Below are 144,179 nucleotides of genomic sequence, written 5' to 3' on the forward strand. Positions count from 1 at the left end.
GGGCGTGATAAGCATTGCACTAAGTAAGTTAGCACCGTTTTGAGGAATAAACTCGTGCGCAAAGTCTGGTGCGCATGCAACGTCGCATAGGGTTTAATGGGCACTGCACGCTGCACGGTTGCGCACAGGACTTTGCGCATGAGTTTATTTTATCACGCCTAAACTGAGTTTAGGCATGATAATGGGCTTTTCACCAGCGTGCTAACAGTTAGCACTCTTTAGTGAATCAAGCCCCTAATGTTTCACTCTTTCATGCAGAGAAAGAAAAAAAGGAACACAGCATAGGTATTTGTGTGCTTGGCACTGTACATACATGTCTATCTCATAATGTCATATGTCACCTCAGGTATCCTTTAACTGGGTCCCACTAGCAGTTATGAAGAATACAAGCACTCAAGCACACCTTTATGGTAAACGTATTATACAAACACAGCAAGGAAATGAGCAGCGCTACTTAAAAACAGACTAGTGCCAACCTGCAAAAGAAAAACAAAAATTTGCTTTCCTAAAACAGAAAGAATTTGCGATAATTCAGGTTGGAGTGAGCTCGAGATGTCTCCCAGAGCACCACTGCTGAATATATGCAAATTAACCTGCAAAAGAGTGCAAGCCCCACTTGTGGGGTCGAATACACACCTAGCATACACATGACCTGTCTACCACTGGAGGAGGATGTTGGTTTCCATTAACAGCTTGCATGCAACCTATTAAGTACTCGTCCCTCCCACTGCGAAGAAGTCAATCCTCCATGGGAGGGGCCTAACACTAACTGATCCACCTTTTTGCACAGTATTATACAAACACTTTATTCCCTTTCAACCAGTGCAACAGTAAAGACTCTGGCAATTATAAGATGCGTCATCCCTCTGCCCACAACTTACAGTCACAACATTAATAAACGGTTATCGGCCCTCTGAACCAAAGCCGCCAACTTCCCTTATTAAAGAGATGAATTCTGTTAGGGGGGCAGGGTTGGCTCTAGCTACAATGGGGCCCTAGGGTAAAAGTAGCTGGGGGGGCCCTGAAACCCTCCTTCCAACCAAATCACCCCCAGGGTTCCTGAGCCGGCTGCCAGGCCCGATCCGACCCTCCCTCCTCGTTATACAATATCATTAGGTGTCCATCTTATGTCCTCTAAAAAGCATTTTGGGGTGCACATTATTCAACTCCTTTTCCTATACAGAGTAAATACACAGCATCTCTGCTCTCACGGGTCACCATAGCTAGAGGAGAGGAGGGGCACCTTTGGGGGCCCACAAAGGCTGTGGGGCCCTGGGGCAATTGCCCCCTATGCCTCTATAGAAGCACCAGCCCTCAGAGGCGTAGCTAGGGTTTTCAGTGCACGGAGACAAAGATGGATTTAGTGCCCTCTTCCCCATGGTTAGGCCTGCAGAGCTTGTAATGCCCTTCTCTGACTGCCTGTGCTCTCCAAACGGTGTAGTTAAGACCTTTGACCCGGAACTAATGGCTGCCACATGCCCAGTAGCTTTCCTTTAAATGAGTAGACAGTGCTGTCCACACTCCCTGCGGCTCTCACTGCCAGCCACACATTCTCCTCAGCTCAGTTTCTCCGGTGGGGGCGGGCATCTTTCGGGCAGGGATGGGGTTCCTCCCAGTCCCAGCCAGACATGCTCTCCTCCACTGCTGTATCTAGTTTCTCTGGTAGGGCGGGGTGGAAAAGGCTGCAGGATAATTATTCATTCTGTACATCATGGTAGATATGCTGCCAGCGGCGGTAGGCAGCCACTGTGTGCCCCTAAATCGCTGCGCCCGGGGACATATGTTCCCTTTTGCCCACCCTTAGCTACGCCTCTGCCAGTCCTGTAAAGGGATGAATGTGTTGGCCATTGTGGAAAACACAGGTGCAGGAAAAGGGGCTTCCTGTGAAGGAGAACCAAAGGAAGTCTTCCTTGGATGGTGAGTATATCTTCTACTAATAAGTTGATTTTTGGAGGAGAACTTGGATTTATGCACGTTCAGCTTTGTGATCTTACATACCGCAACCATCGGGGAGGAAAGCAGTCTCGTGTTTTCATGTACTAAGCCCATTAGTCTCAGCAACACTGGATCTTCATAGTTAAAACGGTGGCCGAGTAGGATGGACACAATGATGTTGGCCACGGCAGCATTCAGTATCATGGTGTTTTCAAAGGGTTTCCCTGAAATCATAGCAATATAAGATTCCTTTTGTTTCAATACAAAATTAAAAAAAAATACAAAATAGTAAAAATAAACGTAAGTATATGCCACCTGTGAGTTGGGTGCAGTGCAGTTTGTAGGCTAAATTGCACCCAGGGCGAGGATGGAAAAAAAACGCAGCATGCAGTACCGATTCAAAATCGCAAATCAGAATTGCATGCATGAGCCCTGAGATGAATGACGGCTCACCCTGCTGCCGCTCAAATTCACGGCAGCATAAAATACAATTCCCCCTTCAAGCTTAAGCAACTCAGAGAGGGAAGTAATTTGGGGTCTGGAGCGTGTGGGGTACGCACTATAGCACTAGTGCTATGGCAAAGCCCAAATCAGGTGCTGCACAGCCACCACCGTGCGCTGAAAGCACCTGCTTCAAAAATATATAACCTGTTAGGAACAAATGTCCATCTTTAACCACTACAGGATCACAGTTTTTTTCCCCCTTCAAAACCAGAGCAATTTTCACATCATGCCCATTCATTCACCAATAACTTTATCACTACTTATCACACTGAAAAGATCTATATATATTTTTTGTGGGGCAAACTAGGTTTTTTTTTGAGCAGTACTTTTTGCTAACAATTATTTTATTTTATGTACCTTTTACAGGGAAGAAGGAGGAAAAACATTCATCATTTCTCAACTGTCATTATGGTTTAAAAATAAAATGTGTTAGGCTACTTTCACATTAGGACGTTGTCGTTTGATGCAACGTTAAAGTTGCACCGCAAACTGACAAGGCAACGCGGGCAAAAAGTCGCAACGCAGCGTTACCAATGCATACAGCATATACAGTAGAAAATACAGGCAATGAAGAGTATGTCACCAAGTCTTACTGAGCATGTGCAAACAGTCTAACACAGCTAAAAACGTGTATAGTGCACAGCATGCAGCACTTGCATTTAACGTGCAGCGTTAGACACCGACACAACGTCTGCACTGTGAACAGGCCATTGATTTTTCATTGCTGTGAGTTATTCTGCGTTAGGTGTTGTTTTAACGTGCGACTTTAACGTCGCACTGTGAAAGAGGCCCTAATGATAAAACTCACACATTTTATTTGCCCATTTTTCCTGGCTATTACAACATTTAAATTATGTCCCTGGTACAATGTATTGTGATGATATTTTGTTTGGGGGAAAAAGGTGTATTTTTTACATTTAGTGTTTTATTTAAACCATGGCAATAATTACAAGTGTTTATTTACAAAAATAAGATTGACATACCTTCATGACATACATATTAAAGTCCCCAGGTAACTATTTATGTATTTTTTGATTTATAAAATGATGTAAATTTTTGTATTTTTTTCTACAAGCAAATAATTGGTAACTGGAAGTGGTTAAAAAATGATAAAAGTGTATTTAATTTTCCTATTTATTCGTGTATAATAGTGTATTTGGGTGTATGTTTACTTTTTGGTCACAGGTTGGCTCTACACTTAGTTCCTGACAGTAGACAGGAACTAGTGAATGTAACTGATTACTTTCATTCTATGAATAAAAGTCAACGTCTTGCTGGCACTGGCTTTGCGTGCATGGAAAAAGGGCGCCAGAAAAAAAGAGCCCAGCTGGATAGCGAAATGGCGCCGGTGGATATAGAAATATCAATAACGATAAACATCGTTAAATAATTTGGTAAACGATAAATAAGGTTTTAAAACATATACTAAGCAATATATTAATGTTAAAAATCGTAATGTAATTCAACAATAAAGATTAACCCAACCCTACTCTCACACAGAACCCTCCCCTGGTGGTGCCTATCCCTAACCATCCCCTGGTGGTGCCTATCCCTAACCACCCCCTGGTGATGCCTAACCGTAACCACCCACCTGGTGGTGCTTAATCCTAACCACCCCCGGTGTTGCCTAACCCTATCCGCCCCCTGGGTGGTGCCTAACCGTAACCGCCTCCGATGGTGCCTAACCCTAACCACTCCCTCTGCACAAAAACCTTTTTACACATAGAAACAATAATATCTTTAATAACATAAAATCTGTACATACAAACAAAATCATATGACAAAAACTATAACGTTGCAAGCCTCTAAAATGATAACATATTTAAAAACTTTAAGGTTCTAATATTGTTAACGATATTTTCTGGGCACCCGGTTTTCTGCTTTTTTGCCTTTTTAACGATAATTGCATTAGAGTCTATGGCGGTGCCCTTTTTGTCCACTAGCCACCGGCGCCCTTTTTTCCTGCCTCCCTGGCTTTTATTCATCACAGGTACGGTGATCGGGTTTGGGAATAGCTTTGTGAAGCAATTTATGGAGAGAGCTGTGCTGCAGATAGTGAAAACAATAGTTAGGCCTGTGTTCTGTGTCACCAGTGCAGTTTCTTGCTGCCACAATACCAATTCACCATCTACAGCAGCAAAGAAGAAAATACTCAAAATAATTTTGATAGGACTTTTTCACCTAATTTTTGGTACTTTTCTCAGTTGTAAAATGCTTTAAAGTTATTATTAAAAGGAATATGAATATTATCTCCAAGGTGATAACTCAGGAGAAAAGGTTATTTGCATACGGGCCTTGATATTTAACAAAAAACACAAGTCACGCAACTCGCTAACGATGCAATGATTGAAATATAGAGATTCATCTAGAATTTGAGGGACAATATTTTCAAGCTTTCATGAAGAAAATTGCAGTTCCATTTTAGCTGCATACTGCTAGTACAACTGACAACAACTAACCTTGGTAGGACTTAAACTTCTTCAGCAAAAATTCACCCTCCTCAATGATTTTATTTTCAATGGTTTTCTTTCCCATCCCATAATCCTTTAGTGTTGAAACAGCAAAGCGCCTCATTGTTTTCCAGTTGTCACCATTCGCAAAAACAATTCCTAAAGAGAAACTGAAGAAAATAGTAAAGAAAAAAAAAAAAGAAAGAAAAAGAAAGAAAGAATAAGTGTTTTAGGATCAGGAAGCTGGTAAAATCTTAAAGGACCCGTTTCATGAACAATGCTGTGTCAAGCAGTGCTGTTTACTGCAGATACATACAGTATAGAGTGCAAATTTACTTCATGAAATCAATCCCGTGCTTGTACTGGCGTCTGTGACGGGACACACTATCACTGTGCAGGGAAGTCGAATCAGCCTCTCAACTGATTTACTTATGCTCCCCCTGCCTATGTAGATCGTTCCTAAGGAGTAGAGATGGCCCAACTGTTCACCTGGTGAATAGTTCACAGCGAACAATGGTGTGTTCGAAACGCCCCCTATACATTATAATGGAGCCAAAAATGTACCCCTCACCTCAGAGTCAGCAGACACATATCAGCCAGTTAGCTACCCCCCCCCCCCCCACCTGGACCCCCCCCACCTATCAGAAAGCCAGCACAGCAGCCATTTTACACTGCCTGTGGCTGCTGTGAAGGAGCCTAGGGGCGGAGCTGTACTGCTATGGGGGAAAGCGTTAGTTAGGCCTGTGTTCTGTGTCCCCAGTGGAGTTTCTTGCTGCTACAGTACCATTTCACCACCTACATAACCCTAAGGGCCCTTCAAAAGGCTGTGTTTTGATATTGGCATTTTGATGTTCAGTGTGTCCACACAGTGCACTTTAGCTGCTGAAGACAGGTGCAGTCAGTGCTTAGTGCTACAGTAGTTCACCATTCTAAAGGTGGCCATACATGGTACAATTTTTCAATTAGATAATTTAGTTTGATTATTCCGTTAGATCGAATATAAAGATTTTTCCAGCATGTCCGATCATTTTCCCCGAAAAAACGGGATAATCGTTCGAATTTCTTGATCGGAAAAAAATAAAAATTTAACTTTCATTCAATTCGATCATTTAGATCGAATAAATGGGAAAATCGAACGTTTTTATTGTACCGTGTATGGGCACCATAAGGGCTGTTTTTCTTTTTCTTGTTAAAATGCAGTTTTGTGTGTCCAGTGCACATGCTTGCTGTTGGAGAAAGGTCTCCTGGTCCTAATAATGCACCGACTATAACCCAATAATCCTTCACCACCACTCCTTGCATAGTATCCACTACTTTCCCCTGTATAAGGGCTCAGTGCAGAATACGTGTTTTTTTTTTTTTGTCACTTAACTGTCATTGAACTACCTCAGCCCAACCATAGGGACTGGAAAACCGTGATCGCCTGCACTCCCATGATTGTGCGCATAAGCACGGCAGCCTCTACACACCACTACACAAAGATTGCCACAGACAGGACTAACATTTATGTCCGGGAGGTGTCAACTAGCAAAAACAATTATTTGCTCACCTGACATTATCACTAAAGCTCTTTGCGTTAAATGTGGCGTTTCATATGTCAGTGTGAAGCGGGCGTAACTCTTACACTACCTGATGGACATGTACACATGCCGGACGTTTTAAAACACTTTATTCCACCAATTTAGGAATGTAATGTGATTTCTGCCCTTTAGCGATTAAAACAGGACTCTGCCTCAACTCCGTAATTTTTGGTGGAACTTTTGCCATGGATCCCCCTCTGGCATGCCACAGTCCAGGTGTTAGGCCCCTTTAAACAACTTTTCAATCACTTTTGTGGCCAGAAACAGTTTCTGTCAATTTTAAATTCACCTGCCCATTCAAGTCTATTTGCAGATTCGCCAGATTTGCAATATTTTGCAGAAATTCGTGTTAACAAATCTTACATTCGATATTCAGCCCATCACTACTTTTAGGCTGCTTACACACAGGGACGTTACAGGCGCACGTTAGTGCAGCTTGTAACGCTCCCCCATGCACAGCAATGTAACACAAGTGGGCTGTTCACACTGCCCACGTTGCGTTACATGTAACGCTGCACGTTGTAGTGAAAGTGCAGCATGCTACGGCGTTACAGCGGCTTAAGCTGCGTTAGACTGTTTGCACATGCTCAGTCATATTGTGGAGGAGCGGAGAGCGGCCAGGCACATGGCTAATTAATATTCACTGCACGTTGTGACGTACAGTGTTTACTTCCTGGTGCGGCCTCTCTGTGCGGCGATTGGCCAGCGGGACCACGTGATGCCGCATGCGTCCAAGAGTGCGCATCACGGCATCACGGACGCCAGAGTGAGCTGCACAACGCGGCTCACTCTGACGTCCACATCGAACAGCACCAGGCCTTGCGTTAGGTGCACGTTATGCGATCTTAACGTAGCACCTAACGCAACGTCTTGGTGTGCAAGTAGCCTTAATTATAATATAAAATAGTAATAAAATCCAAGTAAAGTTTGTTTGAAAATCATAGTGAAATACCTTGGCACAGTGATGAGATGTACACATGCAGGAGATTCTCCTTCCAAGCAGTCCCGAAAGCTCGCAGAGACAAATGCAGCAGGTAGGGAGGAAAATAAATGAATCCATGTTACATTTTAATAAAATCGTATAGGACCATATGCAATTAACTCTTTTCTCCTAAGTTTCCTCCTAGGAGATCATTTTCATATTCTCTTTAAAGAAATGAGCTTTACTCACCTGGGGCTTTCTCCAGCCCCTAGGAGCCGACTGTCCCAAGCCGATCGCTCCGCTCTGCGCCGCTGTCCCGTCTCCATGCACGGTGCGGAGGCTGACCCCAAAGTCGTCCGCATTGCACCTGCGCGAACCGCCACTGTCAATCAAGCCCACGTTGTACGTGGCTTACTGTGCAGGCGCAGTAGTTCTCTGGCTTGTGGATCAGAGCGTGCAAGCAACGTGTCAGCGGTGCAATGATTTTGTATTCTTCCTGTGTGGCAATCGCTGTCTCTCATATCTAGGACGCCTTCTAGTGGCGTCTTAAGACACAGCTGTATCATCCTTGGGGCACATCTGGCTATGGGGAGGGGGACTGACTTGTACTGGGGGCACATCTGGCTACTGTGTGGAGGGGGCTTATACACGAGTCAATCACTTTTTCCTGGTTTCTGAGGGAAAAGTACCTCGGCTTATACACTGGTCGCCTTATATGCGAATAGTTTTTGAGAAAATCGATTTTAAAAATACAAAGAAAAATGGTTTTTAAACTGTCATTTTTCTGAGTTTAAAAACCATTTTTCTTTGCATTTTTAAAAATTATTTCCTAAAAAAGTACAAGGTCTTTTTGAAAAATTATTCTTTTGACTTGTACCCACTGTTCTCCTTAGCAAGTTAGTAGCAATTTTGGTAGCAATAGCAAGTTTGGTTGGCACAAAATTACGTGTAAATTACGCATAAATGTATGCGTAATTACGAATGATACTACCAAGTAAGTTGAATTAATAATTTGTAATTACGTATAGGCGTAATTGCAAAAATGTACATGTAATTTCACGTAAGCGTAATTAGCTGATTACGGTCATCACTACTGCTGATCCCCTACCTCTAATCCTTTGGATTCCCTTTCACACTGGGACATTTTCATTGTGTTGCATTACCCTTTTTTACCGCAGGGTAACGCTAAAGCAATGAAAACCTTTGGGGCATTTCACACCTACTGTGGTGCAGTGCGATACACGGGAAGTATTGGATTTAACACAATGACTACAGCGCGTTATCAGCGACCACTCGCGGCGACGTGCGGCGACCGGAAGTCATGTAAGTCTATGATACTGCATATATTTTAAACAATTTGATGTCTGTGTTCGGGTCCACATGCGTTCGCATGTTCAGTCCATGGGTGGAAGCGTATTTTTCAGTACTCTTCCATGCACTTCCTATTTTATGCCACAGGAAGTGAGCGCTAGAGAAGGTCACTTATGGCTTGGCTTGCAGCCAGATTAGAGATTACCATGCATTGCCGCAGAAATCTCTAAAGGCTATTGTTTAAGATTACAGTGTGATACGATCATCCGATCGCACCTCACCTATGACGCTGATTTCTAGTGTGAAACCGGCCTGAGCCATAACCCCTGAACAAGCATGCAGATCAACAAATCTGACAAGATTAGCTGCATGCTGGTTTTAGGTGTGTGATTTAGACCCTGTTGACCAGAAAGATCAGCAGGACTGCCAGGCAACTAGTATTGTTTAACCTCCTGAGTGTTATGCAGCTCAGGAGGGTTTGCAACCGAGAGTCCCCCAGTATAATTTTACCAGATTGCATGGCTGTAATAGCTTCAGCCAGCACTAGGCTAGCTAATAGTGGTGGCCGGCATCCCCCCGATTACTGTTGATCCCCCCGATCGCCGCTAAATACATTACCCCCCCCTGGATCTAGTGATCGCAGCAGCCTCCACGGACAGCTCTGCTCTTCTCTATGGGGAGGATCGAACATGACATCGACAACGTCATGACGTCATGCGCAGACCCGATCCTCCCCATAGAGAGGACCGGAGATGTGCAGGGAGGCTGCACGATTGCTGGATCCAGGGGGGGGGGATGTATTTAGCCGGCGATCGGGGGTATCAACAGTAATCATCAGACGATGAGACACTCCAGGCCATAAGACACACCCAGGTTAATGGACAAAAATCAGGAAAATAATATACTAATCCTGGGGTGTCCAAGGTGCAATGGCATCAGGGATGGTCGGAAATGCCAATTTCCGCCTCCAGAGAAAATCCGCTTTCTGCCATTGACGATTACCGCTACCGATTCTGCTTCCCGCTACCGCTTTCCGCATTTTTCAGAAATTTCTGCCGACGTTGATATCAATTTTCTCAAAAACTACAAGGTCTTTTTGAATTTTTTTCCTCTTGTTCCCACTCTTCTGTTGAACACGCCCTGACAATTCGGTGTGTCTAGCACCTATGGGGGCTTTGCTATTAACCGCTAAAATCCGCGGCTTTTGACTGTAATATTAAATGCAGAAAATCTGCATTATCTTATATGCGGTGATATTAAGCCAATCAGAAGACTCAGAATGAATAAGCCAATCAGAGAATGTAATTGATGCCTAAATCCCCATTCTTTGATAGGTTTATTCATTCTGAGTCTTCTGATTGTCATAAAATTACCACGTATGGAATAATGCGGATTTTCTGCATTTTAAAATTACAGTCAAAAGCCACCAACTTTAGCGGTTAATAGCAAAGCCCCATAGGTGCTAGACCTTTCCCCCCAATCCTCCAAAATTATTATGTCTCCCTTGTACCTCTTGGGTCCCCCTTGTACATTTTGTATCCCCCTCTGTCCTTCCTGTGTCCCCCTCTCTATCCAGTGTCCTTCTCTCTCCTGTGTCCCCCTTTCTCCTGTGTCCCCCTCTCTCTGTCCAGTGCCCCCCTCTGTTTGTCCTGTGTCCCCCTTTCTCCTGTGTCCCCTCTCTTTGTCCTGTGCCCCCCTCTGTATATCCTGCATCCCCCTCTCACTGTCTTGTGTCTCCCATTCCCTGTCCTTAAGGCTAAGTTCACAGTGGTCAGGCTACGTTCATGGAGGGTGAGCGAGCCACTCTAGGACAGTGAATGGGAATCACCGGACATCAAGAATCGGATGCAGGATATACAAAGGGGGAACGGATCTACAGTGGGGGATGTGTGATGATGCACAACTTGGCCAGGCCACCGGGCCATATTGCGGGACAGGAGCCACCTGGGGAGATGGTGAGGACCTCAAGAGGGCTTAAGGAAGCCCCAGGTAGGTATGGTACCTGACATGTGTTTCATCTCAGGTGCCCTTTAAGAAAACAGAAGTCGTCCTCCCTGATACAGGAGACCACATGAAGAGACTACAGAGATAATAAAAAAGAAAAATTACCATATCCGTTGCTGCTGATATCTTTAAAGATGGGAACAGAAGCTCTGTCAGAAAATTCTTCAGCATGGTTAACAAGAGCATCTTTAACTGTTTCATAGCCACACAGGACAACGACCTTCTGAGCCCCAAGCTGAACACTGAAAACGGATCCATATTTTTTTGCAAGCTGTAAATGAGACAAACAGAACATTTATGATTCAACATGCATTAACATAAAAAAAAGGAATTCAGGGCTGTTTCTAGGTATAGGTCACCTAGGCAAATGTCTAATATGCCACATAGTGGGTAGGGCATGAATTGCATCCTTTCATTTTGAATTTACTGCCTCCGGATTAGCACACTCTTGCAGTATATACGTATATAATGTATTTATACTAGGCATGAATACTCAGCAGAGGAGATGGGGGTGGGGGTAGTGAGGATCGTAATCAGCTAATTACAATTACACAAAATTACAAGTACATTTTCACATTTACACCTATACGTAATTACGAATTGTTAATTCAACTGACTTAGTAGAATCATTCATAATTACGCATGAATTTAAACGTAAATTACACGTAATTTCGTACCGACTTTGGTGGTGAATAGCTAAGCTATTGCTATTAAAATTGGTGGGTACAAGACAAAAAAAATTTTTTTCAAAAAGACTGTAGTTTTTGCGAAAATCGATTTTAAAAATGCAAAGGAAAAATGGTTTTAAAAAACATTTTTCTTTGTATTTTTTAAAAAATCGATTTTCTCAAAAACTACTAAGTCTTTTTGAACAATTCTTTTTTTCTTAACTTGTACCAACTATTCTCCTTAAAGTGACACTGTAGGGGGGTCAGGGGAAAATGAGTTGAAGTTACCCGGGGCTTCTAATGGTCCCCCACAGACATCCTGTGCCCGCGCAACCACTCCCCAATGCTCCGGCCCCGCCTCTGGTTCACTTCTGGAATTTCAGACTTTAAAGTCTGAAAACCACTGCGCCTGCATTGCCGTGTCCTCGCTCCTGCTGATGGCACCAAGAGCGTATTGCGTAGGCCCAGTATGGTCTGTGTCTGCGCAGTACACTCCTGGTGACATCAGGGGAAGCGAGGACACGGCAACGCAGGCGCAGTGGTTTTCAGACTTTAAAGTCTGAAATTCCAGAAGTGAACCAGAGGCGGGGCTGGAGCATTGGGGAGTGGTTGCGCGGGCACAGGATGTCTGCGGGGGACCGTTAGAAGCCCCGGGTAACTTCAACTCATTTTCCCCCGACCCCCCTACAGTATCCCTTTAAAGCGGACCCAAGCCAAACACTTTTTTAATTCAAAATATTTAGTTGCACCACTCTGAGACATACAAAGATAAATAAACACTCCTTCAAGCCTATGAGCATTTAAGTGCATGCTTTTCACCCTTCTCTTTTCATAATTAGGGTTATACAGGTGGCAGCCATTAGCAATTCCTCATTTGCTGGACACCTTCTACTCCACCAGTCTGCCGGATTCTGTACCGGCAATATGAAAGGAAGGGAGGGGTTCCTCCAATAAATGTAAAATATTTTATATTTGTCATCATGCAGCTGAAAAAAGGCTGCTATTTATTATTATAATTTAGAAAATAGATTTTATTTCTGAAATCTTGTATTTTTAATTTGGGTCCACTTTTACACATGAATCAATTTTGGCAGCAATAGCCTGTATGGGTGCTTTGCTATCTACCGGCAAAGTCGGCAAAATATGACAGGTAAATTACACATACATTCATGTGTAATTACGAATGCCTAAAATTAACTAAGGAAATAATTACGCTTTTACCCGAAATGTCACATTACGATTACGATGCGTAATTATGCTCATCACTAGATGGGGGTGTTTTGCCTTAGACACTAAAATTGTACTTTGGAATGGAACTGCATGGAACTAGAGACTGAAAAACTCAGAGGCCAGTACATGTTTGCCAGCTGTTGTCAACTGTCTCCTAAGTTTTATGCATGGATTTAATCCTCAGTTTGGGGTACACAGTATTTGATAACATGTTGAATAATTATACCAATTTGTGAAAAAAATCCCTTCTTATGTGCATGTCAGGGGGAGTTTATATATATATATATATATTTTTTTTTTTTTACCTGGGCATTGTGGCATCCCAATTTTGTGTTGCTGCCGCCACTAAATGTTGGCATGTGAATTTACAGTGACAGAAGTGTTCATTGTCATCATGCATGGCAGTGATAATTATTCTATATATCAAAAACAAATTTATCACACCAGCAGAGCCATTACTGGCTCGAAGGTCCTGGGGAGGGCTCCCATGATAGGGTGGGCCTTGGCACCCAGAGGGGGGGGTAAAAAAAAGGAAGGCAGGATGGGAGAGGGACAGGAGCCCAATCAGAATCTGAAATGTGGGCTGGCATAGGTAGAGGGGGTATTTAAGGGGGGTGGAGTTTCCCTTCCCAGCAGGATCTTTCCAGAACAAAGCTCCCTCCCTCCCTTTAGTTTGTTTTTATTTGTTGTTTGTTGTTCTGTGTTTTCTTTTCTTGTCATTGCAGCCGGAGGGGAAGGGTATCCGGAGGAGGTCAGAAAAGGTGAGGGGAGGTGTTTCACCCCGGTGTGGATATCCCCTCGGAAGGTCAGCGTCTACAATGAGTACCTACTGTTTGGCAAGCAGATGTCCCTGGGCCGGTGCTTGCGGCTGGGGGACATTACGTAGTTGCTTGCTGGTTGTATTAAAGTTGACCTCTGGATCCTTCTCTTTAAAAAGTTATTTTGCACTATGGTTAATGTTTAATCAATAAAGGAAAAGGCTGCTCTGGCCTTTTTTACACCACCGTAATTTGTGTCCATTGTTTCCTTTAAGGTTGGGTGAGGACTGTTGGTCAAGAAAGCTGAAGGGATTGTATTGGGGTTTTGGGTTAAGGTAATGGGAGCAAATAGGCCTTGCCTCATCATGAGAAAAACCTATTTGTTCACATCGACCAATACAATAGTTGCTCAAATTTTAATTGCATAATATCTTTGGATGATATAGTGGCCCATATTTATGCTGAGGTTTTGTTAAAGAACCACCCCAGTGAAAAAAGTAAGCAGTTAAAATCAAATGGAACTGACAGCTTTTGGACTGGTCCATCTTCTCATAGGGATTTTCAGGGTTTCCATTTTTTCAAAAGCAATTCGTCAATGGCAGTTGCCAATTCTAACTGACAACCCAGTGTGCAAGTGAGTAGGGAGGCTGGCTGGTATCTTACTATTTTGGCAGTTTGGCATTGAGGAAATGGGGGTAGAGCCCGCAAAAGCTCTGGGCACTATTGTGATTGCTGTGGCATGTGACTGTACCTTTTTAACTTGATTACATTTTATCATACGGTTTCACCCTGTGATGGCTTAAAGGGGCACTACAGCGAAAAACTGTAAAATGTAAAATATGTGCAAACATATACAAATAAGAAGTACATTTTTTCCAGAGTAAAATGAGCCATAAATTACTTTTCTCCTATGTTGCTGTCACTTACAGTAGGCAGTAGAAATCTGACAGAAGTGACAGGTTTTGGACTAGTCCATCTCTTCATAGGGGATTCTAGTTGGGATGACTAGCATCTCTTGCAGCCAATGCATGATACTGCCAGCTGTGTGCTGGAAGGAGGCGGGGCTGAGACACTTAACAGAAGTATAGGTCCTCTACAAATATGCTCCATGATTTCAACTAAATAAAACAAAAAGCAGTTTCACTAAGATAATCCACTTATCACTAATGACAAAGGGCACTCTACCTCTATGAAGGTCTTCTGAGGTCTCTTCAAGTTCAGCATATGCAGGTTTCCGATGAAGGGTAAAGGTTTGGGTCCAGGTGGAAAGTTAGGGTGTTTCTGTTCTGAGCCATGGAACAGTTTCACCAGCATCAAACACAGCAGAATGAGTAACAGAGCGGTAACTGGGTCAGGAAGAACCATAGCGGCTGAATTCCTGCAATGAAAAACGCAAAGCTGTAGATTATTGACCACTTCAGGACCACAGGTTTTTGCCCTTCTAAAACCAGAACAATTTTCACATAACGCTCGATTCATTCGCCATTCGCCAATAACTTTATTGCTACTTTTAACACTAATATGATCTATACATGTATATTAGTTTTTGTGGGACAAACTAGGCTTTTCTTGGGCAGTACTTTTTGCTAAGAATTATTTTATTTAAATGCATTTTGCAGGGAAGAATAAGAAAAAAATGAAAATTTGTCCCGGTTATCACAACATTTAAATTGTGTCCCTAGTACAATGTATGGCGAGAATATTTTATTTGGAAATAAAGGTGTCTTTTTTTCTGTTTAGTTTTTTTATATTATAATAGTTACAACTAGCCTTTATTTACAAAAGCTACAGTAATATACCCTTATAACATTCATATTAAAAAAGTCCCATATATATATATATATATATATATATATATATATATATATATATATATAATTATATATATATATATATATATATATATATATATATATATATATATATATATATATATATGCACATATATTATATATATATATGTATATATATACTGTATGTATGTGTATTTTTTCACAAGTGTTTTATTATGGTAACTATGGAGTAGGGGGGGAAGGGAATAAAAAAAATAATACAGAATTTAATTTTCCTATGTATTAGTGTATTAGAGTGTATTTTGATGCATTTTTACTCTTTAGCCACAAGATGGTGCTACACTGAGTTCTGTGTAGCCACAAAACCGCTTAATCTGCAGTATAGTCTCCTGTATTGGAGGAAAAGAAGGTTAATAGCTGGAGCCCCCCACAGCTCGGGGGCCCCTCTGCAATCGCAGGTGCTACTCCCCTCTAGTTACTCCCCTGAGCAGAACTAGGAGCCAGTGGCTCAGCTAAGGAGCTTGGGACCCCAGTGCAAGACTTACATTGGGTCCTCAAGCTCTCTATACATAACAATTCATGAAATAACAAAACTTGCCAAGGACTTCCATAGCATGAGAGGTGTCAGCAGTGGAGGGGAACAATTTGTTAATGATTACCAATATTCAAAGCATATATAGACGTGGTCATTACCAGCATAGCACCTTTGAAGAGCTAATGCTGCGATCCAAGGGCCCCAGTGCGATCCTAACCTCTGCACCCCCTATTGCTACGGCCACTGCTAGTAGCCAGTGAATTTAATTACATTTATAGTTACATTTATAGACAGGTGTCTTTGTAGACTTTGATGAAGGCAAGCAGGATTTTATTGTCTTGTTTTGACATGTCCCAGAATGTGTCAGAAGCCCTGCAGTTGTGTGTTTCACCTGTTTGTGGCCTCATGTTTTGGCACTGGGCTAAATGTGGTTCCTCCAGTGAGTGTCTCCCTCAGGGCTGGATATACCATAAGGCACTGTAGGCTAGTGCCTATAGGCGCCTGATGATGGAAAGGGGACTCCCTCCTTCCCTATGCAGAGTCTGAAGTGGAGCATAAATGAGAGGTTACTCAGCCAGCTCTTTGCATTCCACTGACGAGATCTCCCTTCAGTCCGGGACACCTCTAGCTACCCAATACCTGGGGACACCTCTAGCTACTTAGTGTAAGGTAGCCAAAGGTACACTTGGTATTAAGGGACACCTGTGGCTACCTACACTGGGCAGGAGAAGTAAAAGAAAAGTGACAGTGGGGCCGGCGCACTTGTGGTATGGTTTGTTGGGGGTTTGCAGTTTGTAGATTCATGGAGGGTGAAGTGGAGGGTGCCAGTACATCTGTGCCTATAAGCTCCTGTTATGTAAATCTGAGCCTGGTCTCCCTGCTGCAGATATCAAGAGACTAAGTAAATTTACCTTAAATGCTTTAACCACTTCACCTCGAAGGGTTTTTCCTCTTAAAAAGAGAGCAATTTTCACCTGTCAGCGCTCCTTCCATTCATTCGCCTATAACATTATTACTACTTATCACAACAAAACAATCTATATCTTGGTTTTTTTTTTACACCAATTAGGCTTTCTTTGGGAAAGGGGCGGGTACTTTTTGCTAAGAATTATTTTTTTCTAAAAGTGTTTTAACAGGTAAAGTAAGAAAAAAATGGAAAAAAAATCATTATTTCTCAGTTTTTGGACATTATAGTTTTAAAATAATACATGCTAACTTAATTAAAACCCACACATTTTGTTTGCCCATTTGTCCCGGTTATTGCAACGTTTAAAATTTTTCCCTAGTACAATGTATGTCACCAATATTTTTTGAGGAAATAAAGGTGCATTTTTTCAGTTTTGTTTTTCATTTTTTTCAGTGTCCATCCCTAATTTCAAGCCCATAATTTATAAAGTAATGGTAATTTGCCCTCTTCACATACATATTTAAAAAATTCAGTCCCTAAGGTAACTATTTATGTATTTTTTTATTTGTATTTGTTTTTTCAATAAAGGAACAAGGGATCCTTTATTGAAAAAAAATGTAGATGTAATTTTACAATTTGGCCACAAGATGTCCTTGGTGGTGACTTCAGTATGCATACTATTAGTACGCAAACCGGAAGGACTGCATGGATGGAGTTTAGACGGTGATGTTCATTCACACGGGGACTTAGATCAATGAATGGGAACTGTGCGCCCCAGGGCCCAAAACACCTTAATCTCTAGTCATCTGGCTTGTTGTCACCACCATGTATCCCCTTTCCTTATTACCCGATCTACTTCAAACACAATAGGGGAATGATAGCTGAATGAGTTGTGCGCCCCATCCTACACTGTGCCCTGAGGCTGGAGCCTCTCTTGCCTCTGCCTCCGCCCTGCCCAATTGTACCTGTAATTGCTAGCTTTGTGATTCGTTTAGAGAGTTAGCATCCTAATTGTTTGCGTTGTGTTTCAGTTAGAGAGCTAAATAGGAATAGCTAGTTAAATAGGAACCCTTTGCAGGTGTTTTGAATTAATTACTAAAAGTTATAAAGGAGCGCTGGACATAAAAAGGATCAGAAGATGCTGCTTATATCCATTTTTATTTTTAGTTATGTTCAAGCAAAGAATACAAGTTTTTAAAATGTGGTATATATGCACACCATCTACTCATTCACACCATGCACACCCTTGTGGGGGCTAACTGATGTCTTTAAACGTGTAAAAAATATATATATAAAAACAAAAATTATGTAAAAAAAAACTCTCCAATAGGATTCTAAGAAAGACTCCAAAAAGTCCAGGTGCTCTATAATGTCAATAGGAGTATATATATATATTGCCACCCTAAACTTTCACTTAAATGACACAACCTGAAGATGCAAAAAGTTACAGTTTCCGTATTGCACAACGCGTGGTACCTTCTTTTATGACTTTCCGGGTTCACTGCCGCCGTCCGTGGTACTGGTACAAACACCTCCTGCGCACGAAGTTGCCTCTGTGTGCTAGGGACCCCAGGCACTGGGCAAGGCCTGCTCCCGGTTACCAAGCCGGTCAAGTTTTCCACGTACGTTAGCCGAGCTGTGCGCTCCAAGCTCCCCGCTGACGTCACTTCCTCGCTCTGTCCTCCTGCGTTCCACTGAACAGAGCGGTGGCATTTCCTTGCGTTCCACCACCAGACGATCAGCACTGGATTAAATGATTGGCCTGGTGATAAGCTACAGCCACCTGGACCACCACTGCAAAGTACTAGGATCTTATGGGGCGGCCCTTCTAGCTTAGATCGACGTGTTTCAACGATCCAACGGTCTTCAACAGGATCAGTTTTGAATTAATTAGCTGATTAGAGTCTGACACTTTGAGCCAAGAATGTTGAACCTTTTCACAACATTCTAATGGTCTGAGATTTGGGGGTTTTCATACACTGTAAGCCATAATCATCAAAATTATATCAAATAAAGGCTTGACATATCTGGCTTTGCATGTACTGAGTTTGTTTCATGTATTAGTTTCACCTTGTAAGTTGAAGGTGACTTATCTGGAGAAAGTGGCGTAACTAAGGAGTTTGGATCCCCAGTGTGAGTTTTACATGTGGCCTCAAGAACTATGTATACTATACCATACAATACTGTATTGATATGGAGCCTCACAACTTCCAAGTGCAGCTGCAGTGTCAGAGAATTGTAATCAGAGTAAGGAAACAGTTTGTTAAAGGACAACTGAAGTGAGAGGGTATGGAGGCTGCCATATTTATTTCCTTTTAAGCAATACCAGTTACCTGGCAGACCTGCTGATCCACTACCTCTTAAACAAGCATGCAGCAGATCAGGTGTTTCTGACATTATTGTCAGATCTGACAAGATTAGCTGCATGTTTGTTTCTGGCGTTATTCAGCCACTACTGCAGCCAAATAGATCATCAGGGCTGCCAGGCAACTGGTATTGTTTAAAAGGAAATAAATATGGCAGCCTCAATATTCTGCTCACTTCAGTTGTCCTTTAAGGATTACTACTACTGTATTCAGAGTAACAGGTTGCCCAGCAAGCTCATAGTGAACCAGAACTTTTAGGAGTGTGTAAGGGGCTAAAAAGTACCAAAAAGCCATCTTACTAATATGCTACGCAAAACAGAAATGTACTACTGTATTGAATGCACATATAGAGGTGTTAATTACCAGCATAGCGCCAATGCAAAGCTAATAAGATGGATAAAGAAGGGCCCCTCTGTCCCAGGCCCCCTGTGCAGTCACAACCTCTGCATCCCCCATTGCTACACCACTGTCTGGAGAAAATAATTGCATAAACTTTAAATGTTTGTCATACAGTCTGAGAAGGATTGTGAAGAGTGCGAATGATGTTCTTGTGCTGAATCATTTTATGGGTTGAGTATTTAGTGAACCCACAGGCAGCAGTTAGAGTGGACCGGAACTCTTGCACAGGAGAGAAGAAAAACACAGAGAAATGCACCCTGTATGTATTTAGAGAGTTTAGCCTGTCTAACTCCCCCTCATCTGTGACTAATCACCACCGTAGATTGATCTCTCAGCTGTGTCAGCTCAGGACTCTTGTCTGCCATGGCAGAGCAGCTAATTTGTAAACACAGGATGTTAAGAATATGTTTGCTTCCATGAAAGCAGGAAGTAGACACACTGCAGATTTATTGCAGGATTTGTATCAGCTGTAACAGAGAAAAGTTTTTCTTTAAAAAGTTATTATGCTGTTGTGTATCTTTTAGAACAGAGAGGAAGTTCTGAGTTCAGGTCCACTTTGATACACAGGACAGCAGGAAGTGGTGCACGGATACATTTGTATATTCAAAAAATGGCACAAATTTTCTCAAAAGGAAAATATATATTTCATACACTTACCTTTTCTATTCCTTATCCTTATAGCTGCTATCCCTTCGATCCCCCAGTGTCTACCTTTGTGTAGGATTTATGTTCCTATCCTAGGTGTGCCGCTACTGTGATGCCGTGTAACTGATTTGACATAATTCCAATTATTACAAAATTGTCCTTCCTATTTAAATGTTGACTGACTATTTATCCAGTACACAGGCTGGTCCAAAGGTCTTCTGACTGATTCTGATAAGTGCTGGGTGACTTTTGTCCAAATGAAAAAAGAATTGGAGATCTGTTTTTAAAAACCATTTGAAGTCAGTTTTTACCTGTTAAAAATGAAAGCACTATTGCAGGCTCAAATGTGCAGACAATCAGTTGCAAAGTTTGTTTTTAATCCTGTTTAGCTGATGTCACATAAATCAGTTTTGAAGTACTAAGGGAAGACCCAGCCAATGCTGACTTCCTGTTCCACAGACTGTCAATGCTATAGGCTGCCATAATTTCATACAGCTTAATCTATGCCCCGACCTTTGTCATCTGTGCAGTAAGATGATGCTATCCAAGCAGCAGCAGAAGCTCCTCCCACAGATTCTGCTGTCAACAGGGACGGATCGGGGGGGGGCAGGCGGGTCTCTTGCCCCAGGCGCAGTTTGTTGAATTCTTAAAAAGGCAGCAAAATTTGGATGGGGAATGACAGTTTAGGCGCCAAAACCTGACCTTTGGGCGCCAAAACCTGACCTTGCCCCAGGCGCAACTTGGTCTAGATCCGTCCCTGGCTGTCAACTCAGCTGCATCTGCTCAAGCGACCACATTTTCAGAACAGGGCTTTTAGCTGCTGAAGCCTTGTTTTTCACACAAAAGGTAGCATTTGAGTGCCTTGATAAATCCATTGTCAAAAAGCATTAAAGTGACTCCGAGCTCATAAAAAAAAATGAAAGTTGTACTCACCTGGGGCTTTCTCCAGCCCAGTGCTGGTCGGGAGGTCCCACGACGGCGTCCTGGCTCTTCTCCTTCTCCCCGCTCCGGAATGGCTGACAGGCCGCAGCCCGGGCGACACTCGCCCGAGTGTCGGGCTGCTCCTTCCGCATATGACGCGGATTACGTCACACGCCGGCCGCCTCGCGTCATCACGGCGGCCAACGTGAAAGTACTGCGCATGCGCGCTTTAATTGCCCATGCGCAGTACTTTCACGCCGGCCGCCGTGATGACGCTAGGCGGCCGGCGTGTGACGTCAGCCGCGTCATGCGCGGAAGCTGCAGCCTGACACTCTGCCGAGTGTCGCCCGGGCTGCGGCCTGTCAGCCATTCCGGAGCGAGGAGAAGGAGAGGAGCCAGGACGCCGGCGTGGGACCTCCCGACCAGCACTGGGCTGGAGAAAGCCCCTGGTGAGTACAACTTTCTTTTTTTGGGTGAGCTCGGAGTCCCTTTAAGATCTCTGCCGATGATCTTTAAGGCTGCTTTCACAGTGGGACGTTACAGGCACAGGTTAGAGATGCCTGTAACGCAGCCCAACTCACAGTAATGAAAAATCAATGTGCTGTTCACAGTGCCCACGTTGCGTTACAGTGTAACGCTGCACGTTCAAAGACAGTGCAACATGCCGTGCGTTATATGTGGTTTTAGCTGCGTTAGACTGTTTGCACATGCTCAGTAAGGGGAGAGTCGCTATTGTTCCTAGCTACATGGCTAATTAATATTCACTGCACTGTAGTGTTGTCCAGATCATGAACAATTCGGATCTTTGATCCGGATCTTTTTTGTGAGTCGAATCATCCGGATCATCACAATGAAGGATTCGGTTCACAGTGGATGTCTGGAAGAAACAGGAACTGCAGCTTCTGTGCACAAGCACAATCTTCCTGCTGCATCTCTCCCTTCCCCATTAGCACCCTCAATGTGCCCTCATTCTCCTGCACCTCTCACTCTGCTGCACCCCTGCTTCCTGCTTCCCTAGTAAAATGACTCAAAGATTCGGTTCAAAGATCCGGATCTTTTCAATGATCCGATTCAAATCATCTGAATCATTGAAAAGATCCAGACTTCCCAGAATAGCACCAAGAGCCTCATAACGCAGCTCAATCTGACGTCCAACTTCAACATCACCATGCGTTGTGTTAGGGGCACGTTATGCGACCTTAATCCCCTAAAACACAACGTCTTGGTGTGAAAGAGGCCTTAAGGACACTGAAATAAAGAAAAAAAAATTAAAAAAAACCCAAAACTTATGATATAATGAATTGAATGTATAGTATGGATGAATAATAGAACATTAATACCAAAGAAGAAAGGAGTCTTATATTTTTATTTTCAGCTATATAGCTTTTTTTTTACTACCTGCCAACCGCTCCACGCCAATTGGCATGAACGCGGTGGCAACCCCAGGACTGCTCCATGCCTATTGGCGTGAATGGCTTCCTATGGGGCTTGCAGGAACGCATGCATCTCCACTCTGGTGACTGTACTGGGGACAGCCGTGTGACATGGCTGTCCCCTCTAGAGGCCGGGAAGTGATCCGCTGTCATAGGTTGAAGCCTATGACAGCCAATCGCACTGATTGGCTGGCAGGGGGAGGGGGATTTAAAAAGATGAAGAAAAAAATTGTCAAATTAAATAAAAAAATAATCAAATAAATATTTACTTACAAATAACTAAACAGTGGGGGAGCAATGAGAGCTCTGTTGGTGGGGCGAAAAGGGGGGGGGGGGGGAATCACTTGTGTGCTGAGTTGTGCGGCCCTGCAGCCAGGCCTTAAATCTGAAGTGGCCTATTTTACTAAAAATGGGCTGGTCAATAGGGGGTTTAACACTGCGGTCCTCAAGTGGTTAAATAGCATTACATTGTTCTGTCATATATGCAATTTACAAACCACACTATATTTTAAACTATGAAACAGAGCAGACCTAATGACCTTTTGAACTTCCCTTCAGTAAGCCCTTATCTGAAGCTCTATCTCACTTGGGGCCAAATGCAATTCTCTTTTTCACCTGAGTTTTCTCCTAGGTGATAATTTTTCATCTTCGATTTTAAATAATTTCCCAGCACTTTTCAACTTAAAAAGTACCAAAACTGAGGTGAAAAGGTTCAAACTAAATTATTTTGAGCATTTTCTTGCTTTCTGGGGGCTTAAAAGGCATTTTATTGACAAGTTTAAAAATATCACCTAGGAGAAAACTCAGGAGAAAAAGTGAATTGCATACGGGCCTTGGTCTTTGATGTTTAAGGGATTCAGAAAACAGCACTGTAGCCAACCCAAGTTGGCTCGAAGAGCGCAGGGAAGCTCTTTTGCATAGATAACAATTGAAGTTCCTTAACTCTTCCTGTACTCGAAACAATATGAGACTGTTTTTTTGCTACTAATGTATGCCTTAGCTGTACTATACACATGATTCATTATCTCAGAAGTTTATTTTCACTTCAGATTTAAAGTGAACCTTAAGTCAAAAAAAAAAAATTAGTTTTACTCACCTGGGGCTTCCCTCAGCCCCCTGCAGCTGTCCGGTGCCCTCGCCGCGTCCCTCCGATCCTGCTGTCCCCGCCGGCAGCCACTTCCGGTTTCGCTGAGGAGCTAGCAGGCTGGGAACGTGAGTGATTCTTCGCCTTCCCAGCCACAATATCGGACTCTATGCTTCTATAGCATATAGCACATAGCATATGGCAGCATAGTGGGCGCTATTGTGGCTGGGAACGCGAAGAATCACTCACGTTCCCAGCCTGCCAGCTCCTCGGCGAAACCGGAAGTGGCTGCCGGCGGGGACAGTAGGATCAGAAGGACACGGCGAGGGCACCAGACAGCTGCAGGGGGCTGAGGGAAGCCCCAGGTGAGTAAAACTAATTTTTTTTTTTTTTACTTTAGGATCACTTTAAATGTATTGTAAAGTGACAGATTTCACCACTTTCACATAGAAACCTTTAGTGGTTGGAGAGGCCTAGTGAATTTTTCTAAAAGGCTGGGTGCACACATAACATAACATGAAAGGCTGCATTTTATGGCATGTTTTATATTAATGTTGCGTGCGTTACTTGTGCGTTTTTGTGCGCTTTTGCTGTGTTTTTTGCGTTAGCATTTTTTTTTTTTTTTTTTTACTGCAGATGCATTTTTCAAGCGTTTTGCATGCGATTTAATGCGTTTGTAGTTCGCATATAAAATAAGCAAAATTTGTTTTGTATGCGTTTTTCTTTTGCATCTTATGCAAATCACTAGGAAGACAACAGGAAGCGACATTACATAACAAAACAATTTTTTAAGCAAAAACGCATGGAAAATGCAAGAAAAAAACGCATACCATTGCGATTCCATTGACTTGCATTATGTGCGTTTTTCATGCATTTTTGAAGATTATGCAACAAAACCAGCATTTTCTTGAAACCGCATGCATCAAAAATGCATATGCATTTTTTCCTGCCGCCCATAGACTTTGATTTGCGGCAAAAAACTGTGTTTTCCACAATGCTAGCGTTTCTGCTTTGTGTGCACCAGCCTAAGGCCTTGAAAACCCTAGAAAATCCATGGCCTATTACTGATAAAGCTGGTAACTGAGTAAAACTTGTTACTAAATGTGCAGATAGCACATTGTGCCATTATTCTGTCAACCATTAACCTGCCTCTCTGCCAGCTTGGCTCTGCAGAGGGTAAGGAAAATAATCCCCTTAAAGAGGAACTGTACTGAAAATAACAATAAAATTGCTTATTGTCTACAATATTCATTTATACTTTTTCTAGTCAGTGTTTGCCTGTTGTAAAATCTTTCCTCTCCCGGTTTAACATTCTCAAATGTATCAATGCTGGTGACATCTTTAGTTCTGCCAGGTGATCTGTACGGAATGTTTGTTACTGAGAGTTTTATGCACAGAGGGAGATACTCAGTGGCTTAGCTATGGAGCTATGGGCCCTGGTGCGATTGATACGGTTCAACAAAACCTGCCAAGGTCATCCACAATATTAGAGGTGTGAGAAGGGAATGGGGAACATTTTGTTAAATTACTACAATTCAAAGTATATATAGAAGTGATTATTACCAGCACAGGACCAATAGACAGCTTATACTTTGGTTGAGGAAGGGCCCCATGGGGCCCCTCTGGCCCTAGGGCCCCGATTCGGTCACTACCTCTACAACCCCTATTGCTATATCACTGGAGATACTGCTTGCTTGGCAGTTGGAAAAAAAATATGTTTTTTTCCCACAATGCAACAAGGTTCACAGACAGCAAACTGTCAGAACCATGGTGACATTTTCACACAAAAATGATGGTGAAATGAAAATGACCATATTTGTTCATCACTACAGTTCACAAAGAGTTCATCATCTTATAAGTAGCAGAGGAAGGAGGTGGACTGCTGCCTAGTCTAGTGTGTTGAAATATCTCTTTTGCAGGATGTGCAATACAACGCCGTCATTGTAAAAGTAGACTAAGGCTCATTTACAATTCACCTTTTCTCCTGAGTGTTTTCCTAGGCAAGGACGGTCAGATATGACGATTTCCGATTCCGGAGCAAAACTGATTTCCGATAAATGCCAATTACCGATACCGCGGCATACCAACGGTACTCCAATTTCCGATTTCTGACTTTCTGAAACCTCTGAATAATTACTCAGATTGGCTAAATACTTCCAACTCAGAAGCACTGGACTAATCAAAGATTGCATAATTTTTCAGTGAACCAGGTCCAGCACACTCTGTATTACCATTGCATATCTTTCCACTGTATTTGTGATTTAACTTACTAAAGCATAGCTGTCTTTGCTGCAGATTGGATTGAATCAGATTGCTGTGGTAATCATTGACCAAACAAAAGACTCAAATACTACAAAAAAAAAAAAATACACATCACAAGAACACTAGCTCTTAAAAGAGCTGTTTTGGGGTGCCTTTTAGCAATATATATCAGCAAGGAGCAAGCTAACAAGCCTAACAAGAGCCTAACTAAGCTTTCCCTATCTCTGCAGCAACCTCTCTCCCTTCTCTCCCTAATTCAGCAGCAGACAGAGTAAGGAAATGGCCGATTCTGCTGCCTTTTATAAAGCGGGGGGGGGGGGGGGGGGGCGTCCAGGAGGGAGTGCAGCCGGATTGGCTGCCATGTGTCTGCTGACTGTGATGTAGAGGGTCAAAGTTTAACCCAATGATGTAGTATAGGGGGCGGGTCGAACTCGCATAAAGTTCACGTTCGATTGCGAACGTGAACCCGCCATGTTCGCGCAAATAAGTTTGCATGCAAACCATTTGGGCCATCTCTACTGTGTGGAGTTTCTCACACAGAGAAATGCAATAGTACTATCAGAATACAGTGAAATAATAATGCACCAGAGTGGTACTGAGCATGCAACTTAACCTTACTGGCGGTCTATAAGAAACCGCCAGGGGGCAGCGTGGCACTATTTTTTTTAACCACCCTGGCGTTCTATTTAAATTGCCAGGGTGGCGGCGGCAGATGGTACACATGGTGCGCCCTTCTGATCGCTGTCGGCGATCACAAGTAACAAGAAATCCCGCGGAGAGCAGGATTTCTTGTTAGGCTTACCCCGTCACCATGGCGACGATCGGACTGTCGTCATGGACGTCAGCCGACGTCCTGACGTCAGGTGCCTCAGATCCAGCCCTTTGCGCTGCCCGAAAGTGTTTGGTCCGGGCAGCGCAGGGCTCTGGCGGGGGGGGGGCCTCTTCCGCCGCTGCGTGCGGGCGATCGCCGCTGAGCGGCGGCGATGGAAGGCCACACGCAGCTGGCAAAGTGCTAGCTGCGTGTGGCGCAGTTTATTTGAAGTAAATCGGCCCAGCAGGGCCAGAGATATCAGACTCGGCGGCTATGGATGAGCTGAGCTCGTCCATACCGCCAGGAAGGTTAAATCATGTAGCGAGCCTAGGGCTCGCTACATGATAGCCGCTGTACAGCGGCATCCCCCCGCCCGCTTCGATCGCCTCCGGCGATCTTTGATCAGGAAATCCCGTTCAAAGAACGAGATTTCCTGAAGGGCTCCCCCCATGGCGTTGGGGCAGGATGACGTTACCGTCTAAGGGAGTCCCGATCCACCCCTCAGCGCTGCCTGGCACTGATTGGGGTGCGAAGCGGCGGCGATCAGAATGCACACGCAGCTAGCAAAGTGCTAGCTGCGTGTTGCAAAAAAAAAAAAGTGAGTAAATCGGCCCAGCAGGGCCTGAGAAATCCTCCTGTGCGGCATGGCTCGGGCTTACCGAAGGAAGGTTAATGTAGCAAAACAGTAGTGTGCACACAGCACTGGGTGTCAGTGGGCTGTGGAGTGTCACACAAAAAAAAAAAAAAAACACAGGAGACTGATGTGCTAGCCCTCAAAATGGCTGTTTGGGGAGCTTTCACAGCAAGTGAGGACACAGGCCAAGCTAATGTTTTTTAGGCTTTCTTTAGGGGTACTTTTTGCTAAGAATTATTTTATTCTAACTGTGTTTTAATGTCAATAATAAGAAAAAAATGGGAAAAAAATTACTTCTCAGTTTTCGGCCATTATACTTTTAAAATAATAAATGCTACCATTATTAAAACCCACGCATTTTATTTGCCCATTTGTTCAAGTTATTGCAACATTTAAAAAAATTTTCCTAGTACAATGTATGGCACCAATATTTTATTTGGAAATAAAGGTGCATTTTTTCAGTTTTGCTTCCATCCCTAATTACAGGCCCATCATTTATAAAGTACCAGTAATATATCCTCTTTACATACATATTAAAAAAAAGTTCAGTCACTAAGGTAACTATTTATTTATTTATTTATTTTTTTTATTCGTAATTTTTTTTTATTTAAAGTTAACCCGAGGTGAAAATAAACTGATGAGATAAACAATTGCATTTATCCTCCTCCTCCTTAAAAGGACGCTTTTAGACATCCCAGGATTTTAATTTATATTTGAACATTTAGAAAGTACATTGAATGTTTTGTTGTCTCTGCTCAGTTACAGTCTATTAAGTGTCCCTAAATGAAAAAACATGAACTATATTGACCCTTTGCTCTCTCCCTCTGCTTTTAGAAATATGTAGAAAAATGTAATATGCAGAAAAATGAAATATGTAGAAAAAAAAATCTGTGATGTTTACTATATTCCTGATGAGCTCATGACAAGACAGAAGCTGTCACTTCCATCCTTCAAAATTAACTCTTTCAGGTAGCAAAATAAAACAAGTAAAACAGCCTGGTTATTAATGTGTTCAGTACTGTACATAAACATCTTTATCTCATGTCACATCGCCTCGGGTACACTTTAAAAAAAGAAAAGATAGAAAAAAAATTGGTAGCTAATGGGGAGTGTGGGAGGTCAGGGGTTAATTTTAAGTGTAAAAATAAGGGGAAAATATGTTCTTTATTGAAAAAAAAAATGTTGTAATTTTAAAATTTTGGCCACAAGATGTCCTCGCAAATTTGTTGAAAGGCACCGCACCCCCCCCCCCCCCCTTCCCTTTTCCTTGGGGCAGATTTCAATGTTAGCCATAGGTGCTGGTTTCCCTAGATACACCTCTGTCTGTGGCTACTTTATGTTTCATGAATTCTATGAAATAACCCTGTATTCCTATTATTAGCATCTACTTCTTTATCTTTAGCATTACAGTGTTTTGTTACTGATAAACTGTAGAGAAAAAAAAACGACACAAACCAGGAAAATATATGTTTATTTCAAAGTTAAATATTACCACTGGCAATTTAAGTGTTGTATTAGGAAGGGTAAATGGGCAATTACAAAAATGAAGGCAACAGGAGGGGACGATGCGAGGAAAAACAGCAATGATTGGGGGTGGGCTACATGGCTACATTGGGGGAGGTGTGTCAGCGAGATTTCATCCGCCTAAGCATTCAGTCTCCATGGTGCCATCCCCAGATGGATTAAGATGTAATGTGGTCCAAGGCAATTACTAGAATTGTGGCCCCCTTGTGGTCCTTTTGGTAAGCTGAAGCGGAGAGAGATCAGAGAAGGTGGCAGGGGAGTCCTTTGACGCCCACTGGGCCCCAAGCACCTGCCTAGGTTGGCTGGTGGATGATCCTTCTTTGGTGCCCTCATCATCATTCATCACATGACAGGCAGCACCGGCACCATAGAGACTGAACGCCGAGTCTTCGCCCTATCCTGGATAGGCGAGTTACCTCATCCCTCTGCAGCACACTCTGGATGCAGGTGGTGGGGTCTCCCTCTCTGCCAATCTATACTGGAGGGCCTCTCTCTGGCTATATATAATGGGGGTACTCTCTCTGGCTACCTATTCGGGATATATCCTCTCTGGCTACATGTATTGGAGGGGGGGGGGCTCTCTGCAGTGCATACATGCAAAAACCGAGCCAGGAAATTTGGGTGCAGGGCAAAGCCGAAAAATGGTTTACCATGCTCCTGCAATAGTCCCTACAGTGTTAATTACAATTCCTCCTCCAGGCGGCCATGGACTCAGTGAAAAGATGTAATTCGGCTTCCGACAACAGCAATAGCAGCAAATAGAAGCAAATTATGCTGTTTTTATAGTAATTTGGGCTCTTTCTTTTCACGGTGCCTAAATTACTGTCCGAATGCCACTATAGCTGTTACTTACATTATGGCCCATGGCAGCACGTTGTGCACCCAAATTTCCCTGTTACCTATACTGAGGGGCCTTCTCTGGCTACCTATACTGAGGGGCCTTCTCTGGCTACCAATACTGGGAGGCGAAGCAGTTAATTATTGTGCTTACTGACTGCCACGTAGAGCCTGAGTTGGGCTCCACCATAGCTGTAACTCTGAAACTTGAGCATATAGCTCTGAAACTTGAGCATGTGTAATTTAGTTGCTGGCAATAGCTGGACCATGATTTATGTGTCCCTCCAAATTGCTACTACTTGGAAGGGAAATAATTTGTAATGCCGCCTGAATTTCAGCAGCAGCAGGGTGAGCCAACATTCCACTCACCCTCCACCCAACTGTCCGGGCAATGTATCAATATGCACGCCCTGGGGTCTCTCTCTGGCTACCTTTACTGGGGATCACATCTAGCTACCCAACACTAGGGACCTCTTTGTCTACCCACTACTGAGGAGCTAATTCTTGCTGCCTTTGCTAGGGGCTATCTCTAGCTTCCTGTCCTGGGGGCTACCTAATACTGGGGGGCACCTCTGGCTACCTATTTAGATGGTCACATGGCTATCTAATACTGCTTACCCCTCTAGCTATGAACTTTTAAGCGGTATCCCTGGCTACCTATACTAGGGGCAACCTAATACTGGGTAGCACCTCTGGCTACCTATTCAGATGGTCACATGGCTACTTAATACTGTTCACCCTTCTAGCTATGAACTTCTAGAGGGTAACTCTGGCTACTTATACTCAGGGCAACCTAATACTGGGGGGCACTTCGCTCTGTTTTTTTTACATCACAACAGTGTGCTCAGGTCAAAGGAGGAGGAGAATTTTTACAAACTTGTCCTGAGAGATAATTAATTCAAAAAATGGCCATTAGCTGAGCCAAGCATTTATGCTGGGCCTTGCTCTGCTGAAATAACTTTCACCAAATAGCTAAACGTAAAATAGAATGTTTTCCTGGGAGCCAGGATGGGTCACTTTTCAAGGATTGTCATGTTTCTCCGTTACTTTCAGTTTCACCTGTGGATATGTTTGGTTTCATACTCATATACGAGGCACAGCACACATGTAATAAGGCACAGGAGGAGTGGTGAATCCAGGGACAGGGGTGAGGTCAAGTTTTGCCCCGGGCGGAGCCTGAAAGGTGAATTTCTGCAGCAGTGTTGTAAAGAAAAGGAACAGCTCCGTTTTAGCCAAGTTTTCCCCGGCACAACTCCTCTTACCTGAAAGACAGTTTGATTTTTCACCATTAGTGATGAGCACAAATATTTTGCATCGTAATTCGCAATTCGGATGCAAATTTGTAATGCAAAATTTTAGGGAGAATCGTAATTAATTTTGTTTGTAAATGTAACCTGTAATTTCACAATTTCACGTAATTTCGTTCCGACTTTAGCAGTTAATAGCAAAGCTTACTATGCATGCCATTATCACCAAAATTGCTATGTATGTTAAAGCGGACCCAAACCAAAAAAATTTTTTATTCAAAATATTTAGTCGCACCACTCTGAGACATACAAAGATAAATAAACACTCCTTCAAGCCTATGAGCATTTCAGTGCATGCTTTTCACCCTTCTCTTTGCATAACTAGGGTTATACAGGTGGCAGTCATTAGCAATTCCTCCTTTGCCGGACACCTCCTACTCAACCACTCTGCCGGATTCTGTCCCAACAATATGAAAAGAAGGGAGGGGTTCCTCCAATAAATGTAAAATATTTTATATTTGTCATCCTGCAGCTGAAAAAAGGCTGCTATTTATTATTATAATTTAGAAAATAGATTTTATTCCTGAATTTTTTTTAATTTGGGTCCACTTTAAGGAGAAAAAAAAAATCAAAAATACCTTTTTTGGGGGAAAAAAAGAGTTTTTGAGAAAATCGATTTTAAAAATACAAAGGAAAAATGTTTTTTAAACTCAGAAAAATGACAATTTAAAAAACATTTTTCATTTCTAAAAAAATTTTTTCTCAATTGATCTTTTTGAAAAAAAAAATTTTTTGACTTATTTCCACTATTCTCCTTAACATATGTAGCAATTCTGGTGATGTTAGCATTTATGGGGGCTTTGCTATTAACCTTAAACATTAGGCAAGAAATTATGCAAAGATTAAACAAAAATTATGCAAAATTATGAATGGATGATACAAAATCAATTTAATGTCCAAATCATAATTACATATGGCTGTAATTTCAAAAATGTATGAGAAATTTTGCTTAATCACAATTAGCAGATTGTGATCATTACCATGGAGCCATGCATGCACAGTAGCTCCGGCTAAGAAGCCCCAGGTAGGTAAAAGGCTATAGATTTAACCACAATTCAGGTTCCCTTTAAAGCTAATGGGAACCGTTTTTTTTTTTTTTAAAGTCAGATACTCACCTAAGGAGAGGGAGGCTCTGGGTCCCATAGAGCACTCCCTCTCCTCTCCCAGTGCCCACTGCTGTCCTGGCTCCCCAATAGCGGTACACTGCTGTCTCCCGGCCGAAGGGAAGCTTCAGAAATGCTTCGGGAGCCCAAGTGCTCCTGAAGACGGGCCACTCTACACTGCGCGCGTGCATGCCCTCTATGCAGGAGCAGGGCAATGCAGCAGCAGCAGGTGTAACGTGTGCCAGGAGCATGTCGGTTGTGGCATGTGGCACGTGTATGTGGCATGTGTACGTGGCACGTAGCGTTGGTACCATGGCTGTAAAAGAATTGTGAGCCAGGCTTAGTTAGTAATAGTTAACAATCAGGAGGAGCCAGGACGGAGGTTGTGGTGGTAAAGGGTGGTAAGGCTGGTATAGTGATTCCCAGCCACTTCATGTACCCCTCTTGCCAACAACAGGGAAAGTCTCGCCCAACAGGGTCTGGCAGTGTTTCTTGCTTGCACGGGAAGCGAAGGAGGTAGCAGAGGAGGCCACTGAGGACTAGCTGACTGAACAGGCCTCAGTGTCGGCAGGAGTGGCAGAGGGGGTTCTGGTGCTCTGATTCTGACCACTGCCAGTGCCAGCTTGCTTCAGCCTCTTGAACTCCTCATGCTTAACAAAATGTTTTTTAGACAGATGGGTGATGAAGCTGGAGGTGCCATAGTTGGAGAGGTTACAAGCATGGCAAACTTGCTGTCCACTGAGGGCAGAGTGAAAAACCATCCAGATTGGGGATGTGAAGATTCCCTTGCGGCCTGAATGGGATGCTGCTGCTTTTCTCCCTGTGGCGGTTGGGGGTTGAGTGGTGTGGCTGGTGGTACTAGTGGCAGAAGATGAAGCAGCAGGCTGTGGGTACCGCATTCCACAGCTATTGTCGCTCCTGCCACTGTCTGCAATGCTGATTCTCTGTGCCAAACCCACCAACGCATCCTCCTCCTCAGAGTCAGAGCTGACATCACCCTCCTGTGGATGGTAGTCACGGTCCTTCATCATCAACATCATACTCCCCCTCCTTAAAAAAACTGCTCCCGGGATGATGACCCCCCAAACTCCTCTTCTGCTGCTACATGCAAGGACCCCCCCAACAACAACCGTCTGCATCTGTGACTTCTCCACATAGCCCAATGTGCCCAGAATATCCTCCTCAAATTTGCTGCGGGTAATAGCCCTGATTTCGATCACGGTGCCTGGAGTGAAAAGCTCGCTCAGTGAGGGTAGGCTGCCCGCTGGGGTCGGCGCGATGACCGAGTCCCTGCTGTGCGGCTGCTGCTGCTCCTGCGAACAGGAGTTCTGGTGGGGGTGGAGGTCTCAGTTGTAGAGCTGGTGGTGCTGGAAAATGGCCGCTACACGCTGCTGCGCCTCTGCAGCGTGACTACCCCTAACAGCTGGATGGCCAGAGGCTAGCGGCAGAATGACTGATGCGGCAGAACTGCTGAATGTAGCCACAATGTTGCTCCCTCTCCTCTTAGCCTTGCTGCCCCCCCCCCCCCGGCTGCCAGTGCCAGCAGACATAGTACAACTTATATAAGTGATGATGTCACCAGATGGATGTGGGGTACTTGTATGTTATTAAAATCGGGGTTGGACTTTAATGACAATCAGCACGGAGTGACAGACAGCAGAGTAGAAGACAGTGCACACTAACTGGTCTATCTGTCACACTGATGCAGCACTGCAGCAGTAATCTGCAGTAAGCTAACACAGTACTACTCTAACAAAAAACTACTAGCACTGCAGTACTAACTACACAATAAGGCCTAGTGCACACCAGAGCGGTTCGGCTCAGTGCTGGGCCGAAATTACGCATTAGCGTAATTACGCATCGTAATTCACTACAAATGCACTGTAAGCGTTACGTGTAAGGTTACGGTATTACGCGTAATTAATTACGCGTAGACCGTAGGTTACGTTATTACGCGTAACAAGTTACGCGTAAGACAGTAAACTCCCATTGAAATTACACAGTCTGCCGTAATCGCGTAATATTACGCTCCCGTATAATATAAAAAAGCCGCCGACTTTAAGGGTTAATAGCAAAGCCCCCTTAAGTGCTAAGAGCCTCAAATTTGGAGAATATATTAAGGAGATCAGAAGGAATAAGAGGAAATTTTTTTTTCAAAAAGACCTTATAGTTTTTGAGAAAATCAATGTTAAAGTTTCAAAGGAAAAATATATACATTTAAAAACCCGCCGACTTTAACGGTTAATAGCAAAGCCTGCTTAAAATTTAGGAACACCAAATTCACAGGGTATATTAAGGGGATCAGTGGGAATAAGAGGGAATTTGTTTTTTTCAAAAAGACCTTATAGTGTTTGAGAAAATCGATTTTTAAGTTTCAAGGGCAAAAATGTCTTTTAAATGCGGAAAATGTCAGTTTTTTTTGCACAGGTAACAATAGTGTTTTATTTTCATAGATTCCCCCAAGTGGGAAGAGTTTTACTTACTTCGTTCTGAGTGTGGGAAATATTTAAAAAAAACGACGTGGGGTCCCCCCTCCCAGACCTCTTTAACCCCTTGTCCCCCATGCAGACTGGGATAGCCAGAATGCGGAGCACCGGCCGCGTGGGGCTCCGCACCCTGACTATACCAGCCCGCATGGTCCATGGATTGGGGGGTCTCGGAAGGGGAGGGGCAGCCAAGCTTTCCCCTCCCCCTCCGAGCCCTTGTCCAATCCAAGGACAAGGGGCTCTTCTCCACCTCCGATGGGCGGTGGAGGTGGAGGCCGCGATTTCCTGGGGGGGGGGGGGGGTTCATGGTGGCATCTGGGAGTCCCCTTTAAAAAGGGGTCCCCCAGATGCCCACCCCCCCTCCCAGGAGAAATGAGTATAGAGGTACTTGTACCCCTTACCCATTTCCTTTAAGAGTTAAAAGTAAATAAACACACAAACACATAGAAAAAGTATTTTAATTGAACAAAAAACATAACCACGAAAAAGTCCTTTAATATTCTTAATTAACCATTAATACTTACCTGTCCCTTTAAAAGCCAGTTCCCATGCAATATCCTCGGAAATATACTAATCAGTTACAATGTAACAAAGTTGTTACAATGTAACAACTTTGTTACTTTGTAACTCCACCGCACCCGACGTCACTCGCCGCTCACCCGCCGGCCGCCGCATACACGCTAAGTCCCCGCCGGCTCCCGCCGTCCACTCCGCCCACACCTGTCACCCATATACATGCTGGCACCCATGGGTGCCAGCATGTATATAGGTGACATGTGGGAGAGGCGGGGAGGGCAGCGAAAGCCGGCGGGACTTATGCTACATACACACATGCGACAACGATCGTTCGTTGTCAACGACGAACGATCTTTTAATTGACGAAAGAACGACCGAAGTAAAGTTAGTTGTAAAAAGTGTGTAACGATCACATCGTTAGAACGAACGTTACACCACGTAAAAGCACTTAATGCGCCTGCGCATAAAATTGTAAAGTTCCTTGGAGAAAAAGTGAAATGCGCATGTCCAGCCTGGTACGAACGATCGTTTCCAACGATGTACCACTTTTGCTAACGATCGTCGGTGGTAAAAATCCGCCAAGACAGAACTTTGTTTTGTAGCGATTTGCCTCGTTCGTCGTTTGCCTTAATAGTCGTTGGTTCGTTTTTTGTAACGATCGTCGTTGGTAAAGATCGGGGAACGATCGTTACAAACGACTATAGTCGCATGTGTGTACGCACCTTTAGCGTCCTTCACCCGACAGAGCTCTGAGCTATATAGCTCAGAGCTCTCTAAAGCATCTTTGTATTTGGGCTCCAAGGAGCCCCATTGATCCTTAGCAGACCAATGGGGTTCCTTTAAATCAGAAGGAACCCCATTGGTCTGCTAAGGACCAATGGGGCTCCTTGGAGCTCAAATACAAAGATTTGTTACATTGTAACTGATTAGTATATTTCCGAGGATATTGCGTGGGAACTGGCTTTTAAAGGGACAGGTAAGTATTAATGGTTAATTAAGAATATTAAAGGACTTTTTTCGTGGTTATGTTTTTTGTTCAATTAAAATACTTTTTCTATGTGTTTGTGTGTTTATTTACTTTTAACTCTTAAAGGAAATGGGTAAGGGGTACAAGTACCTCTATACTCATTTCTCCTGGGAGGGGGGGTGGGCATCTGGGGGACCCCTTTTTAAAGGGGACTCCCAGATGCCACCATGAACCCCCCCCAGGAAATCGCGGCCTCCACCTCCACCGCCCATTGGAGGTGGAGAAGAGCCCCTTGTCCTTGGATTGAACAAGGGCTCGGAGGGGGAGGGGAAAGCTTGGCTGCCCCTCCCCTTCCGAGACCCCCCAATCCATGGACCATGCGGGCTGGTATAGTCAGGGTGCGGAGCCCCACGCGGCCGGTGCCCCGCATTCTGGCTATCCCAGTCTGCATGGGGGACAAGGGGTTAAAGAGGTCTGGGAGGGGGGACCCCACGTCGTTTTTTTTAATATTTACCACACTCAGAACGAAGTAAGTAAAACTCTTCCCACTTAGGGGAATCTATGAAAATAAAACACTATTGTTACCTGTGCAAAAAAAACTGACATTTTCCGCATTTAAAAGACATTTTTGCCCTTGAAACTTAAAAATCGATTTTCTCAAAAACTATAAGGTCTTTTTGAAAAAAAAAAATTCCGCAATAATCTGCTAACTATGCGCATACACAAACTAATATAAGCATACATTCCAACATCCAATGCGGAATTGTATGCGTATAAAGGGCAATAAAATTTCTGCATATGCGCAATGACCCATATAAATGCAGTTACCGCACGCGTAGTTGACTTCGCAATACATACGTCAACTATGCGTAGCGGGCAAAGCTACGCATAGCGGGACTACGACTATGCGGAAATGCGTACGTGTAGTTCTTAAACTTCGCCTACGAACTACGATGCGTAGTTGCGTACTACGATGCGTAGATTTGCGCTGGCGTAGTTTACGAGCAACCCTGAAAACCGCAAAATGCTAGCTGAAACGCTACAAAAAAAGAAGAAAAAGCGTTTCAAAATCTGCTAGCATTTTGCAGATCTGCTAGCGGTGTGCACCAGGCCTATCACAGTAATCCTATTTCCTAACCTATACTGTAGCTAAGACTAATAGCAGGCCAGCAGCAGGCGATGGCCTGCACACACAGGACCTAGCAGCTGCTGCAGCAGAGTCTGACTGTCACACTAACTAAAATCAAAATACAAGCTAGCTAACTAAAAAACAATATAATAGAGGTATAGTACAGGTGTTTATGTGCAAAAACGCTACAGTAATACAACACTTGCTTAGCCAACAGTACTGGAGATGTCTCTCAGTGAGCAGTCACAGCAAGGACGATTTTCTTATCATGGCTCCTGCCTTATATACAGGAGGGGCTGGCCAGGGTTCCCCTCTGTGATTAGTTGCTAGGGCCTGGGCTGGGAGCCCTCTGATTGGCTCAGTGAGGCCCTGGAGCCCTCTGATTGGCTCAGTGACGTCATCTTTGGTAAATGCTACCCAGATTGGGATATTTTTGCGGATATCCAAATTCCTATCCGGATACCACTGCGAATCCGGATACCGCATTCCGGAATTGGCCAACTATCCGGATTCCGAATCCGAGGTCGGATATCGGAAAGTTCGGATTATCTGGGGAGTTCGGATATCTGGAATCCGGATGAGCCTTATTAACACCGCCATGATCTTAGTAAATTGAGGCCATTGTCCCATTAATGGGTACCTTTGTTAGTACATTTTGCTAGCATGTTCTATTTACCTGCATGTAAATAGAATAGAACATTATATATGAGTAAAACCACACTATGGATACCTGCAGAAAACGGCATAAATGCCTCATTTTTCAAGAAACATCCATTTGAGTCCAGGAAATGTTGGGGGTAGAACTCCTCTGGCTTCTTAAAGTAACCTTCATCCCGCAGCACAGACTCCAGAAAAGGAATTACATAAGTCCCCTGTAAAATAAACATGTTAGGGACAGTCATAAAAATTACTTTTTTAGAATCCTGCAGTTTTATTTTCTGTGTATCAGCAAAGAAAACAAAACAACGTTTAATGTTGTATTGTCTCCAATGCTGACACAGTCTTTCAGGCGTACGTTAAAAAGGGGCGCTGGGAAAAAAGGGCGCCGGGTTTTTAACGATAAGCATGGATAACGTTTAAAAATGTATTGTACTGTATTTCGTTTAAAATTAATGTTTTATAAAGTTATAAATCATTAAATAATGTGCATTAAATCGGCAATTGTAAAAACGTTAATCTTTCGTTTAAATAGTGAAACGTATAATAACGTTTAAAAAAAAAAATTACTAAGTAACCCTCCCTGTACCTACCCCTAACCCCTAGACCCCCCTGTTGATGCCTAAACCTAAGACCCCCCCTGTTGGTGCCTAAGTAACCCTCCCTGTACCTACCCCTAACCCCTAGACCCCCCTGTTAGTGCCTAAACCTTAGACCCCCCTGTTGGTGCCTAAACCTAAGAACCCCCTGTTGGTGCCTAAACCTAAGACCCCCTGTTGGTGCCTAAACCTAAGACCCCCCTGTTGGTGCCTAAACCTAAGACCCCCCTTTTGGTGCCTAAACCTAAGACCCCCTGTTGGTGCCTAAACCTAAGACCCCCCTGTTGGTGCCTAAACCTAAGACCCCCCTGTTGGTGCCTAAACCTAAGACCCCCCTGTTGGTTTTTTCATTTAAAAATAATGTAAAAAAAAAAAAAATGTACTGTTTTTCGTTTAAAAATAATGTTTGAAAAAAAAAATGTACTGTTTTTCGTTTAAAAATAATGTTTGAAAAAAAAATATTGTACTGTTTTTCGTTTAAAAATAATATTTAAAAATGTATAAATCATTAAATAATGTGTAATCATGAGAAGCAGTAATAAAACATTAAGTCTCCGGGCGCCGCTTTTAAAACGTTATTTTTCTCCGGCGCCCTTTTTTCCTATCGGGCGCCCATTAAACGATATTTATTATAGGAGTGAATGGCGGCGCCCGATTTGTCCACTAGCCTCAGGCGCCCGAATTTACTGTTACCATCTTTCAGTGTCCCAGACACAAAAATATATAAACTATAGACTTTTTTTTAATCTATTCTCTGCTCTCAGAAGCAGTTCTCTGCCAGGAAAGTGTTTCATGGCTGTAAGGGATGGAACCCACTAGAGCATTTTTGGCAGTGTTTTGGGATCGCTTTCAATTGCTAGTGATTTCCCAAAATGCTTTGCCAATGTAAATGGATGGAGCAGGTCCCACTGGAGAGATTGTGATTAGGGAAATCCCAATGGCAGGACGTGCAGAATTTCGGGATAATTTCCATTCTAATGTATTTTACAGGAAGCAAGGAAATCGCTTCCAAAATCGCTAGCAAAGCTCTACCACAAATTGCTAGAGATTCCGATAGCGCTTCGAAGTGGGTACCAGGCCTAGTTCCTTATCAGTAAGGGTTTTGCTATAGTTCCACTTAGTCTTCAGTTTAATTTTAACCACTTAACGACCAGCTAAAGCTGATAGGCGGCGGCTGGTTGTTTGTGGTTTTATGTTCCATGTTAGTTCACGGAGGGTGTCTCCGTGATTAGCCTGCGAGCTTCCGATCGCAGCTCGCAGGCGAAATGTAAACACGCGGGGAAGAAATCCCCGCTGTTTACATCAATACGGCGCTGCTGTGCAGCAGCGTCGTAAAGGAGATCGGCGATCCCCGGCCTCTGATTGGCTGGGATCACCGCCGTGTGATAGGCTGAAGCCTATCAGAGGCGGCGCAGGATGCATCGCCGTCCTGTGCCGCCCATAGAGGGAGAGGTAGGGAGGGAAGGAGAGGGAGGGAGGAGGAGTCGCGCTGCGGAGGGGGGCTTTGAGGAGCTTCCCCCCCCCCCGCTCGGCCACATGGAGCGGCGGCAATCCGACCCCCCAGCAGGTCATCCCCCTAGTGGGGAAAAAGGGGGGGGGAAGTCTGATCGCCCTGCCATGCACACGATCTGTGCTGCGGGCTGGAGAGCCCACGCAGCACAGATCAGAGAAAACAGCCCCGGTCCTTAAGTGGTTAAAGAGACTGTCACTTTCATACCTAAATGTAAAAGGACCACTCCTAAAAGGACCACTCCAACGGCAAAAGTAAGCAGTTTAACTGGCATGTTTTGGGCTATTTCATCTCCTCATGGGGGATTCTTAGGGTTTTCATTGTTTTTAAAAGCATTTTCTGAATGGCAGTTTAACTGTACAAATTGTAAGATACCAGCCAGCCTCCCTACACACCTGCCATTTGGGAAATGCTTATGAAAACAAAGAAAACCTTGAGAATCTCTAAAACCTGTGGGTTCTGTCAGATTTTAACTGCTTACTTATTTCGCTGGAGTGGTCCTTTAACTCTTAACCTGCTGGGCAGTCTGGACGAGCTCAGCTCGTCCAGTACCGCCGGAGCCTGCCGCTCAGGCCCTGCTGGGCCGATTTGGCTTAAGTAAAAAGCAGCACACGCAGCCGGCACTTTGCCAGCCGCGCGTGCTGCCTGATCGCCGCCGCTCTGCGGCGATCCGCCGCGAGCAGCGGCGAAAGAGGGTCCCCCCAGCCGCCTGAGCCCAGCGTAGCCGGAACAAAAAGTTCCGGCCAGCGCTAAGGGCTGGATCGGAGGCGGCTGACGTCAGGACGTCGGCTGACGTCCATGACGTCACTCCGCTCGTCGCTATGGCGACGAGGGAAGCAAAACAAGGAAGGCCGCTCATTGCGGCCTTCCTTGTTTATTCTGGGCGCCGGAGGCGATCGGAAGAACGCCTCCGGAGCGCCCTTTAGTGGGCTTTCATGCAGCCAACTTTCAGTTGGCTGCATGAAATAGTTTTTTTTTTATTAAAAAAAAACCCTCCCGCAGCCTCCCTGGCGATCTTATCAGAACGCCAGGCAGGTTAACCACTTCGCCGCCCGGGTACAGTATATCTACACTCCTTTGGACTTCAGTTCCCTGCCCGGAGCATAGATATACACACCCCTCGCCGCTGCCGCCGCTGTCCACGCTCCCGCTCGCACTCCCGCGATCATGCACGCCGCCACCAGCTCGCCCGGAGATCAATGAACGGGAAAATCCATTCCCATTCATTGATCTCTGCCCCCGCAATGATCGGCATGCTTCCACGAGAAGCAGCGCGATCATTGTGAAAAAACTAAATTTCCCAGCCTCCCTTTCTGCAAGCGTCCTTCCGACGCTTGCAGGACGCCTGAAAAAAAATGTGGCCATCATGTGGCCAAAAAATACTACACCCAAAAAATTTTTTCACATACAAATACATTATTTTCACTATTCATTTTAACTCATTAACTCCCACACTCCCCAATTGTTACCAATATTTTTTCTTTATAATATTAAAATAAATAAAAAAAAATTACAATAAAAAAAAACTTAAATAGTTAGCTTAGGGACTGAAATCTTTAAATACTTATATCAAGAGGGTATAACACTGTTACTTTATAAATTATGGGCTTGTAATTAGGGATAGACACAAAACTGAAAAACATGCACCTTTATTTGCAAATAAAATATTGGCACCAAACATTGTGATAGGGACATAATTTAAACGGTGTAATAACTGGGACAAATGGGCAAATACATTTCATGGATTTTAATTACAGTAGCATGCATTATTTAAAAACTATAATGGCGGAAAACTGAAAAATAATGTTTTTTTTTTTCCAAATGTTTTCCTATTTTCCCATTAAAACACATTTAGAATAAAATAATTCTTGGCATAGTGTCCCACCTAAAGAAAGGTAATTGGTGGTGAAAAAAACAAGATATAGTTCATTTTATTGTGATACGTAATGATAAAGTTATAGGCGAATGAATGTAAGGAGCGCTGAAAGGAGAAAATTGCTCGGATGCTGAAGGGGTAAAACCCCTCAGTTGTGAAGTGGTTAAAGAAAAGGGCAAAAAGGGATAATTTGCATATTCAGTAGCAGTGCATTGTGGGTAACCACAAATGTTCACTTATAACTGAATTATTGCAAATTTCCTTCTGTTTTAAGAAGGCAATTACACCAAGCTTTGCTTTTTTAGTAGGAGGGCTTTTTGCTCCCTTTTATCCCCCTATACATTCCTAGTAGTTTGGGTCACCCTGAGAAAAAAAGGAAGGCAGCATATTTGTTTTGTATCCTTAGCGCTGTACACACACAAATCTCATGATGCCACATGTCACATTAGGTATCCTTTAACAGAAAAGTGTCAGCTATCAATGAACCTCCCTCCCCAACCCACACACACACATACACACACACACACACACACACACACACACACACACACACACACACACACACACACACACACACACACACACACACACCCAACACAGGTTTTTAGCAAAGCGCAAATGTGGCTCCTGCAGCATTTTGGCGGTTTGCAGATGCGTTTCTAAAGTATAGGAAAAGCTCAAACCGCTTTGAAAAATGCTAGATCAGAGCGGTTTTCCAGGCGTTTTTGTTACAGAAGCTGTTCAGTAACCGCTTTACTGTAACAATATATGAAATCTGCTACACAAAAACGCTCCAAAAAAACGCTAGGCATGTTTAGAAAAACATGCCTAGAATCTCTCTGAAATCTGCTTTAAAAACCTTTAGCGTTTTGCAGATCTGCTAGAGGTTTTTGGTGTGCACTGGGCCTAACTGGCCAGGGCTTAGTGAATTGAGGCATGTTTGTTTGGTAAAGTACAGAACTTCTGCCTCATGCAGGACATCTTTAATGAATTTGGAAAAAAAAGTGTAAAGAAAAAAATGCGGTATTTTACCGACCAAAATGATTTTACTGAACTGCCCTTAGTGAACAGAGCCCAATGTGCTTTTAAATTTGTATGCAAGGCAAAATTATTAGATGCCATTGACAATTGCTGGTAACAGACAGCCACTCACTTTTGGTATAAAATATCCTCTGAAGGTGACATCCTGGGTGGTGGCGTGAGGAAGGTTCATGGGCAAAATATTGCCAAACCTCTGAATCTCGTGAATGACGGCGTCGGTGTACGGCATTTGTCTCCGGTGTTCAGTCTGGGGAACCGCAGATCCAATCACTTTCTCTATCTCATTCTGGACATTCTCTGTAAATAGCAATAGAAAGACAACATAAATGAATGGCTCAAGGAGAGTTAAAGGGAAAATGCAAAAAATGTCAGTGAACTTTTCATAATTTCAGGTATTTTTTCTTCATTCATTTTTTTAATATGAGTACAAGTTGCAGCAATATCTGTACATGAGATGTGATTTTTGCTTCAGTTGATCAGTCTAAACAACAGCGTTAGGGGTGGAGCCCAGTAGGATTTGCAGCAGCGCTTTTAAATTGCGGCAGAGCTGTGTGAAGCGATTCCTAGGGCAATTGCGCTTGTGTTTCCCGGTGGCTTTAAGAGCTGCTTGTTTTTTGTTCTTTTTCAATAAACTTCATTACACTCACCAGGTGTCCAGATGACCGGCTGCCGTCCGTAGCCGCGCCCCTTAAGGAAGAGCTCATAGATGCTTCTCTAGGAGGACCAATCAGAGTAGCACCTGTGACCTCTTCTGCTAGGAGGCAGGGCTACAGACAGAAGTGAGACATCAGGACATCGGTAAGTATAATGTACTTCATTTAAATGTACTGTACAAACACCCCCCCCCCCAATTGCTCCAAAATTTGCAGTGCTTCTATACTTAGTATTGATCTTAAATGTGCTCACGGTGCGGCGTGTCCTGCAAGTGAGATTATCCCTAATTGCAATCGCACTACAGGGTTCAGACCCATTAAAATACAAAAGGTTTGATTCATTATGCTGCACACCTTAATGTGAAGGAGCGGCCGCTAATGCATGCCTTACAAAGCAATGTATGCATGTATGTGTATAGCTATGTAAGGAGCATGCCTTCCTTAGATAGGAGCATGCCTTCCTTAGATAGGAGCGTGCCTTCCTTAGATAGGAGCATGCTTTCCTTAGATAGGAGCGTGCCTTCCTTAGATAGGAGCGTGCCTTCCTTAGATAGGAGCGTGCCTTCCTTAGATAGGAGCGTGCCTTCCTTAGATAGGAGCATGCCTTCCTTAGATAGGAGCGTGCCTTCCTTAGATAGGAGCATGCCTTCCTTAGATAGGAGCGTGCCTTCCTTAGAGAGGAGCATGCCTTCCTTAGATAGGAGCATGCCTTCCTTAGATAGGAGCGTGCCTTCCTTAGAAAGGAGCATGCCTTCCTTAGATAGGAGCGTGCCTTCCTTAGATAGGAGCATGCCTTCCTTAGATAGGAGCGTGCCTTCCTTAGATAGGAGCATGCCTTCCTTAGATAGCCTTCCTTAGGAGCGTGCCTTCCTTAGATAGGAGCGTGCCTTCCTTAGGAGCGTGCCTTCCTTAGATAGGGGCATGCCTTCCTTAGATAGGAGCATGCCTTCCTTAGATAGGAGCGTGCCTTCCTTAGGAGTGTGCCTTCCTTAGGAGCGTAACTTCCTTAGGTGCGTGCCTTTCTTAGATAGGAGCATGCCTTCCTTAGGTTTTGCCTTCCTTAGATAGGAGCGTGCCTTCCTTAGGCGTGTGCCTTCCTTAGATAGGAGCATGCCTTCCTTAGGAGCGTGCCTTCCTTAGATAGGAGCGTGCCTTCCTTAGGAGCGTGCCTTCCTTAGATAGGAGCGTGCCTTCCTTAGATAGGAGCATGCCTTCCTTAGGAGCATGCCTTCCTTAGGTGCGTGCCTTCCTTAGGAGCGTGCCTTCCTTAAGTGCGTGCCTTCCTTAGATAGGAGCGTGCCTTCCTTAGGAGTGTGCCTTCCTTAGATAGGAGCGTGCCTTCCTTAGGAGTGTGCCTTCCTTAGGAGCGTGCCTTCCTTAGGTGCGTGCCTTCCTTAGATAGGAGCATGCCTTCCTTAGGTGCGTGCCTTCCTTAGATAGGAGCATGCCTTCCTTAGGAGTGTGCCTTCCTTAGGAGCATGCCTTCCTTAGGTGCGTGCCTTCCTTAGATAGGAGCGTGCCTTCCTTAGGAGTGTGCCTTCCTTAGATAGGAGTGTGCCTTCCTTAGGAGCGTGCCTTCCTTAGGAGCATGCCTTCCTTAGATAGGAGCGTGCCTTCCTTAGATAGGAGCGTGCCTTCCTTAGATAGGAGCGTGCCTTCCTTAGGAGTGTGCCTTCCTTAGATAGGAGCATGCCTTCCTTAGGAGCGTGCCTTCCTTAGGAGTGTGCCTTCCTTAGATAGGAGCATGCCTTCCTTAGGAGCGTGCCTTCCTTAGGTGCGTGCCTTCCTTAGATAGGAGCGTGCCTTCCTTAGGAGTGTGCCTTCCTTAGGAGCATGCCTTCCTTAGGTGCGTGCCTTCCTTAGATAGGAGCGTGCCTTCCTTAGGAGTGTGCCTTCCTTAGATAGGAGTGTGCCTTCCTTAGGAGCGTGCCTTCCTTAGGAGCATGCCTTCCTTAGATAGGAGCGTGCCTTCCTTAGATAGGAGCGTGCCTTCCTTAGGAGTGTGCCTTCCTTAGGAGCGTGCCTTCCTTAGGCGTGTGCCTTCCTTAGATAGGAGCATGCCTTCCTTAGGTGCGTGCCTTCCTTAGATAGGAGCATGCCTTCCTTAGGAGTGTGCCTTCCTTAGGAGCATGCCTTCCTTAGGTGCGTGCCTTCCTTAGATAGGAGCGTGCCTTCCTTAGGAGTGTGCCTTCCTTAGATAGGAGTGTGCCTTCCTTAGGAGCGTGCCTTCCTTAGGAGCATGCCTTCCTTAGATAGGAGCGTGCCTTCCTTAGATAGGAGCGTGCCTTCCTTAGATAGGAGCGTGCCTTCCTTAGGCGTGTGCCTTCCTTAGATAGGAGCATGCCTTCCTTAGGAGCGTGCCTTCCTTAGATAGGAGCGTGCCTTCCTTAGATAGGAGCGTGCCTTCCTTAGATAGGAGCGTGCCTTCCTTAGATAGGAGCGTGCCTTCCTTAGATAGGAGCATGCCTTCCTTAGATAGAAGCATGCCTTCCTTAGATAGGGGCATGCCTTCCTTAGATAGGAGCATGCCTTCAACAGTAATTGTAATGCACATTCTCAAATTGCAGGCATTAAAAGACATATGAAGTGAAAATAAATTAATGAGCTAAACCATTCTATCTATCCCCAATCTCCTAAAAATGACTTTTGTAGCTATGCCACAATTTTATTTTATATTTAAATTTACTATTTAAGTTTTTACTGTTTCGTGGCCTCTTCTCAATGACACATTCATTGAAGTATGCCGGAGCAAAAATCTATGAACTATTGACCCTTTTTATCTCTTTTCTGCTCTCAGAAGCCATTTTCTGTCAGGAAAGTGTTTAATGGCTGTAATTCCTTATTAGTCAGGGACGGTTACACTATAGTCCGACTCGGTCCTGACCCGGACAGAAACTGTTACTTCCATACCTGATTTGTAACTCTTTCAGGCAGAGAATGAAAAAAGGAACACAGCCTAGTTATTTGTGTGCTTGGAACTGTATACACACATGTCTATCTCATAATGTCACTTGTCACCTCGGATGTCCTTTAAAGTGTACCCGAGGTGGCATGTGACATGATGAACTACACAGGTGTATGTAGGGGGCAAAACATAAATAACCAGACTGCTTTACTTGTTATATTTTGCAGCCTGAAAGAGTTAATTTTCAGACATGGAAGTGACAGCTTCTGTCTTGCCGGTACCTTGTAGGTAATGTAGTAAACCTCAATGATAAGCAAATTACAGCCATAAAAGTTTTGCTGGCAGAATTCAACTTCTTAGTGCTGGGAGAGATAGAAAAAGGTCAATAGTTCATGTGTTTTCACTCAGGAACCCCTCATTAGATGCCACTGAGCAGAGACAACAAAACATTCACTCTACTTTGTAAATGTTTAAATATAAAAAACAAAAACAAAACAAAAAACATGGGAAATCTAAAAAAAAAAAGTAATTTTTAGGAGTAGGAGGATAAATACAATGGTTTATCTCATCAGTTTTATTTTCACCTCGGGTTCACTTTAAATAGACTATTGATGCACTTTGAACACGCTTCTGACCCCATTCTTGAACCTTGAATTGATGTGTTGACGGTCACCGGTATGTTTGTTGAGCACCAGGTGACTGCAGGTCTTTGCTGATCTGGGCACAGAAAACAAGAATGCATTTTATCATTGCAACCGCTAACCTTGTTTGTGATATGGTTGTCCTATTGTGTAGTAGAAGCCTCAGGCAGCTGCATCTACTCAAGGGAACATTATCTAGCTTTAGGGAGCCTGTTACTTCCTCTCTTATTAAAGGAAACCTGTGACATTAAAAAAGTCACATACTTACAAGCAAAGCTGGTTCTCTCATGAAGCAAGGTGAAACATTTGCATCAGGCACAGAGATTACAGGGGCGGCATGTTTGTACTGTGTTTACACTTACAGCATGCAGTCAGAGGAGGAGGGGAAGCGAGAGGAGAGCGAGGTGAAGAGGACATAATTGGGGAAAAGCAGCTTGTTCTGCAGTGTGAGGAGTCTGACAGTGAGTGAGGAGGGGGGAAGCAGGAGAGCATCATTGGGGAAAAGCAGCTTGTTGTGCTGTGTGAGGAGTCTGACAGTGAGTGAGGAGGGGGCAGGAGAGCAGCAGTGTTTCATTTGACTTGCACAGTAGATGGGAGGAGGTGGCACTTCTGTCCTGACTGAGGAGGAATAGAGGATGGCCGACTGGTTGAAGGTGAGCAGTTTGTCACAGACTTGAAGCCAGCCCGTGTGTCATTGTGTTGAGCTGCATCAGGTCATGTCTTAGGTTATTGCATAAGCTCCCTTGCTGACTGAGAACATTTAATGAAGCAGAGTAAATTGTCGGGTGCTGTGCGATCATTCCAAATCGGGGGGGGGGGGTGGAACATCTTCACAAGTTTGCCACAGGCAGCAAAAAATCTAGCACCCGCCCTGCTTACAGGCACGTGTGAAGGGGGGGGGGGAGCTCTGGGTGCTCAAGCACCACTCCTTTTTTTGCTCCGGACATATGGACCCCTTTCCTCTGAGACTGCCTCCTCCTCTCCTCACTGGGGCACTATCACAGCCTATAGAGAGTGGTAGTTCAGAGAAGTAATACAAGCTTCAAAGTGTGAAACAGAGCCAGGAAGCATGCCGTTTCCATGGCAGCACGTCACGTGACTGTCCGACAATCAGAAGAGACGTGGCTGTCACAGAGTATGGAGAAGAGGTGCTCTGTTCACATGGAGCGAGGAGTCTAGGCTGTATTCTCCATGTCATGAGGGGTGGAGCAATGCTGGTGGCTAGGAGGCAAGGCCCATGCATTACTGCTCTGTCAGGGGTGAGAGTGAAGCAGGCAGAATCCAACAATTGTTGCCGGGGTGGGGGAGGAGGTGTAGGGAGAGGCCCCCTATTGCAGATGTCTGGGGGGGGGCTATTGCTGGGGGGGGGCAGGGACAGACCATCCATTGCCGCTGTAGGGAGGCCCTTTTTTTAAAATTTCAGCACCACTACCCTAAGGACCCTTTGCATGGCCTTGCATACTTACCTCAGTACAGGGAAGTCTCTGAATGCTCCATAGGCTTCCCACTGGCCCCATCCACCTCCCTGTTCCAGTGCTGGGACCCCTCAAAGCTTGTGGCCTGCTCCCATACATGAACAAGCGTGGCCTCCCTGCGCAGGAGCTTGGAGCTGCAACGAAAAAAGCAGAACCCGTTCTGCTCCAGGCGACAGTGCAGGATTAACTACTTATCGACCGATACACGCCGACTGGCATCGACGCGGCGGCAGCCCCAGGACCACTCAATGCCAATTGGCGTGAATCCTGGGGGCGGAGATTGCAGGGGATCACGCACGCATCCCCGCTTGAATGACGGAACTCCACTCCGTCATCAGTCTACCAGCGGCTATCACCACTAGGAGACTGTTAGACGGCCGTCTATTTACATTGTACAGCGATGCAATCTACAGCAGCGCTGTACTGGGGGCAGCCGTTTGACACAGCTGTCCGCCTGGGAGGCACGAGACTGATCGGCTCTCATAGGCTGATGCCTATGAAAGCCGATCGCTGTGATTGGCTGGCGGGGGAGGGAGGGAGGGGGAAGGAAATAAAAATAATTAAAAAAGAGCTATATTTATTAAAAATAAAACAAATATTTGTTGGAAAAATCAAACATCTATCTCAGCAGCAATCACAGCCAGCAAACAGAAAGCTCTGTTGGTGGGCAGAAAAGGGGGAGGGGGTGGGGATTCACTTGTGTGCTGAGTTGTACGGCCCTGCAGCGAAGTCCTAAAGCTGCAGTGGCCTAAATTGTGAAAAATAGCCTGGTCATTAGGGGGTGTGAGCCTACAGTCCTTAAGTGGCTAAACTGCACAGTGTGGCCGTGCTCCATTGGGAATGACTTGTCAGTGAGATTTGAAGGGTCCCAGGGCTGAAATGGCAAGGTGCGGAAGAACGAGGGAACCCTCTAGATTTTCCAAAGGCTTCCTTCGACTGAGGTAAGTACTCAAAGTGAGCACTTTTTTCCCTTCATGGAAAACGTTAACATCAGAGCTCTTACTTTGAATCTCAGGATATTTCATCATTAGGAGAATCCCCCATCGCAAAGTAGATGATGTTGTCTCCATCCCAGCGGCAAACAGGTTGGTGATGAGTGACCGTAAATTTTTATTGTGGAAATACCTGGCAGAGTCTGGTTTCTCCTTCACAAATAGAAAACAATATATAATTTTCTTGTGTTTCACAATACTGCAATAATTACCCCAAAGTTAATAAGACCAATATTAATTAACCACTTTACCCTCTGCGGTACGGATTTCTCCATCCCGTTTTCCACCCTGTCACCAACAAGGGACGGAGAAATCTGTACCTGACACGGCTCCCGCCGCTGTCCGCGCTCCCGCTCGCTCGTCCACGAGCCCCCGCGCTCGTGCACGCCGCCACACGCTCTCCGGGAGATCAATGAACGGGAAAAACCTTTCCCGTTTGTTGATCTCTGCCCCCCGCAATGATCAGCTGCTTCTACGAGAAGCAGCACGATCATTGTGAATAAAAAGTTGCTCAGCCTCCCTGAACTTCCTGCAAGCTTACTTCCTGTACGCTTGCAGGGTCACATAAACAAAAACTCACTGTGGCTATCTTGTGGCCAAATAGTAAAACTACACTCTAAAGCATTTTTCATATACAAATACCTTAGTTAAATATTAAAAATTAACCCATTACCTCCCACACTCCCCAATTTTTTTTTTTTTTTTTTGGTAATTAAAAAAAAACATACAATTAAAAAAAAATACATAAATAGTTACCTTAGGGACTGAACTTTTTAAATATTTATGTCAAGAGGGTATAACACTGTTACTTTATAAACTATGGGCTTGTAATTAGGGATGGACGCAAAACTGAAAAAAATGCACCTTTATTTCCAAATAAAATATTGGCGCCAAACATTGTGATAGGGACATTATTTAAACGGTTTTATAACCAGGAAACATGGGCAAATACCTTTGATGGGTTTTAATTACAGTAGCATGCATTATTTAAAATCTATAAAGGCCGAAAACTGAAAAATAATACATTTTTTTCCCACATTTTTTTCCTATTTTCCCGTTAAAACACATTTAGAATAAAATAATTCTTGGCATAATGTCCCACCTAAAGAAAGTCTAATTGGTGGTGAAAAAAAGCAAGATATAGTTCATTTCATTGCGATAAGTAATGATAAAGTTATAGACGAATGAATAGAAGGAGCAATGAAAGGTGAAAATTGCTCTGGTGCTCAAGGGGTAAAACCCCTCAGTGGTGAAGTGGTTAAAGGACAAGCGAGGTGAGGAAATACATCTATCTTTACTTACCTTGGGTTTCTTCCATCCTCTACAAGTCATGTGTGTCCCTCACCGCAGCGCTGATCTTTTCCCGTCTCCCGCTGGCAGCCTCTGAAGATCGCTGGCCCCGATGGGTTGGAGTCTTCTGCACAGTATTACTTTGCAGGCAAATTTGTGCGTGGCACGGGTACACGCCCGCGCATGCGAAGAAGACGTCAACTCTGAGGGGGTCAGTGATCTTAAAGTGATCCTTAAACCTAACAAAAAAAATGAGATTTACTCACCTGGGGCTTCCCTCAGCCCCCTGCAGCCGATCGGTGCCCTCGCAGCCCCGCTCCGATGCTCCTGCACCCGCCGGCGAACACTTCCGGTCTGGCCGTCACCGGCCGACAGGCATGGGAAACAGCATAGGGGGCGATATTATGGCTGGGAACACAAAGAATCACTCGTGTTCCAATGCCTGTCGGACGGTGACGGCCAAACCGGAAGTGTTCGCCAGCGGGTGCAGGAGCATCGGAGCGGGGCTGCGAAGGCACCGATTGGCTGCAGGGGGCTGAGGGAAGCCCCAGGTGAGTAAATCTCATTTTTTTGTTAGACTTAAGGATCACTTTAAGAGGCTCCCAACAGGAGACGGAAGAAGATCAGAGCTGCAGCAAGGGACAAACATGACTTGTAGGGGATGGAAGAAACCCCAGGTAAGTAAGGATAGTTTATTTTCTCATCTTGCTAGTCCTTTAAACATATGAGGTTAAAGGACAACTGACCTAGGATGCCATATTTATTTCCTTTTAAAATCAGTCTGAACAGACACTTAACTAAGGAGAGGGAAGGCTCTGGTTCCTATACAGCCTTACCGTTCCTCTCATAGTTTCGTGACGCCCTTGTATGCGACCGAACATGCGTATAACGTGCAGTGTGACTTTTCTGCTCCATTTCACTCCTGTTTTACTCTGAATGCAATGCAGCCCCCACTGTGAGCATAACCTGTTATATTCAGCAATGTTCCTCTTTGAAATGCATCATTTCATACAAGCGTGAAATCAGTTCGGCTAGGTCTCCATTGCACCACATGACAAGGTGGATGGTCACAGTGGGTATGATTTGATTTACTGTCTGACCACTCTTGACATTTTGGCATTCATTGAAGTCTTTTGTGATGAACAGCAATGGATTTTGGGACTTTATGCAGTAAACTGCGGTAAAGTTGCTATGCGCAAGGAGCACATTTCAATCATACCCTTACTAGCGGTGGGGGAGAACCATCCATTAACTCATTAGCGCTACATGCGTTACTGTGGTAAATGCAGTTAGCCATGAAAACACACATCAAATAAGGGCACCAGGAAAAAAGCATGAAGTATAGCCGAGATTTTAAAGCGGACCCAAACCAAACATTTTTTTAATTCAAAATATTTAGTTGCACCACTCTGACACATACAAAGATAAATAAACACTCCTTCAAACCTATGAGCATTTCAGTGCATGCTTTTCACCCTTCTCTTTTCATAACTAGGGTTATACAGGTGGCAGCCATTAGCAATTCTTCCTTTGCCAGACACCTGCTACTCCACCAGTTGGCCGGATTCTGTCCCAGCAATATGAAAGGAAGAGAGGGGTTCCTCCAATGAATGTAAAATATTTTATATTTGTCATCATGCAGATGAAAAAAGGCTGCTATTTATTATTATAATTTAGAAAATAGATTTTATTACTGAAATCTTGTATTTTTAGTTTGGGTCCACTTTAAGATATTGGGCTTGATTTACTAAGACAAATAGCATGCCTTATCAAAGTTAGCACGCCTTATCAAAGTTAACACGCCTTATCAGAGTACCATAGCGAACTTATGCCTGATAATTGGCAATGACGAGAGCTCCACTCGTCCTGCCCCGAGCCCCTGCGGGTTCGTAGCGCTCGCTATGCTACTCTGATAAGGTGTGTACACATTGATAAAACATGCTATTTGTCTTAGGGAATCAAGCCCTCTGTCTATAACAATATTTTTATTGCATCTTTATCTGAGATAGAATAATAAGTATGTTAAAATAACAGTAATAAAATAGCAAAATATCATCTATAACAAGGAAAACATATTTACAGTCATATTAACCAGCCTGGCGTTCTATTAAGATCGCCAGGCTGGCGACCGGAAGTTTTTTTTTTAATTAAAAAAAAACGATTGCATGCAGCCAACTGAAAGTTGGCTGCATAAAAGCCCACTAGAGGGCACTCCTAATGCGTACTTCTGATCGCTTCCAGCGATCAGAAGTAACAAGAAGGGCCGCGATGAGCGCCCCTTCTTGTTTTGCTTTCCTCATTGCCATGGCGACGAGCGGAGTGACATCATGGACATCAGCCGACGTCCTGACGTCAGCCGCCTCCGATACAGCCCTAAGCGCTGGCCGGAACTGTTTGGTCCGGTTGCGCTGGGCTCGGGCGGCTGGGGGGACCCTCTTTCGCCGCTGCACGCGGCGCATCGCCGCGCTGTGGCGGCGATCAGGTAGCACACGCGGCTGGCAAAGTGCCGGCTGCGTGTGCTCCTTTTTATTTGAAGAGAATCGCCCCAGCAGGGTCTGGGCGGCAGCCTCCGGCGGTAGTAGACGAGCTGAGCTCGTCCATACTGCCCAGCAGGTTAAACATAGTAAAACACTGGTAATATTTTACAACAACTAAATCTAACCTTACTCTCACGCAGAACCCTCCCTCTACTGATGCCTAACCCTAAGACCCCTCTGGTGGTGCCTAACCTTAAGACCTCTCTGGTGGTACCTAACCCTAAGACCCCCTCTGGTGGTTCCTAACCCTAAGACCCCCTCTGGTGGTGCCTAACCCTATGACCTCCCCTGGTGGTGCCTAACCCCCAGACCACCCCCCCTGGTGAGGCCTAACCCTAATACCTCCCCTGGTGGTGCCTAACCCTAAGACCCCCTGGTGGTGCTTAACCCTAAGACCCCCCTGGTGGGGCCTAACCCTTAGACCTCCCCTGGTGGTGCCTGACCCCCCTGGTGGTACCTAACCCTAAGACCCCCCTGGTGGTTCCTAACCCTAAGACCCACCTGGTGGTGCCTAACCCTAAGACCTCCGCTGGTGGTGCCTAACCCTAACCACCCCCCTGGTGGAGCCTAACCCTAAGACCCCCCTGGTGGAGCCTAACCCTAAGATCCCCCTGGCGGTACCTAACCCTAAGACCTCCCCTGGTGGTACCTAACCCTAAGACCCCCCTGATAGTGTCTAAACCTAAGACCCTCCTGGAGGGGCTTAACCCTAAGACCTCCCCTGGTGGTGCCTAACCCTAAGACCCCCCTGGTGGTACAGTAATAAAATAGCAAAATATCATCTATAACAAGGAAAACATATTTACAGTCATATTAAACATAGCAAAACACTAGTAATATCTTACAACAACTAAATCTAACCTTACTCTCATGCAGAACCCTCCCTCTACTGATGCCTAACCCTAAGACCCCTCTGGTGGTGCCTAACCCCAAGACCACCCCCCCTGGTGGGGCCTAACCCTAAGACCTCCCCTGGTGGTGCCTAACCCTAAGACCCCCCAGGTGGGGCCTAACCCTTAGACCTCCCCTAATGGTGCCTAACCCTAAGACCCTCCTGAGGTGGTACCTAACCCTAAGACCTCCCCTGGTGGTACCTAACCCTAAGACCCCCTGGTAGTGCCTAACCCTAAGACCCCTTGGTGGGGCTTAACCCTAAGACCTCCCCTGGTGGTGCCTAACCCTAAGACCCCTCTGGTGGTGCTCCGCTGCAAATAAAATACATAAATAAAAAAAGTGTATTTCTAAGATAATACATTTCAAAATGATAATTTACGCAAATATAATTCTCAAAAAACAAATTTCAAAATAATAAAAAATTTTAAACGATAATTTACAAAAATAATAATTGTCCAAACGAATTTCAAAACTATATTTTTCCCAACACTTTCTTTCAAAATTAAAAATTTCAGTTGGACTGGCCTGGTGTCTATGGGGCGCCCAAATATTCCATTAGCCCCAGGCGCCCAATTTTCCTGATTCTGCCACGGAAAGGCATTGTACTGTGAGTTGACTTACTGTGAGTTGACTTGCATGTCATGAGTTTGTAAACACACTTCAGGGAGCACTTCAGTGGCTGGATAGTGTACTGGCTAAAGGATACCTGGAAAATGTTTAGCAAGCATGTGTGGGAAACAGTTGTCATGCCCATTGATCCCCCCTGTTCTCCTCCGTCATCCTCCATTATCTTCTCAAGGCCCACCGAAGCTACTTCCGGGTCAGCTAGGTTGGTGAGTAGTTAGCAGGCACTGCCCAGAGTGTCCTTGATCGTGCGCCCACAGCGGAGAGCGCTCTGTGCATGCGCATGACCTCACGACTACATAGTGCTCATGCGCAGAACACTCCCAGCCACAGGCACGTAATTAAAGACACGCGTCGCCGGGCAGCGCCTGCGCACTACTCACTGACCTGGCCAACCTGGAAGTAGCTTCGGGAGGCCTTTAGGATATAACGGAGGGGGGCAGAGGAGAATGGGAAAACAGTGGGCATGAGGAGTGCTTCCTACACATGCCTGCTTCCCCCATTTAAAAAATGTTCCAGGCCAAGGTTTCCTTTAAGGGCTCTGCCTCTGACACAAGAGACGTGGATTCCAATCTCGGCTCTTCCAGTAAGCAAGCACCTTTTCAGTAAGGAGTTCTTGGACGAGACTCCCTAACACTGCTACTGCCTACTGAGTGTACTCTTGTAGCTGCCTCACAAGCGTATTGAGTCCGTCAGGAGAAAAGTGCTATAGAAATACTGGAATTATTATTATTATTTTTCTCACCAATATTGGTTCGCTTTAAACTGTATTTCATAAAAAAAACCATGCAATTTATTTATACAAACAAGCTTATAAGAAAATAGACCTCTTGCTGTCTCGTTAAGAAGGTGTCGATAAGATTTCTTTGGTCGTTGGCATCCAGTTCCGCCTTGTACTTTGGAAAAGTTTCTTCGACGAACTCATGCATCTCTTTGGTATTTTTATTCACAGTCCTATGATCTCCTGGCAGCCAGCGTATCACAGAATAGAAGGTGTTGTACAGCTGGGGGGAGCCAAAAAAACAAGAGGAGAAAAATAAATAATTTATTTTCAGGAGGATTTAGACATGTCTTCTTTACAGAATATTTTCACCAGCAGTTTTAAAATGAGAGGGCTGTAGATACATAAAAAGGAGAAACGAATAGTGACATGAACATGTGCATGAAAAAAGGGCGCCGTGAAAAAAGGGCCCGGCTGGATAACAAAATCTGATAACGATAAACATTTTTTTACGATAAATGATAAAACAGACGTGAAATAATAACGAAAATATATTAAAGTTAAAAATTGTTACGTAACGTAATTCAACAATACAGCTTAACCCAACCCAACTCTCTAAGTGGTGCCTAAAGCTAACCACTCCCCCGGTGGTGCCTAACCCTAACCCCACCCCTCGGTGGTGCCTAACCCTAACTCCCCCAGTGTTGTCTAATCCTAATACCCCCCCTGGTGGTGCCTAACCCTTAGCACCCACCCTGGTGTTGCCTAAAACTACCGCTGCCCAGGTGGTGCCTAACCTTAACCGCTCCCCCTGGTATTGCCTAACCCTGACCACTCCCTCTGCAGAAACACCCTTTTCCACATAGAAATGATAATACATTTTGTTGTGTTACGCAAAGTGCTTAAATCTTAAATCTTGAATAATATCTTTGATAATGTAAGATCTGTACATACAAACAAAATAATATGATAAAACTATAACGCTGCAAGCTTCTAAAATGATAACATACTTCAAAAACTTTAATATTATAATGTTATGTTGTGCCCTTTTTTCTGCTTTTTTTTGCCGTATTAATGATAATTGCATTAAAGTCTATGGCGGCGCCCTTTTTGTCCACCCTCAGCCGCCGCCTTTTTTTCCTGCTACCACATGAACAGTTGGAAACTAGTACAGCTGCGTGCATGAAATAGGGGCTCGAGGAAAAATGGAGGATACAATAATCGTTCATATCTATTCATATTCTTTGTTTTTGAAGTGTAAATAGTGTAAAGTATCATAATAAAATATCAGTTTATATTAACAACTTAAAGAGAATCTGTATTGTTAAAATCGCACAAAAGTAAACATACCAGTGCGTTAGGGGACATCTCCTTTTACCCTCTGTCACAATTTCGCCGCTCCTCGCCGCATTAAAAGTGGTTAAAAACAGTTATAAAAAGTTTGTTTATAAACAAACAAAATGGCCACCAAAACAGGAAGTAGGTTGATGTACAGTATGTCCACACATAGAAAATACATTCATACACAAGCAGGCTTTATACACCCTGCCTTTTGAATCTCAAGAGATCATTTGTGTGTTTCTTTCCCCCTGCAGCTATCTTCCACTGAAGTGTCAGGCTGTTTCTTCCTGCAGAGTGCAGACAGCTCTGCCCATATGTAATTCATCAGTATGTGAAAGCCCAGCCAGCTCAGAGAAGGATTTATCCAGCTTGTAAAAGATAAGAGAGAAGAGAGAAGCTGCCCTAATCTAAATAATACACAGGCAGTGTGCAGAGAGGGGCCTGGAGGGGGGAGATGCATCACAGAACCACAACACTGAAGAACTTGGCAACCTTCCAGACACAGGCTGACAAGTCTGACAAGAGAGAGATAAGTTGATTTATTACAGAGATGGTGATAGTAGAACGTGCTGCAGTAAGCCAGAACACATTAGAATAGCTTTTGGAACTTGTAGGATGATAAAAAACAGGATGCAATTTTTGTTACGGAGTCTCTTTAACCTAACCTTACTCTGACATAGAACTCTCCCCCCTACGATGCCAAACCATAAACCAAGTACATTTGAAGTCGGCGCCGGTAGACTTGGGCACAGGATACAGCAGTATATGGCTGATCCTGCTGCTGCACAAGTCCTGGCCGTTTTAATTACTATTCCCCCTCCAGGCCGCCATGGATAGTGGGGGAATGAAATAATTCGGCTTCCAGCGATTGCTGGAGGCCGAATCGCGCGCACCATGCGGCAGAAGCAGCAGTGCCTATCTGGACGAGGAAGCTCGTCCAGATAGGCCGAACTGGTTAAAAATGTCAGAAACTATAACGTTCTAATTTTTAAAACTAACACATTTCAGAAAATATAACATTATAATTAGCAAAACAATAATTATAACGCACCCAATTTTCTGCTTGGGGTGCCTTATAGCCTATATTGGCATTAGAGCCTATAGGGTGGCCAAATTGTCCATTAGCGGCGGGTGCTGAAATTTCATGCTCCGGTGCAGCTACATGACGTGACAAAAACATACCTAGACAGAGGGAAGCCTCTGGATAGTCCAGAGACTTCTCGTGTCTTCCTTACTCCCACCATTGCCACACACATGAAGCCTCTGAGCATATCCAACAAAAGCTTGCCGGATATGTTCTTGCGCCGGCACTTGCCCCCATGTACGAGTGTGATCGTACTGTGACAAGACTATGGTAAGTATGGCCACGCCTGTGCAGTAAGCCTAAGTGGCTTGTCCATGAGCTGCTCCATGCTACTGTGCAGGGGCAGCTGTATTCACACAGGAGCAGTATGGCCGTGGTTGTGCACAAAGAAGAGCGCCACCACAAATTTTCAGAGGTTCCAGAGACTTCTCTTTTCTTAGGTAAGTATCCAATTTTTTTTATTTATTTGCTAATCATTATGGTAATTAGTTGCCTATTTCCTCAGGAAAGCTCCTTTGATCTCAGTTACCCTCTCCCTAATGCAGCAGTAAAGTCTTTGGTGGTTATAGATGCCCCTCTGCCCACAAACTTCAGCCACAAAAATGATAAGTGGTTGGCCCTGTCAACCAAAGCCGCTCTTTTCCTCATGAAGGAGATGAATCCTGTTAGGGAGATGAATGTGGTGGTCATTTTGGAAAACCGTGGTGCAGGAGAAGAGACCTGCTGAAGAGGAGGATCTTCTTGGGATGGTGAATACATCAGCTATTCTCAAGGCTGGATTTATACTTTTTCCACCCCTAGGCCAATTTTATTGTGGCTCCCCTTCCATGTGCAGGACTCTGTCCTCAAGGTCTAACCTTCATGTACAACACCCCCCTTCAGTTATATACAGATCCCTTGGGCAGCAGCTCCCTATTTCCATGTGTTGCTCCTTATTTACAACCATAGTATTCCATTCCTCTTCCTCCATATGCAGCAATCCCTCTTCCACGTATAGTTGCCTCTTGGCCAGCTGTTGCCTTAGGCCCAGGCCTTTTTGGCCTCTTCAGAAATCCGGCCTTGCAGGAGGATTTTTATAGGAGTGGTTAGAAGGTTAGGTTCAATGTACGTTCAGCTTTGTGATCTTACATACCGCAACCATTGGGGAGGAGAATAGTTTCACGTTTTCATTTACTAAGCCCATTAATCTCAGGAACACTGGATCTTCATAGTTAAAACGGTGGCCGAGTATGATGGACACAATGATGTTGGCCACCGCAACATTCAGTAGCACGGTGTTTTCAAAGGGTTTCCCTGAAATTAAAGCGGTATAATATTACTTTTTATGAAAGTATATTAAAAAAAAGAATACTACAGAGAAAAATATAGGACCTGTCAGGAACAACTGTCCACTTTGTGTTGCTACTTCCCCTCATCAGCTTGCTATTCATATTTTCTTTTTAAACCCAGGTCTTTGCTTAGAACGAATGCTCAGACACCTTTTAACCACTTGAGGACTCAGCCTTTAACCCCCCTTAAGGACCAGTGTGTTTTTTTATGATCTGTGCTGGGTGGGCTCTGCAGCCCCTAGCACAGATCAAATAGCAGGCACAGCGACCAGATCGCCCCCCTTTTTTCCCCCCTATGGGGTTGATGTGCTGGGGGGGTCTGATCGCTCCTGCCTGCGTGTGGTTGGCGGGGGGGGGCACCTCAAAGCCCCCTCCACCGCAGGATTCCCCCTCTCCCTCTCCTGCCTCCCTGCCCCGGAGATCGGAGGCTGCACAGGAACGGATCTGTCCTGTGCAGCCTCTAACAGGCTCCTGCCTGTCATGTGACAGCGATCCCCGCCCGCTGATTGGCCGGGGATCGCTGATCTAGTACAACGCTGCTGTAGATCAGCTAGCAGCGTTGTAAAAATGTAAACAAAGCGAATTATTTCCGCTTGTGTTTAAATTTAGCCTGCGAGCCGCGATCGGTGGCCCGCAGGCTATTCACGGAGCCCCCCGCCGTGAATTGACAGGAAGCAGCCGCTCACGCGAGCGGCTGTTTCCTGACTAATTAGCCGCCAGCCGGCGACGCAGATGTGCGTCGCTGGTCCTGCAGCTACCACTTTGCCGACGCGTGTTATGAGTGCGCGGTCAGCAAGTGGTTAAGTTCTGAAAATTAGTGTTGAGCCGCAATTTGCGTAATTTCACGTTTCCGTAATCATGGATGCAAAATTTGCTGCTACGATGCAAATTCAGCATTCCATAATTACCAAACAAACCGTAATTTGGAATGCCGTAATCCTAATTTCTGCCCGTAATTTTGTATTTCGCCACAAATGCACATTTAGCGTAATTTTGTGTTTTCTATAGAAACAAAGTTATTTTAATTACTAAAATGGACGTACTTTTGTTTCTAATAGTAACTATGCTAATTTAGGTATTTATTAAACTCAGGAAAGCCACTCATTGATTTAAATTACTAATTGCAATTAATGATAATGCAAAGGCCCCTGCACATGCTGTCACTTTAAGTGTATTGGGAGGCTCTACCTGTAGCCACTTCTCAGACAGGTGCTCTTTGACAAGGTGCATTTAGTGGTCATGCATGCTGAGACACTTGGTTTTGGGCCTTGCAATATCCGATAATACAAAGGTCTCTGCATTTGCTGTCACTTTAAAGGTACACAGTTTCGAAACCGGCCAAATTTCTGCTTTAAACACAAAGTTCCGATTAATTTCCATTACGGAAACAATCACAATTATGAAAAGCAATCGGAATTACAAAATTCAGCGTAAATAATAAATTTTGCATAATCTAGCGAAATTACAAATTTCCAATTACGGCGCGTAATCGTAATTAGTTCATTACGCTCATCACTACAAAAAAATGTTATTATGTTATGAATAAAGTCCCTCTATGATGACCCATAAGAATGTTACCACTAAAGAGTTACCTTTGGAATGCTTAGCTCCCTCTCTTACAGCAATACAAGCTCTTGCTTGTGTGGGAATTGAGCTGTCACTTATGTTCAATGATAATGAATCGTAATAGGTTTACCTTAATAGAAGTAACTTTAGAAGACTTAGCTGCCTAACAGCAACAACTCCAACTCATAAAGAGATTCTTATTTTTTAATATTTTAAGCCTTATTTCTTTTATCCTATAAATTCCTATACCTGTTCCAATGTGGTCTGGATTACTGCAGCCTTTTCTAGTTGCACTGTCTCTGTAATATATCTAATCTTCTTTTCTTTGTCAAGCTTTGTCGACCCAGGGAGGAAGGGGCTGCCTCTGCTTTGATAGGGAGAAGTTATGCACACCCCCTCCACGCCCCCTACAGTCTCTGTGCGTGTGCTTCGTTTATTAGTCACAGAGTCTCTGCTCTAAATTTCAGCTTGTCTGAGGTGGAAGGGAGCTGCCCATGCTGAGAAACTGAGAGAATCCCTGACTGGAGTGCAGATAATTCACTATGTAATAAAAACTTGTAGTATACTGTAACATTATATATATATATATATATATATATATATATATATATATATATATATATATATATATATATATATATATATATATATATATCCATATATATATATATATATATATCCATATATATATATATATATATATCCATATATATATCCATATATATATATATATATATATATATATATATATATATATATGTATATATATATATACACTCAAACATCACTTCCTGGTTAGCCGCCATGTTTTTTGTTTGTAAACACTGCCTAAAACTGGCGATTAAAAGCCAGGATCGCTGAGGGGAGTGGCGGAAACAGCAAAGAGGGATCCAGAAGATCACAGTGACTCGATTGGTATGTTTTTCATTGTACAAATCGGACGGTACAGATTCTCTTAAAGTTTTCATTTTGTGTGTGAATAGCCAAACTGTTCTGGCGAGTCACGCCTTCTCTTCATTTTTTGGGGGCTGCTGCTTCTAAACCCTCCTTTAAATGAGTAATTCACATTAAAGGGTATCTGAAGTGAGAGGGACATGGAGGCTGACATTTTTTCTCACTTTAAACATTGCAGATTGCCTGGTTGTCCTGCTGTTCCTCTGACTCTAATACCTTTAGCCATAGACCCTGAATAAGCATGCAGATCAGGCGTTTCTGACTGAAGTCTGACTCGATAAGCTGCATATTTGTTTGAGGTGTGTGATTCAGACACTACTGCAGCCAAAGAGATCATCAGTATGCCAGGGAAATGGTATTGTTTAAAAGGAAATAAATATGGCAGCCTCCATATCTTCTCACTTTAGGTTCCCTTTAGTATTCCACCCAGACCCTTATCCAGGAGTAAAACTTGGATGACCAAGTAAAGGAGAGCAGATAACATGCAACCTACTTTCTTGTAGGTCACCAAGAACACAAAAACACAAACACGTCTTCCAGTAATGTATCTATCAACTCACCCAGTTATATCAACAAAGACCATTGCCCAATGGGTGATGGGATTCCAACACCAAACAACATATTGGCCTCAATTCACTAACCTCATGCTGGAGATAATAAGGCAAGAGAAAACTTACCTCCACACAGTGAGAGAGTTATCTTATCTCTTCATTCCTTAATTTACCTCCTCGGTAGTTATTTTCAAACGCAGTTAATAAACAGTCTGTCTTTAACTCTGGAGTTATTTTAAGGTTTGAAGAGTTAACTTAAAGACAGAAAAGTTAACTTTAGGTTTGCCTGAGGTAAAATGTTTCCTGAATACTACATGCCTTATCACCATGGTGATCACTCTAGAAACGTTATTAGAGACAGGAGATAAGCTTAGTGAATTGATGCCAATGGCCCAATTCACTAAGATCATGCTGGAGATCATAAGGCAAGAGAAAACTTGCCACCACACAGTGAGAGAGTTATCTTATCTCTTCATTACTCAAGTTACCTCCTCTGTAGTTAATTTACCTCCTCTGTAGTTATTTTCACACGCAGTTAATTAACAGCCTGTCTTTAACTCTGGAGTTATTTTAAGGATTGAAGAGTTAACTTAAAAAGAAACTCCAACCAAGAATTGAACTTTATCCCAATCAGTAGCTGATACCCCCTTTTACATGAGAAATCTATTCCTTTTCACAAACAGACCATCAGGGGGCGCTGTATGACTGATATTCTGGTGAAACCCCTCCCACAAGAAAAGTTCGAACTTTTGGCAGTTTCCTGTCTGTGAATCTTGTTGCATTGTGGTAAATAGCTGTTTACAGCTGTTTCCAACTGCCAAAAACCATGCAGCAGCTACATCACCTGCCAACGGTAAAATGTTCACTGGCGTTCCTCTTTAAAGGGAACCTGTACTGAGTAAAATTTAAAACAAACACATGAGGTAACTTCAAATGAACATTACATAGTTACCTTGCCATCAGTTCCTCTCTGAAGCTCACCATTTTCTTCTGACAATCATCCCTTCCAGTTCTGACAACGTTTTGTCAGAACTGAAATGTATCAGTTGCTGACAGTTATAGCTGAGAGGAGAACTGATGTGTCCATGTTTCCCCATGGCTCAAGTGGGCGAGGTTACAGTAGCTGTTAGGGATGGCCATTTTCAAAATAGAGGACAAAGAATTTCATTGACCACAGTGGACAAACAGGAAGCAGGAGAGGAGAAAGAGATTGATAAGTAAACTATACGGGAGGTAAGTATGGCTTGTGCATGTTTATTTTGACTTTAAATTTTCAATTCAGGTTTTCTTTAAAGACAGAAGTTAACTTTAGGTTTGCCTGAGGTAAAATGTTTCCTGAATACTACATGCCTCATAACCATGGTGATAACTCTAGAAATGTTATTAAAGACAGGAGATAAGCTTAGTGAATTGAGGCCATTGTAAGTTACAAAACCAACATGGTGGTGCCCGCCCCTATATTGATTATTTATATCTAACCATGGCAACTAGAACATTATAATGTACAGTAGATGACAAGATAGCAACAAGACAGAATAAAGCCCACCCCTAGAAACAGATACATTATAAATGTCAAATGTGGTTACTTAGGGTAGACTGATGGAAAGATGGGATCATGAAGAGTTGTGCCAGCCCTTCAAACTGTTAAATAGCCAACCCAAATTTTGTCACCACTGACACAGGACCACTACCGTGAAAAAGTAAGCAGTTACAATCTGTCAGAACTGGCAGCTTTGAACTAGTCCACCTTCTCAGGCGGGATTCTCAGGGTTTTGAGTGGCAGTTTCTCTGCCAAAATAGTAAGATACCAGCCAGCCTCCCTACTAGTTTGCACACTATTTTGGAAGTTAGACTGAGCAATAGAGATGGCCCAAACTGTTCGCCAGCGAGGAGTATTTTGCTGGAAATCAGCTGTTCGTATTTGCGGCGAATAGTGAACATTTGGCGTGTTTGATTTCCCCCCTATACATCATCATTAAGCTAAACTTTGACCCCTTACCTCACAGTCAGCAGACACATGGCAGCCAATCAGCTAGCACCCCCACCTGGACCCCTACACCCCTATTAAAAAGCAGTTGTGGTGGCCATATTGGCTTCATTCTCTGCAGGCTGCTGGCTGTTAGTGAGAGCAGGGTCAGACTTGCTGCAGATAGGTAGGGAAAGCATTAGCTAGGCCTGTGTTCTTGTTCCTCACTTGCTGTGAAAGCACCCCAAACAGCCCTTTTGAGGGCAAGCACACTGGTCTCCTGTGTTTTTTTGTGTGTGACACTCCAAAGCCCACTGACACCCAGAGCTGTGTGCACACTACTGCTGTTGCCTCATTAAGTTACAGGCTCAGAACCACTCCAGTGCATTATTATGTCACTGTATTCTGATAGTACTATTGTATTTCTCTGTGTGTGACACTCCACAGCCCACTGACACCCAGAGCTGTGTGCACAACACTGCTGTTGCTACATTAAGTCAAGGCACAGAACCACTCCAGTCAGGGGCATAGCAATAGGGGGTGCAGAAGTTGCGACCGCATTGAGGGCCCTTGGGCTAGGGGGGCCCCAATGGGCCATCCCTCAACTGAAGTATTAGCTCTCTATTAGTCCTGTTCTCATAATCAGGGGCGTAGCAATAGGGGGTGCAGAGGTAGCGACCGCATCGGGGCCCTTGGGACAGAGGGGCCCCAAGGGCTCTCCCTCAAATACAGTATTAGCTCTCTATTGATCCTGTGCTCATAATAATCACTTCTATAGATGCTTTGAATAGTGGTAATCATTAACAAACTGTTCCCCGTCCCCTTCTTGTACCTCTGACACTGTAGATGCCATTGGCAGGTTTTGGTGCGCTGTGTCAATTGTTATGTATAGAGTGCATGGGGGGCCCCATTGTAAAACTTGCATCGGGGCCCACAGCTCCTTAGCTACGCCACTGCTCATAATAATCATTTCTATAGATATTTTGAATCAAGGTAATCATTAACAAACTGCTCCCCATCCCCTTCTTGCACCTCTGACACTGTAGTTGCCATTGGCAGGTTTTGGTGCACCGTATCAATTGTTATGTATAGAGTGCTTGGGGGGCCCCATGTAAAACTTGCATCGGGGCTCACAGCTCCATAGCTACGCCACTGACTCCAGTGCATTATTATTTCACTGTATTCTGATAGTACTATTGCATTTCTCTCTGTGTGAGACACTCCACAGCCCACTGACAGCCAGAGCTGTGCATAATGGGATTCCTGCCCTTCAGGGATTAAAACCCAACTTTGTGTCAACTCTGTAATTTTTTAATGGGACTTTTGGCATAGATCCCCCTCTGGCATGCCACAGTCCAGGTGTTAGACCCCTTGAAACAACTTTGTCATCACTTTTGTGGCCAGAAACAGGCTTTAGAGGTTTTAAAATTTGCCTGCCCATTGAAGTCTATGGCGGTTTGCCAGATTCGCCTGTTCGGAAGTTCATGTTCGCCATTCGCAAACTGAAAATTCTATGTTTGTGACATCTCTACGTAGCAACTGCCATTCAGGAAATGCTTTTGAAATAAAACAAACTGAGAACCCCCATGAGGCGATAGACTAGTCCAAAACCTGTCAGTTCTGTCAGATTTTAACTGCTTACTTTTTTGCTGTAGTGGTCCTTCAAGTGGTGTTCAGATTTGGGTTAAATCTTTTTGCTGAAGACTCTGCCAATGTGTGGCTAGGGTTAAGTTAGCTTTACAAGAGTGGTCATCACCAGTAGATTGGATCACTTTGCTCACAGTGATCTATTGACACCAACATAACCAAAACAAAAACACTTCTGATCGATTTGGAGAGTTTTTCAATGAAAAGCTTCATAGGAAATTGTGATGCATTTCCATTGATTGGACAACTGGTAGAGAGAGGAGATGACGGGCAGTGATGGCTGCAGAGCATTGTACTGAACCCTGACCAATACAAAACCACGGTTAGGCTGTAGCTTGTCCAATCCTCAGTGAAATTTCTGTTGAAATATGGTCATAGTCAAGTGGAGCAAGAGGATCGGGTGCTAGTCTGCATCTGCCCATGATTACCAGAGGTGTCACCATGGCTGGTGTCACCCGGTGCAGAAACTCATGGTGTCACCTCTACTTATCCCATAAACCTCCAACCTCAGCAGGTAGTAACATTGCTTGTTATAAGGCACAGGTGTCAAACTCCAGTCCTCAAGGATTGTATCCATGCCAGTGTTAAGGATGGACAGAGAAGTGGAGAAATGTGTTCTACCTGATGAACCTCGCCTTTCCTGATTCAGTCCCATTAATTAATTTGAGCTGTGCCAAACATGTGTCAGGATCTTGACCCTGGAGGACTGGAGTTCAACATTCCTGTTATAGGTGGCCTGGTGGCTAGGCATGGTCGGAAATGCCAATTTCCGATTCCGTGGTAAATCGGCATTCCGCCATTGCCAATTACCGATTCCGCTTTCCGCTACCAATTTCCGCATTCCGATGCGGAATTTCCGCCGGAAATCGCGGAAATTCCGCCCGACTTTAACATCGATGTTCTCAAAAACTATAAGGTCTTTTTGAAAAAAAAATGTGCATCTTGTTCACAAGACTCTTTTTAATAAACCCTGAAAATGTGGTGTTTCTAGGACTTACGGGGGCTTTGCTATTAACCGCTAAAGTCGGCGGATTTTTACTATAATGTAAAATGCAGAAAATAGGCAGATGCAGATTTTCTGCATTTTACATTACAGTAAAAATCCGGTTAATAGCAAAGCTACCGTAAGTCCTAGCAACACCACATTTTCAGGGTTTATTAAAAAGAGTCTTGTGAACAAGATGCAAAAAATTTTTTCAAAAAGACCTTATAGTTTTTGAGAAAATCGATGTTAAAGTCGGGCGGAATTTCCGCAATTTCCGGCGGAAATCCGCCTGCCACACTTGCATTACCGATTTCCGCATTCCGCCCCAAACTCTGGCTCTGATCCTGATTAATAGACAAGGCAGATCTGAAGGCAGTAAATGTGTTAGAAATTTCTTCCTTAACTGTATTCATTAAGTCTAATAAAGCTTTTGCTGCCTGGGGTCCCTCCCCCCCAGGACCCGGAGGCTGCTTAGATTCTAAATAACAATCTCTACATATATTCTTAGTAGCTCCATCTTGTAACCTGGCATTACACACTCTGCATCTAATCTTTTGTTTTGCAGCCGCTTTCTGTGGAGAAAACACAAAGACACAAACAGCGCTCTTTAGAGAACTGACAGTTTCTGGAAGAATGGGGAGAAGATAGGAAGCTAATCTTCCTTACATACCCGCAGACTTGCGCTCTTTTCACTTGGAATGGCCGCCGGGGTATTCTCCTCTGCACTGTTGGAGGTCTGCACCCTCTCCATTGTGCAGCAGAACGGCGTCTCTCGTGCGCTGAAGTGCGGTTTGTATAGCCGCATTTCCTGGTTTTAGGCGCCGCCCCCTGCCGTCCACCAGTTCCGGAAGTGGAAATGACGCCTGCTCTCAGTCTCACAGCGCGAGACTTGCTCCGGCCAGATCCACCCCCGGCTGCACGCTCCCCGGACGCTAGAGAAGGCGGCCATGGCGGCTTCTCCTACCTCAGAGCCACAGGAAACAAGGTAACCTACCCCAGCATTTCCTGACAAGATTGGAACATCCCGTTACCGACCCCAACCGCCATGAGGCAACCTACCTATCTAAAATACAGGTGCCCCAGGCCAAATCCTGTATTAGATCAAAATAACAAACTCCCTATCTATCCAGGTGTCCAGCCCGCATGGGAAACAACAAAAAACTGAAGTCAGGGGGAGGGAGGAGTTCCTTTATGGGCTCAGAGGTCATTTACATTTTTAATTTATTTCAGGTGTTTCCAGTTTCGCCGGAGACATACAATGTCTCAGCAGCAGCCGTCCTGGAGGACGATGGGAGAAATGCAATTTCCGATCGTAATTTTGGAAATTGCATTTCCACGGAATCTGAATGAGCATCCCTACTGGTGGCCTCTGAACTCCGTTATCAGCTCAACATGGAGCAGCCAGAAGGGAGAAGAGTAGGAGGGAAAAGTACATCAGGCACTAGCTTGGTTTGTATTTACATACATTTACATTTAACCCCCCCCCCCGTGACACCACTGATGATTATTATTGGTCAACACTATTGTAGAATCACCAGACTAAAGTCAACCAAGGTAGTGTTGTGAGACATCCCACTGACGCTCTGCATCTGAACCTTTTCTGCGCCAAGTACAAGGCCTTGTTTGACAAATTGAGTGACTTACAACAACATAGGCACTCCAAAGTTGACTGACTAGGTTAGAACCATGGGGAAGAAGCCACGTAGGGTCTGGATGATTATGGGCACAGAAACAAGTTACCCAGTTTGGAAAAAAGTGTTTGACATTAATCCTAGCTAGTAATATATCGGACATAAATTTAGATTATTTCGTAAACAAATCTGGGGTCTCACCTTAAAGTGATCCAGAGACGAAGCACCCTCATGTATTTTACCATATAGATCAGTGGGAACATTAGAGAAAACAACTACCCTGCTGTATGTTTCATTCTGCACTGCACAGCTTGTTTCTTACCAGACCTGATAAAATCCCCCACTGAGCGTTCAGTCTGGCTTTGCTATAATGACCCAGCTATAATGATTCCTGAGCAGAGCCAGCAGGGGGCAGGCTTGGGCTTGAAAAGACAACAGAGAACACAGACTGAGCTATAACGATTCCTGAGCAAAGCCAGACTGAATGCACAGTCGGGGATTTTATTAGGGCTGATTAGAAGCAGGCTGTGTAGTGCAGAATGAAACAGAAAGCATTATCTAATGTTCCCACAGATATATATGGTAAAATACATGAGGGTGCTTTGTCTCTGGTTCACGTTAAGCAATAAGCTGCTACTGATGGAGCTAGGAAAAGGATGCATACATACATCCTATTTTGATTGGCCATTGATTGGTCAGTTTTGTCACCTCCACGTAGTATGAGAGCCAACAGATTTTGAATATTATGAACAGATTCTGTAGTTAAGCTCCCATATTATTATTGGCCAATCAGAATTAGATTTATGTATGCACTCTAAAGCTTCGTACATACTTTAGATTGCTGTTGTTCAGCAGAAATTGGGTCCCTCAGGGGACAGTTTGTGATGATGTTGTACAGGCAGGTCCTCCCAGCCTGCAGGCTAGTGATTTGTTCTGTTCCTGTGGAGAGTGTCAGATGGACGATGTGAAGCTCATTACAGAAGAGAGGGGGCATGGAAGAAAGCAATGGAATTAGGCTGCACTTGTTTTGGCATGCCAAATCTCTTTAGTCTTTAGTGGCCACTTTGGCCCATTTTATTAGAAGGAGTGTACTGACTTTTAGTGTTAAGCAGCATTTGGGTGGTCAGGGTCTGGCTAGAGAAGGAAAGAGAAGGTTGGGGGGTTTGCAATATTGAGGTTAAAGTTCCAGTAAGGGACAATTTTTTCAAGTTTGCATAAAGTGAATTGCAGTTCCGTTTTAACCTGTTGACTGAAATCCATGTTGCAAAGGTGGCACCATCCTGCTAGTACAACTGGCGACTAACCTTGGTAGGACTTGAACTTCTTTATCAGATATTCACACTCCTCATTGATTTTGTTTTCAATAGTTTTCTTCCCCATTCCATAATCCCTCAGAGTGGCAAGAGCAAAGCGCCTCATCACTTTCCAATTGTCACCATTTGAAAAAACAAGTCCTAAAGAGAAACTGAAGAAAATAGGAAAACATGAATGATTACCACTTCCCTACCACAGGTTTTTTTTCCCCCTTCAAGACCAGAGCAATTTTCACATCACACTCCTTCCATTCATTAGGCAGTAACTTTATCACTACTTATCACACTGAAAAGATCTATATATTATTTTTTGCGGACAAACTAGGCTTTCTTTGGGCAGTACTTTTTTTGGTAATAATTATTTAATTTTGTATGCATTGTATAGGGAAGAAGAAGACAAGAACTGCAAAAATTCAAAATTTCTCAGCTTTCAGCCATTGTAGTTAAAATACAGTATGCTATACAGCATCTGAGCCTAATATATCTCGAAAGACCATTAGCAGAGACAACATAACACCTTGGTCAAACTTAAAGAGACACTGAAGCAAGAATAAATCTTGCTTCAGAGCTCATATTCAGCAGGGGCATGTGTGTCCCTGCTAAAACGCTGCTATCCCGCAGCTAAACGGGGGTCCCTTACCTCCCAAATCCCCTCTGTGCAGCGGGGGATCACTTCCGCATTGAGGCATGGCTAATGGCCGCAGCCCTGCCTCATGCGCGTCTGTCATCGCTTATCTCCACCTCTCCCCCGCCCCTCTCAATCTTCCTTCGCTGAGAGGGGCGGGGGAGAGGCGGCGATGCGCCGCTGATAGATGGCGCTGAGAGGCAGGGCTGCAGCCGTTAGCCCTGCCTCAACAGCAGCAAAATCTACGACCAAGTTGGTCGTAGATTTTGCAGGGGGGGATTTGGGGGGTAAGGGACCCCCGTTTAGCTGCCGGATAGCGGCATTTTAGCAGGGGCACACATGCCCCTGCTGAATATAAGCACTGAAGCGAGATTTATTCTCGCTTCAGTGTCTCTTTAAAGGAAATTGATGAAGAAGTCACATCAAGCATCCTCCTTCACCTCTGCCAAACTACCAGTGACCTGGATCCTGGCCTAACACAGTTCATATTGAACTACCCTGACCTGTTTGTTACGGTATTCCTCAAAATTGTAAACTTCTTCTTACAATCGGGTAAACTTCCGGCTTCACTGAAGGAAGCAATCATCAGGCCTCTCCTCAAAAAACCCTCCCTGGACCCAGATGCAATGACCAGCTACAGAGCTGTCTCTAACCTTCCCTTCCTGAGTAAAGTAATTGAAAAAGCCATATACCTCCAGCTGGAAGCCAAAACCTTTCAAAACAACATATATGACCCATTCCAGTCTGGCTTCAGGAAACATCACAACACTGAAACTGCCCTCATCCAAATCTGCAACCACCTGCTCATCATGGTAAGAGACAGAGGAGAGTGCTCCATCCTGATACTGCTGGACCTTTCTGCAGCCATTGATACAGCTTACCATGCCATCTTGATAAGCAAGCTACAGGAATACTGCGGCATTGATGGCATAGTTCTCCAGTGGTTCCAATCCTTCTTGAGTGGCAGAACCCAAAAAGTGTCTATGAGGTCCTTCATGCCCACCTCTGTACCACTTAAGTATGGGGTGCCCCAGAGCTCAATCCTTTCTCCCCTTCTTTTCACAATTTACATGTTACTGCTTGGAAAACAAATCCAAAAACACGGCCTGACATACCACTGCTATGTGGACGACACCCAACTATATCTTTCTTTCAAGCCTGATGTGACAGACCCAACTCCAACTATAAACGCCTGCTTGGCCGAACTACAGCAATAGATGAGTGACAACTGGCTGAGACTAAATGCAGATAAAACTGAAGTCTGATCGGAGGGCAGCACATGACAACAAAACAACTTCACTTGCAGTCTTCACCACTGGGAATAGAAGGCACGGATTTACACAGCTCTGTGCGTAGCCTGGGAGTTCTAATGGATGGGGTTTTCAACTTCAGATCTCACATCTCTGCTGTGGGGAAATCATCCTACTTTCACCTAAAGAACATCACAAAAATCAAGCTATTGATTTATTTAAGATCGGTCTACTGACATTTAATCACTACATAATCACTACATAATCTTGGCCCTGGATACATGAAAGAAATGTTACAGCTGCGTAGCAATCCCTGCAATCTCAGATCCACAGGTTCTAATAATCTAGTCATACCCAGAGTCCACCTGGAAACTTTTGGTCCCAGCGCCTCCTGTCATGCTGTTCCTACGTTATGGAACTCCTTACCACAGCAGATCAGGACAGCTCCATCTCTGGACGTGTTTAAAGTGAACCAGAGACAGCGCTATAAAAATGTTATTGTTAAGATAAAACAGACACATTTTATTTGCCCATTTGTCTCGGTTATTATAACATTTAAATTGCGTCCCTAGTACAATGTATGGCGATAATATTTTATTTAAAAATAAAGGTGTATTTTTTCCATTTCATTTTTTTTATACTATAAAAATAATTACAAGCCTTTATTTACAAAAGCAACAATAATATGCCCTCATGACATACATATTTAAAAAGTCCCTAAGGTAACTATTTATGTAGTTTTTTTTTAATTATGTAATTTTTTAAATTTATTTTTTTACAAGTGATTTATTTTCGTAACTGGAGTAGGGGTGGAAAGGGTTAAAAAAATAATAAATATTTATTAAATTTTTGAATGTAAAAGTGTATTATGTTGAATTTGGGTGTATTTTACTTTCTGGCCACTACACCTAGTTCCACCTGCTGTTAACAGTAGACAGGAACTAGTGTGTTTGTGCGTAACAATTTACTTTCGGTTTTGAATGAGAACTGCGTCTCAATGCCGCAAGCTCTCATTCATTATAGGTAAGGTGACTGGGGTTGAGAACAGCTGTTTCCCATACACTGATCAAGGAAGGAGGAGATGCAATGAAGGTGAACGGAAATATTGCTGGAATCGCAAAAGGCGGCGGTGGGAAGTAAACAGTGCATATTTACATATGCCCCTGATCTGCAAGTGAAGTACACATGGGTGTATATACAGTATACGTACCAAAGTTCCAGAACTGGTTAAAGCATACATGACCAGAGGCAAAGCTACCCAAGGTAAGTATATTAATGCTAGATCCACCTACTTCTATGCCAGAGGTGTCAAACTGAAATACAAAGTGGGCCAAAATTGAACACAGTGACAAAGTCGTGGGCAAACTTTAATGTCTAGTGGCCCCCTCCCTCCCTTATAAAGTTTCCTAAGTTTCCTGGTGTCTAGTGCATTCTCACTCCCTCATAGAATTATCTAGGGACCCACCTCCAATATTGCTTCCCTGGTGGTCTAAAGTGGGCCAAACATAATGCAAAGTGGGGAAATCAAAGTGGTCGGAAATGCCAATTTCCGATTCCGCGGTAAATCCGCATTCCGCCATTGACAATTACCGATTTCGCTTTCCGTTACCAATTTCCGAATTCCAAGGCAGAATTTCCGCTGGAAATCGCGGAAATTCCACCCGACTTTAACATCGATTTTCTCAAAAACTATAAAGTCTTTTTGAAAACTTCTTTTAGCATCTTGTTCAGAAGATTCTGTTTAATAAACCCTGAAAATGTGGTGTTTATAGGACTTATAAGGGCTTTGCTATTAACCGCTAAAGTTGGCAGATTTTTACTGTAATGTAAAATGCAGAAAATAGGCATCTGCCTATTTTCTGCATTTTACATTACAGTAAAAATTCGCCGACTTTAGCGGTTAATAGCAAAGCCCCCATAAGTCCTAGAAACACCAAATTTTCAGGGTTTATTAAACAGAATCTTGTGAACAAGATGCTAAAATAAGTTTTCAAAAAGACTTTATAGTTTTTGAGAAAATCGATGTTAAATTTGAGTGGAATTTCTGCAATATCCAATCCACCTACCGCACTTGCATGTACCGATTTCCGCATTCCGATGCGGAAATGCAATTTGCGATCGGAATTTTGGAAATTGCATTTCCGCGGAATCCGAATGAGCATCCCTACTTGTGAGTCAAATTTGATGGCTCTGCAGGCCAGATTTTGCATGTGGGCCAGAGTTTGACATGTATGCACTATGTAGTATTTATTGTTGTACTTGTACCCACAGGACAAAGTCATTTTTCCATCAAAATTTGTAATTTTCCTTCACTTAATAGTTTTTGTGAAAATGAGACCTTGAAAAAAAGTGTTTACGCTTACGCTCATTGACTTCAGTGCAGTAAGTTTCCTCATGCCCACATATTTTCACACAAATTCTTACACAGGGTTGGGGTGATACCAAGAACGGAGCGGCTGGAGAGGGCAGCGAGGGAACTGTCTAGTAAGGATGCCAGGTTTTCAAAGTGTTTGCATGGAGAGGATGGGGTTCAAGTGAGGAGACAGTGGACCTGACTTCTAATAATAATATAAAACAATAATACAATCCAAGTAAAGTTTGTTTGAAAATCATTGTGAAATACCTTGGCACAGTGATGAGATGTACAGGAGATTCTCCTTCCAAGCAGTCCAGAAAGCTCGCAGAGACAAATGCAGCAGGTAGAGAGGAAAATCAATGAACCCATGTTACATTTTAAAGCGGTATTAAACTTTGACATAATACTCATATTGTATCATATTTGCTTCTGTGCACAAGTAGTATTATTCATTTAGAAATGACAAGTTCCCAAAGTACAGTTTATTTGCTCTGAAAGCTGCCATTGCATTTTATTCATAACTGGTGTAATTATATTGTAATGTACCCAGTAATGATGATTTCTGAGCTGCTGTCTGTGTTCTGGACACATTAAGGTACCCATACACTACAACGATTTCCCATCTAAATACAGCAGATTCGATCACTGTGATCGAATCTGCTGTGAAATCGTTAACGCAAATGTTGACCGATCAACTGTTTTCCACCCAAAATCAATTGATTCAGTCGATCTGTCCAGGCAGAAAATTTAGGTTGATCGCCAGCAGGTTGGGAGCGTGTCGTTAGTGGCATTCGATACGGCGATGACAGACACAGCAATACATCGCCTGTCTGCTGGCGCAAGTCCCCCAGCCCCGGCCATCTCTCACTTCAGGCATCTTCTCCATCTTCACTTCCTGTCCTGTGAGAAGGCAAAGTTCAAACAGTAGAGGGCACTCTACTGTTTGAACTTCTGCTTGTCACAGGATGGGACAGAAAGTGAAGAGAAAATGGAGGAGGACACCGGAAGAAGGGACAGCACGGACCCAGGGGCTCGGGCCGGAGGACAGGTGATGTATTGCTGCTGGCCTGGGGAACAGGGGCAGCCAAGCTGGTGGAAGCAGCAGTTCCACAGGTTGTGAATCGATTTCATGCTGAAATCGATTCAAAATCTGTGTGCAGTGTATGGCAGCCATTAGAGCCTTCTCTGATCAGAGAGGGATCTATCTGTTGGTCGATCTGGTGGCAATCGACCAGTGTATGGCAGCCTTTAGTAGGACTTTCCGCACTGCTAGGGAATGTTTACTTTCCTCTCTTGCTACAATTAAGTAAACACAAGGTAATGTTATCACCAGTTTGGATGCGGCTCTCACTGCAGGGAGCTTTCTATTCAAAAAGTAAGTCCTGTGTTTAACTGTTTGAATGCTGTTCAGCTTTAAAAAATTGTGGTAGTATATTATATGCTGTAAATAAAGAAGAAATGCTGGGTTTCATACCACTTTAATAAAAACATATGGGCCCATATGCAATTCACTTTTTCTCTTGAGTTTTCTCCTAGGAGATCATTTTATTATCTTCTATTTAAAATAACTTTCCAGCACTTTTCAACTGAAAAAGTACTGACAAGTAGGTGAAATAGTACTATCGAAATTATTTTGAGTATTTTCTTGCTGTCTGGTGGTGTAAAGGCATTTTATTGGCAAATTTAAAATTATCACCTTGGAGAAAACTCAGGAGAAAAAGTTAATTGCATATGGGCCTATAATGTTTTAAAGAGATTTCTATGAACTATCATTAGATGAGAGAGTGCTAAAAATGACATTTGTCTTTTAACCTCCTTGCCGGTTATCCCGAACTCAGTTCGGGGTAACCTGCGCAGGAGGATTTCTCAGGCCCCGCTGGGCTGATTTGCATAATTTTTTTTTGTTACAAGCAGCTAGCACTTTGCTAGCTGCTTGTAACTTCCGATCTCCGCCGCTTGCCGCCGATCCGCCGCAATCCGCTGCGCTGAGTCACTCCCCCCCGCCCCAGACCCCTGCGCTGCCTGGCCAATCAGTGCCAGGCAGCGTTGAGGGGCGGATCGGGATTCCCTATGACGTCCCGACGTCCATGACGTCGGTGACGTCATCCCGCCCCATCGCCATGGCGACCGGGGAAGCCCTGCAGGAAATCCCGTTCTGAACGGGATTTCCTGCTTACTCTGATCGCCGAAGGTGATCAGAGTGGGTTGGGGGATGCCGCCGCTCAGCGGCTATCATGTAGCGAGCCCTAGGCTCGCTACATGATTAAAAAAAAAAAAAAAAACTCCTGCGCTGCCTCCTTGCCGGAGGAATTGAACCGGCAAGGAGGTTAAGCAAATCATGAGTTTTTCACACTTTCAAACAAAGCGCATTGCGTTGTGATAATATCGCAGCTCAACGGTGGTAAAAAGTCACATCATGTGTTAAAAAGTGTGATATGACCATACAGGTCATTGAAGTCATGCTTCACTGCCACTGTCCGGTAGACACACAGCATGCACTGCTTCACTCTGGCAGAACCGGCAGAAGGGGTTCTGGGGGGGGGGTGCCTGAAGATAAAAAACTGCCACTTACCTGGGGCTTCTATCAGCCCCCTGTAGCAGTAATGTCCCATGCCGTCCTCCTACAATCCACCGTTCCCCGCCGCTGGTACCGAGCATAGCCGAATAATGCGCACTGCCATTCGCGTCATCAGAAGCTTACTGCGCAGGCGCAGTACGTAGTTTTCTTGTACTGTGCCTGCGCAGTAAGCTTCTGATGATGCAGGGGGGAGCGTACAGGCCGCGCAGCCGCAGTTAGATGGCGTGCCGCGGTAGACAGGGTCCGGCGGCGGGGAACGAGCGATTAGAGGAGGACGGCGTGGGACATTACTGCTACAGGGGGCTGATAGAAGCCCCAGGTAAATGGTAGTTTTTATTCTTAGGCACCCCCACAGAACCCCTTTAAAAATATACTTGCATCATGTTGCAATGTGATGCATCACGTGCAACATGGGGCATAGAGGATAGCGCTCTAGACTTACAGCACTGGTCCTCACTCCTCAGTTAGAATCCCAGCCAGGGAACTATCTGCACAGAGTTGGAATGTTTTCCCCGTGACTGCACGGGTTTACTCCAGGCATACTGATTTCCTTCCACATCCCCAAAACATACAGATAATTTAATTGGCTTCGTCCTAAAATTAGCCTTAGACTACGAACATATGGTAGGATTAGATTGTGAGCTCCTCTGAGGACAGTCAGTGACATGACTATGTACTCTGTAATGTGCTGCAGAAGATGTCAGTGCTATCTAAATACATAATTATAATATGGTAGGACATTAGACTATGACAGGATTAGATTGTGAGCTCCTCTGAGGACAGTCAGTGACATGACTATGTACTCTGTAATGTCCTGCAGAAGATGTCAGTGCTATATAAATACATAATAATAATATGGAAGGACATTACACTATGACTATGGTAGGATTAGATTGTGAGCTCCTCTGAGGACAGTCAGTGACATGACTATGTACTCTGTAATGTGCTGCAGAAGATGTCAGTGCTATATAAATACATAAGAATAATATGGTAGGGCGTTAGACTATGACTATGGTAGGATTAGATTTTGTGCTTCTCTGAGGACAGTCAGTGAAATGACCATGTACTGTGTAAAATGCTGCAGAAGTTGTCAGCACTATATCAATATATAATAATAATATGGTAGGACATTACACTATGAATATGGTAGGAATTAGATTGTGAGCTCCTCTGAGAACAGTAAGTAAGTTGTCTCACATTGATCACAGGGTCGGGAGCCAATGAAATTGGCTCCTGACCAGCTCACAGGTCCGTGCAACAGACACCAATAAGCCCCATTTTTTGATACCAGTCTCTGGTCCTTAACCACTTAAGTACCAGCGGTCTCTGCCCCCTTAAAGAGAATCTGTATTGTTAAAATCGCACAAAAGTAAACATACCAGTGCGTTAGGGGACATCTCCTATTACCCTCTGTCACAATTTCGACGCTCCTCGCCGCATTAAAAGTGGTTAAAAACAGTTTTTAAAAGTTTGTTTATAAACAAACAAAATGGCCACCAAAACAGGAAGTAGGTTGATGTACAGTATGTCCACACATAGAAAATACATCCATACACAAGCAGGCTGTATACACCCTTCCTTTTGAATCTCAAGAGATCATTGTGTGTTTCTTTCCCCCTGCAGCTATCTTCCACTGAAGTGTCAGGCTGTTTCTTCCTGCAGAGTGCAGACAGCTCTGCCTGTATGTAATTCCTCAGTATGTGAAAGCCCAGCCAGCTCAGAGGAGGATTAATCCAGCTTGTAAAAGATAAGAGAGCAGAGAGAAGCTGCCCTAATCTAAATAATACACAGGCAGTGTGCAGAGAGGGGCCTGGAGGGGGGAGATGCATCACAGAACTACAACACTGAAGAACTTGGCAGCCTTCCAGACACAGGCCGACAAGTCTGACAAGAGAGAGATAAGTTTATTTATTACAGAGACTGATAGCAGAAAGTGCTGCAGTAAGCCAGAGCACATTAGAATAGCTTTTGGAACTTGTAGGATGATAAAAAACAGGATGCAATTTTTGTTACGGAGTCTCTTTAAGGAGTAGAGACCACTGGTACAGAAACGGCGGAATCCTGACAGAAAACGGCAAATTGCCACACATACCTGCTGAAATCGCCATCACCGTCACACGTTGGGAACCTGGGCCACCCACTCTGCTGTCTCTATGACAGCAGAGTTTCTTGTGAGCCGGTCAGAAGCCGCTTTCATTGGCTCCTGCCCCTGCCTATTAATGTAAGCCAATGGGAGCGGCTTACGTTGATAGACAGGGTCAGGAGCCAATGAAATCGGCTCGTGACCCGCTCACATGACTCTGCCATCATAGAGACAGGCAGAGCCAGTGAGCTGCGGTGAGAGACAGCGGGGAATAAGCGGGAAGATCGGCGGGAGCGACGGAAACGGCAGATGCGCGGAGCGGCGGCTGATTGAAATCTACGCCCTGCCAGCCAGGTAACCACCAAAACAGGGCATAGATTTCAATCAGCTCAGTCCTAAAGTAGTTAAGGAGCCGGAGACTGCTAGTACGTAAGTGGTTAAGAAAACAGAAGTCACCCTTCCTGATACAGGAGATCACATGGAGAGAACTATGGAGCTAACAAATAAGAAAAATGTACCATATCCTTTGGTGATATCGTGGAAGATGGGGACAGAAGCTCTGTCAGCAAATTCTTCGGCATGGTTAACAAGAGCATCTTTAACTGTTTCATAGCCACACAGGACAACAACCTTCCGTGCCCCAAGCTGAACACTGAAAACGGATCCATATTTCTTTGCAAGCTGTAAATGAGACAATCAGAACATTTGTGATTCTACATGATTTTAAATAAATAAAAAAAAAAAAAAAAACAGGGAATTCAGGGCTGCTTCTAGGCATAGGTCAACTAGGTAAATGTCTAATATGTCACATAGGACTTGATTCACAAAGCGGTGCTAACTGTTAGCACGCCTGTGAAAACCCCCTTAGCACGTCTAAACAAGCTTTTCGCGCATAAAACTTTACGCGCGCAAAACTTTATGCGCGTAAAACTTTACGCGCGTACTGCGCAGAGCGCAGGGCGCTCCGCACGAAGTGCCTATTAAAGCCTATGGGACTTAGCGCGCATAAAACTTTGCGCGCGTAAAACTTTGCACGCGCAAAGTTAGTGCGCGATCTGATTGAGAAATCCGGTGCTAACCTACTTAGCACCCTGGTTAGCGTGTCTAAAGACTTTAGACGTGCTAAGTAGGTTAGCACCGCTTTGTGAATCAAGCCCATAGTGGGCAGGGCATGCATTGCATCCTTTCATTTTGTATTTGCTGCCACCTGAATAGCACACTCTTGCAGCATATATCTACTGTATACTATGCATGAATATATAGCACAATGAGATGGGGGAGTTGCTTTGCCTTAAGGTGGCCATACACTGATTGAGAAATCCGGTGCTAACCTACTTAGCACCCTGGTTAGCGTGTCTAAAGACTTTAGACGTGCTAAGTAGGTTAGCACCGCTTTGTGAATCAAGCCCATAGTGGGCAGGGCATGCATTGCATCCTTTCATTTTGTATTTGCTGCCACCTGAATAGCACACTCTTGCAGCATATATCTACTGTATACTATGCATGAATATATAGCACAATGAGATGGGGGAGTTGCTTTGCCTTAAGGTGGCCATACACTGGTCGATTTGCCATCAGATTCGACCAAAAGATAGATCCCTCTCTGATCGAATCTGATCAGATAGGGATCGTATGGCCACCTTACTGCAAACAGATTGTGAATCGATTTCAGTCTGAAACCGTTCACAATCTGTGGAGCTGCCGCTGCTGCCGCCCGCCCCCTGCATACATTACCTGTTCCCTGCGCGAGTCCCCTGGTCCACCGCTGTCTTCTTCTCCGCCTGGTCCCGACACCTTCTCAGCATCGGCTCCCGGCTGGCATCTTCTCCCATCACCTTCTGCATCACACATCCGGCATTCGCGCATAACTTTCTGTCACTCCAGTGACAGCGGAAGTTCAAATAGAGCGCCCTCTATTTGTACTTCTGCTGTCACTGCAGTGACACAGGAAGTTATGCCGGATGCCGTGATGCGGAAAAGATGCCAGCCGGGAGTCGGGAGGTGACAGCGGGGACTCGCGCCGGCGGAGCAGGTAATGCATCTCCGCTGTATTGTGTCGGTCGTCAGGCATTCGAATGTCGCTATCGATGCACTCCCGACCCGCCGGCGATCGAGAAAAATCTTCCCCACGAATGGATCGATGGGAGTCGACGGGAACGATGGATTTCGGACGGATATCCATCATTCTGTCAGCGGTGTGCGCGGCGATTTCACGGCCGTTTCGATCACTGTGATCGAAACGGCCGTATTTCAGCGGGAAAATCGTTAGGTGTATGGGCCCCTTTAGAAACTAAACTTGTACTGTGGAATGGACCTGCATGTAACTAGAGACTGGAAAACTCATAGGCTAGTACAGTACATGTTTGTCAGCTGTTGTCAACTGTTCTCAATGTTTTATGTTTGGATTCAACTCTTACTTTGGGGTACCCAGTATTAGAGAACATTTTGAATAATTATACCAATTTGTGAGGAAATCCGTTCTTATGTGCATGCCAGGTGGAGTTTAGATATATTTTTTTGTTTGTTTGTTTTCTTTTTGTTTTGCCTGGGCATCGTGGCATCACAATTTTGTGTAGCTGCCACAAAATGTTGGCATGTGAATTTACAGCAACAGAAATGTACATGGTCATCTAGAGATGGACTGACCGGTTCGCCGGCGAACGGTTCCAGGCAAACTTCGGGTGGTTCGCGTTCGCCTGCGAAGGAAAACTTTCCCGGAAGTTCAATTCGCCTCATAATGCCCTATTGAGCAGAACTTTGATCCTCTACATCACAGTCAGCAGGCACATTGTTGCCAATCAGACTGCACTCACTCCTAGAGCCCCACCCCCCCCCTTATAAAAGGCAAGGTCCTTGTGCCATTTTCTCACTAGTCTGCCTACACTAATTAGTTAAGGGACAGCTGCTGACAGACTCTGCTAGGGAGAGTTTAGTTAGGCTCTTATAGGCTTGCTCCTAGCTAATTGTTGTTCCTTATATTACTTCCTCCCTCACTCCCGGAGGGAGGAGGGTCTCATTTTCCATGGAATTGTAGAATTTCAAAAGCCAGCTTATATACCTTGGCCGGGAATTGAACTCAGGTCTGAGTGCATGGTAGATAGCTCTCTTAACCGCTATACCACTACCAACACTACATTCTGAAGCCAGCCTAGCATGTACCATTATGATATATCGTAGAGAAAAATGAACTTGCTTAAAGATTTGTAGGCTTTCAAAAGCCAGCTTACATACCTTGTCCAGGAATTGAACCCAGGTCTGAGAGCATGGTAGATGGCTCTCTTAACCGCTATACCACCACCAACACTACATTCTGAAACCAGCCTAGCATGCACCATTATGATATATCCAAGAAAAAAATTAGATTGCTTAAGGATGTGTAGTATGTCAAAAGCCAACTCACACTGGCCAGGAATAGAACCCAGGCGTATCGCTCTGTAGGCTGCTATCCTAACCATTATACCACCAACACTACATGCTCAAACTTCTTGGAGCAGACTTACTTCCTTCCTCCAAAAGACACACATACATCCCCATAAAATCATTCAACAGCAACTGCGTGCACAGTCTCTGTGGTACACAGTCTCTGTGGCACAATTGGTTAGTGTGTTTGGCTGATAACTAAAAGGTTGGTGGTTCAAAACAACCCAGGCATGGCCTTGCCTTTTGTGTTCAACAGTTGTCCAAAGAGAACCCCAGATATCCATTTAGATTCATCTCTCTCTCTCTCTCTTTAGTAGGGATGGTCACCGCTTTCCGCGGAATTGTTTTTTCCGCAATTTTGGGCAGAAATTGGTCATTCCATTCCATTTGGTCAGAACGGAATTGCTTTTTCAATCCAGCAGAATTCCGAAATTGCCTGTGAAATTCTGCTGGTATCCATTGATGCCACTGAAGTGAATTTTCAGCTTAAAACCATCAAGTCCTAGAGAGAGAGAGAGAGAGAGAGAGAGAGAGAGAGCAAGCTCATTTTTCTCTTGGATTGATCACAATGGTACATGCTAGGCTGGCTTCAGCATGCAGTGTTGGTGGTGGTATAGCGGTTAAGAGAGCTATCTACCATGCACTCAGACCTGGGTTCAATTTCCGGGCCAAGGTATGTGTAAGCTGGCTTTTGAAAGCCTACAAATCTTTATGCAAGCTAATTTTTCTCTAGGATATATCATAATGGTACATGCTAGGCTGGTTTCAGAATGTACTGTTGGTTGTGGTATTGCGGTTAAGAGAGCTATTTACCATACACTCAGACCTGGGTTCAATTCCGGGCCGTGGTATGTAAGCTGGCTTTTGAAAGCCTACAAATCTTTAAGCAAGCTAATTTTTCTTTTGGATATATCATAATGGTACATGCTAGGCTGCCTTCAGCATGTAGTGTTGGTGGTGGTATAGCGGTTAAGAGAGCTATCTACCAAGCACTCAGACCTGGGTTCAATTCCCGGCCAAGACCTAGGTTCAATTTTTGGCCAAGGTATATAAGCTGGCTTTTGAAATTCTACAATTCTCTGGAAGATGAGACCCTCCTCCCTCTGGGAGGAGGGAGAGAGGGATACACTGCCTGATGTTGTAAAGCAGTGTAGGCCTGTAATTGAACATTGAATGAGATTTGTGACCTTAAAATAGGGGTTTATGTGAAATGTAGATTTCTGAATGGGACTTTTGATGTATATTTCACTCAATCATGTCTTCCTCCAGGTATTAGAACCCTTGAAACATGTTTTCTATCATTTTTCCAGCCGGTAGAAATTCTTCTAAAATTTTAAGTTCGCCTCCCCATTGAAGTCTATTGCGGTTCGCGCAAGTTCGCACGAACTGAACATTTTGCGGAAGTTCGTGAACCGGGTTCGCGAACCGAAAATCGGAGGTTCGGCCCATCACTATTGTCATCATGCATTGTCATCACGCACTGTTATTTCTGAGTTGAAAAACATTTTTACTTTGCATTTTTTTTTAAACTGAAAAAACTACAAGGTCTTTTTGAAAATAAAAATAAAAAAAATGTCTATATATATATTCTTGTTCCCACTATTCTCTATAACATATATGTAGCAATTTTGGTGACATTTGCATGTACGAGGGCTTTGATATTAACTGCTAAATTTGGCAAGAAGTTACATGCAAAATACGCAAAAATTACAGGAAATTACAAAAGGACTATATGAAATCAATTGGATGTCCAAATTAATATTACAGTATGTATAGCCATAATGACAAAAATGTACACCAAATTTTGGGTAATCGTAATTAGCTGACAATGTTCATCTTTAACTATGAGTAGGACTTTATTGGAAACCTTTGTATAGACTAGAATATTGTGATACTCTCCTCTGCTCAATACCAGGGAAATTATTCATGGATGTAAAATAGCCCTCGTCACCCTCTTCCCATTGCAGCCTGGGGACTGGTGGGCAGTGGCAGTGGAATGCGGCAGTGAAATGTTGTACATTACCTGCTTCAGAAAGTGTACAAGCTGCGTACACACCAAATGCAACCATGCATCTATGGAAGCCACTGTGTGGTGCTTGTATACTGAAGAGGAGGTTCTTACCCCCTCCAGTTGCAGGTGATGAGGATTTTAATTCTACTTTCTCTGCCTGCATATCACATTAAAGGTCGAGTTTGGGCTTCTAACCCTGACCTACAAAGCTCTCTCCAGTCTGGCTTCTCCATTCATTTCTGCAGCAGATACCATTGCGAACACAGGCCCCACTGATAATGACCTCCTCCACACTGGTCATCCCTTTGCCAAAGCTTGCAGGGGAAACAGTGGAGAGGATTCATGGATTTTTTGAGTGGTTCCTCGGATGTAAAGAGCATGCCTGATCAACCATACGACCAATTTTGCATGTCTCGATCGTACATGCTGCAAGAGGTCAGGATGTTGTTGATCGGGTGTGCGGCAGTAACAGCAAGTGATATCCGGACAAGTCTCTAAGATGACAAAAATTCCTGGTGCTGCCCCCCTAGTGTATAGATGTGCCCCCCATGTGTTCATTTATACATTAGCTGTCCTATGTTGCCCCCTGCACAGTACCCATCCTTTGGAATAGAGGCGTATCTAGAGGGGTGCAGGCATGGCTGGTACCATGGGCGCCACAGCACCATGGGCGCTATGCCTGCTACTGTGCTGCATCCAATGCCTGCCCCTGTTCCCTGCTCCCACGCCTGCCCCTGTGCTGCTCCACCATGCTTGCCCTGTGCCTCCTCGTCACTCAGACCTCATATCAGATCAATTCTGTTATCTAAGGAACATGGCTACTTAACCTATGTATGTAGGGTGCACTTGGAATAGTGTTAGTAAAGAAGACAGAGAGGGAATAAGAAGACATATTTCCAAAAAAAAGTAACTTTAACAATATCCCAAGCCAAAAACACAGGCAACCATAACACATGTATACAAGAAAGGATGAACTTTTTTAGAGGGGAATGGGGCTCTGACCAGGTGTGGGGGGCAAAATGTCAGTGTTTGCCATAGGCTCTATATTACCCAGATACGCCAGTGCTATGGAATCTTGCTGTTCCGTTAGCACTACAACGTCACACACAGTGATGAGCTCCGGATGAAATCCAAATGAGTTTAATTCGGATTTCATCCTCCTAATTAGTGCAAGTGTGTGCGAGCGAGGGGGGGGGGGGGGGGTTAACTTACCCAGCAGCGTTCTTCTTTAACCCATCCCACATTACGTTCCAAGCCACGGTCACATGACTGCTACGCTTCCTCCTTCAACCCGGAAAGAGAAAGTGTTTGTAGTCACATGACCGAAGTGTGCGACGCGCCGTGGGACGGGTTACAGAAGAAGGCTGCTGGGCAAGTTTAACCCCTCCGCACACACCCGCTCAGCTGCACTAATTAGGAGCAGGGATGGTCGTAGTCAGCCAACTTTTCTACGCTGGAACTACGCGTAGTTCTACGCAATTACGCTTTGCAAACTACGGTTTCAAAATCAGAAGCTTCGCTACATTTATATTTCATAGACTACGCGTTAAAATATGGAAGCTTCGCGTAGTGGGAAGCGTAGTGTATGCGGACGCTTATGCCCTTATGCGGAAAAATTTCCGCAATAATCCGCTAAATATGCGCATGGGTGAACTAATATATGCATACATTTTACCTTCCAATGTGGAATTTTATACGTATAGAAGGGCAATAATATTTCTGCGCATGCGCAATAATCCATATAAACGCAGTTATCGCACGCGTAGTTGACTTCGCAATACATACCTCAACTATGAGTAGAGGGCGAAGCTTCCAATAGAGGTACTACGACTACGCGGAAATACGTACGCAATGTTTTTAAACTTCGTCTATGAACTACGATGCGTAGTTGCGGACTACGATGCGTAGATTCTCACTGGCGTAGTTTACAAGCAGCCCTGATTAGGAGGATGAAATCCGAATTAAACTCATATGGATTTCATCCGGAGCTCATCACTGGTCACACAAGCACCACACACTAAATACCAAAGGCGTGTATAGCGCTAATGGAGCAGCGAGATTCCGAAGACAGATAGGCACTGCGCGGTGGGTAACATAGGACAGGTTATGTATAAATGCACAGTGGACATCTTTAGGATGCTTAGCATCTCTTGTAGTAAAAGCATGATTCCACCAGCTGTGCATTGGAAGGAGGCGGGGTTGGGACAATTAGCAGAACTTAAAGTGAAACCGTAACCGAGAATTGAACGCCATCCCAATCAGTAGCTGATACCCCCTTTCCCATGAGAAATCTATTCTTTTTCTCAAGCAGATCATCAGGGGGCTCTATATGGCTGATTTTGTGGTGAAACCCCTCCCACAGTGTGATGTCAGCACCTCACAGCACTGAGGTCCTGACATCACATTGTGGGAGCCTTGTTGCATTGTGGGAAACATCAGCTGTTTCCAACTGCCAAAAAAAAAACAAGCAGCATATCCTACCAGTGACATCACCTGCCAGCAGTAGAAATGTCACTATGTGATACATTTCTGAGTGTAAATCAGGGAGAGGAAAGATTTTACAGAGGCGCTTTTCCCAGAGGCGCTATTCGTGACCTTGAGACTGTACTGTGTACTCCTTTCTGTTTATTGCCTGAGGAAGCAGGAATATACCCGTGAAACACGTTGCGGTTCTGTTCATGGAGTATGTGAATAAATCGTCTTTATCTTAAGCGACAGCATCGAGTCTATTTCTGAGTGGCCGGTCCACCGCCGCCACCCGAATATTTTAAACATTTTAGCATATTTTATCCTTTTGGCGCCTCTGTACATCTACTTGTCAAGATTTTACAGTGAGCAAACACTGACTAAATCAATTATACATAAATAAAAATTAAGCATTTTTTTAAATTACATTATTTCCACTGGATTTCCTCCTTAAGTTTAAGTCTTCTAAAAATATAGTCCATGATTTTAACAGAATAAAATAAAAGCAAAATTTAACTAAAATAATCCGCTTATCAATAATGACAAAGTGCACTCTACTAGGCATGGTCGGAAATGGTAATTTCCGATTCCACGGAAATTCTGATTCCTGATTTTCAATTTTTCTGATTTTCTGTTTTTTCCCAATTATTAAGGAGTATTTTATTAGTATTTTTCGCATCAACAAACAAAAACGGAAATTGTAAAAACAGAAATCGAAAAAATGGAAAATCAATCTTGTGAATGGTCTAAAATTAAAATGTTTCAGAAAATGTCAGCATCCTCTGATTGGTCCAATGCTTCTGAGTTCTGTAACTGGGCTAAAATTAATGAGTTGTGGTAAATCAGATTTCTGCAGAATTCCGTCTTCCGATTTCCAAATTCCAATTGGAAATGTGTAAATTTCATTTCTGCGGAATCTGAATGAGAATCCCTTAACTCTACCTCTCAGAAGGCATCCTGTAACGATTGCGGAATTATCTCCGTGGTCAGCGCACAAGACGTGCGCCGACACTACGGAAATCCTCCACAAGCGTGTAATTATATACCAGCTATGATGCTATGCACCTGTAGAGGGAGATTCCCACCGGCAGATGGAGCTGTGGAGTACAGACGGACACAGCCTCTGTACTGCCACAGATGCCAGATGGGAATTGCACGAGTTTAAGCAATACAGGGCAAGATATCCCTTAAAGAGAGAGAGCACAGAGACAGAATGTATGTGTGTCCTCCAATCTAGTCGCCACCCAGCGATGGTGAACACACATCAGCAGAAACAAAGTATGAACGCAATCGCAAGAGTGGCGATTGATAAAAGCGACAGAAGACCGAGCAGGACAGAACACGAGAGTAGCAAAAGGCACAGCAAGCAAGAACAATCAGAAATATCAAGGAAAATAACAAACACTAGCTAAACGCGAACACCGCACTCATTCGCAACAGCGAACGCGTTTAAGCATGATCACCGCGCGTTAGGTGCCCAGTGATAAGCGTGCCACCCTAACTAACCAATGTAACACAAACACGAAATAGAGAATGCGAACGCTTGCTAAACGGCTACCTCACCGAGCCTACAGCAAGCGTTCGTACAAGACAAGACAGAGAGAAGGAGCAGCCAGCAGCAACCGCAGCTCTGGCCTACACTCCCAGACAGAGTTCAGAAGGAACCACCGCTGCTACCGCTAGAGCGAATGCGATCCAAACAGACAAACAGATGGGGCTACCAGTAGCAACCGCTGCTCTGGTTAGCACTCCTAAGGCAGAATACAGAAGGAAGCACTGCCACTAGGGCTAATGCAGTCCAGACAGATGGAGCAGCCAGTAGCAACCGCAGCTCTGGCCTATACTCCCAGACAGACAGAACGATTCCCTGTCGACCGCCGCTGGTGACAAGGCAATCGAGACAGAGAGGGAGAACAAGGCAATACAAATAATACAACCTGACTGCACTAGAAGGGATGCCTAGTGCAGTCCCCAGGAATTACTCTAAGATAATCTTTAGCAAACAAGCAAGGCTGACACTCTAGGAGAGTATAGCAGGAACAAACCTTCATGACCAGCAAGGAATTCTGGGAGCACAAGGTATTTATACTGCAAGCCATGAAAGGAGGCAGCTAACCAATTTGCATGACAAGTATATGCAAATTCCTCACCAGCAGAGCAACTCTGAAAGTTGCAAAGCGAAGACAGGTCTCTTTTCCAGAGACCTGCAACACTCAGACCTAAAGAATGGACAAACAGCTGTCTGCCCGTGCAGACAGCTGAGCAGATCATTACACATCCCTACACTCTACCTCTCTGAAGGCATCCCTACACTCTACCTCTCTGAAGGCTACACTCTACCTCTCTGAAGGCTACACTCTACCTCTCTGAAGGCTACACTCTACCTCTCTGAAGGCTACACTCTACCGCTTTGAAGGTCTTGTAGGGTTTCTTCAAGTTCAGCATATGCAGGTTTCCGATGAAGGGCAAAGGTTTGGGTCCAGGTGGAAAGTTAGGATGTTTCTGTTCTGAGCCATAGAACAGTTTCACCAGTATCAAACACAGCAGAACCAGCAGAAGGGCGGTCACTGGGTCAGGAAGAAACATGGCGGCTGAATTCCTACAATGAAAAACAAAAAGTTGTAGATTATGAATGAAAAGTCACAGAGCTGCTCTGTGTTCCATTTAAGCCTTGTTACTATTATTGCTAGTGATCCTGTGATAAGTAGAACTAGGAGCCAGTGGCACAGCTATTGGGTTGACCTACAGTCCCACCCACCCCCCTAGCCAGCAGCCTGACCTACCCACCTCCCTAGCCAACAATCTGACCCACCCTCCCACTCTCCCCACTAGTCAGAAGCCTGACCCACCCTAACACCCACCCCACTAGCCAACAGCCTGACCCACCTCACCAACTACCAGTATGACCCACTCTTCCTCTCACCCCACCAGCCCCCAGTGTGACCCACACTACCAGCCATCTGTGCTGACCACCCTCCCAGCTCACCAGCATTTTCCACCCCACCAGCATTTCCCACCCACCAATTTTGCACTGACAACGCGTTTTATGGTATTGGGGCTACTTAAACTCCCGGCGTGTGCTTAACCACTTGAGGACCGCAGTGTTAAACCCCCCTAAAGACCAGGCCATTTTTCACGAAATTGGCCACTGCAGCTTTAAGGTCTCGCTGCAGGGCTGTCCAACTCAGCACACAAGTGATCTCCCCCCTTTCTGCCCACCAACAGAGCTTTCTGTTGGTGGGGTCTGGTCACCCCCCCCCCAGATGTTTGTTTATTTTTTGTAAATATTTTTAAAATAAATCTACCTATTTTTGTTATATTTTATCCCTCCCTCCCCCAGCCAGCCAATCATTGTGCTGAAGCCTATGACAGCCGATCACCTCTGAGCTCCTGGAGGAGACGGCCGTGTCACATGGCTGTCCCCAGTACAGCGCTGCCTTAGATCACAGCGCTGTACTAAGTTATTAGATGGTGGTTTTGCCATCTAATAGTCCCATTGGCGATCACCGCAGGTAGACTGAAGGCGGAGCGCCATCAGAGCTCGGATGTGCACACATCGGCGCCCACAAACCACACCCCAAGGACTTTATGCTGATTGGTGTTAGGTGGTCCTGGGGCTGCCGCCGCATCCATGCCCATCGGCATGACGCGGTCGGCAAAAGATTAAAACCAAAATTAGAGGCTCTCTACACTTGGCTTTAAGCACACTCCAGCACTTTCATCGGCCTGAGGAAATCCCACAAAATGCGTTGCCAGTGCAAAATAAAGTCCATTTATTATATGAATTTTGTTCCCATTGAGGTAAGCCAAGTAATTTTTTTCCCTGTACGCATCTTCTCCTCCTTCTTGTGCTTGACAGTAAAATGCTTTTTAACCTCTTAAAGACCATAGGCTTACGCACACCCAGTGACCAGGCTATTTTTTTTTAAATTTAAGCGACTGCACCTTTAAGGGCTCGCTGCAGGGCCCTACAACTCAGCACACAAGTGATCCCCCCCCCCTTTTCTGCCCACCAACAGAGGTTTCTGTTGGTGGGCTGTGATCGCTCCCAGGATGATTAATTTTTTTTCTAAATATTTGTTTTATTTTTTAAATAAATGTGTGCATTTTTTTCACAGCGACTGGCTGTCATAGGCATCAGCCGATGACAGTCGATCACTCTCCTGCCTCCCAGGGGGACAGCCGTGTCACACAGCTGTCCCCAGTACAGTACTGCCTTAGATCACAGCGTTGTACAGAGTAAATAGACGGCAGTTTCACCATCTAACAGTCTCCTAATGGCGATCACCGTGGTGACTGATGATAGAGCGGAGCTCCATCATTTAAGCGGAGATGTGCGCGACCTCCTGCAAAACTCCACCGCAGGACTTGACACCAATTTGCATTAGACAGTCCAGGGGCTGCCGCCGCGTTCTCGCCTATCGAGGTGATGCGGTCGTCTAAATGGTTAAACCATCAGCAAAATAAAAAAAAAATCTAAATAATTTACATAGTACTTTTACATCACTTTTTGTTTTATTCCATAGCAGAGTGTTGAATTATTCTAAATTAAAGTGTAAGATTATCTCCCAGGAGATACATTTTTTACTGGCATGATAGATACTTTATTTGGCATGAGGGGGGCCCAGTGGGTTTTCCCAGTATGGGGTACAGAAATGTCTAAGTAGCCGTGGTTGGAGGTGACTTTTATCTGGAGAAAGTGGCGTAACAGAGGAGCTTGGGACCCCAGTGCAAGTTTTACATGAGGCCTCAAGAACTCTGTATACTATACTATACTACACTATACTACAATACTATATATTACTGTATTGATATGGAACCACAAAACTTAAAAGTAGTGCAGCTGCAGTGCAGTGTCAGAGAATTGTAATCAGAGTAAGGAAACAGTTTGTTAAGGATTACTACTACTGTATTCAGAATTAAAGATTTCCCAGCAAGCTCATGGTGAAACCGAACTCCTAGGAGTGTGTAATGCTGGGAATAGACGTTACGTTTGTACCGCTCCATTGAGTCATTTGATGGCTCAATTGATAAATTCCGACATGTCCGATCACCCGCCGGATCGATTCCGTGCTCGATGTGGAATGGAAATCGGAAAAAATAAGGACAAACAAGCAAAAGATTAGAGAGGCGCCCGCGGGGACTACCAGGAATCGATCCAGGCGTGCGCGGGGACGAGCGGGCGGCATAATCGAGCAGTACTGTCTATTCCCAGCTTTAGAGGCTAAACCAGAAAGTCCTCTTACTAAGGTGCAATGCAAAATAGAAGTTTAGTTCTGCAGTTAGGCTGCTTACACACCAAGACGTTACAGGCGCACGTTAGTGCGCCTGTAACGCTCCCCCAACGCACAGCAATGTAACACAAGTGGGCTGTTCACACAGCCCACGTTGCGTTACATGTAACGCTGCACGTTCTGTGCAAAGTGCAGCATGCTACGGCGTTGGAGCGGCTATAGCCGCGTTAGACTGTTTGCACATGCGCAGTGGGGGGCGGAGAGGAGGCGGGGAGAGCCAGCTACAGTAGCCGCGCACATGGCTACTTAATATTCACTGCACTGGCGGGCGCTGATTGGCCGGCGGGACCACGTGATGCGGAGTGTCTCGCTCCGCATCACGTGGTCCCGCTGGCCAATCAGCGCCACTCTGGGAGACATTATAGGACTCGAGCCGCCTAACGCGGCTCACTCTACCGTCGGCTCTTGCAGCACCAAACGTTGTGTTAGGTGCACGTTATGCGACCTTAACGTGGCAATTAATGCAACGTCTTGGTGTGCAAGAAGCCTTAATGCACATATAGAGAGGTTAATGACCAGCATGGCACCAATGTGAAGCTAATAAGATGGATGGAGAAGGGCCCCTCTTTCCCATGGAGTGCGGTTGTAACCCCTGCATCCTCTATTGCTGTACCATTGTCTGGAAAAAAATCACTGCATAAAATTTGAATGTGTCTCATACACCGTGATGAGCGAAAATTACGATATATTTTTTTTTTTGCATTCTTTTCGCGAAAAAAAAAACTGTTAAATTCAAGTTTCAAGCAAAAATGCTATTGAAAATCATTTTGTAATAAGTTTGTGAATTTTTGCAAATTTTTGCACTAAAAATAAACAATTTTGTGTTTTTTTGTAAATTTGGATTTCAAAATACAGGTTTGAATTTTCACTAATTTTTGTCACATTGAAAAAAATAGAATGCATTTTTGCCAACATTTTGTTGAAATTGAAAATAGCATTTTCGCTGAGAAAATTGTCAAGCAACACTGCTCATGCAGTCTGAGAAGGAGTTCAAAGGGAGCTAATTATGATTTCATTATCATTGGATAGTGTACTGGTTAAGGGCTCTGCCTTAGACATGGGAGACCAAGGTTTGAATCCTGGCTAGGGTCAGTTCCTATTCAGTAGGGAGTTCAAGGCAAGACTCCCTAACACTGCAGGGTGGCCTCCTGAGCCCGTCCCAGTGGCTGCAGCTCTTGAGCGCTTTGAGTCCAACAGGAGAAAAGCACTATATAAATGTTTGGATTATTATTATTGGATTCTTATTATATGGGACATATGCAAATCACTTTTGTCCAACGTTTTCTCCTAGGCGATAATTTTTCATCTTCTGTTTAAAACAACTTTTTAGCACTCTGAAATTGAAAAAGTACTAAAAGGTAGGTGAAAAAGTGCTGTCAAAATTATTCTCAGTATTTACTTGCTTGCTGGTGGCTTAAAAGGCATTTTATTGCTTAAGTATGATAATATCACCTAGGAAAAAACTCGGGAAAAAAAAATGATAATTGCATATGGCCCATGCATTGAGTATTTAGTGAACTCACAGCAGTCAATATAAGGAGGTGGTGCACTGATACTTCTATAGGTCTAGCTTACCTTTTGTTATTGGGATCGATTCTACCTCCTCTTTCCCCAGCGTCTACCTTGGTGTATGATTTATGTTCCTAGATTTATACTGTTCCGCTACTGTGATGCCATGTGACTTATTTGACATGATTCCAATTATTACAAAGTTATCTTTCCTATTTAAATTTTAACTATTAATCCAGTACACAGGCTTGTCCAAAGGTCCTCACTCCTCAGTGATTCAAAAACATGCTGGTTGACTTGTCCAAATGAAAGAAGAATTGGAGATCTGTTTGCAAAAAAACATTTGGAGTAAATTTTTACCTCTTTTAAAGGGATCCTGAGCTGTAATTAAAAATGGAATTTTGATTTACCTGGGGCTTCCTCCAGCTCCCCCCACGTAGCCCGCAAAGTGCTCCAAAATCCTCTTCTTCCTTCTCCCAGTCACGCTGGCTGCTCTGTTAAATGGCAACTTCAGGAGATGTCGTACATGCACCCCCCACCGCGGGCCTGTCTCATGATTGCAACGGTTGCCGAAGGCCATTAAACAGGAGGCTTACACCAACCGTCCTGATGACATGACGGGTACGTGGTAAGGGCGCGCATGTGCAACTCCACCCAAAGTCGACGATTACCAGGGCAGCCAGAGGAAGTCCCAGGCAAGTCCAAATCCCATTTTTTATCACAGCTCAGGGCCCCTTTAAATTGAAGCACTATTCCAGGCTCATCAGCGGGGAGGGGGGGTGGGGCAGCCCCCCTCCCTCACCTTGTGCTCTCTAATCTGCGCTCCCCCTCCTGCATCTAAGTGGCAGCAGCCACGGTAGCAGCAGCTATAATTACCTCCATTCACCACGGAGGTCGCCTATCTGCAAGGGCTTCACATTACTTCCTGTTAAAGCAGGAAGTAATGTGAATCCCTTGCAGATCAGAAAAGCCCTTGCAGATCGAAGACCTTTGGTGGTGAATGGAGGTATTTATAGCTGCTGCCACTTAGATAGATGCAGGAGGGGGAGAGCCCGAGGTGAGGGGGGGACTATCCCCCCTCTCCGCTGATGTGGAAAGCTTTCCCCTCATGCTGCAACCCCTCCTGCCCCCCCAAAACGGCCATAAGTGGGCCCGGGGGGGGGTGCTCAAATTCTTGCAGAGGGGCCCGGGGACTTCTAGTTATGCCCCTTTTATAGTTTTTATAGCTGAGATTTTTGATTCATGAGTAAAACAGAAATTGTGATTTTTCCACCATCACTATCTACAACCCCACCAATTCCAACCATAACTGTAGACAACACCCCAATAACCTCAACCTCTAAGACCCGCTGCTTGGGGGTTGTACTTGACCAAGAGCTCTACTTTACCTCACATTGCCTCAATAACCACCACCTGCTATTTCCAGTTCAAAAATATATTCCGTATCCATCCCTTCCCTCACACAAAAGGCCACCAAAATGCTTGTACACGCCTTAATCATCTCCCACCTAGACTACTGCAACACCCTGCTCTGGGGTCTACCAAAAAACAGGCTAGCACTTTTCCAATCCCTTCTAAATTCAGTTGCCCGCCTTATTCACCTTTCCATACGCTCTTCTGATGCAGCCCCACTGTCCGTTCTCTCCACTGGCTGACCATTACCCAGAGGATCCAGTTCAAACACCTGACTAACATACAAAGCCCTTCACAAGTTGTCCCCTCCATACATCTCCTCACTAATCTCTAGATATTGTCCCTCCAGCAACCTTTGCTCCTCCCAAGAAATTCTCCTGGCCTCTAAGCTGATCAACTCCTCTCCAATGTCCAAACCTGGACATTTTCAAACGCACTCTTAAAGAGAACCCGAGGTGTGTTTGAAGAATGTTATCTACATACAGAGGCTGGATCTGCCTATACAGCCCAGCCTCTGTTGTGTTCCAAACCCCCCTAAGGTCCCCCTGCACTCTGCAATCAGACATAGATCACAGCCACGCTGTGCGTGCTGTGTTTACATCTGTAGTGTCAGTCTCGGCTGCTCCCCCGCCTCCTGCAGAGCTCCGGTCCCTGCCCCCCTCCCTTCCCTCTAATCAGCGGGGAGGGAAGGGAGGCAGGTGGGGACCGGAGTTCTGCAGGAGGTGGGGAGAGCAGAGTGCAGGGGGACCTTATGAGGGATTGCAGAGTGCAGGGGGACCTTAGGGGGGTTTGGGATAGCAACAGAGGCTGGGCTGTATAGGCAGATCCAGCCTCTGTATTTATACAGCCCAGCCTCTGTATGCAGATAACATTCTTCAAACCCACCTCGGGTTCTCTTTAAAACACACCTTTTTAGACAAGCTTATAACATTTTTTAGCCCCTGTTTACTTATCTGTTCACAATATAATCAGATGCAAAGGCTCAATGCCTCATCCATTCCCCCCCACATCTCCTTACCTAGTGTGTCTCTCCCACTACCCTTTAGATTGTAAGCTCACAAGGGCAGGGTCATCCTCCTAATGTTTACTGTTTTTGTTGCAATATTTGTGCTGCTTTAGACTCTGCTGTATATTTTTTGGTTGTACCTATATTCCATGTGTTGTCTTACTGTGCTTTGTAAAGCGCTGCAGAATATGTTGGCAATATATAAATAATAATAATAATAATAATAATAATAATAATAATAATAATAATAATAATAATTCTGATTTACTGCAAACAAGAAAAAGTCTATTTGGAGAAGAATAATTTTTATTTTCCATATTAAGATTACAGTGTAGCTTTGCATTATCTGTTAACACCTGCTACTAAATTAGTGCTAAAGTCAAGTATGCACAACACTTTAATGAGGTAATATACTCACATTTTTTCTACATATGCACAAATTGAATCCTACATTTTCAGAACTAATAAAAAAAAAAAAAAAAAAAGGTACGACCCCCCCAAACAATCCCCCCCTCCCCAAAAAAAGCCCAACATAGCTGCACCAAACATAAAATACTGTATATACTTGCATATAAGCTGACCCGTGTATAAGCCGAGGTACTTTTCCCTCGGAAACCAGAAAAAAGTGATTGGCTTGCATATAAGCCCCCTCCCCAGTCACCAGATGTGCCCCCAGTACAAGTCAGTCCCTCTCCCCATAGCCAGATGTGCCTCACGGAAGATACAGCTGTGTCTCAAGATGCCACTAGATGGTGTCATAGATATGAGACACAGCAATTGCAAAACAGGAAGAATACAAAATCATTGCACCGCTGACAGGTTGCTTGCAGTCTCTGCTCCACAGGCCGGGGGACACAGGTAGTCAGGGGAGCAGTGCACTCTGCACACTATGTTGCAGGGATGGGGGACCACCGACACAGCAGGGAGTCAGATGGCAAGTTCAGGGTCACTAGTGCATGATCCTTACGCTTCTCTGCCAGTAACAAAACCTGCTCCACCATCCGTTCTGCTCCACTGACTCGCATATAAGCCGAGGGGGTAACTTTTCAGCACATTTTTTATGCTGAAAAATTAGGCTTATAAGTGAGTATATACACACATATAATCTGTGCCAAATTTCCTTAATGGTGCATACAAATTGCAAAGTGAAAATAGATGAACAGCTTTTTTAAAGGTTACGCCTCATTGATAAAATGTGTCTCAATTTGTGGCTAAGTATTGTACTTCATATGCAGCTTCATTAGGTAATGTGTTATTTTTTCTCCTCTCTGTTTAATACTACACTATGATTTACCCCACTAACAGAGGTGAATGGTGTGATCACAACTGTCCAGTAGTTCAAACCAGGCATTAAAGGCATCTGGTCCAAGGCGAATTAAAGGGCAACTATGGCCAACATTTTTTAAATTTAAATTACATACATTTAACATGTAGATTTTTCCAAGAGTAAACGCCACTATAAATTTATTTTTCCCTACATTGCTGTCACTTACAGAAGGGAGTAAAAATATGACATTTTGGAATAGTCCATCTCCTCATGGGGATTAAGACATAAGCAATCATTGCTAACATTTGTTTCCATATTGTATCTGTATCTCCTTCTACATTCCCGTAGAGTTCTTTGCATCTATGCTACATAATTATACTACTGTAGGTGTCACAATTACATGGTGGGCCTTGTTGCCCCATTTACATGCAGCTTTAAGGCCCCTGGTTTCATCTCTGCACACTGCACTGGGGGTCTTATCTAGTGCGAGGCACAGCACACATGTAGTAAGGCACGGGGGGAGTTGCGATTCCAGGGACAGGTGTGAGGTCAAGTTCTGCCCCAGGAGGGGCCTGGAAGGTGAAGTTTTGCAGCAGTGTTGTAAAGAAGAGGAACAGCTCCATTTTAGCCAAATTCTCCCCGGCGCAACTTCTCTTGCCTGCATGAAATTAAAAACATTTTTTAAAAAATGTAAAGCTTCATCTTAGCTCTAAAAGATAAACAGCGTAAGAACCTTTAAAGACAAACATTTATTTGTTACAGCTGATACATATCCTGCAATAAAGCTGCAGTGTTCCTACTTCCTGCTTTCATGGAAGCAGATATATTGTTAATATCCTGTGTTTACAAATGAGCTGCTCTGCCGTGGCAGTCAGCTGGCACAGTTAAAGGATCAAATTACAATGTGTGCTTAGACACAGATGAGGGGGAATAAGACAGGCTACACTCTCTAAATACATGCATTTCTCAGCGTTTTCCTTCTGTCCTGTGCAATAGTTCAGGAAGGCCACTTTAACCCTCCTGGCGGTCAATTAAAACTGCCAGGGGGCAGCGCAGCACTATTTTTTAAAAAAATTTTTTTAATTATGTAGCTAGCCTAGAGCTAGCTACATGACAGCCGCTGTGCAATGGCATCCCCCCACCCTCTTCGATCGCCTTCGGCGATCAAGCCCGTCCGGAAATCCCGTTCTGAACAGGATTTCCATTAGGGCTTCTTCCGTCGCAATGGCGACGGGCGGGATGACGTCATCGACATTGTGACGTCAAAGGGAGTCCCAATCCACCCCTCAACGCTGCCTGGCACTGATTAGCCAGGCAGCGCATGTGGTCTGGGGGGGTGGAGCGCGGCGGGTAGCGGCGAATTGGCGGCGATTGGGCAGTACACGCAGCTAGCAAAGTGCTGGCTGCGAGCACCAAAAAAAAAAATTATGCAAATCGGCCCGGCAGGGCCTGAGAAATCCTCCTGCGCGGCATAGCCCCGAGCTCAGCTCGGGCGCACCGCCAGGAAGGTTAATAAATAAATAAAAGTTAATGAAACACAAAGTGAGTGGGATACAGAGGCTTCCACCCGTATTCCTGTTTCTTAAAATGCTACACAATTAGATTGTCATGCTGATTTTTTGGTTTTGGTAGGTGTTGCATTGCTGAGTCATCCACTCGCAATGAAATCTGACTTATGACACAATGCCTGATCTGCACAGCTTAAAGTGGACTCGAGGTGAATAAAAATTGATGAGACAAACACTTGTATCTATATTCCTAGTGATAAATATAACCTTTTTTTTTACATATCCCATTTTAATTTTATGTTTAAAGATTTACAAAGTAGATTTATTGTTTTATTGTCTCTGGGCTGAGTGTCCTAGAGATGAAATGTATGAACTATTGATAACCCTTGTACTCAGACGGTCCTCTTGGCAGGAAACAAAAAATAATGGTAGTAATTCCTTATCAGTGAGGGTTATGACTGTTGGATTTAACAACATTCTTACTTAAAATTATATTACTTATTGCAGTATAGCAACGCAACCACAAGATGTCACTGTCATGTGCAGTGATGATCTCTATGGTATTGGGATTTCCTGTATTCATTCTGAGTGTTCCTCTCCATTCTAAGTAAGCTGCATTACCTGGTGGTTGTAGAGGATTTATCCGTACACATTTACTTCAGTTCTAACTTTTTTTATACTGGGTGCCTGTTGTACCTATATCCAGGCCTGGATTTACAACCCGGGAGCCTATAGGCACATATGTCCTGGCACCATAGAATTTGCCCCTCATGAACTTGCAAACCCCCATGGATCCCAAGTGTGTTAGCTGGCCCAGCTGTCACTTATCTCTTAGTTCCCTTGCCCATCATTGGTAGCTACAGGTGTCCCTTAGTATTAGGTAGCCAGAGCTATCCTCGGTATTAAGTAGCTAGAGGTGCCCCCAAGTATTCGATAGCTAGAGGTGATCCCAACTGAAGGGAGATCTGGTCAGTGGAATGACGAGACCCCGGTGATTAACCTGTCATTTACGCTCTGCATAGGTAAGGCAGCAGAGAGGCATTTGGGCAGGGGAGTGAGCCACCTTTCCATCATCAGGCGCCTGTAGGCATGCGCCTACAATGCCTTATGGTAAATCAGGCCCTGCCTATATCTGGTGTACCTACAACTCTGCTCCATCATTCAATAACAAAGGTCCAACAATGCAGAAGCCCTCACTTGCTTGCCTGAAGGTTAACTCTTTCAGGCAGAGAGAAAAAATAAAATTAACCCAACCTACCTATTAGTTCAGGAAATGCTGTTGAAAACAAAGAAAACCCTGAAATCTCATATGAGGAGACGGACTGGCCCAAAACCTGTTGGTTCTGTCCGATTTTAACTTCCTACTTTTTCGCGATAGTGGTCCTTTAAAAGGAAACAAATATGTCCGCCTCCATATCCCTCTCCCTTGAGGTTCCCTTTAAGTTATTTTCACTATAGGTCCTCTAACTATTTGGGTTGTGTAATGATCTGCTCAGCTGTCTGCACAGGCAGGCAGCTTTTTGACCATTTTTTAGGTCTGAGTGCTGCAGGTCCCTGGAAAGGAGACCTGTCTTCATTCTGTAAGTTTCAGAGCTGCTGTTCTGCTGAGGGATTTGCATCCACTTGTCATGCAAATTGCTTATCTGATTCCTTTGATGGCTTGCAGTATAAATACCATTTCCTCCCAGAATTCCCTGCTGGTTATAAAGGTTTGGTTCTGCTGGACTTGCCTTGAGTTTCAGCCCTTCTGCTGATTGTTTGCAAATATTCTAGTGTAGTTAAATATTAAGGAGTGCATTTTGCATTCTCTATAGTGCAGTCAGGCTTTGTATTATTTGTACTGTTTATTCCTGTTCTGTTTTGTCTGGTCCCTGCGATTGTACTGTCACCTGCGGCGGCTGGCAGTAAATCGTTTGGTCTCGTTCCTAGATCACATTCACCCTGGCGGTAGAGGCGGTTGATCTCCTTTATCTTGGAGTATAACCTTAGCTGCGGTTGCTACTGGTTACTCCTTTAGTCTGTCTTAGGTTCATGTGTTAGTTAGGGTTGGTACGTTTTGTCACTGTTGCTCTTTTCGTGCGGTGACCGTACCATTAACAAGCTTGTCTCTGTTGCACATATCGTGCGGGGACCGCGTTTAGGTAGTTTGTTTGTTATTTTCTTTGACGTTCAGATTGTGGTTCTTTGCTGTGTCTTCCCTACTCAGTCACGCTTTGTCTTATTCAGTCTTGTGTCTCTATTCTTTCTCATTTTGTTTTTCGCTGTTGTATGTCAACCGTCGCCGGGTGGCGACTGGATTGGTGGACATACATACATTCTGTCTCTGTGCTCACTCTCTCTCTAGGGGCTTTCTTGCCCTGTATTGTTTCACCTCGTACAATTTCCATCTGGCATCTGTGGCAGTGCAGAGGGCTTATTCCTCTGCACTCCACAGCTCCATCTGCTGGTGGGAATTCCTCTCTACAGGTGCTTTGCACCAAAGCTGGGTTCTGTTATTTAAACGCTTGTGGAGGATTTCCGCAGTGTCGGCACACATCTTGTGCGCTGACCACGGAGATAATTTCCAATTCGTTACAGGTTGTGATTGAATAACTAGAGTATAAATATAGAGGACACATACCTGCTGAAAATGGTAGAAATGCCTCATTTTTCATGAAGCATCCATTTGAATCGAGAAAGTGTTGTGGATAGAACTCGTCTGGCTTCTCAAAGTGACTCTTGTCTCTCAGTACGGAAGCCAGTAATGGCATCACAAAGGTCCCCTGTGGAATAAAGACAACATAGATAATGTGCACATAGTAGAAGGTAATATGAATTGTATGTTGTGTCTGAAAAAAGGCAACAGAACTGGTATTTTGTTTACCCGACTGTTTTCATATCAGTGCCATTCCCCAAACTGCCCCCGCAAAGCCAATATTTTCATACATGGACAACCACACTTAAAGAGGAACTGTAACATGAAAAGATCCCCTGGGGGGTACTCACCTCGGGTGGGGGAAGCCTCCGGATCCTAATGAGGCTTCCCACGCCGTCCTCCATCCGTCAGGGGTCTCGCTGCAGCCCTCCGTGGAGTCCGGGCAGCGGTGACGTCAATATTTACCTTCCTGGCTCCTGCGCAGGCGCTCTGACGGCTGTCGGCTCCGAACTATACGGAAATACCCGATCGCCGTCGGGTCCGCTCTACTGCGCAGGCGCAAGTTTCCTGCGCCTGCGCAGTAGAGCGGACCCGAATGAGATCGGGTATTTCCGTGTAGTTCGGAATGGAAAGCCGCCACAGCGCCCCCGCTGGAGCCAGCAAAGGTAAATATTGAAATGACAGTCGGCACAGTCGCCGGCTGTTCGGAGGGCTGCGGCGAGACCCCCGTGGGACAGAGGATGGCGTGGGAAGCCTCATTAGGATCCGGAGGCTTCCCCCACCCGAGGTGAGTACCCCCCAGGGGATCTTTTGAATGTTACAGAGTCTCTTTAAAATAGTTTAAAAACTAGATTTGGGTGGCTAAATCAAATTCCATGCAAGATACCAGCAAAGGGTATCTGTGTATGCGGTAATAAAATCATTATAGGGTGGGGGTGGTTATATTGTGTTTGCTGATGTGGTTGGTTGAGGAGTAAGAAATAATAAGAAAGAATTCAATTGGCTGATTGAATCCACATAAATTACAGTAGGGTGCTTCTGCCCGCAGTTTAGAGAAGAATACATAAAATGACAAAATTTAAAGGAATTCTCCATGAAATTCCTGCCATGGTGGAAACACCGATTCAACCACAGAATAAATTCTATGGACTCTAAATAGGTAAGAAGCAGTGGCATGACTACCAATGATGATCGTAATTTTTGCAGTTTCACCTATACGTAATTACGATTTGTACATTTAATTGATTTCGTATAGTCATTCGTAAATTTCACGTAATTTCGTGCCAATTTTGGCAGTGAATAGCAAAGCCCCCCATACACGCTATTGACACCAAAATTGCTACATATGTTGAGAATAGTGGGTACAAGTCAAAAAAATTTTTTTTTCAAAAAGACCTTGTAGTTTGAGAAAAATCGATTTTAAAAATGCAAAGAAAAAATGTTTTTTAAAACATAAAATGTTTTTTTAACCTATTTTGGTTCCTGGACATAGTTTCTACGTCCAGGAACCATGCGCGCTACTGCGCGCTCCCGCGGCCGATCGTGCGCGTGCACGCGCACTCCCGGTCGCGGATTCGGTAGCCAGGCAATCAGTGTATCGGGCTATGGTGCCCGATCACTGATTCCTCTCCCTCGCTGAAAAAGCGACAGCTTCTCTAGGAAGCTGTGCTTTTTCTGGCTGTTCCCTTCTCGATGCGTCACTCTAAGCATGTGCTACGCTTAGAGTGACATCATGTAAACAAACTCATGGCCGCCATCTTGTGGCCAAAAAGTAATACTACACCTGTAAGAAAAAAAAAAAATAACAGACATTTACATTATAAATCTATTGTTTACCTCCCACCCTCCCAAAACTACCCAAATAAAATGTTTACTATAAAAAAAAACAAAAAAACATTACAATAAAAAAAAAACATGTAAATATTTACCTAAGGGTCTAAACTTTTTAAATATCAATGTAAAGATGAAATATTTCTATTTTTTTTTTTATTTTAAACTTGTAAATAGTGATAGATGCAAAATGGAAAAAATGCACCTTTATTTCCAAATAAAATATTGTCGCCATACATTGTGATAGGGACATAATTTTAACGGGGACATATGGGCAAATACAATACGTGAGTTTTAATTATGGAGGCATGTATTATTTTAAAACTATAATGGCTGAAAACTGAGAAATAATGAATGTTTCCATTTTTTTCTTATTCTTCCTGTTAAAATGCATTTACAGTAAAGTGGCTCTTAGCAAAATGTACCCCCCAAAGAAAGCCTAATTGGTGGCGGAAAAAACAAGATATAGAACAGTGCATTGTGATAAGTAGTGATAAAGTTATAGGCTAATGAATGGGAGGTAAACATTTCTCACGTGAAAACGACGGAACGCGAATGGGTTAAACATAATGTAAAATTTAAAAACCATTTTGCATTGAATTTTTTAAATCGATTTTCTCAAAAACTACAAGATCTTTTTGAATGTATTTATTTTTTACTTGTACCCACTATTCTCCTCAACATTTGTAGCAATTTTGGTGTCAATACCATGTATGGGGGCTTTGCTATTAACCGCTAAAGTCGGCACAAATTTATACAAAATGTCTCAAAATATAAGCGAAAAATTATGCGAAATTATGAAATATTCATTATGAATTTTCTTGAAATTTCACATTACGATTACGATACATATGCAAAATTTCGACCCACCACTGGTGACTACAATTCATGGGGCCCCCAGCAAAACTTTAATTGGGCCCCCCAGTGTTCACACCCCTTGCCTCCTCTTGGTGCCTTTCACGGCCTTGGGGCCCATCTCACAAGACAAGTGTCAAAAAAACAAGTGTGGCCACCATGATCTTCACACCCATAACAAGTGTGGCCACAAAACACCTGAGCTGGAGTATGGACCCCTGTATCGGAGGAAGGGAAGGTTAGTAATTGCCCCCCCACAGTTCTGTTCCCCCCCTTGTGATCACTGGTGCTGCTTCCCTCTAGTTACACCCCTGGTAAGAAGTTTAATTTGGCACCCTGTAGACCTGGACCCCTTCTCGTACCTTTGGCATAAAATAGCCCCTGAAGGTGACATCCTGGGTGGTGGCGTGAGGAAGGTTCATGGGCACAATGTTTCCAAACCTCTGAATCTCGTGAATGACGGCGTCGGTGTACGGCATTTCTCTCCGGTGTTCAGTCTGGGGAACAGCAGATCCAATCACTTTCTCTATCTCATTCTGGACATTCTCTGTAATGAACAAAGCATTATAAATATACAGTTTAAGTATATGACAGATGTGACACGCGACATGATGAGATAAACATGTGTATGTATAGTGCCAAACATTAATAACTAGGCTGTGTTTCTATTTTTCTTTTTGTGACAGAGTTGGCCTTTAGGCATGCAAGTGACAGTTTCTTGCTTGTCGGACTCTTTGCCGGATTATAGTGTAACTGTCACTGATAATGAATTACAGCCAGTGGTGTACCTAGGGTATTTGACCCCCGATGAAATTACCCCCCCCCCCAAAAAAAAAATAAATAAATAAAATAAAATAAAAAATAAAACAATGGAAAGGAGTGAGTGTGGCATGGTTGGTAATGCCAGGTATAGGTGCACCCAGTATAGGGTAGCCAGCTATAGGTGCCACCAGTATAGGTAGCCTACTGTAGTTGCCCACAGCATAGGTAGACAGGTGTAGTTGCCCACCATGTAGGTAGGTGGCCTGGAATACTGTAGTTTCTCACAGTATAGGTAACCATATGTAGTTGCCCCCCTATATTGGTAGCCTAATATAGTTGCCCGTAGTATAGGTAGACAGGTGTAGTTGCCCACAGTATAGGTAGCCTGTAATAGTTTCCCCCAGTATAGGTAGCCTAATATAGTTGCCCGCAGTATAGGTAGACAGGTGTAGTTGCCCACAGTATAGGTAGCCTGGAACAGTTGCCCCCAGTATAGGTAGCCTAGTATAGTTACTTGCAGTATAGGTAGCCTGAAATCATTGCTCCCAGTATAAGTAGCCTAACATAGTTGCCCCCAGTATAGGTAAGTTGACGGCATGGTCACGCAGGCAGCACGCAGATTCCATTGCGTGAGTCACACAGTGCCCATACGTGGCCGTCCATGAGAGAGTGTGTATGTCTCTCATTATGCCACCGCCCAAAGCACCACACTGCCGGAATTTTATGAACTGTGGTTTATGTATCACAATGGCGGGGCCGACCGGGGTCTGAGCCAGCCAGCCGCAGCCTAGGAGGAGGCACGAAGGCTGAGCAAAAACTGCTGGCTGTGGCAGCTCGCAGCTGCATAATCTGCTCTTTGCACAGGACAGGTGACGCACGCCATCACGAGTATATGTATGTACTGTCACCTGGAGCACCAGGCCCCCTTGCAGGGCAGCCATCAGGGGGGGAGGACAACTGACACTGCAGTGAGAGGCTCATGGCTTCTGGGGGCCTTGGCCCCCCATCAAAGCCCTGGAAGGGCCACATGTGCTGGCTGCAGGCCTGTGGCTCACTAACCAGGTCCAGCACTGAGAAAAGAGTGACATCAGCGCTTAAACGTGGGGAGCAGATGAGTAAGCCTGCTGCAGCAGACTTTGTATACTGGGGCACCACCTATATCTGGCTACAGGCTACCTATACTGTGCCACCACCTATACCTGGCTACCTATACTGGGGCTGGAACCACTTATACCTAGCTACCCATACTGGGGCACCACCTATACTTGGCTACCTATACTGGGGCTGGAACCACCTATACCTAGCTACCTATACAGGGGCACCACCTATACCTGGCTACCTATACTGGGTCTGTAACCACCTATACCTAGCTGCCTATACAGGGGCACCACCTATACCTGGCTTCCTATACTGGGGCTGTAACCACCTATACCTGGCTACCTATACTGGGGCTGGAACCACCTATGCCTAGCTACCTATACTGGGGCACCATCTATACCTGGCTACTTATACTGGGGCTGGAACCACCTATACTTAGCTACCTATACTAGGCCACCACCTATACTTGGCTACCTATACTGGGGCTGGAACCACCTATACCTAGCTACCTATACAGGGGCACCACCTATACCTGGCTACCTATACTGGGGCACCACCTATACCTGGCTACCTATACTGGGGCTGGAACCACCTATACCTAGCTACCTATACTGGGCCACCACCTATACCTGGCTACCTATACTGGGACTGGAACCACCTATACCTAGCTACCTACACTGGGGCACCACCTATACTTGGCTACCTATACTGAGGAAACCACCTGTACCTGGCTACCTATACTGGGGCACCACCTATACTTGGTTACTTATACTGGGGCACATATAGCTTGGTACCTATACTGGGGGCACCTGTACCTGGCTACCCATACCAGGCTACCTATACTGGGGGCAACTATACCGGGCTACCTATACTGGGGCACTGCCTATAGTTGAATACTTATACTGGGGGCACATGTAACTTGCTGGCCTATACTGGGGCACCAGCTATAGCAGGCTACCTATACTGGGGGCATCTACACCAGGCTACCTATACCGGGGCACCACCTATAGTTGGCTACTTATACTGGGGGAACCTATATCTGGCTACCTATACTGGGGGCACCTATGCCTGGATAGCTATACTGGCTAGGGCAGGGGGACTAGTTGAGGCAGAAAGGGACAAGAGGTTACACAGGGGGGATAAAAGAGGCACAGGGGGAACAGAGATGAAACGGGAACATGAGGTCAAAAGAGGGACACAAAAGAGGCACAAACTGAGGTGGAACAGAGGGGGACAAAAAAGGGACAGGAAGAAAAGAGGGAGACAAAAGAGAACGGATAAAGGATAAGAACAGATCTACAAGTCCCTCTCTCATTTGTTAACTGGGGACTACCTGTATTTTGCTAGTATTTGGCTCCACCTACAACATGCCATGGTCACGCCCACTTTTTGCCGTGTCACGCTGTGCATGCCCCTTTCTTCAGTGTCAGAGCCATGCACATTTTCGCCGCAGCGCACTTCGCGCACAGACACGGGGGTGGGGTGGCTAGTGGGCGGGCTCAGCAACCAGTCGGTGGGCCCAGGGAGGGGGGCCCAGGCCTGATGATGTGTGAGGTGCCCCAAAATTTCTAATGGTGGCCCTGCCCTCTTGCGCCCTTTTAACTGTACGCCACTGATTACAGCCATAAAACTCTTTACTGGTACTGGAACTTCTGACTGCAGGGGATAGAAATGTAAATTATTTTTTTCTGAGAAAGCATAAGTAACAGTTTTACAAACAATTATTTGTTAAATAATTGGTAATCAATAAATTTGGTATGGAAATAAAAGTTAAAGATAACAAGCTATATAGTTTTTTTTTGCTTTTTTTTATGTGGCGCAATTTAACAAACAGTATAGTTGCTTTGTATTTACATGACACTCTTTTTATATACTAGTTGCCACCAATTAAAAAATAAATAAAATAAAAATAAAAATGTGCATTGATGTGAATGAGACACCCATTTTAATAAGCATCATTTTGTTCTTCCCATAAACCTGTCTTGCAATGCTATACATTTTCTTTGTTTTCTCCTTTTTAAAATGGGGAATACTCTTGAAGATTGGACTGTTGACTTTCAAATCCCTACACAATTTGGGCCCTGGATACACGAAGGACTTGTTGAAACTAGACCACACCTCCCACAACCTCAGATCAGCTGGATCTATAAACCTGGTCACTCCCAGAGTGCACCTCAAAATCTTTGGAGACAGAACTTTCCGTCATGCTGCCCCTACCCTTTGAAATTCCTTACCAGCCCCATCTTTGGAGTTATTCACTTTGAGTCCTACAGGAGAAAAAGCGCTTTACAAATGTTTATTGTTGTTGTTGTTAAAAAAAACACATCTTTGTATGTAATGAATTATTGTTTTATCCTATGTTTTGACCAGTTTTATTGGTTTTATAGATTGAATGTTATTTTATCTTTGATACTGTATTGAAAAGTCATGCTGTGCATTTGATTATGAAAACCATTTATAAATAATAGTAATACAAAATGCAATGTGCAGCTTAGGGAAAAATGTACTCCCTTTCTTATGGGCCCCATTGCAGCTGCCATGACTGCTTCATCTATATGTATACCCGCTATCACGCTGGAGCATGAACAGGTAGCGTAGTCAGTACAATACACAGCAGTAGTGAGTAAGATTAGTCAGATCCAGGCCATTGTCGTAAACAAAGTCAGCGGTATCGTGGTACAGAGTAGCTAAGCAGAATCATAGTCAATAATCAAGCAGAGTCATACACATAGGTCAGATGTCAGTTGTATTGTAAGGATCAGGCAGTAACGAAGTCAGGGACAGGCTGAGTCGAACACGTGAATCAGATGGCAGCGGTACAGAAGGATCAGACTAGAGCGAGGTCAAGAGGCAGGCAAAGGACGGTACACAGATAATTATACAATAGATGTTACTTCAATAATATTAGTAGAATATTACGAATAATTACAAAATATAACTACAAGAACAATACTGACTGACTAGAGTAAATATACAGTGGTGTGAAAAACTATTTGCCCCCTTCCCGATTTCTTATTCTTTTGCATGTTTGTCACACTTAAATGTTTCTGCTCATCAAAAACCGTTAACTATTAGTCAAAGATAACATAATTGAACACAAAATGCAGTTTTAAATGATGGTTTTTATTATTTAGTGAGAAAAAAAACTCCAAATCTACATGGCCCTGTGTGAAAAAGTGATTGCCCCCCCCCTTGTTAAAAAATAACTTAACTGTGGTTTATCACACCTGAGTTCAATTTCTGTAGTCACCCCCATGCCCGATTACTGCCATTCCTGTTTCAATCAAGAAATCACTTAAATAGGAGCTATCTGACAAAGAGAAGTAGACCAAAAGCACCTAAAAAAAAACAAAACATGGAACAATGATGAACGTTCCCAGGAGTGGCCGGCCGACCAATATTACCCCAAGAGCGCATAGAAAACTCATCTGAGAGGCCACAAAAGACCCCAGGACAACATTTAAAGAACTGCAGGCCTCACTTGCCTCCATTAAGGTCAGTGTTCACGACTCCACCATAAGAAAGAGACTGGGCAAAAGCGGCCTGCATGGCAGATATCCAAGGCGCAAACCACTTTTAAAGAAAAAATGACATTAAAGCTCGTCTCAATTTTGCTAAAAAACATCTCAATGATTGCCAAGACTTTTGGGAAAATACCTTATGGACCGACGAGACTTAAGTTGAACTTTTTGGAAGGTGCGTGTCCTGTTACATCTGGCGTAGAAGTAACACAGCATTTCAGCAAAAGAACATCATACCAACAGTAAAATATGATGGTGGTGGTGTGATGGTCTGGGGTTGTTTTGCTGCTTCAGGACCTGGAAGGCTTGCTGTGATAGATGGAACCATGAATTCTACTGTCTACCAAAAAATCCTGAAGGAGAATGTCCGGCCATCTGTTCTTCAACTCAAGCTGAAGTGATCTTGGGTGCTGCAGGGGGACAATGACCCAAAACACACCAGCAAATCCACCTCTGAATGGCTGAAGAAAAACAAAATGAAGACTTTGAAGTGGCCTGAATCCTATTGAGATGTTGTGGCATGCCTTAAAAAGGCAGTTCATGCTAGAAAACCCTCAAATAAAGCTGAATTACAACAATTCTGCAAAGATAAGTGGGCCAAAATTCCTCCAGAGCGCTGTAAAAGACTCTTTGCAAATTATCGCAAATGCTTGATTGCAGTTATTGCCGCTAAGGGTGGCCCAACCAGTTAATAGGTTCAGGGGGCAATTTCTTTTTCACACAGCTCCATGTAGGTTTTAAGTTTTTTTTCTCACTAAATAATAAAAACCATCATTTAAAACTGCATTTTGTGTTCAATGATGTTATCTTTGACTAATAGTTAACGGTTTTTGATGAGCAGAAACATTTAAGTGTGACAAACATGCAAAAGAATAAGAAATCAGGAGGGGGGGAAATAGTTTTTCACACCACTGTACATTGTGTGTCTACACAATATATTAATGTATCTCAAAATAGCTAGCTAGCTAGACCTATAACCAGCGTACTGATTAGTATCAAGGCCAGCGAGCGAATGAATGCACTGGCCTTAAATACATGTATTCCCTATCAGCAACCGCTCCTACTTGATGATGTCACCTAGTGACATCACCTGCTGACACCCCTAAACCCTCCTCCTAAGCCTATAAGGCTCATCTGAACTCGCGCGCGCCCTATGGGTCACACCGCGCATGCCCGAGTCAGAAGACACTGCCGGAGGGAAGCCGGGGACACCGTTAGAGGATTCCAGCGCTGAAGCCCCGCCACTTGCCCGCCGCCCGAACCACACCAGAGATGCCGTGGGATCTGCCGCTGGAAGGTAAGCTTATTACACCCGCACTGTAAATGAATTTAGATGTGCTACTTGCCACAGAGACTTGGTAATCTCCAGAGTTTTAAGTATCACTGTATACTGTGCAGAGATTCACTGTGATTTGGTCAGTGGCGTAGCTAAGGAGCTGTGGGCCCGATGCAAGTTTCACAATGGGGCCCCCAAGCACTCTATACATAGCAATTGATAAGCTGCAACAAAACCTGCCAATGGCAACTACAGTGTCTGAGGTGCCAGAAGGGGATGGGGAGCAGTTTGTTAATGATTACCACTTTTCAAAGTATCTATAGAAGTGATTATTATGAGCACAGGACCAATAGAAAGCTAATACTGTAGTTGAGGGAGGGCCCTTTGGGGTCCCTCTGGCCCAAGTGCCCCGATGTGGTCGCAACCTCTGCAACCCCTATTGCTACGCCCCTGGATTTGGTATTTTCCATAGATTCACATGTTATTGTCACTGTCCTTACTTTGAATCTCTGGGTATTTCATCATCAGCAGAAGCCCCCATCTCAAAGTAGAGGAAGTGGTCTCCATCCCAGCAACAAACAGATTCAGAATGAGTACGGTTAAATTTTCATTGTGAAAGTATGCAGCAGATTCTGATTTCTCCTTTAAAAATAAATACAGTACATAAATAACATATTAAAAGAATAAAAAGAAAAGTATTCCTGTTTTTTTTCACAAAGTTCGAGGAGTACCTGAAATGGCATGTGACATTGTGAGATAAGGATGTGTATGTACAGTGCAATTCTTATATGGGACTAGGTTGTGTTCATTTTTTCTCACTGGAAGGGCCTGTACACACTAAAAATCACCAAGTGCAATTACAATACAATTTTAAAATTGCATACCGTGCAATTCTAAAACAGCATGTATAATGATCTGCTCAGCTGGATGCACTGGCAGACAGCTGTTTGACCATTCCTCTAGTCTGTGGGCTGCAGGTCTCTGCAAGAGAGACCTGTCTTTCCATTACAAGTTTCTGGTCTGTTCTGCTGCTGAGGAATTTGCATACACTCGTTATGCAAATCCCCTACCTGCCTCCTTTGATGACTGGCAGTACAAAGAGCTATGTTTCCCAGAGTCCTTTGCTGGTCATAAGGGTTAGTTCCTGTGAAACACTCTGTGGAGTGTCAGCCTTGCTCATTGTTGAAGATTAGCTGAGAGTAATTCCTGGAACTGCACTAGCCAGTTTCCCTAGTGCAGTTAGGATTGCATATCTGTTTTGTTTGTCTGTTGCGATTGTTCTGTCCCAGCGGTGGCCGACAGGAAATCGTTCTGTGTGTCTGGGTGCTAACCTGAACAGCGGTTGTTACTGGTAGCCCCTTCTGATCTGTCTTCCTGGTTCGCACTAGCCTCTTGCGCTAGTGCTGTGGATCCTTCTGATCTGCTACTCTCTTGCTGTACTTGGATCACACTAGCCTCTTGCGCTAGTGCTGTGGATCCTATCTCTCGCTTATTCCTGTTTTCATGTATCTGACTTGTCTGCTACGAATGCTTGCTAGAGGCTCGGTGAGGTAACCGTTAAGCAAGCGCTCGCGTCCTCTGTTTCATGTTTGTCTGTCGGTGGTTAGTTAGGCGTGCTTGTCTCTGTTGTGCTTATCACGCGGAGACCGCACATAAACGCGTGCACTGTTGCGAATGAGTGCGGTGTTTGCGTTTAGTTAGCGTTTCCTATTTTCCTTATCTTCTCATTGTATGATTTGCTGTGCCTTTGCTACTCTCGTGCTCTGCCTTGCTGTAGCCTTGTGTCACCTCTGGCAATCGCCTCTCTCGCGATTGCGTTCCTGCTTCATATCTGCGTTGTGTATGCACCATCGCGGGTTGGCGACTAGTTTGATGCACACACATACAATCTGTCCCTGTGCTTATTCTCTTTTGCAATCGCTTCTCTTGTGATTGCGTTCTCACTTGGTTTCCTTTGTTGTATGTCCGCCGTCGCAGAGTGGCGGCTAGATTGGTGGACATACATACATTCCTCATCTGTGCTTATTCAGTCTTGTGTCGCTGTTAGCAATCGCCATCTCTGGCGATTGCGTTCTCTCCTGTTCTTCATGGTTGTGTGTGCACTGTCGCGGCTTGGCGACTAGATTGGTGCACACACATACTCTCTGTCGCTTTGCTCTCTCTCCTTCAGGGCTATCTTGCCCTGCGTTTCTTCCCTTCGTACAATTCCTGTCTTGCGTCTGTGGCAGGGCAGAGGAGCTGTTCCTCTGCACTCCACAGCTCCACCTGCTGACAGGAATTTCCCTCTACAGGTGCATTGCACCTTTTGCTGGGTTCCCTCAAATTACACGCTTGTGGAGGATTTCTGCGGCGTCAGCGCACGTCTTGTGCGCTGATCACGGAGAGAATTCCACAATCGTTACAGCATGTATGTGCTGAACGCTTCCGGCGACGGTAGCATGACAGGGTTTCGCAGGCCCATGCATGCGCGGTGAACCACAACTGCCCGTAACTGGGATATATATACCGGAGGACATATCAGAGAAGCAGAGGGCTCAAGGAGGATGGCAAGGAGCCCACAACTGGCATAGGGCTGGAGGAAGCCCCAGGTAAGTATAAAATCTGTTTTTTCAAACATCTTTGGTTTTCTTTAAAAGGAAATACATATGGCAGCATCCATATTGCTTTAAATTCAGGTTTGCTTAGGTTTGCTCAGGGAAGAGAGGTGCTGTGGAGAGAAATACGGAGTGTAGAGAGTGGTGCTGCCTCCTGTGCAGGGATGCTCAAATCCGAACTTTGGATGAATCCGGATAGCAGCTATCCGGATTTCACCCCGTTAATGACAATCACCTGTGTGGGCTGGGCGGGGGGTGGGGGGGGGAGGACGAGAGGACGATCTTACCTCTCTGACCTCTTCTTCGGTCCGTCCCTCAGCGCCTCCCACGATGCGTTCCACGCGCATCACGTGAGTACCAACACTTCCTCTTTCAACCCGGAAGGAGGAAGTGTTTGTAATCACGTAACGCATCGTGGGAGGCGCTGAGGGACGGACCGAAAAAGACATCAGAGAGGTAAGCTTGACACCCCCCCGCCCACCCCGCACAGGTGATTGTCATTAACCGGGTGAAATCTGGATAGCTACTATCCGGATTCCTCCAAAGTTCGGATTTGAGCATCACTGCTCCTGTGTCCTGCCTGGGTTAGGCAAGACCCAGCTATGTGTCCCCTGACTCCCCTCCAGCTATGGTGACCCCACCATACCATGCCTGCAGGTAATGAGTAAGAGAGGCGCAGTGGGGAGAAGTCCAGAGTGTAGAGCACGGTGCTGCCACCTGCGTCCTGCCTGGATTAGTTAAGACCTCACTGTGTGTCCCCTCCCCTCAAGCTATTGTAACCCCATACATGCCTGGCTGCAGGGAACAAGGAAGAGAGGCACCGTGGGGAGAAGTCCGGAGGGTAGAGCATGAGGCTGCCTCCTGTGTCCTGCATGGATTAGGTAAGAACCCGATGTGTGTACACTCTAGATTTATAAGGGAAAGAAGGAGGGGAATAATGGGGTCCCTAGCAAATCTTTTGGGGACATATGATTGGTCACCTAACAATTTTGTGAGGCTGGGAGTGTGGTGAGATGGGTCCTGGTAGTCGGCTTGTAAGTTGTAGGGGGGCTGGATTGCGAGGCCAATCAAGTTACTTTTGCCCCGAGGCCCCATTGTAGTTAGAACCAGCCCTGGGTTTGCTTCAAAATGCATTCAATTTATTAATAATGGCCTAACATAAAAAAGTAAAACAGACCTCTTGCTGCTTGGCTAAGAAGGTGTCAACAAGATTTCTTTGGTCATTGATGTCCAGCTGCTCCTTGTACTTTGTGAAGGTCTCTACAATAAATCGGCAGAGCTCAGTGACATTTTTCTTGATAGTTTTGTGGTTTCCTGGCAACCAACGCATCACAGAATGGAAGGAATTGTAGAGCTGGTGGAGGCCAAAAACAAAGGGAAAATTAAGTAAAAACAAATGATTCTGAGCAATTATTCTGTGAGCAGAAATAAAGCAAAGTAAATGACAGTATCCCTACAGATCCAATGCCCTAATCTCTACTATGAGTGTCTCCTATAGACAAGCCAGGAGACTGGAAATGTCTACCCAACTTTGGTTCCCTGCCCTCCCAGTAATGTTTAGCCTAGGCTATGATGTCATGAAGCCATCTCCTCCTAGACCAGTGCATTCTGGGAGACCAGATGTTCTTTAAACACAGTAGAGATCAGCTGGCAAAGATCATTTGTGTGTGCTTTTAATGGAAGTGTCCAAGTAAAAAAACAAAAACAAAGATGCACTTACCTGGGGCTTCCTCCAGCCCGTGGCAGCTGTCCTGTGGCCTTGCCGCAGCTTTGGAGGCTCCCGGGCTTCTCCCCTGGTGCAGCCAACCTCGCCAGGTCGGGTTCCAGGTCGGCATCTTCTGCGCTCCTCCGCGGGGGTCACGTGGACCGACCGACGTCATCAGGACGGTACTGCGCAGGAGCAGAACTACTGCGCCTGCGCAGTACAGTCCCAATGACTTTGGCCGGACCAGGTGACCCACGCCGTGGAGCGCAGAAGAGGCCAGCTCGGAACCCGACCTGGCGAGGTCGGCTGCGCCAGGGGAGAAGACCGGGAGCCTCCGGAGCTGCGGCGAGGGCACAGGACAGCAGCCACGGGCTGGAGGAAGTCCCAGGTAAGTGGATCTTTGTTTTTTTTTCTTGGATGTTTCCTTTAAATTTGTTTTTTAGCAGCTCCAAGCAGGGGCGTAACAATGGACCCTGCAAGGAATGCAGCCGCAGGGGGGCTCAAAAGCCACATGGGGCCCCGTCCTGAGAGACTGACAACTAAGGACAAGGAGAGAAAAAGCTTTCTGCTCTCTGCACAATTGTTCTAATGACTGCATATGCTCAGCCACTGATAAGGAATCACGCAAAGTTTTGCAGACAAAGGCTTGTATACAATTCCTATTCAGTGTGCATCAGGCTCTTTGTGTACAGTGCCCAGCCACCTTGGTGGGAGGGGGCCCAATCCAAAGTTTTGCAGGGGGGCCCAGTGATTTCTAGTTACGCCCCTGGCTCCAAGTATGCAGATTAGTTAGGAAGTGGGGTGTGGAGATTAATTACCTGCTCGGGGTACCCCCTGCGGGTCACGTAGTCTACCACTATGTGCCGAACCCTCCCTCCTCTCTATGGCTGAATTGCACAGGTCCTGCTTGATTTGGTATTGCGACATAGGTGTGAGTTATTTTGTTTTGCACCCTTTATTGGCTGACTGGCAGTCTGCAGACCTATATGAATGGCAGAGCGCTGTCTGGAAGTGAGCATTTGTTCTTCTTGAGTTTGGCAATCAACTTGAAGGGGTAGTGTGGGTGAATCCCCTGGTGGTGGCATCGCCGGGGCTTGCCTGTGTTCCCTCTTTGGTGTTGCATGTGGGTTTTGGGGTCCTGGGTGGTTTCAGAGCCTGGGGCCCCCACCTGTCATGTGCAAAACCAGTGTGTGTGTGTCTTGTGTGAAAGCACACAGTCAAATACTGAAGTTCAAGCAAGCCAAACGGATTAAATGAGGATGAGTCTGGAGCTTCATCAGGAGTAAGTCAAGACTAGTACAGGACTAGGAGTAGGATAGTCAAGAACAAACCAAAGTAAATAACAAGCAGATCACAAATGGAGAGCATACCCTATCTCACCAGAAGACTGCATTCTAGGAGAAGAGAAATCCACAATGACAATCGCTGCACACTATGTCACAGCATGCCACAGACTGAGAGGAGCATAAATGAGCTGTAAACTCCCCCCCCCCCAAAATGTCCACAAACTGCTAACTCACTGCACCACCACCCCATCCCATGTCTCTCATTCCCCCCGCTTTGGCAATGCCTGTATTGAAGCTTGGTCATGCCAATAAAGCTATTTTTGATTTGATTTCATTTGATTTGACTGGACACTATCACTATCCTAACAGCGACAAAAGAGTTGATTCACTAAACTTATCTCATGAATCACCAGTGTTGCTCGGATACCCCCGATCATGAATTTGAGTAAATCCGGTCATGGCACTATCGAAATCCGGATAATCTGTGATTGTGATCTAGATTGAAACAGAATTCCGGATTTGTGTAGAATGTAGAATCCGTGATCATGAATTTTACTTTAACGTTAATAGCAAAGCCCCCATACATGATACAATCACCAAAATTGCATGGATTATAAAGGTGATCAGTGGCTACAACCTGAAAAAAATTCAAAAAGAAGTTTTAGTTTTTGAGTAAATAGATTTTAAAGTTTTAAATAAAAAAAGTATTTATGATTGAAAAACCCGCCAACTTTAGCGGTTAATAGCAAAGCCCCCTTACATGCCAGAAACACCACATTTGCCGGATATGTTAAAGGGGAACTTCAGCCTAAACAAACATACTGTTATTAATTTACATTAGTTATGTTTATTAGAATAGATAGGTAATATAATCTCTTACCCACACACTTTTTTAAAAGAACAGGCAAGTGTTTGTGATTGCATGGGGGCTGCCATATTTTTCATGGGGGCAGCAATCTTTGTCATGGGGGCAGCCATCTTTTCGGTTGAAAGGAGGTGACTGGGAGCAGGAGACACAGTTCCAACTGTCCTGCATCCTTATCACCCCTCCCAGCTGTGCGCTCTAGCCTTTACATCTCAAATTCAAATAAAAAAAAAAAAAATTGCCCAAAACAGCAGAACACGAAAAGCAACGTCAGAAATCCCATCATGCTTTGCACAGCATCAGGGAAAAAATGCCCGGGCAGTTTTCTTCTGTGCAGCTTAAATTGAGGCTTGGGTAAGAAAAACAAAGTTCTGATGCTGTGAAACTGTTAAAGAAACACCAGGCCTATTCATTGCTGCTTAGTAGATTTTTAGTCTGGAGGTTCACTTTAAGAAGAACAGTGGAAACAAGATTTTTTTTCTCAAAAAGACCTTATAGTTTTTGAGAAAAGGAAAAAGTATACGTGTAAATGCGGTAAATACATTAAATGTCATTTACCATATTTAAATGTATACTTTTTTCTTTGAAACTTTAAAATCAATTTTCTCAAGGTCTTTTAAAAAAAAAAAAAATCCCCTTGTTCCCACTGTTCTTAACATAACCTGCAAATTTTGTGTTTCTAGCATGTAAGAGGTCGGCGGGTTTTCAGGTGATCACGGCTAAATCTGTAATCACAGGCCAGATTTGGACCACGATCACAGGTGCATTCGGAAATGAAGACTGTGATCAAGAGGTGATCACGAATTCTGAATCTGACCTTGTGATCAGGAAAAACAGCTTGTGATCACGGGTTACCCGTGATCACCAGGCCGTGGAGAGCAACACTGGTTATCACACCTTGCTGAAACAATCATATGAATCACCACAAAGGCAAGAGAAGGGCAATAAAATGCAAGACGCAAGAACATGCAAGAATTTAAAATGAACTTACCGTAACCATAGGACTTCCACCCAATCTTACGTTTTCATTTATTAAACTCATTAGCCTCTGGAATACGGCATCTCCATAGTTAATTCGGTGGCCAAGTACAATGGACACAATGATGTTGGCCACAGCAGCATTTATTATCATTGTGTTTTCAAATGGTTTACCTGGAATTAAGGAACTTATTAGAGGGATATGTTGATAGATAATCAAATAGTTCATTAAAGCTGAATTCACGCATAGATGTGTTGCATTGAGTTGCGTTGCAGCATGCCTTTTTCAATGGGATGCAGCACAACAGAATCCAACCTTAAAGGGACCCTGAGCAGGACCCAAAAGTGCCACTGTGAACTTACCTAGGCTTTCTCCAGCCTCTCGTAGTCTGAAGTCCCTTGGCATCCTATGGGCTCCGTCCATTTTTCCGCTGTCAGATCGGTTAGCTTGGGAACTTTGCAAGTATTCGTGCGCCCGTGCGGCCCCTCTGCATGCCCATCTTGCAGTCATGAGCCCCTCACCGTGAGCGCTCTACACGTACGTGGTTCTTGAAAGAATGAACCACGCATGTGCAGAATACTCACAATGAAGGATGCACGAGCAAGACTGGCGCATGGTGGGGCCGTGCATATGCAGTTGCGCACGACTCCTCGCAAAGTTGCCAGACTAATGGAGCTGACAGTGAAAGAATGAAGGGAGCCCAGAGGATGCCGAGGGACCTCATGGACTATAAGGGATTGGAGAAAGCCCCAGGTAAGTTCATATTGGCAATTTTGGGTCCTGCTCAGGGTGCCTCTAAGGGACATGCTGACAGATCCTATGTTATCTATAGAATCTGTTCAGACATGTTCATTTTGAAATGTTGTCTCCATTGCGATCTGCGTTCTGTCTTTCACAGATATGTCATAGTTAGCACAGTGTCTATAACATGTTTGATCCAACGGATGCCACAATTACATGGTTGGACACAGTGGGCTCTGGACTTTGCTCTCTCCTTCAACCTCACATACAAAATGTTACAAAAGCCTGTAACTTTAATCTCCGCAACATTTGTTTATTTACTTATTTTATTTATTTAAGTATGTATATAGCGCCAACATATTATGCAGCGCTGTACAGAGTATATTGACTTGTCACTAACGGTTCCTTGAAGGTGTTTACAATCTAACCCCTACATCTCCAAGATCCGCCCCTTCCTGACCCCAGATTATTATTATTATTATTATTATTATTATCATTATTATATTTATAAAACGCCAACATATTACGCAGCGCTGGACAATAAATAGGGATACATACAATATTTAGGGGTGACATACAGCAAAATGACAATACCTGAATACAAGAAAGAGCAGATCACACAGCACAGTATGAGTACAAGGTAATGCTTAGTCAGTCACTGGAGGGGAGCATGGAGATTAGGCAAGTTAGGTTCCCTCAGATGCATAGCATGGGTTCGCATGTAATGGAGGTGCATGATCAGGTAGGACACAAAAGGAGGAGGACCCTGCCCAAAGGCTTACAATCTAGAGGGAGAGGTAAGGACACAGAAGGTAGGGGACCAGAGTTCAGCTGTGGGTTTAGAGCACTTGTGAGGAATAGTAGGCCAGAGTGAAAAGGTGAGTTTTGAGGGCTTTCTTGAAGCTGTTGAAGGAGGGGGCTGCCCTAATGGGTGTAGGTAGGGAGTTCCATAGTGTTAGAGCAGCTCTTGAAAAGTCCTGGAGGCGTGCATGGGACTGGGTGATGCTGGGGGTGGTTAGGCGAAGTTCATTGGAAGAGCGGAGTGAGCGGCTAGGTGTGTACCTCTGAGTAAGATCGGAAATGTAGGTTGGACAGGTTTTGTGGACAGATTTGTAGGTCAGACACAATATCTTGAATCTGATTCTGGACTGGATAGGAAGCCAGTGGAGGGATTCAAGGAAGGGATCCGCCGTGGTGGAGCGATGGGAGGAGTGGATAATTCTGGGTGCTGCATTCATGATGGACTGCAGTAGGGGCGGGGCTATTCGTGTCATAGGGAGACCAGACAGCAGGGCATTGCAGTAGTCAAGGTGGGAAATTATGAGGGCATGGATGAGGAGTTTGGTGGTGGCAGAGGTCAGGAAAGGGTGAATCTTACAGATGTTACGAAGGTGGAAGTTGCAGGACTTTGTGAGGTTTTGGATGTGGGGAGTGAAGGAGAGTGCGGAGTCCAGGGTGACACCCAGACAGTGGGCTTGAGAGGTAGGGTGAATGGTAGTGCGAAAGCTGCTCATTTATGCCCTCCTTATCTTACACCTTGACTATTGCAATGCCGTACTATCAGGCCTTACCTCAAACTACATTGCCAGTCTTCAATCATTCACAAATGGGACAGCTAGACTCATAATTTCTTCCCACCACTCTGCTTCCATGTCTACACTGGCTCCCTATCTGCTTCAGGATCAGTTTCAAGATTATGTGCCTGGCCTACAAATCTGTGCACAAAACCTGTTTAAACAGTTTAAAGATACAGCGCACATCCATTAAGATTATAAGTCCATAAACTGTTCAAACGGCTAATATTCATTTTCCAGTAGTCTATTCAAAAATACATAAATACTCCACCACCAGACATTGCACCCTGCTGGAATCAAACTCACCGGATGTCTCTGACCACTGCTAGACTGGTCAGAGAAAGCATGAATCCAGGAAACCTAGGAGCCTCAAGTTATTAACTCTCCTGTCTCTTTCTTCCTCTCTTCTGCTGAGCTATTGTTCACTGCGCAGGTTATCTAATGCAACACATAGAAATAGAATGCCCCAGATTAGCTATCTGAAACTGTGCAGATACAGCAGTACCAGGTAGGGATGGTCGTAGTCATTCAACTTCGCTAGGCGTAGTTTTACACAATTACGCTTCGCCAAACTACGGCTTTGAAATCAAATATTTGCTTCGTATGCATTTCGTAGAATACACGTTAAAATACACAATTACGTGTAGTGCGAAGCGTAGTGTATGCGGATGCTTATGCCCGTATGCAGAAAATTTTACGCATTAATTCCTCTTTAAATGCTTATAGCGGGTACTCTTCCATGCGTACATTCCCCTATTCCAATGCGTAAATTTGTAAGCATACAATCACACACGACGCGAGTAACGCATTCGTAGTTCACTACGCAATACACATGTTACCTATGCATAGTGGGCGTAAGCTAAGCGTAGTGGTACTTTGCTACACGTAAATTCGTAAGCGTAGTTTTGAAACTTCACCTACGAACTACGATGCGTAAATACGCACTGGCGTCGGGGCTCCTAGGTCTCCTGGATGCATGCTTTCTCTGACCAGTCTAGCAGTGATCAGAGACATCCAGTGAGTTGGATTCCAGCAGGGTGCAATGTTTAGTGGTTGAATATTTATGTATTTCTGAATAGACTGACTACTGGAAAACAAATATTAGCAGTTTGAATGATTAATGGACTTAATCTTAATGGATGTGTGCTGCATCTTTTTAACTGTTTGTATATATTAGTCTACATGAACCAAGCTGTAGCAAACTCCTTAAGGACCCATGTTGGACTTTTAGAATTGCTGCAGCGCTTTGATATTTGTATGTGTACAAAACCTGTTCAACCTACAGCTCTGAGCTCATCCACAGGTATCTTAATCCCTGTTTGCATGTATATACTTTTGTTGCTGTATGTTGTGTAACCTTGTGCTGCCACTCTGTCTGACACCCCATGTAAACATTGTGTCTCTATTAATTGTCCAGCGCTGCATAATATGTTGGCACAATATAAATACAATAAATAATAATATGACAGATCCACTGTGACGGTCCACAATCTGGCTGTGGTATAGAGAGCAGGGTTGCTCGAATTGACCCAAATTCAATTCAAGTGCATTAGAATCTGGGTCAAATCCGGATTCGGCTGTGATCACGACCGTAGAATTCGATTCGAGTTCGCATTCGAGTCGTGATCATGAATTGAATCCGGATCACGAGTCGTAATCACGAATGGCCTTAAAGCATCATTTTTTTATTTATTTTTTAAGAAAAAACACAATTAAATATATGTGGAAGTGTAATAAAAAAATTGAAGGAAAACATTTTTTTCTGTATTTGTTTGATTCTTCTTCTTCACCGTCTTTACCATCTTTTTCTTCTTTCCATCTTCTTCTTCATTTGGTTCATCTTCACCTGGTTCTTCTTCATCTGGTTCATCTTCACCTGGTTGTTCTTCACCTGGTTGTTCTTCATCATCTGGTTCTTCTTCATCATCTGGTTCATCTTCACCTGGTTCTTCTTCATCATCTGGTTCATCTTCACCTGGTTCTTCTTCATCTGGTTCATCTTCACCTGGTTCTTTTTCATCTGGTTCATCTTCACCTGGTTCTTTTTCATCTGGTTCATCTTCACCTGGTTCTTCTTCATCTGGTTCATCTTTACCTGGTTGTTCTTGTTCATCTGGTTCATCTTCACATGGTTCTTCTTCGTCTGGTTCATCTTCACCTGGTTCTTCTTCATCTGGTTCATCTTCACCTGGTTCTTCTTCACCTGGTTCTTCTTCTTCATCTTCACCTGGTTTTTCTTCATCTGGTTCATCTTCACCTGGTTCTTCTTCATCTAGTTCATCTTCACCTGGTTCTTCTTCTTCTTCATCTGGTTTACCTTCACCTGGTTCTTCTTCTGGTTCATCTTCACCTGGTTCTTCTTCATCTGGTTCATCTTCACCTGGTTCTTCTTCTTCATCTGGTTCATCTTCACCTGGTTCTTCTTCATCTGGTTCATCTTCACCTGGTTCTTCTTCTTCATCTGGTTCATCTTCACCTGGTTGTTCTTCATCTGGTTCATCTTCACCTGGTTCTTCACCTGACTCTCCTCCTCCTTCACCTGGTTATTCTTCTTCTTCACCATCTTCTCCTTCATTTTTTTGTTCTTGTTCTTCCTCTTGTACCCAAATTAATGTTTTTTTCCTTTACAGAATTGTTGTAAAATTTGTCTTCAACAGCATAGCTAAATTTGTGGTGTAATAGCTAGTGGCGCATGGCAGCAGTACCTTATTCTGTGGACCCTGGTGGTGGGAGCACAGGCAGTAGGAGGTTAAAGCAGCAGCAGGAGGAGGAGAGTAACGTGTGGCAGCATACAATGTAGCAGGCCATGGCACCTAGCGGTGGTACCACGGCTGTAAAACACCACACAGCAGGAGGTTCCGGACAGCAGTCGTGAAGCCAACATTGTGTCCAATACACAACTGGGACAGCACAGTTTTCAACCCAGACACCTCAAACATTTTCTTTTACACAAGAACAGTAGTAGCTATTTTGAGGGAGTGTAAAATAACTAGTGGCAGCAGCGCATAATGGAGTAGACCCTGGTGGTGGGACCACAGACGGCAGGAGGTTTAATGCAGCAGCAGCAGGACATACATGGCAGCAGGCAGCCTAGGCCATGGCACCTAGTGGTGGTACCATAGCACCTAAAGAAAAACCAGGCCAAATTAGCAGGAGACTGAAGGCTGATGTTCCAAAAATATAATTCTCAGGCACCTCAGGTCCTCCTGTCGCCTACAACCGGGGCCTGGAATGTGCCTTCAATCCAGGCCTGGTTAATCTTCAGAAATGTCAGTCTGTCCACAGACTCTGGGGACAAACGAGAGCGCTTCTCTGTGACCACGCCACCGGCTGCACTGAAGCACCTCTTGGACAGCACGCTGGAAGGGGGGCAAGCCAGGACTTGCAGGGCGTACTGCGCCAGCTCACTCCAGATCTCCAAGCGCTTGACCCAGTACTCCAAGGGGTCCACAGGCTCCTCGCCGGTGTCAAGCCTGCTGAAGGCCCCCATGTAGTCTGCCACCATCCGGGTCAGGCGCTGGCTGTGACTTTGAGAGGAGGATGCTGCTGCATGCACATCCTCTCTCGGCTGCTCTACTGTCATGTAGAGTGCCTTAGTCAGAGACAGCAGGTCTCCTGGGCACCTGCCACTGCTGGCTGCAGGCACCGGCTGCTGTGCTGGCTGGACAGGGACAGAGGGGGTGGAAGGCTGGGGGAAGGCTTCCTCCAATCGCCGAACAAGGATCTTCTGCAACTCCCTTGTTTGCTGCTCAGGGTCTCCAGCAGGCAGGAACTGACCCACCTTCCCCTTCAGCCGTGGGTCCAGGATCATGCTGCTGCAGATGTCCTCCCGAGCACGCATCTGCTTAACCCTGGGGTCTGTGCACAGGCACCGCAGCATGTGCGCTGCCATGGCTAATAGGGTGGACTGTCCAGCAGTGACATCTGGGTCAGCGGCCGCAACGCTGTCCTCCTCCTCCTCTAGCCCCCGAGCCTCTTCCTGCCCTATCCACCCTTGCACCACTGCAACTGCGCTCTGCTGTTCCCTCTCAACAGCAATGTCTAGAACCTCCAACTCCATCTCCAACAACTCAAACTCCTCCGCAGAAGTGGACTGCACAGCCGGCTGCTGTTCCATCTGGATCAGGGCCTCCTCTCCCACTTCCATCAGATCACACAGGGCCCTGTCCAGCAGACAAACAATGGGCACCCACTGGCAGAGGGATGCCCGTTCTTCGCTCACCAGGTTGATTCTCTGCAGGAAGGGAGCCAACACCAAGTACACCTACTGCATCTGCCACCACTGTGCCTTGTAGAGGAGCTGGAGTTTGGTGGTGCCGGCCAGAGTGGCCTCAATGATGTGGCAGTTGACAGCCCTCCTCTGCTCAACCAGCCGCTCCAACATCGCCAGGGTGGAATTCCAGTGAGTTGGCACATTGATGACAAGCCGGTGTTGTGGCAGGCCCTCAAGCTGCTGCAGGTCGGCCAGGTTTGCTGCGGCACCGACTGAGCAGCGGAAACAGCGAACAATTTTCCTAGCCGCTTCCAACAGTTTGTCCATCCCCAGGTAGGTGCACAGGAACTTCTGCACCACCAGGTTCAGGACGTGGGCCAAGCAGGGGACGTGGGTAAAGAGTCCACTGGTGATGGCAGCCAGCAGGTTGGCCGCATTGTCGAACACCAGCACCACTAATCCCACTCTGAGGCCTCTGGGGTCAGCAACGTCTTCTCCTGCTCCCTGAGGTAGTCAAGTATGTTGGCTGCTGTCAGTTTGTTGTTCCCCAGGCTGACCATTTTCAGCAGCGCTTGGCAGTGGTGGGCCTTAATGCTGCTTCTGCTGCGGGGACTCTTGGCAGCAGGAGCTGCTGCATCTCCCCTGACCCCACGGGGTGGCACCAAATACTGGGCTGCTGGTGCTGCTGCTGTGCCTGAGGATGGACGTGCTGCTTCCTCCTTGCTGGCGCTTTCCACCAGGCTGACCCAGTGAGCCATGAAGGACAGGTAAGTGGTCTGTCCTGGAACGGCTGCTCCAGGCATTCATGGTGACGTGGATCCACTCGCTCACGGCGTGATTGAGCAAGCGGCCCGCGTTCGCCATAGCAAACTGGTGCAGTGCTCGGATCACCGTGCGGGAGAAGTAGTAGCGGCTGGCATCATTATTTTTTAAAGGGAAACACTAATTGATGGTGTGGGGACTTAAAATCCCCCCCTCTTAAAAAAAAAAAAAAAATGTCTGTCAATTAACATCAGGCCTAGGTTCCAGACAGCCGTCGTGCAGCCCACTTTGTGTTCAAAGTCCAACCACACAACTGGGACATGGCAGTTTTCATACCAGACATCTCCAAAAAAGTACGCAGCAATTGTGTTTTGGGTTAAATATAAGTGGTATCAGTGGCCTGTGACACCCTGGCAGTGGGAGCTGCACAGGCAGCAGGAGCAGGGCAATGCAGCAGCAACAGGTGTAATGTATCCCAGGAGCATGCCGCACTTGGCATGTGTCAATTGGCACGCGTCACTTGGCACGTGTCACTTGGCACGCGTCACTTGGCAAAGTGCCACGTGCCAAGTGCTACATGCCAAGTGCCACGTGCCAAGTGACACGTGCCAATTGACAGTCAGACAGCAGAGGAGAAGACGCTAACTGTCACTGCTCAGGAACACAGCAGTTCTGTAGTAAGCTAACACAGTAGTACTACTACTCTAACCAGTGGCGTTCTGTTAATAGGGCGACAGGGGGCGTGGCGCACCGGGTGTCAGCCTACAAAGGGGTGTCAAAAAGGCAAGCCCAGAGACTAGTTCATAAGAGGGCTGCCATCCAAATGACACTAAATTGTGTCACAATGCGCACCGCAGTACAGGGAGGCTGATCCACGAGCGGCTGAGCCAGAAAAAGTTCCAGGCATCCTCCTCTGTTTGTCCCTCCCTCTCTCTTCCTCCAATCAGCATAAGACTCTTTTACACAGGCACCTCTCTCCTGCCAATGAAAGAGGGAGACTGTGGAGTGAGCCCGCCCACTCATCCCTTACAACTTTCAGCAACGGCAGCAGAGAGAGTGTGTGAGCTGAGCTCCGTGGGGTCCACTATGGTGCAGTGACAGATCACCCTGTATCCTCACTAGATCACATGACTCCAGAGCAGGTATCCAGCTAACATTAATTATAAATACGAGGGTAAGAGTTGCCTGCAGCCTGATACATCTGGCAGAGGAACAGACTGAGAAGGAGAGGTCATTACAGGGGCTGCAGAGCTCTGCACTTTCTTACATTATGGAAGCAGAGGAAAGACAGCAGTGCAGGCTGCAGGACAGGATCAGTTTACACATGACACAGTCACAGCCCTGTGAATGTCTCTGCTTCAGATGACTTCCCTTCCCGGGTCTCCTAGTTTAAAGTTTGTTGCTGTGACGATCAGACATGTGCTTATGTGTCTGATTACAGAAGCACAGAGAGCTGTCCTGCCAGTGCTCAGCACTGTATAGTGAGCCATGTCCCCTCTATATGGGCAGCTTGTCACACATCCTAGCTGCCAGGAGATTTGAGCTCTGCAGGAGGGCTGCTATCTGACACTAAAGTGACCACCTGGGCTGGCCATGTGAGCAAGGACTGAATAGCTGTAATTAAGGTAACCTTACTTGCGGAGGATGGAGACTGCTGAGTATTCTGTATCAGCCTGGCCTGCTAGATTGCCTATACAGTCTCTCCAATCTTCCATCTTTTCCTCACTCCCCTATCCCCCTCACCTTTCTTCTCTCTGTTTATTTTCCGCCACCCCTAAAAATACTACGTGCCATAATAATTGTTATTGCGCTAGCATTTACGTGGACCTTTAGTCCCCTTTCACACTTACGCCACTGCATTGCATCAAAAAGAAATGCTGCATCCTGTCACAAAAGCAGTGATAGTCCTATGTGACTATCAAACTGATTGCGGTGTAGCGTGTTGTGGCGAGTCTCATTGGGGTGACACAATAACTGCAGAGCGTCATGCGTCCTTAACCTGGTGGTGAGGCATACTTTTATTGTAAAGTACGTGAACCTGTATGGTCATACCGCAACAGTACCATGCGATGCAATATTTTGGGACCATTGTGGTGCGATTGCTCTGCAGTTGTGGTGTAATTGCACCGTAACAGATTGTGCTAAGTGTAAAAGGGTCCTTACATAGTCCTGTCCCTTACTATGCTCAGAAGAGCTCACAATCTAATCCCCACCATAGTCATAGTGTAATGCTAGGCATACACGGTGCGTTTCTTTCTTATCAATCGAGCCGCTGATGGGCTCGATTGATAATATCCGACAGGTCCGATCACGAATGGTTCGATTCCCCGCTCGATTCCCGCGGGCGGACAATGGCAGGAAATCGAGTGGAAGATAAGCGGCGCCGGCGGGGCCGAGCGGTAATCGATTCGGGTGGACGCACGGGGACGCGGCGGGAGTTGATACGGCGGCTAATTGAGCCACCGGAATGCACCGTGTATGCCTAGCATATTGCCCTACCTTATCATCATTATGTATTTATATAGCACTGACATCTTCTGCAGCACTTTACAAAGTACATAGTCATGTCATTGAATGTCCTCAGAGGAGCTCACACTCTAATCCTACCATAGACCTATTGTAATGTCCTACCATATTATTATTATTATGTATTTATATAGCACTGACATCTTATGCAGCACTTTACAGAGTATATAGTCATGTCACTGACTGTCCTTAGAGGAGCTAACAATCTAATCCTACCATAATCATAGTCTAATGTCCTACCATATTATTATGTATTTATATAGCACTGACATCTTCTGCAGCACTTTACAGAGTATATAGTCATGTCAATGACTGTCCTCAGAGGAGCTCACAATCTAGTCCTACCATAGTCATAGTCTAATGTCCTACCATATTATTATTATGTATTTATATAGCACTGACATCTCCTGCAGCACATTACAGAGTACATAGTCATGTCACTGACTGTCCCCAGAGGAGCTCACAATCTAATCCTACCACAGTCCTAGTCTTATGTCCTACCATGTTATTATTATGTATTTATATAGCACTGACCTCTTCTGCAGCACTTTATAGAGTACATAGTCATGTCTATCCTCAGAGGAGCTCACAATCTAATCATACCATAGTCATAGTCCAATGTCCTACCATATTCTTATAATGTATTTATATAGCACTGACATTTTCTGCAGCGCTGTACAAGATACATAGTCATGTCACTGACTGTCCTCAGGGGATCTTACAAGCTAATCCTACCACTGTCTAGCTGTCACGCTCACTACTTTACCTTTTTTATTTGGGGGGGGGGGGGGGTGTCTGTAGATATCCAGCACCGGGTGTCAAATACCCTAGGTACGCCGCTGACTCTAACACCTACTAGCACTGACTGCAGTACTACAGTACTAACTACACAATAACACAGTAATCCTATTCCCTATTATCCCTAACCTAACCTATACTGTAGCTAAGGCTAATAGCTGGCCAGCAGGCAGCAGCTGGCCTGGTCTGTGCACAGCACACACTGACTGTCACACAATGAAATCAAGCTAACAATACAACAACAGTGTAGTGATAGTGAAGGGGTTAATCACTGAACATCTTTAGGTTTATCACTGTATACAGCACTTGCAAGGCCAGCAGCACTGCAGCATGTCTTAGTAACTGAGCAGTCACACAGGACGAGATTTCTCTTCATGGCACCCACAGGGGGGCTGGCCAGGGTTCCCTTCTGTGATTGGGTGCCAGGGATTAGGTTGGGAGCCCTCTGATTGGCTCAATGGGGTCAGGTGGGGCTGGCCAAGGTTCCCTTCTGTAATTTACTGCTACGGCTTCTGCTGGGAGCCCTTTTATTGGCTCAATGATGTCATCTCCTTAGTTACAAGTATTCGGATCCGGTTATGCACGGATATCCAGGTATGCGACCAAATATCCACAGATAGCTATCCGGATTTGGGCCCAGGTATCCGGAATCCGAATCCAGTCGGATAGCTGAAAAACGTTCGGATATCCGGGTTACCTGGACATCCGGAACCCGGATGAGCACCACTGCTAACTAGTACTGCAGCTGCGTCGAAAGTGACTAACCTCCAAAAGATTTCATTTTCTTCATCAAATGTTCACACTCTTCACTAATCTTCTCTTCAGTGATTTTCCTCCCCATCCCATAATCTCGTAGTGTCGAGAGAGTGAAACGTCTCATTGTTTTCCAGTTGTCTCCATGAGAAAAAGCAATGCCTAAAGGGAGACTAAAGAACAGAACTAAAAGATGATAAAAGTTACCCACTTCAGGACCGTAGGCTTACACCCCCACTAGTGACCAGGCTATTTTTTTTACAATTTAGGCCACTGCAGCTTTAAAGTCTCACTGCAGGGCTGTACAACTCAGCACACAAGTGATCCCCCTCCCCCTTTTCTGCCCACCAACAGAGCTTTCTGTTGGTGGGCTCTGATCCCTGCCGCCATGTTTTTTTTTAAATTTTATTTATTTTTATGATAAATTTTACTAGTTTTAAATTATTTTGATATCACTCCCTCCCCTCGCCAGCCAATCACAGTGATCGGCTGTCATAGGCTGATGCCTATGACAGCCGATCGCTTCTGTGCCCCCCAGGGGGACAGCTGTGTCACACGGCTGTCCCCATTACAGCGCTGCCATAGATCGCAGCACTATACTGTGTAAGTAGACAGCGTCTAACAATCTTCTAGTGGCAATCGCTTCTGGGAGACTGTCCGCTCCGTCATTCAAGCGTCGATGTGGGCGCATCAGCGCGCGTGATCTCCTGCAAAACCCCGCCTCAGGACATCACGCCAATCGGCGTGGAGCGGTCGGCAAGTAGTTAAAGGACCACTATTGCGAAACTGTAAAATTTAAAATACATGTAAACATATACAAAGTATGTTTCTTCCAGAGTAAAATCAGCCATAAATTACTTTTCTCCTATGTTGCTGTCACTTAAAGTAGATATTACAAATGTGACTGAACCGACAGGTTTTGGACTAGTCCATCTCTTCATGGACATTCCCTAAAAAGGATTTATATAAAGATGCTGCCCTGTCTCCCTGCTTGTTACACACTTTTTTTGGCAGTTGGACAGAGCAACTGCCATTCACTAAGTGCTTTTAAAAAAAAAAAAAAAAAACCCTGAGAATCCCCCCATGAAGAGATGGACTAGTCCAAAACCTGTCGGTTCTGTCAGAGTTCTACTATCTACTGTAAGTGACAGCAACATAGGAGAAAAGTAATTCATGGCTCATTTTACTCTGGAAGAAACATACTTCTTGTTTGTATGTGTTTACATGTAGTTAAAATTTTTCGTTTTTTGCAATAGTGGTTCTTTAAGATCAGAGTCCTATAATTACTGCTACTATAAAACTGAACTCCTGATTTTCTCACCGCATGCTGCATCACCCCTCCCAGATATTCATGTCACAATCAACAGGAAAACCATCCGCCGTACCTCCCAGGCCCATTTCCTGGGCATCACCCTGGACTCTGTTCTCTCCTTCATCCCCCACATCCAAAACATTACCAGAGCCTGCAACTTCCACATAGTGTGAATGAGCCCTTAGAACAAAGAAGAAATGTCAAGTTTCACAGCACTTTAAATCCCACCTTAGATTTTGGTTTGGTCCATATTCCAAGTGCATTAACTTGTATGTAGAATCAGCGTAATTCTGCATCTAGACTAGAGCTCACAATTCAAACTATACCTGATTTTGTTTTTATCCAACATATTTTACACCTCGAAATTAATTATTTGGCTCATCCTGATTAAAATTATTTGATATATGCCATATTTCACCACTAGTTGGGCATGCAGCATACCATTGTTACCAGTCTGTGCATCTGTAGAGGCTGGATGTGATTGATACAGCACATCATTTGCAGACCTTAATGTTGTACAGACATTGCAAGGCAACAGCATAGCGACGCATCAATACAGTGATGTGTCCCCGAACCGTCGCCCTAGCGATTGCATTGGATTGCTACTGGCCACATCCATTACAGGTGCCCATCAATTTTAAGGCCAACTGACACAAGGGGTAAATTAGTTAAAGGGACACTTAAGTCAAACAGAAAAAAATGAGTTTTACTCACCTAGGGCTTCCAATAGCCCCCTGCAGCTGTCCTGTGGCCTCGCCGTCTCCCTCCGATCCTCCTGGCCCCGCCGGCAGCCACTTCCTGTTTCGGTGACAGGAGCTGACAGGCTGGGGACGCAAGTGATTCTTCGCGTTCCCAGACACATTAGCACCCTCTATGCTGCTATATGATATATGCTATATCAGCATAGATGGCGCTATTGTGGCCAGGAACGCGAAGAATCACTCGCGTCCCCAGCCTGTCAGCTCCTGTCACCGAAACAGGAAGTGGCTGCCGGCGGGGCCAGGAGGGTCGGAGGGAGAGGGCGAGGGCACCGGACAGCTGCAGGGGGCTATTGGAAGCCCCAGGTGAGTAAAACTTATTTTTTTTGTTTGACTTAAGTGTCCCTTTAAGTAGGGGTTAAAAGTTAACAGGGGGGGAGGGGGGCAATTTTAATGGGACATTGTCACTTAAAACTTTTTAAACTTTTTTTTTTTTAACTTTCATGAAATGATTGCTGCTTTAGAGCAATCATTCACTTTTAAAGGAAACCTAAAGTAAGTTTCACTTACCTGTGGTTTCTACCCTCCCCCTGCAGCTGTCCTGTGCCCACACCGGGACAAACCGATCCTCGGGTCCCCTGCCGCGGCTCATTTTCCTGCTACCGAACCAGTCAATGGTACTGTGCCTGCATGGCCCTGGACAGGTGCGTCCTCGTTCCTGTTGCTGAGAGTGTCCTGCACAGGTGCAGTATAAGAAAATCTCTACTGCACCTGTGCAGTGGCCATCAACTGGTGTAGTCACAGGAAAACTAAAGATGAGCCATGGTGAGGGACTGGAGGGTTGGTTTGGCATGGAGCGGGCCCAGGATGGCTGCAGGTGACCGGTAGAAGCCTCAGGTAAGTTAAGCTTGCTTTTTTCAACCACTTGAGCCCCAGAGGTTTATACCCCCCTAGTGACCTAGTTTTACAATTCAGCACTTTGCAGCTTTAACAGTTTATTGCTCGGTCATACAACTTAGCACCCAAATTAATTTTACCTCCTTTTCTTCTCTCAAATAGTGCTTTCAATTAGTGATATAGGATTGCTGCTGTGATTCTTAGTTTTTTCTTAATAAAAAAAGAGCTTTTTTATTTTTTTTATCCCCTCACCCTCCCCCCTACACTACGATCCATACACTATGATCCATACACTACGATCCATACACTACGATCCATACACTACGATCCATACACTACACATTACATACATAGGCATATGCCTATGATAGGGATTAGATTGTAAGCCCATCAAAGGGACAGGTAAGTAACAAGCACATACTCTGTGCAGCACTGTGTTAGATGGCACTGGCAGCACTATAGAAATATGTTCCCTCATATAAATAATGATTGCAGCCTGCCAGTGGCTGATCAGCTGTGCCCCGCAGTATTTACTGACAGGAGCTCGAGCTCGCTCCTCACGAGATGACACCATATGGTGTCCTGGAGGAATGAGAGAGCCGATCTGCGTCCACCATCCTACATTAGGCAGTTTCAGAATGGTTAAAACACGTTAAGTTCACTTTAAACTGGTGCACATATGAGCTTTGGCAAGTGCATGAGCATGCGCTCATACATGCCTGAGCAGGAACAACACATGAAAGCGCATAGAGCATTGCAGCACTGAGAGCAGGAAGTGACTCTTACATTCAGGAACCTTTAGGAAGACAGATCAGGACATAAGAGTCACATCCAAGAATGTGAAGTGGTTACCGTAATTAAATTGAGATACTAGAAAACTGTGACGTTCATCCTAGACGACAGGAAAACCGGTAACTGGGAAACAAGAAACAATGATGATAAACAATTGTATATATCTTCCTACTACTAACCCCCCGGATCAGTTCATTTCGGCGAGCGGCTCTGAGAGCCGAGCGCTGAAACTGGGCACCCCATAGCAGCAATGCTATGCTGCGCGGGTCGCGTAGCGGTAATTCGGGGCCCTGGTGGCCGCCAGACCCCGAATTACATCTCCCTCCGAGTTGGGACAACTCGGAGGGGGAATAGTATTTAACGCCGCCTCGGAGTTTAGCGGCAGTGGGGAAAGCTCTCCCCGCGCCGAACTGAGCGGCGACAAAATAATATGTACCCCTAACACCCCCCCCCCTTTCTTTTTCTTATTTGAGCTCCTTTTTGAAAAGGCGCTCAGACCTTGGCTCTTAACACAGTGAAGCACTTGATTTGGCCAGAAAAAGTGGGCAGGAACACACAAAATGCGTTGTCAGTGCTATTAAAGTTCATTTTATATGAATTTGTCTCCACTGAGGTAAGTCACCTCAAACTTTATTTATTTTATTGTTTTTAATTGATTTTATCATTCTCTGGATTCCTTTTTATCCTGCTGTGCATTGTATACCCCCCCCCCCCACCTTCTGGCTCATGGTAGGGGATACCCTTGGATCCAGGTTATGGGCCCCCAGGGCATTTTTCTCAAAAAATGTGACCGTCTCCAGCTAGCCTGGACCCCGAGTGCAGTCAGGTTTATTGATCTCCACCCGTTTGCAGTGGTTGGTTGCCCCTTTGCAACCTCCCTTTGTGAGTACCCTCTGTTCATATTTTTTTGCTTCTTTTATTTTTTGTGACGTGCTGCAGCACTTGGCCTCTCGATGTCTCTTTTTTTTTTCATTTCAGGGTGACTGTTCACCCTCTACCTTGTCATCTTATCATATTACATGTCAGCTCAGGTACTATTTAAGGAACACAAACATATACAAACTACCACATGTCAAAGTGGTATGAAACTCAAATCTTTTCTGTGGTCTAAAGCATTAAACTCTGTATACAACAAGTAGCAAAAGGGTATAAATTGATCCAAGTTACTAAAAGGGTTAATACTGAAACTTCTTCATTCAAAAATCTAAATAATAAGACTGACATTACTACAATCAGATTGACTTGAGGTATACGAGGTTGTGTAAACATGACAGAAAAGTTTCTGCTGAATCTGGAAAAAGGCAGAGAACTTTCTCTATGTAGCACAGTAATTAGTTAATTACAAGACAATCTGATAATTTGTCTGGAAACCTGCAGTGCTACAGTGCTATCAGCTAGTTTTAGTGAAGTGTAAACATGCCTTTCAGTGACACAATATCAGTCTTTTGCAGTTTTATATTTATTTTTTTATTTTTATTATTATTATTTTTTGTTTTTTTTGTTTGCTGTGCTTGATGTTTTAGAGAAAGAGATGTGTTTTTAGATTCATGCCAATTTAATGTCCATTTTAATCTAAAGAAGCTGTAAGAACATTCAAGATGTTTTGCTTGAGCCTTGTCTTTGCGTGAACCCTTCTATGAATTCACATTTGTTTTAGAGATATTGCTATGATCAGTGAGAATTTTTGTTCTTTACTAAACCATCAGAATGAAGCCAACCACATTTAAATACAAATATAAGTGAAAATAAATCTGAGATACCTTACCAAAATCATGTGACTTGCATCTGTAATACGTCTTCCTAGGCCATATATTATTCTCAGGAAGAGATGTACATGTTGTAGGAAAAGAGAAAAAGAATATTTTATTAGCTTCACGTTTCAGTCTCTGAATCACTCATTTAAACCACTAACCAGCCACAGTTGTTTTTCCCCAACCAGGGCAATTTTTACATCATCCTCCTCCCATTCATTTGCCAATAACGTTATTGTTACTTATCACACAGAAATGATCTATATATGTTTTTTTCCCCCACAAAATAGTCTTTGAGTGGCACTTTTTTTCTAAAAATTATTTTAGTTTGTATGCATTTTAAAAAGAATAAGAAGAAATAAAAATGAAAAATATATATGTATTTCTTAGTTGTCAATCATAGGTTTAAAATAAAATGTGCTATTGTAGATCATAACATATATATTAAGATGTCCCTAAGAACAATTTATGTTGTCATTAATTTTTTTATAAGTGTTTTGTTTTGGTAACTATGAGGTAGAAAGGTGAAAGAGGTTAAAAATTAATATTTTTTTATCTTCACTTTTTGGCCACAACACGTCACAACACTTAGTGAACAGTACACAGGAAGTATTGTGTCTGTGTTTTACTTTCACTTTGTGAATGAATACTGACATTTTGTTGATGATGGCCTTTATCCATTACAGGCACTGTGATCGGCTTTGGATACAGTTGTTCCCATTCACCGATCACGGCTCAGCAGGATTGCGATGGAAATCAATGGGAGCATGGCAGTGATCATGAGCAGTGAGTTAAACAAATATGCATATCTGCGCCCCTGGTGCACAAGTGAAGTTTTAAGGGGCATAGATATGCATATCAGCGGTGGGGAAGGAGTTAAAGCAGGAACACAATGTTAGTGCACAGGACAGATGGTGGTCGCAAGGAGCAGAATTCTAGAGACTGGGCCACAGGCCTTACGGGGGTCGGCTGGAATTGTGTTTTTTAAACTGGTGAAACAGTAGACAAACGCACCAGCACTCCTGACAATAAGAAAGCAGCATTAGGAGTTTTAAAGAGGAACTGTAACCCAGGATTGAACGTCATGACAGTCAGTAGCCAATTCTCCCATTCCCACAAAAAATATTTACCTTCTCTCTAACAGATCATCAAAGAGGTCTTTGGGGCCAATATTGCGGTGAAACCCCCTTTCCACAGTGTGAGGTCATCACCATGGCCATATTACTGTCGTCATTTGCACAATGCACTATAACAGTAGAATATCTGTAAATTTGGCAGTTTTTAATTGCTGTTTGCGGCACTGCCCAGCGTTCAACTGATCAAGTGGCAGTGCATTACATACTCATTGTAGAATGTGAAGCAAAATTACCATATCCTTTTGTAATATCGTCAAAGATGGGGACGTGAGGCCTCTCGGAAAACTCTTCAGCGTGGTTGACGAGGGCATCTTTTACTGTCTCATAGCCGCACAGCACAACCATCTTTTGTGATCCTATTTGAAAACTAAAAACCGACCCATACTTCTTAGCAAGCTGAAATAAAAAATAAAAACATTTGTATATGTTACTTTTTGTATTACCTGTATCCAGTGTTGCTCGGATACAATTTGTGATCCCATGATTCACAAGCATTTTTTCACTATTCGACAGCGTGATCCGAATCCGTGATTGGGAAGTGATCACGGCAGTCAATCACAAATTCAGCCGTTATTCCAAGTATTCGGCCCCGGGGAAAATATCAAAGATTATCACCTAAAAACCCGCCGATTTTAGCAGTTAATAGCAAAGACCCCTTACGTGGTAGAAACACTAAATTTGCCAAATATGTTAACAGTGGGAACAAGAGGAACAAAAAATTCAAAAAGACCTTATAGTTTTTGAGAAAATCTATTTTAAAATTTCAAAGGAAAAATGTATACATTTAAATGCGTGAATGACAGTTAATGAAGCAAAACCCACCGATTTTAGCTGTTAATAACAAAGCCCCCTTACATGCTATAAACACCATAATTGTTAAAAAGAACAGTGGGGAAAAAATAATCTTTTCCCATTTTCAGAAAGTGGGGAATAATAAAAAAAAAAAAAAATTATGTGGGGTCCACCCTACCAAGCATATTTAGCCCCTTGTCCCCCATGCAGGCTGGGATCGCCAGAATGCGACGCCCCCTACTGGGGCTTCGCACCCTGAGCTATACCAGCCCACGTGGTCCATTGTATGGGGAGCTCGGGGGGGGGGGGGGAAGAGCAGCCAAGCCTTTCCCTCCCCCTTGAGCCCTGTCCAATCCATGGACAAGGGGCTCTTCCCCACGTCCGGTGCTCTTCCTTACTCATTTCCACAAAGGGTTAAATGAAATAAAAAAACAACCACAAGTAAAGTTTCTTAATATTCTTAACCAGAAATATTTACCTGTACCTTTAAAAAAAAATGTTCCCACACCAATATCCTCGGAAAAGTCCACACCAATATCCTATATCTTGCAATCTTCCGTTACATTTGATTGAAGATCACTGCGCACCGCCCCCACACACGCCTCCCCCGCCGAACTGCTCTCAACTATACTAAGTATGGCTATACCGCCAGCTCCCACTGTCCTCCCTGCCTCTTACACCTGTCACCCGCAATGGCACCCAGTGCGCCCATGGTTGCACTGGGTGTCAGCATGGTTGAGGGTGATGTGTGGGCAGGTGGGGAGGACAGTGGGAGCTGGCGATATAGTGTCCACATAGGACACACTCTGCTATACGAAGTATAACTGAGTGCCAAAAGCATCTCCCTCCAAGAAGAAACCAATGGGGAGCCTTGGAGGGAAATTTAAAGATGCTTTGGCTCTCAGCTATACTAAGTATAGCTGAGAGCGCGTCCTATGTGGAAAGCTATACCGCCGGTTCCCGCTGCCCTCCCTGCCTTCCACGCCTATCACCCTGACCCATGCTGGCACCCATGGGTATTTCTGGTTAATTAATCTGGTTAATTAAGATTAATAAAGGACATTTTTTCATTATTGACTTTTTTTTGTTGTTGAGTTTATTTCATTTAACCTTTTGTTGAATTGGGTAATGTGTACCCCTACACATATTTCTCCTGAGAGGGGGCAGGCATCTGGGGTCCAAGAAGGGGACTCCAAGATGCCACCAGCAGCCCCCCCCCCCCCCCTTGCGTGCGCTACCAAGTAAAAATTAAAAATTGCGCAAAGGTGGATTAGCGCATCACCAGGCCGCCTCCGAATGGCCACCAATCAGAGGTGCGCTGAGCCCCCCCAAGAAACTACAAACGCACCTTGAAACCAAACAGAAGCTCTGCATAAACATCAATAAGCAATGCTATTAAATGGGAGCGGCTGGCCAAAGTTACTTACATTTGTGCATGCGCTGATCCAACTTTGCGCAATTTTGAATTTTTACTTGGTAGCGCACCCAGGCTATGCATATGCATAATTTAGGATTAGTTAGTGTTAGGGCCCCTCCCATGGGGGATAACTTCTTCACAGTGGGAAGAAAACAACACAAATATCCAGGCACATCGCCTCTAGTTAGGACATTAAATAAGTTATTAAGGAAAGGGAGGTGCTGAAGGGAGTGTGGCCAGAAAACAGCAAAAATCTGTTAACCCTTTGCACTCTCGCATGCAAATGTTTAAACAAATGCATTCACAGATTCACTCATCCAGGCACCACTGTTATCCCTACAGCTAAGTTAAAAACCGGGGTCTTAGTTCACAGAAGAGTGCATTATTCTGCTTAGTCACCTATACTGCGCAGAAGTACCCAGGTAAACATAGGTGACCTAACTCTGGCCCTGTAACATGCATAGTGCAGACATGCAAACATTCATTGCATTAAACCTATAAAGGGATTAGGAGCACACATCCTGACGTCCTCTCCTGGGACAGATATCGCATCTTACCAATCGCACAAGGGAGCTAACGTACCGTAATGTATCCATGCGCACCATGCGCATACACCAGCATAAGCTGTGTGCATGCTGACAAACACATACAGGGGAAGGAGGGAGTGCACTGAATTAAAACCCTAGCCACAGGGGTCAGTAACAAGAAAAAAATACATATATCCAGGCACATCGCCTCTAGTTACGAGCCTCTAGTGGTGCCTGGATGAGTGAATCTGTGAATGCATTTGTTTGAACATTTGCATGCGAGAGTGCGAAGAATTAATAGATTTTTGCTGTTTTCTGGCCACACCCCCTTCAGCACCTCCCTTTCATTAATAACTTATTTAATGTCCTAACTAGAGGCAATGTGCCTGGATATATGTATTTTTTTCTTGTTACTGACCCCCTGTGGCTAGGGTTTTAATTAAGTGCACTCCCTCCTTCCTCTGTGTGTGCTTGTCAGCATGCACACAGCTTGTGCTGGTGTATGTGCATGGTGCGCATGGATACATTACGTTAGCTCCCTTGTGCAATTGGTAAGATGCGCTAACTGTCCCAGGAGAGGACATCAGGATGTGTGCTCCTAAGATTTTAAGTCCACACATCATCAATTAGTGTTTCCCTTTAAACAAAATAATGATGATACATGCCTCATTTACCCTAAAAAAACTTTTAAAGCAATTTAAAGGCTACTGCCAGTTTTTCTATCCAGATATCCGAATCCGGACGGATACACCGGATACTGAGGTCGGATATTCGATTCGGACTGGAAAATTTTGAAATCGGATATCCGACCCGGATCGGATATCTGGGTATCCGGATCCGAATCGAATCCGGATTTTGAAAAGGGGTATCGAGCAGCACTACTCCTTATTGTACTAAACCCCATTTAAGTGCTGATCTTACGCCATAGTTCCTGGGCATGCCATAACTTTTTTTTTTTTTAATACCTGGTTTGGGTTTTTCCTCCTATCATGGACTATCTCTTCTTCAGAATCAGAATCAAGTTTAATGGCCAAGTACAGGGGTTGTACCTGGAATTATTTTTGACACATACAGGCTCGAGTAGTACAAAAGACAAGTTATGCAGATATGCAGTATTGTACAAGTTATACAGATATACAGTACTGAAGACAAGCAGATATACAGTAAGTAGAGTAATTTAAGTAAAGAGGGCAGTAGAGTAGTTTAAGTGACTCTAAACTAGTTGGGGTGATGTAACATGGGTGGGCTAACTTCTTTACCTGCCTTTCCTAAATCAGAAACCAGATGGCCTTGTTGAGTCTATGCCACAGATTCCTTTCTATCACAAAGTCACCTCTTGTCTTTAGGTCGTGGCTTTACACACTTAAATTTCAGAAGGTTGAATTTGAAGACACGTAAGTCCTCTTTACTCTTGCCTTTGCTGAATGAAGGCCAACTTTCTGATTTCACTTCTAGGTACTTTGTCCAATATACTGGTGTGTCCTGACTCCTTTGTTTGAGCAGACTGCTATCAGTCCTAACAAATCTCATAACAGAAATATGTATTTTTTGATGCACAATCATCATTGGCCAAAACTGAGACAAGCCTTCTTACACCCTGTTATGATCATGTCTGCAGCGTTTACTGCTGGCTGCAGTGGTATTGTAACCCAAGCAGTTCTGATGTCATTACATGCATTTTCTTGCATAGTTTGGTTTGCACTTAAACTAGTTGCTGATTCCATCTGCAGTCACTCTGAAATTAATGACAGTTTAACATGCTCTTGTGTAAACAAACATTGTCTGCTGCAGTGGAGGGGCAGTCCCTTTCCTGCAGGCTGCATATCATTGTCTGCCTTTTCCTGCTATCAGCCTGTGATTAATTACCATTCACTTGCGTGGGAATCTGCAGGTCTGCTCCCATTGGATGACCTCAGTATAAAGAACTGCTTCCTGCAATGTCTCATGGGCTACCATAGTCTCAGATTCTATCTGTTACTCTGCTCGTGCCCCACCTCGTTCCTGGTCCGTGTGGACTGCGCTGACTCCTGCGAAGGGATCAGCGAGTCCTCCTAGTTCTGCTCTTGTTCTAGAAGTTGTTACTTGCTTGTCTTGTGTCATATATTGGTTCATCGCCAATATATACGCATACTTGCGCATTTTGTTATTTTCCTTGAATTCGTGTTACGTTGATACATCAGTGTCGCTGATATATACGTACACGAACTGTTTATATCCTGTGTTCCGTTAGTCAGCGTTCCAGCACGCTGAGCTAGTTATCCTGTTCCTGGTCCTGTTTGTGGATTGCGTTCATCTCTGCGAAGAGATAGTGAATCCTTCTGAGTCCTGTTCCCTGTATTACTCCAGTCTTAGTCAGAGTTCCTGCTTATGTCATATATCGGTTCATTGCCGATATATACATATGTTAGTCAGACGTTATGAATAGTTTCATTGATAGCTGTAATTGTAATACGCTAGGAAATCATACTTATTGTATATTTATCTGTGTTACGTTCATCTATCTTGATCCTGCTATTTTCTGACTATTCTGTCCTGTCTTTGTGAGGCACGCCATCGCCGCAACGCATTGGCTGCCTCATTCCAGTCTGTCTGGTTTTGGACGCTTGCTGTCGCTAAGTAGCCGCTAGCTAGCAAGCGTTCATTCTGTCTACTTGTTCTGATCTCCTCGGTCCTGGTTTATGCGCTCAGCGCTACTTTGCGCTGAGACGTTATTACGAAAGTGTTGTTTGTGGCTGTTCGGATCTGCACCGGCTCTGTGCACCACAATCTCCTATTGGAGTCAGTCCTCTCCTCCACTAAACTGGGGATATCCTGATCCCTTGTGCTGGTGTGTGTACCTCCTTCACGTCAGCTTATGTGTTGTATGCTGACTGTGGAGATACACCTCCAAGCTTAACACACCCTAAATTTCACCTACATGATGATCACAATTATGCCACCAGCCAACTTAAATCACCCCACAAAATGTTTAAAAACTATACCATACCCTGAGAAAGCTATGAAAGCTTATTTTGGTGAAAATTAATGTGAAAAGAATACTGTCATTTTTCGCTCAGCACTGGTTTTTCTTTGTACCTAAACGTAAAGAGAACCTGTAACAAAAAAAGTTCCCTTGGGGGGTACTCCCCTCGGGAGGGGGAAGCCTCAGGGTCCTAATGAGGTTTCCCCTCCCCGGTAGCTGCAGGCAGTCCAGCGCTGGCTCCCCCAAAGCCTCCGGCAATCCTCCCTCGACAGGCCTGACAAGCGCTGATATAGTTACCTTTCCTGGCTCCAGCGGGGGGGGCTGTTGCAGCTTTCCGCACGGAGATAGGCGAAAATAGCCGATCTCCATCGGGTCCACTCTACTGTGCAGGCGACTTGCGCGACCCAACAGCGATTGGCTATTTCCGCCTATCTCCGAGGCGGAGAGCCGATACTGCGCCTGCGCTGGAGCCGGAAGGTAAGTATTTACATCTCCACTGTTCGGGGAGTTTTATCACCGCCGTCGTGGGACTGAGGAGGGCGGGGGAAGCCTCAATAGAATCCGGGGACTTCCCCCAGCGGAGGTGAGTACCCCCAGGGGAGGTTTTTAAAGTTACAGGTTTTCTTTAAAGTCAAAGTCATCAGACAAGGGCCTATATATATAAATCACTTTTTCTCCTGAGTTTTCTCTTACGTGATATTTTCACACCTGGTCATAACATGTATTTTAAATTTTAAAGCATGCGCAGTACTTTCACGCCGGCCGCCGTGATGACGCGAGGCGGCCGGCGTGGTGACGTCAGCTGTGTCATACGTGGAAGAAGGAGCCCGACACTCGGCCGAGTGTCGCCCGGTTACCGCCAGGCAGCCATTCCGGAGTGGGGACTAGGAGAGGAGCCAGTACGTCGTCGTGGGACCTCCCGACCAGCACTGGGCTGGAGAAAGCCCCGGGTAAGTACAATTCTCATTTTTTTACTTGAGCTCGGAGTCCCTCTAAACCACCAGCAAGCAAGAAAATACTCAAAATAAGTTTGACACTTGACAGTACTTTCCCACCAACTTTTGGATACATTTTGGAATTAAAAAATGCTAAAAAGTCATTTTAACCACTTTTTGCAGCAGATGCAGCATATCTAAGCCCCACTGGTGGCTAGTAATGGCTCCAGGACCCATATGCAATTCACCTTTTCTCCTGAGTTTTCTCCTAGGCGATATTTTTACAACTTGCCTTTAAAGTCACCAGCAAGCAAGGAAATACTAAGAATAAATTTGATAGTACTTTTTCACCAATTTTTTGGTACTTTTTCAATTGTAAAATGCTGAAAATTTAGTTTACAGAGAAGATGAAATTGATCTCCTAGGAGACTACTCAGGTGAAAAAATGAATTGCAAATAGCCCCAGGTGTGTAGATATATGTACCTCTTTGTGCCGCTGATTTGCGCATTCCTGTACGCACTCTCGCTTATGTTCTCATCGCAACCCACTATCAGACACATTCACCGATCTAAGTGCTGGTGTCAATGATCACCGGTATCAATGGGATGACGTGTGCTCATTGACAAAAAGAAAGTGAAAACATACATGCATTACTTCCTGTAATATGTATATGAGCAAAGCACAACAAATTAGGGATAGATTGAAAGGGGGATATCTAGTGGCCAAATAGTAAACTACACCTTAATACAGAATATTACATGCAAATACTTTCCTTTCCTATTAAAATTAACCCCTTACCTCCCCCACTCTCCTATAGTTACCAAAATAAAATGTTTGTATTGTATTAAAAAAAATACATTAAAAGATACATAAATAGTTACCTTAGGGACTTAATTTTAATATGTAGGTCATGAGGGTATACTACGGTTATTTTTGCACATAAGGGCTTGTAATTAGTGCCGGGTGCAAACTGAAAAAATAAACCTTTGTTTCCAAATAAGTGTCACCATGCCTTGTACTAAGGACATCATTTAAACATTGTAATAACCGGGACAAATGGGCAAATAAAATGTGTGGCTTTTATCCACAGCAGCAGGTTTTATTTCAAAACTATAATGGCAGAAAATGGAAAAATAATATTTTTTCCCATTTGCTTATTATTCCAGTTAAAATGCATTTAGAATAAAATAATTTTTAGCAAAATGTAGTCCCCAAAGAAAGACTAATTGGTGGTGAAAAAAACAAGATATAGATCATTTTGTTGTGAAAAAATAGTGATTACGTTATTGGCGAATGAAAGGGAGGAGCGTTGAAAATTGAAGTGAAAATTGCTCTTGTCCATAAGGGGAAGACATCCTCAATAGTGAAGTTGTTAAAGAGAGGATGGAAATTATCTCCTAGGTGATAATTCAGGAGAAAAAGTTTTCTCCTGGGAGAAAATGTTTCATCTTTAGTTTAATATAACTCTTTAGCACCCTCTATTTTTGAGTTTGTTGTGCCTTAAAAGGCATTTCATTTATTAAGGTGTGAAAATATTGCCATAGAGCAAACTTGAGAAAAAATGAATTAAAGGGAACCAGAGATGAACCTGAGATGGG

General features: G+C 44.5%; 3 protein-coding genes across 3 annotated transcripts in view; all 3 read right to left on the reverse strand.

Moving 5' to 3' along the window:
• The window catches only part of LOC137504635 (uncharacterized), a 99,508-nt gene extending 79,366 nt beyond the window's left edge, over positions 1–20,142 (reverse strand). Inside the window, exons 1-5 of the mRNA XM_068233216.1 lie at positions 20,020–20,142; positions 14,548–14,740; positions 10,812–10,977; positions 4,899–5,048; positions 1,999–2,159 (exon numbers count right to left, since the gene is read on the reverse strand). Of these exons, the coding sequence (XP_068089317.1) occupies positions 1,999–2,159; positions 4,899–5,048; positions 10,812–10,977; positions 14,548–14,727 (657 nt within the window). The 5' untranslated portion in view covers positions 14,728–14,740; positions 20,020–20,142. The remainder of the gene's footprint in view (positions 1–1,998; positions 2,160–4,898; positions 5,049–10,811; positions 10,978–14,547; positions 14,741–20,019) is intronic.
• Positions 20,143–28,607: 8,465 nt separating this feature from the next.
• LOC137571194 (cytochrome P450 2K6-like) lies at positions 28,608–93,555 on the reverse strand. Its single transcript, XM_068280018.1, has 10 exons — positions 93,461–93,555; positions 88,998–89,190; positions 79,213–79,375; positions 69,794–69,943; positions 58,994–59,154; positions 55,543–55,719; positions 49,382–49,523; positions 42,817–43,001; positions 37,752–37,893; positions 28,608–30,775 (listed from the first exon to the last, which is right to left on the reverse strand). Exons 2-10 carry the CDS (start codon positions 89,175–89,177, stop codon positions 30,597–30,599), a joined length of 1,479 nt encoding a protein of 492 aa, XP_068136119.1. The 5' UTR covers positions 89,178–89,190; positions 93,461–93,555; the 3' UTR covers positions 28,608–30,596.
• Positions 93,556–96,343: 2,788 nt separating this feature from the next.
• LOC137571193 (cytochrome P450 2K4-like) overlaps positions 96,344–144,179 on the reverse strand; it is a 55,782-nt gene continuing 7,946 nt past the window's right edge. Inside the window, exons 3-10 of the mRNA XM_068280017.1 lie at positions 136,181–136,343; positions 129,374–129,523; positions 118,007–118,167; positions 114,337–114,513; positions 111,066–111,207; positions 104,271–104,455; positions 101,209–101,350; positions 96,344–97,738 (exon numbers count right to left, since the gene is read on the reverse strand). Coding sequence (XP_068136118.1) covers positions 97,557–97,738; positions 101,209–101,350; positions 104,271–104,455; positions 111,066–111,207; positions 114,337–114,513; positions 118,007–118,167; positions 129,374–129,523; positions 136,181–136,343 — 1,302 coding nt within the window. The 3' untranslated portion in view covers positions 96,344–97,556. The remainder of the gene's footprint in view (positions 97,739–101,208; positions 101,351–104,270; positions 104,456–111,065; positions 111,208–114,336; positions 114,514–118,006; positions 118,168–129,373; positions 129,524–136,180; positions 136,344–144,179) is intronic.

Source organism: Hyperolius riggenbachi, chromosome 4 (genome assembly GCF_040937935.1).
Source record: "Hyperolius riggenbachi isolate aHypRig1 chromosome 4, aHypRig1.pri, whole genome shotgun sequence".
Taxonomy (NCBI): domain Eukaryota; kingdom Metazoa; phylum Chordata; class Amphibia; order Anura; family Hyperoliidae; genus Hyperolius; species Hyperolius riggenbachi.

Coding starts and splice junctions, on each gene's coding strand:
- LOC137571194 (XM_068280018.1), bottom strand. CDS start 89,177: ATGTTTCTTCCTGACCCAGTGACCGCCCTTCTGCTGGTTCTGCTGTGT. Junction 79,376..88,997: donor CCTACAAGACCTTCAAAGCG/GTAGAGTGTAGC, acceptor TCTCATTTACAG/CTTGCAAAGAAATATGGATC. Junction 49,524..55,542: donor TCTTAACGAGACAGCAAGAG/GTCTATTTTCTT, acceptor CTATTTGTGAAG/GAGAAACCAGACTCTGCCAG.